The 144179-nt window shown below is 41.0% G+C and overlaps 1 protein-coding gene and 1 long non-coding RNA gene across 7 annotated transcripts; one reads left to right on the forward strand and one right to left on the reverse strand.

Moving 5' to 3' along the window:
- Positions 1-5614: 5614 nt before the first annotated feature.
- ppp1r13bb (protein phosphatase 1, regulatory subunit 13Bb) lies at positions 5615-103663 on the reverse strand. 6 transcript variants are annotated; one of them, XM_078562451.1, is made up of 19 exons: positions 102971-103663; positions 76066-76213; positions 67947-68066; positions 66591-66667; positions 47476-47577; positions 41355-41529; positions 34353-34549; positions 33560-33724; positions 32216-32417; positions 26358-26513; positions 25857-25970; positions 19100-19275; positions 17749-18274; positions 16284-17020; positions 12089-12226; positions 11827-11960; positions 9522-9688; positions 8315-8514; positions 5615-6783 (listed from the first exon to the last, which is right to left on the reverse strand). In XM_078562451.1, exons 1-19 carry the CDS (start codon positions 102977-102979, stop codon positions 6742-6744), a joined length of 3585 nt encoding a protein of 1194 aa, XP_078418577.1. In that variant the 5' UTR covers positions 102980-103663; the 3' UTR covers positions 5615-6741. The 6 variants fall into 6 exon arrangements, with proteins under 6 accessions (XP_078418577.1, XP_078418576.1, XP_078418575.1 ...); XM_078562450.1 differs by lacking the exon at positions 102971-103663 and adding an exon at positions 77590-77850 and having other exon boundaries at positions 32216-32414; XM_078562449.1 differs by lacking the exon at positions 102971-103663 and adding an exon at positions 77590-77850.
- LOC144693096 (uncharacterized) lies at positions 103048-105226 on the forward strand. Its single transcript, XR_013579465.1, has 2 exons — positions 103048-103405; positions 103660-105226. It is a non-coding gene; the product is annotated as an uncharacterized LOC144693096 (long non-coding RNA).
- Positions 105227-144179: the final 38953 nt, after the last annotated feature.

Raw genomic sequence — 144179 nt, forward strand, 5'->3', positions numbered from 1 at the left:
GAATATAAAGTAGGGAATTGAAATATTCACTTTGTAAGAATAGAAAAGCAATATTCTTTAAATGGCAAGAAATGATTAAATGTTGGTGCTCAAAGGAATTTGGGTATTTTTGTGCAATAAACAAGGGCCTGGATTTTCACCATGATGGAGAGGCTCTCTGTGCAAGTTCAGACCTACACTTATCTGTTCTAATCTGCACACTGGATACCACACTACTGTTCTCCCAAACTTCTACTTCAGTGGAGGCCACTGGTGAGTTAAATGGCCAGCTGCTTCCACCAATTGTGCAAGTGCAAACCCTGGCCCAACTCCAGTCTCGCATCGGACCTGGCATTTCCCACATTCGCAGGGTAGGACTGGAGTTGGGCCAGGGTTTGCATGTGCACAATTGGCAGAGGCAGCTGGCCATTTAAATCACCAGCTACCAGATTTATTTGAATAGCTAGGATAGTGTCCCGGGACACCTTTTGGGATTGTTGAAAGTGAACATCATTGTGCATGTTTTACACACACTCATTGGAACTGTCAAGGGGCTGTCCAGCTGCGGACCAGCTAGTGTCCAAGGATATTAGGTGAGTTGGCATGGAGGGTGTAAGGGCAAAGGGTGGCGGGGCTTAGGTTGGAATGGGGGTATGGGGTGGATACAGGGACACTAAGTTGGCAGGGGTTTGGAGCAATGGGGTGGTAGAGCATGGTTGGCATGGGGATGGGTAGAGGGGCAGATTTGGCATAGATAGAATACAAGGAGTGTATTGGGGGTGAGTGATGGAGGGATGTTTATTTTTTATCTATTATTTAAACAGTGCCAGAGCAGAGGCAGGCCTTGCACCCAGCTCACCTCTGTACTTGTTTCAGAATAATCCACCCTGTCTTCTATTTCAGCCCACCCCCACACCACACAAAATCTGACCTGCGGGCGGATATTTTTAAAGGTCACATTCGCTGAGCCAGGAAATCTGACTTGGCGAACCAGACACTGGGCTGAAAATCTGGGCCAAGGTTATCATGCAGGTACAGCATGCAATTAGGAACAAATAGTATATTGATGTTTATTGCAAGATGTTAAGAGTATAAGAGTAAGGATGTCTTGCTACAAATGCACATGGCTTTGGCGAGACCACACCTGGAATACTGTTTATAGCTTTAGGGTCTCTGTACCCAAGGATATATCTGCTTTAGAGAGGGTGTGCAATGAAGGTTCAGTAGATTGATTCCTGAGATGGGAGGGTGGTCATATCAAGAGTGATCTGATAGAATGGGCCTATACTCTGAAGTTTAGAAGAATCAGAGGTGATCTCCTTGCAACATAAGATTCTGGAAGGGCTTAAACAAGATAGATACAGAAAGGCTGCTTCCCCTGGCTAGAGAGTCTAGAACTAAGGGGCATAACCTCAGGATAAGGGAACAGCCATTTCGAGCGAATGAGACATTGCTCCACTCAGACTTGTGAATCTTTGGAATTCTCAGCCCCAGGTGGCTGAATGCTCAGTCATCGAGTATGTTCAAGATTGAGATGGTTAGATTTTTGGAATCAAAGGATATGGGAATCAGGCAGCATCATGGCTAGTTCCCGGACAAGGTCCCCCAATTTATTAAATTCCCAAATGGGACCCCAATTTTGTTATAATCCCAGGTGGAGGAGGAATAAGCTGGCAGCTGGCTCCCCTTATTTATTCAACCCCCTCGGCTGGTCGCAACAAGATTAATTTAAAAATCCTTTCCCCCTGGATATCTTTTCCCAGTCCAAATGTATTTATTTTTCAGGAGCCATTTTAACTAGGTTTTGAGTCAAAGAAAATGTAGGTTTATTAGTTCCTAAAACCTGAGAAAAATAAAAATGCAACACAGATCAGAAATGAGAAGTTGAGTCAAAATACAAGTTAAATATACAAATCAATCCTTGGCTTATCCATGAGGCATAGATGGTACATTGCAGCCATTACATTGGGTGATTTCAGTACAGCTGACTTTGGCAGATTTGCAGTCAGTTGGGAGATGCTTGGTTCTACAGGGTAGCTGAAGAGGCTGTCCTTTTTCCTTTCGATTGTGGCTCCTGCTGAGCCATGCCTCCAAATGAGAGAGAGAAAGAGACACTTCGTCTACAAACTGCAGGGTGACTGGTTTTTCTTCTTGTTGCTGTCACTCTCAAACACTGGTCTGCAGCCAGCTTTTTAAACCCATTTTCTTGTGTATTCCCTGGAGAGGAAATAGTGTCTTGCACCCAGAGCCATTTTTCTTTCATCTCAAACCATTTTACACATTGAGATATAAATCAACAGGAGATGAATTTTTGGATGACTGCTAAGATATGGGAATCAGTCTCCATTGTCTCCATAAACACAGGAGATTAAAAGTCCAGTCTTTTGCATTTTCTGTATCTTCCTTTCAAGTGTCTTTGTTTTAAGTAGGCCTTGACACCTCTTCAGGTGCAACATTCCATTTTCCCTTAGGACAGGTCTGTCAGTATAATCCACATAGGAATTTTCCAGAAAGCGGCCACTTTACATTATCAGCCATCTTTTGATCAATCTTTACTTGTATTTCTTTTTCAAATATAAGTCTTCAATATGCCTGTAGGTAGTTGATAGCTGTAATCTGCTTTTCATGACAGTGGGCAAGTAGAGTTGAGGTCAAGGATCAGCCATGACCTTATGGAATGTGGGAGCAGGCTCGAGGGGCCATATGGCCTATACCTGTTCCTATTTCTTATATTCTAAGATTTTTTGAGGTTCATTGGTGCCAAATTCAAAGGGAGTTTTACAGATCCAGTGACGAGACAGATATGTAACAAATATTAATTTTTCTATTATTCAGTGTTTCTTTGCCAGAGGTTGCAAAGACAATTAAAAACTTTAATGAACCATACAATGCAAGCAATCAAATCTGTTTTATGTTATGTTACTGGAGATCAAGAAACATAGAATAATCATTTGTACATTTGGGTTCCATAAGTAGTGGAAGTACAATTTTCTCCTGGCTCTGTTAGGTTATTAAACCATGATGTTTTGGGAGAAGCAAACTGCAAGGAGTTTGATGCTCATCCTCTAGTTTTCATCTTCATCAAGATTACAGGGAATAAATGGACACAACGTAGGGAAACAGGGAGCCAAGAATGGTCTGATCCAATGAACAATAGAAGTTGATAGAACTTCCACTGACAACACTATTTTCTGATAGAAACAATAGAAGATGAAAATATAATTGGTAATACTCAAAAAAAAAACTCTTGGAAATTCCACTCAGATGCTCCACGGAATTCAAACATGATCCAGGAAATTACAACTGCCGTTAAATCATTGCAACATGCCCTCTATAACTGGGAGTGTCCTTTTCTTTCAAAAACATAATGTAATTTGTCTCAGCGGCTTGTTCCAAAGGGCAAAGATTTTTCAAAAATAATTATTCACAGTTGTATAACTTTGACCATGGATGTCATAAATAAGCTTTTGTTCTGCCATTCTAAACCATTTCAAATTATCTGTATAGCTAGACTATATCAAATCCCTTCAGAATTTAAAAATTGCAATCACACAGCCTAAAAACCAAAAGCAAGTTTACTGATACCTTTAAGTTTGACGGTGTAATCAAATTACTGCTTAATTACTAATCCTTTTGCTAATAAGGGAAGTTCAAAAGATATCAGAGAAGATTTTGTCCAAAAGCTTAGAGAGGTGTAGTTAGTCTTTAGGGCATTTGTAATCAGTATTTGTTCAAATGAAGGGATAACTTTCCTCTTGATGGATGTTTAGTCTGGAGTTGGGTGCTTAATGCATCTTATAAGTGGGTCCAGTGAGCACAAAATAGATGCAACGTGAGCTAACATGCTCAATTATTTTTCAATACACTGTTTCATGTCTCAATGGAACTTGGAAGGGAAATGTTTCCATTTATTTACCTACTCAAAAAATCTAGGCCACGTCCTCTTATTCAAAGCTCTATGGCCAAGTTCACCATAGTCAGTTTTTAAAAAAATATTCCTTTGAAGGATGAGTATGCTACTGGCAAAGCGTGCATTTGTTGTCCCTGTTCGCCCTAGTAAAGGTGATCATGAGCCATTTTCTCGAGCCATTAAAATATGTGGTGTGAGTACACTAACAGTGCACTTTCCTGTAGTCGTTAGGCCAACCACATTGGTATTTTCATGACCATTATTGAGATCAGCATTTTATTCCAGTGTTACAATTATGAGATTTAAGATTGTTATGTTTTGAGACCTTTGCTATGTTTAGCATATGAAGGGGGTCAGGTGATTTGTGCTGAAGTCTGCCTGACAATAGGCCTGGGTGACGGGGCTGTTACAGATCAAAGGAAGGCCCAATTGTTTTACTGGGAAGAAGGTGCAAGGTGTTCACAGTAGGAGACAATGGCAGCAGCACCTGTGTTTACAGTGGTCAGATTGCTAGACTCCAAAGTTTCAGGAAGGTGTTGAAAATATCAGGTTGTCAACGGTTGCGCTTTATTTGTTCACTTAATTTCACAATAGAACAGAGTTGGAGTCTAAAGAATTGTTAGTCAGCATTTCTAACTGGATACAAGGCCCATCTGAATCATGGTGCCATGGTGATGGGCTTTGAGAGGGCAAAGAGTACAGGGGAAGCCATTGTGACATTGGATTACAGGTTTTCCTAAAATAGCATGACAGACAGGTTTGTCTGCCAGGCTCTGGGAGAGAGCAACTAGTGGCCGAAAGTCTCTATGGTTTACCGCAAGAATGCGGGTGGGAGCTCGTGTTCTGATTGGAAAGGTCAAATAAGTGGGGAATTAAAATGAGATTCGCTTAGCTTGTGGGGGGAATAGCCTCACTGAGAAAGTTCTGAGGTTACAAGTTACCAGGCTGAGAAAGAAAAGAACAGAAGTAAACACTTGGAAGCTAGGAATCACTTTGGACTGATTCTGGAAGAATTGAATGTCTACTTAAAAGGACAGTGTAAACTATACCTGTGATATTTGATTTTTCGTTTGTGTTAGAAGTAACAAGGGAACAGTTCTATTCTGTGGTTTGAAGTAGGAGTTAAGTTGCCTACAAAATAGTGTTTAGTCAAATAAAAACAGAAAATGCTGGAAAAACTCAGCAGGTCTAGCAGCATCAGGAGAGAGAAACAGAGTTAACATTTCACTTATGTCCCAATGCCCTGTTTCTCCTTGCATTATTGGCTTGCACTTTCAACAACTTGCAATTCAAAAATTTCACATCTAAATATGCAAGGGTAAATCTGAAAACAGACACAATTAGATGTCTTATGCTGCAGCAAAATTTAGCTCAATAAAATTATGCATTGCAGGAGAAACTTCTTTGGCATAGAGCAGCAGAGATGGAATAAGGGGATTATATCTGACTTAAAACTTCAAGGACAGCAATCCTTCGAGGAACTGGATTTATTCCACACATCAGTTTATCATTCAATAATATTTTCCTGCTACCTTCAGTAAGAAAAATAATTCTAAGCTAAACAGTGCAGTTAAGCAATTGTGGCTGCTTAATTAGTTTACTGGTACATGTAAAAACAATTCATAGACATTTAAGAATTAAATGTTAAGAATTTAGATTCCATCCTCCCCCAGTCACTATAAATTGAATATTCATTAGATAGACTGAATATAATTTGCAAAATGCCATTGTTCATGCCACTGTATTTTATTGTATACGTTTACATAACACTCTTGTTAAGCAGTGTATTACTATCAACTATGAAAAAAGTTACAGTTCAGTCACTTAGTCATACATAATATAGCCCACTGTTATAATCTTATACATCACAATATTTACATTCAATACTACCCTGTGCTCAGTTAACAGAACTGTTCGATAGGAAAAGATTAGATATGAAACATGGTAAACAAGCCAAAGATTGTTTTGATACATGTATAAACCCATCATTTGTTAGGATGTATGCCTAGAATTATTTCAAAAAGAAAAATGTAATTGGAAAAAATAAATGAAAGATTCTTTAATATAGAAATATACTTGAATACTTACTTCAGTGAAGTGCTGTAGTGTTTTGCACCAAAATGTGGTGAAAGTTATTGCATCATTTCCATAATAGACACAGAAGTTAATCAATGACAATATCCTCTGCTCATTCTCACATCCGCCATTCCATTAGTCACATACACTTCACTTACCTCAAATGACTCAGACAGTGCGCACCTCACCTTACTAAAACCCTTGCTTCATCTCACAAAATTCTTCTTTTATGTCCAAACATACATTTCATAATCCTTTAATGGCTCTAATTATCACAAAACCAAATCAAACTCTGCTAGTCCACTCACATGGCCTTTCAATAATCAAGATAACTTCCACCCTGAAACCAATGAAAGTTACATTAAAACATTTCCCTTACCACCACTGCCAGCCAAGCATGCCACATACTAACAATACTGAGGTCATGTGGTTTTCAGATAACACCACTTCCTCTTGTGTGTGTATGTATGGGTGGTGTGCATGTGTGTGCAGGCCTGTGTGTGATGTCCAGGTATGTGTGCTCGTGCGGGTCCATCCATATGCATGTGTAAGTGTGCATGTGTTTGAGTGCGCACATGTCAAGGTGTGCTTGGGTACGCATATGCGTGTTCTTCGGATGTAGCAATGCGACTTTGTTCAGAGAAAAAGCACCATAAACTACTGTATATCCAAATCACAGCACATAAATATCTAGTTCCTCGTCTGGGAGGAGAGCATCTCCATTGTGTCGTATTGTGTCTGTTCCAGATTCCGATTAGAAGGACTGAAGAATATTCCTAAGCCAGAGATCGCTGCCGGGGCTTTATTCTAGGATACAACTGTAACAAAAATTTTAAAAAAGACATGAAAGTAATGGTTTATTATAATATTACTATATTATACTTCATACACAACTGTACTTCCTTTTTCAGCTGCAGATTAAGACAGTCTGAGCTATGGATGTCACTATAGTCATTTATTAATACTGCTCGGAATTTGATGATAACTAACATTTATAGCAATGTATATAGCAATGTAGGGAAATGTCCAAAGGTATTTCACAGGAGAATAAGATGACAAAAATAAACCCAGAGCAAAAGGAGGAGATATTAGGTGGCTAAATGGTTGGCCAGAGGTATGTTTTAGGAAGGGCCTTAAAAAAGAGAGAGATGGCAAGATTGCAGGTTTGGAGAAGCAATTTCATAATTTAGAGCCTAGACAGCTAAAAGTACAGCCAGGAACAGAGAGGCAAGCATAAATCCAGAGCTGAAAGAATGAAGAGTCCTTGGAGGGTTGTAGGCCTGGAGAGAGATAAGGAAGGGTGAGGCCAGATAGGGATTTGAACATTAAAAAAAGCTCTTGACCTCCATTTTGAGGCATAATTGTTTATGATCATTAGTAAATTACCTATTACGGTAATTTCAACTGTAACTGATCTATAATCCTACGACAAAGGTTAGTAAAGGGTGTAATTACAAGTTCTCTTAGCTTTACATTTAACTTCAGGATGAAATAAGGGGAGCAGCAACTATAGAAAACTCCCTATAGCCTTCATACAGCATAGCAGTAACCATATCATAAATGAGGACTGAGACCAAACCTCATGCTACCATTTTTTAAATTTTACACTTGATATCTGTTTCTAGGCTGCCTTTAATCAGCAGTTTTGAAAAGCAAAAGGATGATGAGAATCATTGCAGTTTGTACACACAATATCTTCCTTTGTAATATGTAGGATATGTACTAATTGATCTGAACTGTTTTATCAATACAGTTTATACTGTAAAAACTAATGATCCACATGGATCAGCAGGACAAACAAATCAGTAACTGACATGTAAAATTTAACGATGCATTTGTTAAAGGAAGGATTTATTTTTTCTTCAATTATGTTGCTCGTCCTTTACACTAACTTCTGTTTTCTGGGATTGGTCCCCAAGAAGATTCTCTAACTAACCTGACTTTTACACTCTTCCAGTCTCTTTAGCTACTGATTTGATCAACTAGCAGAGTTGGATTAAGAATTCTTGGAACCTTGGAAATCAACAACATTTTGGCCCATCCCGTCAACACAAAGCATCATCCCCATCTACTAAAATTCAAACGTGTTGTAAAATACATGAAGCCACACGTCTGCAGAATATTTACAAACTGGATTAAAGTGATCAGAATTACAACGCTTATACACCACAGTATACCATTCTTAATGGAGAGATGCCTACATGAGGCCTCTAACAGGAGTTCCATATTTGGCTGGATCTTTAACTTAATCTGCCTTGTCAGTTGGTATTACTAAGAGTTACTTTTGTTTCACTTGCACTATTACAGCTTATTTGAAAAAAAAGCTACAGAAATTTGGGCTATATTTACCCCTAGCAGATTGCGAGGAACATAGCCTTCTTTGTCATTCAAACGAGCCCACCACCAGTCTGTTTCATTGTCATCTTTACGCCTCACGACCGTCAGAGGGTCTCCTTCATGGAATGATAATTCATCACTGTTCTTGGCCTCATAATCCCACAAAGCATAAACCACACCTTTGTTCATGACACCCATTTTTTCTTGCACTCCTATTGTGGATTGAAAATAATTCTCAATTACCTCAAACTGACAAAACATGTTGCTGGTCATTGAACAAAATGTATGCTTTAGAGCTATGCTTAGAAGAGCAACACAAGTTTTTTTTTGCCTTCAAAAGTGTGCATTCAAACATGTATAGCTTTTGAAAGCTTGCTGCGGGGATTTCATGACAATTGCTAATATGTGCATCCAGACTTTTAAAAAAAAACATATCAAATATCCGCTCAGGCTGATCATTATCATACATTCTTCTACAGCTAAGAGAACAGAACAGCACTGTTCCTGGACTTAACTACAAATGCTATTCTAGAACTGAAGCTAGATGGGGCAGAAATTGTTTTTTTTCAAATCTCCTCCTTCTCAAGAAAAAAGAAATGCTTTGCTGTCAATTAGTAATCCATTAAGGGGCTTTAGAAAATTATTTTTTTCCATTGTAGATACGTTCAAGTGGCAAACAGCCTCCAATCTCAAACCTGATCTTCTGCTTGAGGAATCAAGTCAAAATGTCAGAACAATATGCTAAAATGACCAATACCACACAATCAAATCTTTGTTTGTATGGATGCCGTGGAGATGCTACTGATTTACTCATTTACAATCTTGTATTGCATAAAATATTCAAAAAAGTGAAAGGGACAATGGCAGGGTATATTTATTCACAAAATATATAATCTGACACTGGTCCATGTCCTTAAATGACAAGTTCCTGATCAGAGCAAGCTTGAGAGAAGAGCACCAAGCAGAGACCGAACACCAACATGGATGGATATAAGTGAATCAATCTAAGTATTGGTTGGAGTTGAAGTGGCTCATTGTATGGTTAGTGAAGATAGAACATTTCACTATGGCAGAGAAACTTGATAAAGTGACAAGAGAACATATTGCAACATTAAGCACTGTTTAATTTATTTTGCCAAATTTTAAAAATAGGGGTTGAACATGTGCACAAAAGGTTACACATTTATATAAAAGAATCACAAAGTTCATAAATACTTGCCATAAAGGAACTGCGAGCACTGTACAAAGCCTTCTTCCATCTCCTCACATTTATCTGCTGCTGTTTCAACATCACTGATAGTGGTGGCAAAAATAGCAGCACCAGATTCCACAAGCAGTTTGCAGAGTTGGACGCTGTTGCAGGAAGCAGCACAGTGTAATGGTGTCCTGAGAAGAAATTGGCACAATTTTAGATGACATTTTTGAGTGATTTTAGTCTGAAAGTTAATTAAGTATACAGTCTTAGAGCCATGGAAGCCATGTTTCCACATATAGAATAACAATTATTTAACTACAGGGTCAGCTTTTCTAATTGTCTTTAACATTACAGCTAAAGGTTGCCCAAAATATCATGTAGTTATAAAATGGGATGAGGAGTTTGACTTGTACCATAAATCAATTTGGCACATTACAGCCTTCCGGACTTAACATTGTGTTCAAAACTTCACACCATGAACTCTCTCCTCCATATTTACCTCTTTTTAAAGTTTTTATTATTTATTTATTCATTTTTTAAAATCCTTTTTCCCCACCCCCACAGGGCCATCTGTCACTTGTTTCTATGTTGTGCTTTCATAGAGTGCTGACCCTTGTTCTGCTATTAACACTTTCTGCTATCTTACCATAATGCCACTATCAGCACCTTCTTTAGTCTTTACTACGACCATTAACACTCCCTTTGTCTTGTGTCCGTGACATCTTTCTCAATCTCTCCTTAGCTCCCACCTATTCCTGACGTTCTGTCTTGCTCCACCTGCTCCATCCTCTCTTAATTAGTATCAAATTGATCACATTTATCTTTAGCTCTGAAGAAGTCATATGGACTCAACATATTAACTCTGATTCTCTCTCCACAGATGCTGCCAGAACTGTTGAGCTTTTCCAGCATTTTCTATTTTTAAAATTTTTTATTACCTTTAAATTAAATGCGAATGCAAGGACTGTCTGGAGAAGGAAGATTGCAAATTCCATATCTTAATCAATTGGCCATGGAAAGGCAAGACACAGCAGTTATTTTTGGAGCTTTCCCAATTGAGAATATTAACAAGCAGCAACACCTGATTTCCTTCCCATGTAACATAAGGATAACCATACACTTGCGTTATTAACACAATTTTGCATTTCTTCTTTGCCTCTGATACTGCCAATGTAGTATTCAAGGTACAGCCTGACAATAGAACTGTATATAGTTTTGTTCACTATTCCCTCTAAATTATATTCTGTTTTGTTGCTCCAAACTGATTGGACATGTTTAATATCAAGCTTAAGATTCCCAAATCACTTTCAGCTTTTTAACAAGTACATATGGCACCTTTTCCTTTCCAATCTACAGTACTTTGCACCTGTTTGCATTAAGTTTCATCAGCTATTATTCTGTCCACATACATACTTTGTCAAACTCATTTTGTAATGATTCATTTACTTATTGACAATTCTACATTTCACTCAATGGAAATGTATTTGATGTAGGGAAGAATCAATTTAATTTGTTGCATTTAACTCCAAAAATAGAAAATAGACCTCACAACTGTCCTTTGTTGGCACAATATGTACCGAGAACTGAACATTTGAGGTAGAACCAACCTACTTGAATTTGCATAAGCCATCTCGTTAAATTGCCACACTTGTAACTAATTTGTTTCACAGTAATTCTACTAAAGCATGAGAGCTTGAGTTACTCACAATAAAACTGAAGGTTTCAATAAGGCAAAACAACTTGCATTTAAACTGTCGGTAAGTGGAAAACATCCACTTGAGGGGGAAAAAACAGAAGCCAAAATTAGAGAAATAGGTGACCAAAACTTTGGTTGAAAAGGGTGGCTTTTTAGAATTTAAAAAAAGAAATGGGGTGAGAGAGAAGGGGAGAAGAGAAAAAGGGCGAGAGAAAAAGAAAAAAAGGGAGAGGGAGAAAGAAAAAAGGGAAGATAGAAAGAGAAAAAAAAGAACAGAAAGAAAAACGGGGGAAGAGAGCAAAAAGGGAGAAAAATCAAGAAAAATAAAAAGGGACTGAAGAAAAAAAAAGTGAAAAAATTCCAGTCCAGGGAGACCAAGGCTGGAGCTGAAGACCATCAGTGGTGAGAGAGATGGGGGCAGAGGGAGAAAAAGAAAATGCACACAGAAGGTCAACATTTATACAATTACAAGTCTAGTTTAGATCACCTAATTGGAAACTTTTGCAACATAGAAATTTACAATTATAAGGAGAGCTTTAAGTGAATTAAGGACAGATTTTATCAGCTTAGTCTAAACACTTATTGGCCATATTTCAACCAATATTCATGTCAACAATAAAGTTTGAAGCTTACCATCCATCACTGTCTGCTGCATTTGCATTTACACCAAAATCAACAAGGAACTTCACAATGTGATGGTGACCAGCACACACTGCATTGTGTAATGGCGTAATCCCTTCATCATTAGGTCTACTGGGATCATTAACCTGGCCAAAACCAAAAAAAAGAGTGCTGAACATATTAAGTAACTATTTAAATGTTACATTCTATTATGTCGGAATTTCAAAGGCAGCATGTAACAATGACAATACAAAAACTTATGTAGAAAAGTTACCTCATAAATGATGCGCTGTACAAGATCAAATTCTCCTTCTAAAGAGGCATCTAGAAGTAAAGCTAGAGGATCGAATTTTACCCTCATCCCACAACCTGTCCTTTCTGAATCAGGCTTTTTTAAATTTGTACGTTTAGTCTGAGGAAATACAGATATTAGAAGTAAACTCAATAATTAAACTCAACAACAGAAGCACAACGATTGCCCATGACTATGTAGCAACTGCTTTCTGTAAGAAAAGCGGGTGCACAAATAACTTACATGGCTACATAGAAAGAAAAATTATATGCAATGGATTGGTCTCAAAAATTAAAACAACCAACATCATAAATATAGAAATAAATGTTACTGTAGAATTTAAAGTTATATGTTTTAGGTGCAAGTGTCTCCAGATTTTATGCCGAGTAAGAACAAAGTCTGCACTGCAATAGTATTGCTTAAAAGATTACTAGCCATTTAAAAATAATTAATAAGCTTATCCACTTTTAATCTAATATTAAGATTCAACATAAAATGGCACAGTAAATAAATTACTGCCCGTTCACTTACTGGTCTGCAAATATCGGTAAACATGAGCTGCTCTAATTTAAAGCTACATTGCCCCTTTAGTGCTATGGAATCTAAACAACAGAAAATTCCCTGCTAAATTTTTGGAATCTTCTCCCTTCCCTGCTTGATAGGTACCCATATCTCTAATGTTCCATTCACTAAAGGCCAAGGCCAGCTGCGGCACCCACAATGCACTCTGATTGAGATCAACTAATTAGCACAGAGGAGGGGATCAAGACTTATTTTGCACTGCCTTATGCTTCAAAAGTTTATCTATTCTTTCCTTAAAATGCATGCTTACCAACTCTACATGCAAAGCATTTTTTCTAACACCCGTTCTCACTATCAGACACAATTTTAAATTGATGATCCCTCACCACAAACTGCAACTAGAGGAAATGGTCTTTACCTATTCACTCTAACAAAGCCTTTGTAATCTTCAAAAAAAAACTTGGTCCTTGCTTTGCCATCTTTGCTCCAGTGGAAATGATCTTAATATCATAAATCTTTTCTTACAATTATTATTTTACCCAGCTTATCATACTGGTGATAAGGAGCTTTACGCTCCTTATGGCTTCATTGTCCTTTCAATGACCTGTCTAAAACAACACAGTATCCCAATTATGGTTGCGAGAGAGAGAACAAATTAATTTTCATTTTATATGATGAATTTGTTCATAGCCAATGCAATACATTTGCAATGTCACTGCTGTAATATGGGCTAATTATGGTCTTGTAAAAAATGTTATTTCTTTGGTTTGTTTATAAAACCCAAAATGCAATTGGCTTTTCACTTTCAAGGAATTGTGTCTTTGAAACCCTAGTGACTTTGTCCCTCCAATCTTCAATGTTTTTCCATCAAGTATATATGTTTAATCTTTGCTTTTTCTCCCAAAACCTCTTTAAAATAAGTATATATAGGAGGAATAGAGAAACTAAGAAAAAAGACATTGATGAGAGGGAATGCATGCTATGGAGAGGGATAATGTAGACGTAGAGGAGTACAAACAGGGTCAAAATGGTTGGATCTGCAAGATAAAGGATTTGCAACATTGGTAGGAGAAAGTTGTAGAAATGAAGTGAATCAGGGAATCTGCAGTCAGTCATTCTAATCTGAGATGAGTAGGAACAAAATTATTGTTCTGGGAGATTTTAATTATCCATTTATTTATTAGGACAGAGGAGTAAATAGAGAAAAGGGAATGAAATTCGCTGACAAAGACAAGGTGCCGAAGCTTCTCGTCTTGCACTCATCAGGACAAACACAAGAATGCACCAATCCCGAGTGCTCTAATAGCTACACTGACAATCAATTTAAGATAAATCAGTCATGCTCATAACATGGTCCATTTACGCTCACCAGAAGTGACATACATTCATACGCAAGGACCTGTTTTCTGCAAAGAAATACGTTCAAGGCTTGTGCCTTTTCTTATTAAATACCCGGGAGCTTGGGGAGCCTATGTTGTTTTCTCAACGGCAGTGCCTTGCTCAGAGTTGACTTGCCAAACAATCAGCACCCTTTTTTGGCATTCTTGCATTTTTCCTGATGAGTGCAAAGTGAAAAACTTCAGGTACACGTGCCTCTTTTCAGCAATATTCAAGGAATGAAATTCCTAAAATCTTTCCTCAGGACTCTTCCCTCAAGCAGGACAGTATTAGAAAATAAGAGGTAAAGTCAAGAGGAGCCTTGAGGAAAAAACATCACTAAACATCAAAGAAAACAAAGTATTTTATTCATTGGACAAGTGAGCAGGCTAAGGGAAGACAGTGTTCCAGCATCTGATGGGATAGATCCTAGGATCCTGAGGGAGGCAAGTAAGAAATTGCTGGGACCCTAAATATTATATTTCAGGAGTCTATTGAGTGTGATGTGTGGAGGAATGGAGAGTGACTAATGTAGTGCCCATTTATAAAAAGGGAGACAACCAATCTGGATAATTACAGACAGAGATAAAGAAAAAATTAATTTGCATTTACACAGTCGATTTCATGTCCTTGGGACATTGTAAGGTATTGACAGCAAACAGCTTAACATCTGTTATAGAGAAATTTTTAGAGTAATAAGGATGAAATTACTTATATCTACATAAAGAGAAAACAGAAGTAGCCAGCATGGATTTCTTGAGGTATGACTATGCTCGACAAACCTCACTGAATTCTTTGAGGAGGTAACAGACTAGGTATATGGAGGCAATGGAGAGAATGTAGTGAACATGGACTTGAGGAAAACCTTTCAAAGGGTACCACAAAGGAGATTACAAGAGAAGAGCAAAAGTCGAATTGAAGGACTGGATTAAAAACTAGGAGAGAGATTGATTGGAGTTAAGGATGGTTTTTCAGGTTAGTTGGAAATGAATGGCGATGTCCCATAAGTTCACTTTGGTTCACTGTGTATATCAGTGATTTGGGTACTTGAGGGAGTGGTGTGAAATTTATGGGAGGTATAATTAACCTATAGGAAGCTACAAAAAAAAAATTTGAGAGGACGAAGGAAAGGGTAAAAGGTGAGAAAAGTGCGAGGTGACACATTAGGATTTAGAAAAAAAAAAGCAGTAATAATACTCTGAATGAAAATAGTCTTAATGCTGCCAAAGAACCAAGGGATTGAGGCTGCAGACTTACAGGACATTAAAGGCAGCACCTCAGGTTGTTACTGTAGTAAACAAAGCTAATGGAATTCTTGATTTTATCATGATGCATGGTATAGAAAAGCTAGGATGGTAATGAATCATGTGTTTATGTACAACTTTAAGATGGAGTATTGTATGCAGGGGAAAAGATAAATTTAAGAGTTATATAAAGCTGTGGAATTCACTTCCAGAATTAATGGTTGGGCAGAAACTATGTCAACATTCAAGGTTAGACTGGCTAGGTGGATGACAAAAGGGAATGAAGCAATATGGTAAATGTGATTAGCGTACTTGCTCACGTGGAGGATAAACATTGACATAGGCTGGTTGGGTCAACTGGCCTGTTTATGTAACAGAACTTAAGAAATTCTATATAAATTGTACCAGTCATCCATCAGCCTTAATCAATCTACTTCCTCCTTGTGTTTGCCAAATCCTCTACTTCTGTGTAATCACTAAATGCCAATATTATGATCCCTGTCTCAGTCCAAACCATCCACATACATGGAAAACCGTCATACAGATGGAACATTTTACTTTAGAGACAATTTTCAGCAACATGTTCTTTAACTGCCATGATCAAGATTTGTAACCTTTGGACAAAGCTTGTGAAAATGATATCCATATGTCACAAGATGCAAAGCAAAGTGAAGCCTTCCTCTATCCTCTCCATAACCCACAAGAGCTCCTCTGCTACATCAATTCTACTCCCCATATCAGACACACATGCAAGCTAAAAGAGATTCCCAATTTAATGCCTAATTAGGGGCAGAGCTGTCTTGTGGGCACATATCCAGCTAAAACGATCCAAACTCATTTCACATACAGCATTTCCAGCCAAAAAAGAGATTTGCAACCACCATCCTGGATTGAATGTAAAACCAGTTAGACAGTATCTTAATTTACTTTGCTATTTGGTCCCAGGAAATACAGCTTCTTAAAACAAAAGCCCATTGATTCTACTGATATTACTCTTCATTTATAGTTTATACTAGGTACAACACAAAACTTACAGGAGAGGCCAGTGGCACAGCAGGTGGCAGAGGAACATCTTCCTCTGGTGATATGACCTCTGGCATAGGACTTGGTAGTTGCTCCGTTTGAACAACAGCGGGGTTATTGTTATTGTCCTCTATTGTAGCAGAGATCTCGTTGTCATCTGTCTGAATCAATTCAGAATGTGGAGAAAGCAGCTGGTTATCATTGGCATCCGACGATGGTTGAACTTCAGGCTGAGTTGTTGGTTCAGGCTGCACAGAACCAGACTCCACTAAGCTGGTATTACCGTTATCAACATCTGCTAAAGCACCTACATAGTCTTGCTGATTACTGGGGAGATAAAATGGCATATTATCCATACCCCCAGCTAGTGTATTAAAACGCTGATACAGCAACTTCTGTATATTTGGCCCACTTGGGCCTTCTGGCTCAGTTATAGAACTGCGTTTCTTCAGAGGCCTTGGTGCATGTGCCAGTTTCTTCCTTAGAGCTTCAAGGTCAGCATCACTTTGATACCGTAATGGCGAATGCACAATAGGTAATAATTTTGTAGGACTTAGAGGACGTGGGATGTTTTCAACATTTGAGTTGGTGGGTGGCAAGTTCTCATGTTCTAGCTCTTTTTCATTACTAGTTTGGTTTTCATCACTGGTCTGAGGATGAGAACTTTGGAAAGGCTGGGTATGAGTAAAAGGCAAAGGAGATGGTGAAGCAGAACCAGATCCAGATGGCAATACTGGCTTTCCATACACTAGAAAAGGGAAAGAGAAATTTCTCTAATAAATCAAAAGTAATAATTATGCTTTATTATATTAAATACAGTAAAATCCCACCATTCATGACTTCCTCTTCCACAAATTTGCTTATCCGCGCAAAAGTCTTTGTATGCCAGATCACCCATTGTGGGCTCAAATGTATGCTTAGCTGCTGTTTCAAAAGTCAAGAAATAGAAGCCAATTTAAATGCCAAAAAAGGAAAAACGCCTAAATGAACTTTGAAGAAAGTTGAAGGTGTCCATGATGTATTTCCTGCAGTGGATAATGAACATTGTGCGTATGTCTCTGCTGTTGCTTGCACGCGGATATCCATTGTTGCTGCGATTTAATTCCTGATCACAGTCCACCTCCACTCTCAAGTAATGTACTGAGAGGCAAATTTTACATTGTTCTTGTTTTATTGTTTTGTTAAACAATTCCCCCAGTAAATTTCTCTTTAAATTTATTAAGAGCATAGTTTTTATTGCCTTTGATCCTTTATACATGTCAAATTTTAGGATAGCTGGAACCTATCTAATTAATGTCCATTGTAAAGTATGTTCAACATTTGCGATTTCGCCATTTGCGAGTTTTCGCAGAAACTTAACCCCCACGAGCGGCCGGACTTTACTGTATAATAATTATACTTTTGCTATAGACATATTATAGAAACTATCAAATTATTAATGGTTTTTATCAAACATTTAAAAATTAAACTACTTACTTGCTTTAACAGTATGAGCTTTGTTTAGGGTGTTATATGCAGCCTGCTGATAGTTCTTTGGTGGAGTAGCTTGCTGAAGATACATTGAATAAATCGAACTGGAATTCACCGTTTGAGGCCCTTTTCGTGGAGACTGAGGTCTAGAACCTTTATCAGTCAAGAATGGCCTTACTGCCACAGCTAGTGGTGGATCAGGTCTGTTGTCTCCAGCAGGGAACAATGGTGAACCAGCTGGCTGATAAGTAGGACTTGGAGGCACCGTAATTCTCTGCTGAATTTGTTGCGAGGCACTGGCTTGAAATGTGCTTGCAGGTTGTGAAGACTGGATAGGTCTCTGCCAGTTTGCTGAGGTTATGTTGGAGACTGAACCCATACTAGGCCTGGGCTGAGTGCTATCTTTCATTCTTTCCAGTGAATTGGTGGAACCGATGGTCATGAGAGAAGATTTTGGGTGAGATCCATAAGACTGAGGCAGCTGCTTTACTGCACTCGGCACTGATGGCGGTACTTTTCCTGCTTCAATACCCTAAATTAAATGAGATACTGTTAGAACTAGTCATAATCAGTTTATAATCTCCAAAACAAAGCTTTACCTAACCAATTTATATCTAATAGCCAGTTTTGAAAACATTAAACACTCAGAACAAGAGCAAAATACAGTGGATGTTAGAAATCTGAAATAAAACCAGACTGACAGCATCAGTGGAGAGAGAAATAGAATGAAGGTTTCATGTTATTGACCCTTTGTCAGAATTGGGAATGCTTAGAGATCTAACAGATTTAAAGCAAGGCAGGGAAGGGTGGGGGTGGGGTGGGGGAGGAAAGGTGGGTTGGGATAGGGAAGGAAAAGGGGGTGGGGTGGGGGAGGAAAGGGGAGGTGGGGTCGGGGAGGAAAGAACAAACAGAAGATCTGTGATAGATTGAAAGGCGGGAGATTAAAATCACAAAAGGGATCACAGCGCTCAAGAAATGAAAGATGTGTCCAAAGAAGGTGCAAATGGAAAAGCAGAATCACTGTCAATGGTTGCTGCCCAAAAAAGAGCAGAGGTAATATGAACTCAATGTTCAGTCAGGAAGACTGTAAATTACCTAAACTTTTCTTTGTCTCCCATAAAAAGCTTTTACTGTATTCATATTATTCAAGCAACAAAAGCACTGTTAAATGTTAGAAAACTAAAACTTTGGATTCAGAACAAACTAAATTTAATTTTGTGCCCTGGAGCAGTAAAGGCAGGTTGCCATCTGGAGTTGACTGTACCTTGAAATTGATTTGCTAAAATCAAATAGGGAAAGATAGCTTCCATATTAAATGGATCATCAGAGGCCACTTTGAAGTGCTGCCAAAACCTACCACCATTTTCTCATTGCTTGAAATAGATGAGGAAGTGGACAGGGCCTGACTTGATCCAGCTCCTGGTTTCAAAACTGTATCCATGTTGGATTCCTTCCAGTCATTGTTTGCTGTTGTAGGTGATTTCCCTGTCGTAACAGATCCCTGTGGGAGTGCTGGCCAATTTCCATCGTTAGCTAATTAGGGCATGAAAAATTGAAATATATTTAAAATCTATTTTTAAAAAAAATTCAAATAGCTACTTATTTTAATTGAATTGATCACATCTGGTTAGTAAATACTCAAGCTTTCCCAATCTGTCACTGCAATTACAGCAGGGTGGAAGAGAATGCACTAACTATTGTTCAAGCACAATCATTGCAGCCATTTTGGGGACAAAAAGGAAATATAATTTCCTTGTGCCACTAATGTACATGGCACATGCAAGCAGTAGAATTTCGTTACAAACTGATAATTAGGTACTGAATTAACATTTGCTCAATGTCATATGTCCTTTGCCCGAAGGCAGGGCCTTGACTCATTGCTGATGCTTCATCCCAAGCTGTTTTTTTGTCAGTTTTTGTCAGTGGTGGTTTGCCATTGTCTTAATTTGGTCAACTGACATACTGTAAAAGCAATGATCCTCTAAATACCAATATTAATGTCACTTGTCACACAACACCGCAATAAAAATGGCAAAATAATTTTCTCTAAGGACAGAATATTCCCCCTGTTTGGGGGGGAGGGGAAAGAGTTGTGTGGGGGCAGGCGCAGCCCCGATCGGCGCCCCTGATCAGGTCCGCACCGCCATTTTACGTGGGCAGGCCAATTAAGGCCCACCCAGCATGACGCATGCCCGGAAGCGCTGTGCGCTCCCTGTGCGGGTTGGTGGGGGGGGGGTTCCCTCAGTCGGGAGTGTGCTCTTTCATGCATTTGTGCAAAAGAGCGCAGAAATCTGAGGCACAGGGGTGCTTCAGGGAGATTAGTTTAAAGTTTCTAAAGTTTAAAAGGAGGGAAAAATCTTTAGACCATGTTCCCTCGTGTGAACTGTCACATGAGCTGGGACATGTGTATTAATTTTATTAAAATTTTTTCCAAGATTTCAAAAACATTCATGAAACCTCATCCCACCTGTGGATGAGGTTCCATGAAAAATGCGAAGGCCTCCTGGGCTCTTCGCCTGCCCGCCAATCTTAAAGTTGGATGGGCAGCTTTCTCTATAGCGTTAATTAATGGCCTTAACGGGCCTTTGACAGTTCGGTGGGCACGCAGCCAACTGGGCTGCATGCCCGCCAAACTGAAAATCTAAATGACGCATGGTGACATCGGGATACATGCCCAACGTCACCCTGTGTCATTATACGCCTCGGTGAGCGGGCCCCACCCCTGCTCGCTGGGCCGAAAATTCTCCCCTAAGTGTTTGCTTAAGCTTCACAGCCTGATGGATCAGCATTTTAACATAATGTAGTATTGTGTGGTTAGTTAGGGTCCTCATTGACAAATTCCCCAGAGATGGACAAACCAGGCCTTACAGCTGAGGAGGAATGTGAAATATTGGATGGGACATTAATTACTCCCTATATTTAAGATATTTATCATCCTTAAAAGTAGATCAATCACCAGGCCCAGATGAAATGTATTCCAGGTTGTTAAAGGAAGCAAGAAAATAAATAGCAGAGATTTTGACCATCATTTTCCAATCTTTTCTGGGCACACTGGAGAATTGCAGGACTGTTAACCTTGTATAGTTGTTTAAAAAGAGAGGAAGGAATAGCCCAACTAATTACACACCAGTTAGCTATTACCTCAGTGGTGGGCAGATTATTGAAAAAAAAATCTGAGATAAGGTATAAAGAGCCATTTAGAGGAGCATGGATTAATAAAGGACAGCATATATTTGTTAAGGGAAGGTTGTGCCTGCATAATTTAATTGAATGTTTTGAAGTAACAAGGAGGATTGATAAGGGTAGCATGTTTGAAATAGTCTGCATGGATTTTACCAAGGATTTTGAAAACGTTCCAAATTGCAGACTGGTCAGAAAAGTAAACACCCATGGAATCCAAGAGAAAGTAGCAAGGTGGATATAAAATTGGCTCTGTGGCAGGGAGCAAAGGGTTATGGTCAAAGCGTTTTTGAGGCTGGAAAGCAGCTGCCAGCAGGATTCCACTGAGCTCAGTACTTGGCCCCTAACTGCTCATGGTATACATATCAATGATTTAGACCAAAATGTACGGGGTATCATTAGGAGATTTGCAGATGATACGAAAATTAGCCAACGTGTAAAAGTGAGAAAGGAAGCTGTAGTCTGTAGGAAGACATCCACACACTGGCCAGGTGGGCAGGAAAGTGATAAATGGAATTCGATCCAGAGAAGCATGAGATAGTGCATTTGGGAAGGACAAACAAGGCAAGGGAATACACAATAAATGGTAGGTTTCTGAAAAGCATAGAGGAACAGAAGGGTCCTGGAGTGTATGACTGCAGATCTCTGAAGGTAGCAGGACAGGTAGATGAAGTGGTCAACAAGGCACAGGGGATATTTTTCTTTATTGGCCAAGGTCTAGAGCAAAGGAGCAGGGAAATTATGCTAGCGCTACTTAGACTACAGCTAGAGTACTGCCTACAGTTCTGGCTGCCTGATTCCAGCAAGGATCTGATCACAACATAGAGGGTAGAGAAGGGATTTATAAGGACGTTGCCAGGAATGGAGAACTTTAGCAATGAGGAAGGATTGAATAGGCTGGGTTTTTTTTCTTTGGAACAGATCAAGCTAAGGGGAGATTTCATTGAGATGCATAAAATTATGAGGGATCCAGATAGAGTGGATAGGAAGGACCTATTTCCGTTAGCAGAGAAGTCATTAACCAAGGGTATAGATTTCAAACAATTGGATGGATTACAGGGGAGTTTATGAGCAATTCTTTTACCCAGGAGGTGGTGGGGGTCTGGAACACTGTCTGAAAGGGCAGCAGAGGCAGAAATACTCATCGCATTTAATGAGCACTTGAGATGCAGTAACCTACAGTGCTATAGACCAAGAGCTAGAAGTTGTAATTAGACTGGATAGCTCTTTTTCAGTCGGCATGGACACAGTGGGCCGAATGGCCTCCTTCTGCTGCTTAAATCTTTCTATGTTCTCTTATCTCAACTGGCCCAAAGGAAAGTGAAATGGGTGGCACATCAATCCACAATTACTTCCATGCCTCTGTGGTAGCTGGATTTTAGTAGCAGCAGAGTATAGGTTACCAACTCAATCTACTTTCTAGAAAATGGCACATAATACAATGGTGGCTGTCAAAAGGAAAAATGATGCTTTGCAAAATTTCAGTAATATGGTAGCCCATAAAAGTGTGATTATTTTTACAAATTCAATAGTTGTTCTATTCAATGATGGAAGTTAAGTTTGTTCAGAAGTGTAAAATGATTGTTAATACTACCATACTTCAAAATTAGCAATACATTGAAATGTTTTACACCATAATTTTACCATACATCACTAAAAGGGCAAAGCATATCTATATTCCATTTGTCTACAATGTCATAATTGGTTCCCAGCAAGAGTAATAAAAAAGAAAACTTAATTAAAAGAAACTCAACACCAGTTTATTCTGCCAATTTTCTGCCCATCCTCCATTTCCGAAAGCATCGATCTGTGGCTAGGTTCCATCACCCAATCCCTTCCATACCTTGCCTGTGGCCATTATTAATGTACAAGCTCTGATACTGTGTTCAAAGGCTATTTTCCTGGGGATAGGGTTGGGAAGGAGAAAGAAAAACAGAATTACCTGGAAAAACTCAGCAGGTCTGGCAGCATTGGTGGAGAAGAAAACACTCGACATTTCGGGTCCACATGACCCTTCAACAGAACTGAAGTATAGTTAGGAGAGGGGTGAAATATAAGCTGGTTTAAGGTGGGGGGCAGGGGGAGAGAAGTTGAGGGTGGGGTGGTTGTAGGGACAAGCAAGCAGTGATAGGAGCAGATAATCAAAAGATGTCACAGACAAAAGGATCAAAGAGGTGTTGAAGGTGGTGATATTATCTAAGAAAAGTGCTAATTAAGAATGGATGGCAGGACACTCAAGGTACAGCTCTAGTGGGGGTGGGGTGGAAAGACTGACAAGGTATTAGTTGTAGATTTATAAATAATGGAAATAGGTGGGAAAAGAAAAATCTATATAAATTATTGAAAAAAAAACAAAAGGGAAGGGGAGGAAACGGGGTGGGGATGGGGGGAGGGGGAGTTTAAGATCTAAAGTTGTTGAATTCAATATTCAGCCCGGAAGGCTGTAACGTGTCTAGTCGGAAGATGAGGTGCTGTTCCTCCAGTTTGCGTTGGGCTTCACTGGAACAATGCAGCAAGCCAAGGACAGACATGTGGGCAAGAGAGCAGGGTGGAGTTTTAAAATGGCAAGCGACAGGGAGGTTTGGGTCTTTCTTGCGGACAGACCGCAGGTGTTCTGCAAAGCAGTCACCCAGTTTGCGTTTGGTCTCTCCAATGTAGAGGAGACCGCATTGGGAGCAACGAATGCAGTAGACTAAGTTAGGGGAAATGCAAGTGAAATGCTGCTTCACTTGAAAGGAGTGTTTGGGCCCTTGGATGGTGAGGAGAGAGGAAGTGAAGGGGCAGGTGTTGCATCTTCTGCGTGGGCATGGGGAGGTGCCACAGGTGGGGGTTGAGGAGTAGGGGGTGATGGAGGAATGGACCAGGGTGTCCCGGAGGGAACGATCCCTACGGAATGCTGCCAGGGGGGAATGAAGGGAAGATGTGTTTGGTGGTGGCATCATGCTGGAGTTGGCAGAAATGGCGGAGGATGATCCTTTGAATGCGGAGGCTGGTGGGGTGATAAGTGAGGACAAGGGGGACCCTATCATGTTTCTGGGAGGGAGGAGAAGGCGTGAGGGTGGATGCGCGGGAGATGGGCCGGACACGGTTGAGGGCCCTGTCAACGACCGTGGGTGGAAAACCTCGGTTAAGGAAGAAGGAGGACATGTCAGAGGAACTGTTTTTGAAGGTAGCGTCATCAGAACAGATGCGACGGAGGCGAAGGAACTGAGAGAATGGGATGGAGTCCTTACAGGAAGCAGGGTGTGAGGAGCTGTAGTCGAGGTAGCTGTGGGAGTCGGTAGGCTTGTAATCGATATTGGTGGACAGTCTATCATCAGAAATTGAGACAGAGAGGTCAAGGAAGGGAAGAGAAGTGTCAGAGATGGACCATGTGAAAATGATGGAGGGGTGGAGATTGGAAGCAAAATTAATAAATTTTTCCAGGTCCCGACGAGAGCATGAAGCAGCACCGAAGTAATCATCGATGTACCGGAGAAAGAGTTGTGGGAGGGGGCCGGAGTAGGACTGGAACAAGGAATGTTCCACATACCCCATAAAGAGACAGGCAGAAACATCACTACCCTATTGTTATCTAACCTCATATACATTTCCAGCAAGAGAGGGAGGAGAGTGTCATTGGATAGCAATCAGATGCAGGCATTTGGCCAATTTGCTCCCGTTCCACCCTCTCAAGGGGCAGCAGGCTTAATGTAGATTTCACCCCAACAAAGATCAGCTAAATCAGCATGGACCACTCATCAAACCTTAGATTGTCTCAAATGTGTGTCAGTTACTCACGGAAATCTTGCTAATGGATTGGGGTGGGGGTGGGGGAGAGGAGCCAAAGCTAGTTCACTTTATTTGGCTCTATACAGTACATCAGTTCATAATATAATTAACCATGGGAAGTTTTATAGCTAAATCTATCAATCAGTCTCGGTTACGGCAAACTTAAAGTGCCACTTAACCACCAGGTTCACTGCAAGGATTGTTTAAATACAACCCATCCTATTCAATATTGTTTGGTTGCACACATACAGTAGTATTGTGACCATTGAAAAAAATAAAATTTTAACTGCCTGCGTTTTCTTGACTTATGAACATTTTTTTTGTTACTTGGATGGGATTTTTATCCATTTTGTAGAAGATTGTAAAGCTAGGAGGAATTTGTTATTAAAAACCAACTTTTCCTGTTCTTGTAAACTTAAAACAGTTTTAAAACATTTTGCCTTAAATTAAGTTGTGATATTTGTGCCTCTGGAAGCAGAGCTCAAAAGAAAGACTCCTTAAAGTAAGGCCTGACAAGTGCAAAGTTTTAGAATTTAGGTCACAAATCTTGACTTCACAAGATCTTGATTTAATGCTGAGAGAATAAGACAACTTTTCTTTCAAAGAATGGAAGAATCAAGAGAAAACTAGCAGGTCTGCCTGAAAATGCTCAATTATTATCAAGATAAATATGGAGCAGCAAAACTTTTTAGGCCCACCTTAGCTTTTCCATCTAGAAAGCCTAACCACAAATAAATCTACTGTAATTAAACAAAACCATGACTTTGTGTTACATATTCATTGCTGCAAAACTGGATCACGATCTTTGCAAAATTACATTTAGAGAAGCATTAAGGAATTTGTAACATTTTATACCACTAGGCCATTACAATCAATGGTAGGCTGCTAGAATCATTTGTGAACTATTCAGTTTTGAGTTAAGCAGGTGAAAAATGTTTCCTTCAGTTTTATAGTACTTTAACAGTCAATCATAAAGAAAGCTCATGCACCAGGCATGCACAAACACGTGCATCAGTTAGATATACTAAGTATAATCAAATTCAAAAACCCTCAAACAGGAAACCAGCTTTAATTATGGATGCATTATTAGGGGCTTGCAGCATTCAAAATTATAACAAATTACATCAGTCTATTCAAAGAAGCAGAACTGTATAAAGACGTACAACCCAAGCATCTGCTTTCATAGTTTTTAAAATGCAAGGATGAACCAGAGTCAAGACCCACATCCAAATCAGACACCACCCAGGAGCCGGTCAGCTTGTGTCTAAGAATTTCATCTATGTATAATGGAACAGAAAATAGAAGACAGACAATTGTAGGACTCATTAGGTTTAAATTTTAAATGTTTTTACCTCAAATATTAGATGCATTTTTAAAAACAAGATTAAAATTTTGTAATCTAGTGTTTTTTGAATGATTACATACAGCATCAACATTTAGCTTTACAATTATGTTTATTTGCATCTACATTTGGCTGTGCAATAATGTTCACTTGTGTCTACAATAAATTCATAGGACTATTTTGCAACAAAAATGTTAAAACATAACCAGGAATTTTTAAAATCTCACTTCAAAGGCAAGGAGAAAGTTTGTCTTATGCAAGTTTAAAACATACGGCAGGATATGTCCTTTAAGCAAAGTCAGTAACAGTTCCACAGACTCACAATGTAGTTTGTCAGGAACAGAAGTTGCCAAGTGGTTCACACTATGATCTGGAGACTTTAGAGAGGCAGTAGAAGAAATTAAAACAGGATCCACTATGAAGTCTAAATCAGAAACTTTCCAAATGCCAGGAGGTTTTTTCAAACTGCCATCTGATTCTGTCCAAGAAGTCAAAGCAAAGTGAGTCATTGAAGGACCCAGTAGTAAAGCAAAAGAAAAGCATAAGAACACAAAAGAATATATCAAATTAAATATAAAAGAGAAGAGTTAGAAGAAATCTGAAATACTAAAGTTATAAATTCAAAATATGGTGCTATAAAAATGTGAACCCAAGTACTTAACAACTTACTAATAACTGGTAAAAGTTTAAATATAGTATGAGAAGACACCCTGAAAGAAAGAAACACTTAAATAGATGTGGTACAATAGTCTGGAAATAAGATCATTTTTGAACTCTTCCAGGGGAAGGAATTAGCGCTAAGAAATTATGATCCTAGACCAGGCCTCCAGGTTTTTCATAAAATCTGGTTAGGGACCATTAACATTTTGTTTAAAGTGGACAAAGTTTGGAGATTCAAGAAATTGCCAATTTTGTGCCAAATTTAAAGCAATTTTGTATTGTGAACTCAATAATTGAACGGTGATTGGCAAAATTAATTTCAAACAGAACCTGTTTAGCCAGAGTGTGATAATCAGCCTGGATTGGATTCTACCCTAAGTCTATGAAGTGAAAGATCATTGCACCACTCAGTTCCCAAATTAAAAAGCTACATTAAAAAATTTAAGGCACAGAAGGATGTCATTCAGCTCATTGTGTCTGTGTCAGCTGGAAAAGACCTATCCAGCTTAATCTCACCTTCCAATTCTTGGTCTGTACCCCTGCAAAGTTACAGAGCTTCTAGTGCATATTCAAGCGTTTTTTTTAAATGTAATGAGGGTTTCTGCCTCTATCGCTCTTTTAGGCAGTGAGTTCCAGACCCACCATTCTCTGGGTGAAAAAGAAAATAGCTCTAATCTTTCTACCAATCATTTTAATCTATGCTGCTAGGTTATTGACCTCTCAATTTTACACACCTCATTGAAATTTCTCCTCAGTCCCCACTGTTCCAAAGAAAACACCCGAGCCTATCCAATCTTTTCTCAATAGCTAAAATTTTCCATTCCTGGCAACATCCTCATAACTCTCTTCGGTACCCTCTCTATTGTGATCGCATCCTTCCTCTAATGCAGTGTCCAGAACTGTATGGAGTACTCGAACTAGACTAAATAGTGGTCTCTACAGTTTTAACATAACCTCCTTGCCCTGTTTCTTATACCCCATGCCTTGGACAATAAAGGGAAGTATCTTGTATGCCTTCTTAACCACTTTGTCCATCTGTCTTGTTACCTCCAGGGATATGAAGATATGCACTCCAAGGCCCCTCTGTTCCTCTATACTTCTCAGAATCCTGTAACCTCTTTCGTATTCTCTTGCCTTGTTTGCCCTCCACAAATGGATTAACTAATTTCTTCAGGTTGAATTCCATTTGCCAATTTTATGCCCACCTGACCAGTCTACTGATATCATCCTGTAGTCTACAGTTTTCTTCCTCACCATCAACAGCATTGCCAATTTCGTACCATCTTCAACTTCTTAATGATGCCCCCTGCATTGTCTAAATCATTGATATATATACCATGAAAAGCAAGGGACCCAGTATCCAGTACAGTTTAGTAATTCAAAAGCAATACATTAATAAGTACACTAATTATAAATGGATAAGACTAATTTAACTCTGAGTGCATAGTTTCAAAAATCTTTAACTTAGATTATTTATGGTTTCCATAACAAGATTAATCCAAGTAAGACTTTTATTATGAATAAATTATCAACCAACTAATCAACTGAACTTGAAACAGAAAATAGAATTGTAAAAGTTATACTTCCATTTATTAGCAAAGGACTTCAGTTCACGGCCTTGTATTAGAATCTTAGATAGAAATAGATACGTTGATGTTTTTACTTTATTTTTAATTCATTCATGGGATGCGGGGATCACTGGCAAGGTTAGTATTTGCTTCCCGACCCCCAATTGCCCTTGAGGTGATGGTGATGAGGCACCTTCTTGAATTGTTGCAGTCCATGAGGTGTAAGTACACCCACAGTGCCCATTAGGAAGGGATTTTGACCTAGCAGAGAAGGAATGATGATACAGTTCTAAGTCAGGATAGTATATGGTTTGGAGGGGAACTTGTAGGCGGTGGTAAGAGTCTTAATTTCTCTTAACTCCACTCACTTCCTCCAAATAAAGGTGTCCCTGCATGGGTCCAAGCTATGTTTGCCTTTTTGTGGGCTATGTGGAACATTCCTTGTTCTAGTCCCACTCAGGTGCCCTCCCTCACCTCTTTCCCCAGGACACTGATAATGGTATCTCTGCCGTTTCCTGTTCTCACTGAGCTGGAAAATTTCATCTACTTTGCTTCTAAATTCCACCCTTCTCTCACCTTCACATAGTCCATCTCTGACTCATCCTGTCCTCAACTTCTGTCTCCATTTCTGCAGAAAGGCCAACAACCAACATTCACCGACTCCCAGAGTAACCTCAACTACACTTCCTCACATCCCACTTCTTGTGGGAACTCTATTCCATCCTCCCAGTTTCCATTGCATATTTTCTGCTGGTACAACCTTCTATACCAGCGCTTCTAATTTTCCTTTTACCTCAACTGAGGATTCCTTCCCACTGTGGTTGACAAGGCCATCGACCATGTCTGTTCCATTACCCACAATTCTGCTCTCACCCCTTCTGTTCCCTCCCAGAACCAGGATAGAGTTCCCCTTGTTCTCACCATCTATCCCACCAGCCTATATATTCAATGGATCATACTCTGTTTCCGCCACCTCCAGGTTGACACCCCCACCAAAACCACCTTCCCCTCCCCTCTGCTTTCAGCACTGACAGGTCCAACCTGTCCAAATCTCAAATCACCCCCCCCAAAAACTCCTCCCTGTTCCATGACACCTATCTATGCAAATGTAGGAGGTGCAAAACCTATCCTTTAATTTCTTCTTACCAACCAAGGCCCCAAGCTTTCCTTCCAGGTGAAACAGCAATTTACGTGTACTTCTTTCAATTTAGCATACTGTATTCGCTGCTCACAATGGGTTCTACTCTACATGGAGGACACAAAATGCAGACTGGGCTTCACAGAACATCTCTGCAGGCATGAGCCAAAGTTTCCAATAGCCTTTCATTTTAATTCTCCACCTTGCTCTCATGCTGACCTCTCTGTCATCATCTTCTTGCAGTATTCCAATGAAGCTCAATGTAATCTTGACAAGCAGCGCCTACTCTTTCAATTAAGCACTTTATCGCCTTCCAGCCTCAACAATTTCAGACCATAACCTTTGTCCCCGTTGTGTTTTTTTTTTGCAGGTTTCGGTTTTACTCTCCTTTTTGCTTTCGGATGGTAGCTGTTCATCACTCTGTCATTCATACCTTCTCGAGGTACATCTTTTGTTTACTTGTCCCATTACCACTCCCCTTGCCCTTATACCACTAACTCTCGTCATTTAATCTCTCCTGTTTTCACAGTCCTTCCTATTTGTTCTTTTCCCACCCTCTCCCTTTTCACTCGCTCGAAACCTATTATATTTCTATAGATAAAAACAAAAAACTGCGGATGCTGGAAATCTAAAATAAAAACAGAAATACCTGGAAAAACTCAGCAGGTCTGGCAGCATCGGCGGAGAAGAACAAAGTTGGCGTTTCGAGTCCTCATGACCCTTCAACAGAACTAAGTAAAAATAGGAGAGGGGTGAAATATAAGCTGGTTTAAGGTGGGGGGAGTGGTTGTAGGGACAAGCAAGCAGTGATAGGAACAGATAACCAAAAGATGTCACAGACAAAAGAATGAAGGGGTGTTGAAGGTGGTGATATTATCTAAAAGAATGTGCTAATTAAGAATGGATAGCAGGACACGCAAGGTACAGATAGCTCTAGTGGAGGTGGGGTGAAATAAGACTAAAAGGGCATAAAAGGTATAGATTTAAAAATAATGGAAATAGGTGGGAAAAGAAAAATCTATATAAATTATTGGAAAAAACAAAAAGGAGGGGGAAGAAACGGAAAGGGGGTGGGGATGGAGGAGGGAGTTCAAGATCTAAAGTTGTTGAACTCAATATTCAGTCTGGAAGGCTGTAAAATACCTAGTCGTAAGATGAGGTGCTGTTCCTCCAGTTTGAGTTGAGCTTCACTGGAACAATGCAGCAAGCCAAGGACAGACATGTGGGCAAGAGAGCAGGGTGGAGTGTTAAAATGGCAAGCGACAGGGAGGTCTGGGTCATTCTTGTCGACAGACCGAAGGTGTTCTGCACAGCGGTCACCCAGTCTGCGTTTGGTCTCTCCAATGTAGAGGAAACCGCATTGGGAGCAACGAATGCAGTAGACTAAGTTGGGGGAAATGCTGCTTCACTTGAAAGGAGTGTTTGGGCCCTTGGACGGTGAGGAGAGAGGAAGTGAAGTGCAATACCTGCCCAATGAATATATTCAAGGCGAGGTTAGATTTTTGATTGACAAAGGAGTCAAGGATTATGGGTGGCAAGCAGAAGAGTGAAGTTAAGGCCACAATCAGACCAGCCATGATCTTACTGAATGGCAAAGCAGGCTCAGGGGCTGATTGGCCCACTCCTGCTCCTATTTCTTATGTTCTTATGTAGATGATCTCATTGAAATGTATAAAATTCTGAAATGGGTTGACAAGGGAGATATGGAGAGGATTTTACCCCTGGTATAGTCTAGAACTAGAGGTCATAGTCTCAGTACAGTACAGGAAAATTTCTTCTGAGGGTTTTGGATCTTTGGAATTTTCTACCCACTGCATTGTAAAGCTCAGTCATTGAGTATATCCAAGGTTAAGAGTCCTAAAATCAAGGCATGAGGATAGGATAGGAAAGTGGAGTTGATGCAAAGGTTTATCCATGATCTTCGTGAATTGTGGGGCAGGCAGGGGCTGAATAGTCTGCTCCTATTCTTTGTTATGTTCTTAACATTACGATGCTGGGATTATAAAGCAGAGTAGCTGAGAAGCATGGTTGACACCCAAGTAATGTTTTGCCTTACCGAGGAGAGTTGAGCATAAATTATGAGAAAGGTGTTTCATTTGTGTTGTGGCACAATGGTGGATGTAACCGTGTTTTTGATTTTGCAATTTTTCTGGATAGCTGCAGCAATTGCTGCCCACAATCATACTGTTAAATGAAAGTGATCAGAAAGGGCTATCAGTTTAAAGTAAAATAGGAATAAATTACTGTAGTTTGAGAGGTATTAAAATAAATAACATTAGGCTCAACATTAGTGCAGTACACTGGTCTACCAATATGCTACTCTATGCAAGTCCAGGTATTGCCTATGATTCACTCCATGGCTAGCTACTCATTTCAAAAACAGATCGATAGAAGGGTCATGATATAAATCATAGGGAGGAAAGAAAATCATGATTAAGTTCACACCTCTTGTTATCCAAAATCAGAATTCAAAAATCAGGGAATAGGTTGCTTATTAATAGGCTCATTCAAGAAACTATTTTCTGATACAGAATATTCTGTATTACTTGTGGCTGAGAGGGAAGTGAGACACAAGAAAATATAGTTTTAACAAAAATACAGCCAAAAGTTCCTATTTTACATCTACTGGGAATCAACAATGTTTTGTTCTGGAACACTTGTAACTCCTTACTGCTTAAGCCATGGTTAAATATATCAATCTGAGCTGTGGGTTAAGCTTTTCTCCAATGTTTTCCCTCTTTCTTAATCAAGTTAATCCCTCTCAGAATAGGAGCACAGTTTTTTTTAAAAATAGCAACTTACTCCACTGCTTACCAGATTTTGCTCTTGTCATAGCATAGCCACCATTGCTAGATACAGTCAGTGACTGAGGTTTCAAGATCTCTCCTGGTGATGACTGGTTACCTTCTGGTCTAGTTGCAGTAGAAACTTGGATGTAGGGTCCCACAGCAGCAACACGACCTGAGGTATTAGATTGTGTCTGGGGTGTTGGTGTGCCATTAACTCGATTCAGCTGCTAAAGGAAAAACAGGTTTGTTAAATAAACATCAATATCAGATATGAAGAAAAGATTAACTCCTCTACTACAGTAAATTTGCATTCCCAGAAGTCTTTTTTTGACAAAATTAATGATTGTTAGGGCAACTAGCAGATCTCCTGTGACAATGAGTTGGAGGGTATGCCATTGTAGTAGGATGGAAGGGAGGTATGGGGAACTAGGGATTTTGGGTGCCCAGTAGGACTAAATTGAAAGGGTTGAAAGAAATTTCAGGGGGCTAAAACATAAAAGAATGAAGGCAGCATGCCAAGAATTGATCTGTGGCTAGCAATCATCGGAAGAAGTAAGATATGTAGACAGTGATGGCAACAGCTGCAGTGAGGAAAGAGAAGTGAACTAGGTGGCCAAGCCAGGAATTTTCCCATTGTCTACATACACCTGCTACCTTTATACTTTTATGCTATAAATTCCAATATTTTAGATTGTATATACAGTTCACTGGCAGAGAAAACATTGTGATTTCATAAAGTCATTGCAAATAAATGTTCGAGCAATTTGATTGCTTAATTTTACGTAGTTGCTATTTGTAATTAGCACAGCTTTGGAAAAAAAAGTGATTTTGGTTGGTCTTGCCATTGCTGCTTGCTGAATTTTCTGACCTACCTGGAGAATGAAACTGATTGGTTCGCATTTCGTCATTGGACATTCAAGCCAACGAGCAGAGATAACTTAAAAAAATAGCTATCTGAACTGTTTGCATTTTTTGCCCTGTGGACACTTGTGTGGTGTGATGCCTTGAAATATGAGGCTAATAATGCACAACAGATGCATAACTTTCAATTATACAGATGATAATGAAAGTGATTCCACAGTCAGTGCTTGATCACAATTGTGGCACAATAACTTACAGGTAAACAGAAGATGTAACAATATGCCATAGTATTATCATTTACTTATTAACAAAATAAAATTAGTTAAATCTTCATCTCTTAGGAACCGAGTATCCAGACTAAAAGTTAAAAAAAAAATAAATCTGCTGGAAAGGGCATCGTATTCACAAAACAAAGCAGTTTAGAATTGAAGATTTTTCATTGTAGAACTGCTTACAATTTTTTAATTAGAAAAAAAGTTAGATATAAAAATAGAAATCAGCATCATACAGGGATGTTTTCTTTTTGACGTGCATCAGATTTCTTCTTCCACAAACGTTCACGAAGTTCACTGATTCTTTTGTCCATCATAGTCACTTCCACGTTCCGCTTGTTAAGCAATTCCTTTTGATGTTGAAGTTTAGTATTTTGCTCCTGATTAAGCTTATTGCGAATCTAAAAAGGACAGTAAATCCATGGTATGAAAATGTTTGGTGTCATAATCTGTTTATAAACTCTTCCTCAAACTCAAGTTTCTTTAGCTGGCCAGGGAAAGTTAGGGAGTGTCAAACTTCTCTATTGCTGCTTTTCTGTTGTGTGAGACCTATACTAATGGTGCTGGCTCCCAGCACGTTGGTGTTGTGCAGCCAGTGCCAACCCCAAATTGAAGCTGCCAGATTGGTGAGGCTGGATGCCAGGATGACTTTTTTTTTTAAGTAATTTGTCTTCCTAATGCCTGGCTTAAGTGAATCAGCCACTTGATAGTCTGGTTTCGTTTGCTTGCCTTCTTAACCATTGTGCAAAAAAGTGCATGGAAATAGAACAAAACAGTATATTTTAAAAATTTAATAAAATCTTTTCCTTCTATAAATAACTTCTTCAATCAAATGAATATCTCCATCTTTGTAAAAGTCAAGCCAAATGAAGGTTTTCACTTTTAACATGCAACTATGCCATGATATCAAAGGAAAACTACAGGATTCATGCTTCCCTTCATAAAAATGAATTTTTTTTTTTCTTGGATGCGTAATACCAGTATTATAAAAATGGGTGCCACAGCTTTGGTTCATTCTGCATGCTTCACCTGCAGCTCTTGATATAGCTTCTTTAATTCAACGGCTGCGGGTCCTGGCACTTGTCCATTGTAAGCCTGCAATCCATTTGTTTTTCCTTTCCTCAAGTCATCAAGTTGCTGCGTCAGTTGATCAACTTTTAACACAGCTGATTGCAACTCCCGCTGTTTCTCATGGAACATATTGTTGATGTGCTCAATTTCAGCTGCTGTGAGAAGAGAGAGAGAAAGAAAAGTGGAAAACTATAAACCTGCAAACTTGCTAGTTTTTAAAGTGCTTTATATTCAAATTTCATCTTAGGTAGCATTTGCAGAGAGTGAATATTAAACTTTAAAATAGTAGAAAGACATTATTCTAATATTAAAGTTAGTGTGGTGGAAAATAGCTAAAACCCACAATGTGCAGTACCAGTGGGCTGTGGAAGGTCTTGGATATAACGCAATGCATTTCAGGGATGATCTCACATGCTGGAAAAATGTCTCCATGGGCAGGATTTTTACCTCGTTGGGCGGGCGCGGTGGGTGGGCTCAGGAGCGGCCGTGAAACTGACCACCGCCTGCGATTGGGCCCCGACCGCAATTTCACGCTGGCTGGCTAATTATCAGTGCTGCTAGGGTGGGGGCGGGAGGAGCGCAAGCACTGAATAGTACGCATGCGCGGTGCTGCGCTCAGTGAAAGCTCCCTGAAGGCACCGAGCTGACTCAGGAAGCTGAAGATTTTTAACATTACAAATGAGGAGTTGAAAAAGGAAAACATCTCCCCTCATATCCCTACTCATATGACAGAGTCACACGTTAAAATTGAGTTTTAAAAGTTTCTTAAAAATCACTGGCCGAAATGTCATCCCGCCCCATGGATGAGGTTTCACAAAAAATGTAAAGGCCGCTTGTCCTATTCGCCCGCCTGCCAACTGAACGGTTGGACGGACAGTGAAAAATTTGATTTAATTAATTGATTAAGGGCCTTTATAGGGCTCTTAATTGTCACCAGGTGCACTGCCACCTCTGGTGAGCACCCACCGAGCGAAATATCAGAGTGTGCGATGACGCTGGGAAGCTCGTCCAACGTTATCGCGCACTATTTTCATCCCATTCAGGTCGGACTTGCGCCCACCCGACGAGGGAAAATTTCTGTCCCATATTCTTGCCATCGACCTCAATGTTTCTGAATTTGAGGGGAAGCCGATGGCATCACGTCACATGTGACGAGCTAAATGATTGTTCAAACACACATTTAAGAACACTGTCACCTTATAAGCAAAGAAAATTTAAGGAATGGTGCCATTGGCAAGACTAGCATTTATTATTCCTCTCTAATTGCCCAAGAAGTTGGTGGCACCTTCATTAACCACTGCAATCCATCCAGGGAAGGTATTCCCACAATGCTGTTAGACAGAGAGCTCCAGGATTTTGATCCAGCAATGATGAAGGAATGGTGATATATTTCCAAGCCAAAATGACGTGAGACTTGCAGGGGATCTTGGAATGTTGGCATTTCCATGGGTCAGCTGCCCTTGTCATTGTAAGTGGAGAGCTCACAGGTCTGGGAGTTGCGAGGTGTTGTTGAAGAAGCTTTGGCAAGTGGCTGCAGTGTATTTTGTAGATGGTACACACTATAGCCATGGTGTGCTGATGGTGGCATGAGTAAATGATTAAGATGGTAGCTGTGTTGCCGGTTAAGCAGCATGCTTTGTCCTGGATGGTGTTGAGCTTCTTGAGTGTTGTTGGAAATGCTCTCCACTTGCCTGGATGAGTGTATTCCATCACAGTCCTGATTTGTGCCTTGTATATGGTGAAAAGGCTTTGGGGAGTGAAGCAAGTTATTTGCTACAGAATAATCAGCCTCTAATTTGTTCTTATAGTCACAGTAATTATGTGGCTGGTCCATATAAGTTTCTAGTCAACAGATGTGGGGGAAGGGTTCAATGATGGTAATGCCACTGAATTTCAAGGGGAGATGGTTAGACTCTCCCTTGGAGATTGTCATTGCCTGGTCGATGTGCTGCCCAAGCCTCCATGTTGTCCATGTCTTGCTGCATGTGGGCATAGGCTGCTTCATTACCTGAGGATTAGCGAATGGAATTGAGCACTGTGCAATTATCAGTGAACATCTCCAATTCTGACATTATGATTGTGAAAGGTCATTGATGGAGGCTGCAATGAGGTATGGTCCTGATGGAACTGAAACTGAGTATCAATGAACAGGCTAGTGGTGAGTTACTGTCAATGACCCATACCATCGTTTTGCTGACAACCGAGAATAAGTTGGTAGGGCAGTATGTAGCTAGATTGGATTTGGATTGAATGTGTCTGCCCAATTTTTCACATTGCTAGGTAGAGGCCAGTGCTATAGCTACACTGGAATAGCTTGGCTAGAGGTGCAGCTAGTTCTGGAGCATGTCTGTAGCAATGTAGCCAGGATGTTTTGGGGGGCCATTGCTTTTGTTGCATCCAGTGCGCTCAACCGTTTCTTGATATCACGCAAAATGAATCAAGAAGGATGAAGACTGGCTTCTGTTTTGGTGAGGTCCTCAGGAGTTGTTAAAGATGAGTGATCCACTCCGCATTCTGGCTGAAGATCAATGCAAATGGTTCAGCTTCATCTCTTGTACTAGTGCTGGGCTCTGCTATCATTGAGGATGGAGATGTTCACGGAGCCTCCTTCTCATGTTGGATGATCAATTGTCCATCACCATTCATGACTGGATCTGGCAGGACTTCAGGTTTGCTCATTTATTAAGATGGGAGCAATCTAGGGATATGGATAACTGTTGAATTAGTCAGTACTGAGAATCTGTGACAAAGATAGCAACTCAGAGGAGGGCAACCACAGGCAATGCTATGGCATCATAGAGCAATTGGTAGCAAAATGGTGTGGAGTGCAGAGCTGCAGTAGTAACATGGAATTCCATAAATAACTGGTATAGGCGGGGGTTTTTTTTGCCCACAACTGAGAGTCCTAAATGGCTTGTTGTTTCCAACATGCTAGGGGTAAAGGATACAAGAGAGTTGGTGCAATAATGTTTTGAAACAAAATTGGGATCCCTCCCTGGATAATAACTAGTGTCGCAAGGGAGAAATTATATTGAGAGTGGATGAAAGGGAAAATAAAAGATGAAACAGAGAGCATTGTAAAGGGCAAGAGATGTAACAAGGAAGAAGAAAAGAAGAAATTAACATGTTGGAAGTAGAAGCATAAAAAAGAAAGGAACTGAAGTTAGATGTATACATACAAAGTATTCTGAATAAAATTGGTGAACTAGAGGCACAGATTGTTATGGGAGGAGATATGTTATTGTATTATTAATAGAAATGTGATGTAGGCTAGGGCAGGAGTGAGTTAAACATTCCTGGTTACAAACATTCAGGAAGAATAGAATAGGAAAGAGAGAACACTATTGATCAAAGATTCCATTACAGCGCTAGAAGGTAAGGTAATATGATTGCTGAAAAAAGCTGCATCTATTTGATAAAAGTTAAGGAAAAAGAAACTCCTCTATTGAAACAAGTGAAAACAAAATAGAAGATAAAAATTTAGGGGAAAAAAATGCAGAACCAACAGGACAACAATAATACATCATTTCAATTATCCAAAGATAGAGTCATGTATTTTCCATTGCTTTCTAGGTTAGTATGCTTTTAGTCAACAAAGCTGGAGACAAGTCTAGATCTGGTACTTAAAAATGAGGGAAGTGCGTAAAACAATGGAGTACATCTAGAAAGCAGTGATCATACAATAGGGGAAGTGAAGAAACGAAAATGAAAATGATACTGGGAGATATGACAAATGTTAATGAGAAAAAACAAGCATAGTACAGAAAGTAGAAGGATATTAGAACGCTAGAAAGTCTAAAAAGGGTTATGAAGGGAGACTGACAAGGAACATAAATGCAAGGAATTAAGAATTTCATTGACAAAAACAGAAGGGCACAAACAATTACAGATGAAAAATTAATTTTTTTAATAAACTTTAGGATAGCGAGAATAAAAGTTCACAGGATCAGGGGGCAAGGCAATTAGATAACTCGAGAAGGACTAAATATAGAAAAAAGTGGCTACGATCTTTCAAACAATGCTTGCATATGGAAGATGTGCAAGATGGTTTAGAATCAGATTCTTACAGCTAAGAGGTCTGCCATTTAACTTGTCATGCCTGTTCTGCCCAATTTAGTCCCACACTCCAGCACTTTTCCCCATACCTCACAAATTAGTTTTCGTCAAGTACATGTCCAATTGCCTTTCTTGATATCATCCTGGTAAACTTCTTCTGTACCCTCTCCAGGGCCTTGACATCCTTCCTAAAAAGTGTGGCACTCAGAACCGCAAACAATTCTCCAGCTGAGACTTAGCCAGAGATTTGTAACGGTTTAAGCATGACTTTCTTGTTTTTGCCTTCAATGGCTCTATTTACAAAGCCAAGTATTCCATATGCTTTCTTACCACTACATCAAATTGTCCTGCCACCTTCAAATATTTGTGAATCGGCACCCTGTGACAGCCCAAGTGCTTGTGGGGGAGAAAAAAAACTATTTTACGTGGGGTGGTGGTCCCTTTAAGAACTAGGATCTGAGTTCTGGTTAAAACAAACAACTGGGTTCTAGTAAATTATCATGTAAATGATCAGGTTGCTTGGGTGGAGAATAGAAAACAAAAGGGTCAATAAGTTATTTAAAGGGGTCTTCTGCTCCTGTACCCATCTGCTTCTTCATGTTGTTCCTTCCAAAGTTCACTTCATATTTATCTGCATCAAATTGCTTTGGCCACATGTCTACCTATTTTGCCAGTCTATGTCTTTAAGGAGTCAGCTGCTATCCAGCTCACTATTTACCACGTTACCAAGTTTTGCATCACCGCATACTTCAAAATTATACCCAAGTCTGGAGCAGGAAGGGAATTGAAAGAGAGATACCCAAGTCTTAAGGGTTGCTAATAAACCACCTCTTGATTTGTAAAAAAAAAAAATCGTGTCTGACAAATTTGATAGAGTTCTTTGACGAAATGCAATTGACACTGTGCATTTAAATCTTCAAGCAACTACAGGAGGACATAGATTCCAACAGGTGTTGGGTAAAATTTAATGCAGAGATACATGAGGCCATATATTTTGGTAGAACATAGGAACAGGAGTAGGTCATTTCGGTCCATCAAGCCTGCTCTGCCATTCAATTAGATCATGACTGATCATCTACCTCAGTGCCACTTTCCCACACTAACTCCGTATCCCTTGATGTCATTAGTCTCCAGAAATCTATCGATTTCTGTCTTAAACATGCTCAATGATTGATCTTCCACAGCCTCCTGGGGTATAGAATTTCAATGATTCAACACCCTCTGAGTGAAGAAATTCCTCCCCATCTCAGTCTTAAACGGCCTACTACTTATCCTGAGATTATGTCCCCTGGTTTTTGATTCATCAGCCAGGGGAAAAATCTCATCTACATCCAGCCTGTCATAACCTGTAAGAATTTAAGTTTCAAGAGGTCACCCATCATTCTTCAAAACTCTAGGGAATACAGACGTAGTCTCCCCAATCTCTCCTCTTAAAACAAACCTGCCATCCAAGGGATTAATCTGGTGAACCTCCGCACTCCCCCTATGGCAAATATATCCTTCCTTAGATAAGGGGACTGAAATTGGGCACAATATTCCAGGTGAGGTCTCACCAAGGCTGTATATAGCTGCAGCAAGACATCCTTACTCCTATACTCAAATCCCCTTGCGATGAAGGCCAACATACCATTTGCTTTCCTAGTATGCAAGTGCAGCAAGCAATTAACTTTTAGTGACTCATGAACAAGGACACCCAGGTCCCTTTGGACATCCGCACTTCCCAACCTCTCACCATTTAAGAAATATTCTGCCTGTTTTTTCTGCCAAAGTGAATAACTTCACGCTTATTCACATTGTATTCCATCTGCCATGTTCTAGCCCATTCACTTAGCCTATTGAAGTCCTCTTGAAGCCTCCTTGCATCCTCCTCACAACTCGCGTTCCCACCCAGTAAGGTGTCAACAGCAAATTTGGAAATATTACAATTTGCCTCCAAATCTAAATCATTTATATATATTGTGACCAGCTGTAGACCTAGCACTCATCCTTGCAGTAGCCCACTAGTTACAGCCTGCCTTCCTGAAAATGGTCTGTTTATTCCTACTCTGCTTTTATCTGTTAACCAATTCTCAATCGATACCAGTAAATTTCCCCCATTTTAGAAAGAATGGGGAAATTTTACAATAGAGGAGCAGAGACTCAAGGCTTCAAGTACACAAATCTTTAAAAATAGGAAAACAGTTTGATAAAATTGCATCAAAAAACATATGGAATTTAGATTTTATAGAAAGGGCACAAAGTAAAAAAGCTGCAGCAACACTGAAGTCATACAAAGCAATGATTGGACTACATTTTAAATAGTGTTCAATTTTTGGAGCTTCACTTCAGCACAGGATGTTAAGGTCATGGAAAAGATACTGAAGAGATTTGTTAAAATGATATCAGCGATGAAAGACAACAGTTTTAAGGTTTGACTAGATAAAATGTGTCTCTTTCCACAAATAGAGAGAGAAGACCTGACACAGATGGTTAGAAATGATGAGTTTTCATAAGAAAGGTAGGGAAAAACTGTGCCTATTGGTCAGGAGTTAGTGGCTAGAGATCATAAATTGAAGTTCACCATCTAGAGAATGAAGAGAGAAGTTAAGTTCTTTCTTAATAAAATACAGAAAGCTGTTTCTGGGTTAAGCATTTCACATCCTAACAATGTGGGAGCAGCTTCATAATTTCTTTTAAAAAGGAAAATGGATGACTATTTAAAAAACAAAAATATTAAACAGCAACAGGAAAAGGAACAAATGAAGAATTCTTTCAAAGACTTGGTACAGGTACAATCAGCCTGTACTGTATATGCTATAGTATTGTCAATGTCCTGAAATACTCCAAATTAATCATTTTTACCAATAATATACCAATTGATTAATGTTTGAAAAGCAAAATGTATTCAAAATTAAGAATACTCACAAAGATTGCCATTGATAATTTTACTGTAGTCCACTTGTCCTCGCATAGCTCGTATCTTCTTCAGTTTTGCCTCCTGGCTCTCCATACGTTCTTTCAGTTTTTGTAATTTGTCACTTTCTGAAATGGACTGCTGCTGGCGCCTCTCTTGCTGTTTCAGATAACGCAAACGCTGCTCCTTTGGGGGAGGAGGAAAAGAGTAATTGCCCATTTTACTATTTAAATTATGTTTAGAAACAAACATTCACATTGTATCGCTGGGTAGTTCAACACCGGAGTATTATACAAAAGCCAAATACTGTGGATGCTGGACATCCGAAATAAAAACAAAATGCTGTAAATACTCAGCAGCTCTTGTGGCATCTATGGAGTAAAATGTTGTGAAATTATGTTGCCAGACCTGAGTATTTCCAGTATTTTCTGTTTTTACCCAAGTATATAAATCATAATTCCAATGTTACAATTTTATTCTTGGGGTTAGTAAAAACCTAATTTGCTGGACTGCATTGGATACATAATGAGTCACCAAAACCTCAAGGTAAAGAGTCACGATAACTTCATTTAGGGGAACTATATCTTGGGTCAGATTTATGTCAGAGGATTAGTAATAGCAGACAAGGAAAAACCCTTGCTCAAGCATTTTTCTCTTGAATGGCAAGATACTTCTCTGGGTTTACATTTCCCTTGCAACCCCCAATTCTACATTCTTACTTCACCTATCTATGAACAAGATGAGAAACATGAGAATTGCATCATGAAGGATGATTATTCTACATATCCAAACCTGGGCAGTGAACGAGTGACTACTTGACTATGCTGATCTTCATATTTTCAACAGCCATCTGTGCATATATAAAGAGTCACCAGATAACCTCAGGACCAGAGAACTTTTTTACATCCCATTTGAGGCGACCCTACCTGGTATCTCCCAAGATAGTGAAGGCCAGAGATAAAGGCCAGAGTTAAAGGCTGTCACCTTCCTCATCTATACAGCTCAGTATCAGTTATAGAACACATTTCCACTGAATCATCTTTGATTGCTTTGTCTAAAAATATTAGAGATGATTTGTTAGAACCAGAATTTTGTTGCACTAGATTAGATATCAAATTCATGAATGCATGCTATTTTGTTAAAGTAAATTTGTTACATACAAAATATCAGCAAAGCTCAAGCGTTTGGAAAATTTGACATTATTAAACATATGATTTGCAAAGAAAAGGTAGAATATATATGATTGGCTCTTAAATATTATGTCCATCAAGTAGATACAGCTTAATCGCTGAGATAATGCTGTCATTTACTTATTGATCATCCATGCCCCATGCAGAATCTTACTAAGTACGATTATATCCTGCTGGAGAGTTATCTGAACACGATTAAAGAAAGTGATCTTACGAAAAGAAGTTTCTCTTTGATTTTGTCTAAACCCACTTTCATCTAGCATGTTACTAACAGGAAGTGATGTTTTCACTCTAATTTTATTTTTCTGGTGCTATTATACTACTACAATGCAACTTTTCCTCCACCAGTCACCCTGCAAAGTGTCCAAGCTGCTTTGATATGACTCCTCCTGGATTAATCAGTTTCCCACAATAAATAAGAAGTTCCTGTGTGGAAATCTGCGTTCTGCTGATAAGAGTTGCCACATGAAATAACTCACTAAAAACAATCAACTTCCCTAATAATACTAATTTCTTTCTTAGGATGAATTCTTCAACTCTGTATACTGCTTTAGGAGTAATGAAGAGACTTCTATGAAATAGTATCTTAATTGGTGTCAAAGGGAATTTCTTGTTCAGTCCTTTCATAGAATGATAGAAACAGACTAACCAGTCCCTGTCAGCATTTATGAAGCCTCCTCCAGACTTTTCTTATCAAACTATCAGCATAACCCTCTATCCTCTTCTCCCAAATATGCTTACCTAGCCCTCCTTAACCAAACTCTGTGGGAGCAAGTTCCAGATTCTCACCATTCTCTAAGTAAAGAAGTTTCTTTTGAATTTCCCATTTGATTTCTTGGCGATTATCTTAAATCATTAGCCTCTGGTGCTGCTCTTCCTCCCATGTGGAATCACACTTTACCTACTTTATTAAAACCTGTCATAATTTAAAAAGATTTCTACTTGGTCACCCCTCAGCCTTCTCTTTTTACGAGAAAGAGACCCCAATCCTATATCATTATTTTTAAGAGATACATATATTTCTACACAGAGATCCCTTTGTTCCTTTATCCCATTTTGATTATTTTCTTAAAAAGTGACCTCCTAGCTTTTGTTGCCAAAATGAAATACCTCACACTTATTTGTTTACCAGTTATATGCTCACACTACAAACTTATTAATGTCTTCTTGTAATTTGATGCAGTTCCCCTCAGTCTGCCAGTTTGTTGTTGAAGATACAAAACATAATGAGAAACCCCTTCTATGGCATCTGCACATCTTGGAGGAAGAACAATCTGTTCTCAAAATTAACTCCAAGGCCAAGGTGAAAATGGCCAGCATGAGGTGTATAACAGCAGCTCATTACTTGATGTTCTGACTGTGATGAAGCACCTGGCCTGTAGTCAGTGCTTTCTTATAATTGCAGAACATAAGTGTGGAATCTCAGTCTGAGACTTCAGTCACAAACATTTTAGCTATTCCAAATTACAGGACCAAATTGAATTGAAGTAAGGAGCTGCAATGGCTTCTGAAGGGCTAGGGATGCTGATTTGGGGTCATGGTTTGCTCTATGTTAAAATAGGCAGGAAAGTAAGTTGTGAAGGGGACATAGGAGGCGACAAAGGGATATAGAAATGTTAAATGGCAAAGATCTGGCAAATGGAGTATAATATGGAAAAATGCGAAATTGTCCATTTTGGCAGGAAGAATAAAAAAAGCATATTATTTAAGTAGTGAGAGATTACAGAGCTCTGAGATGCAGAGGGATCTGGGTGTCCTCGCGCATGAATTGCAAAAGATTAGTATGCAGGTATAGCAAGTAATTAGGAAAGCTAATAGAATGTTATTGTTTATTGCGATGGGAATTGAATACAAAAGTAGGAGGTTATGCTTCAGTTATACAGGGCATTGATGAGACCATGTCCGGAGTACTGTGTACAGTACTGGTCTCCTTATTTAAGGAAGGATGTAAATGCATTGGAAGCGGTTCAGAAAAGGTTCACTCGACTAATACTTGGAATGGGTGGGTTGACTTATGAGGAAAGGTTGGATAGGCTAGGCTTGTTTCGCTGGAATTTGAAGAGTAAGAGGCAACTTTTTTGAGACATACAAGATCCTGAGGGGTCTTGCCAGGTTGGATGTGGAAAGGATGTTTCCTCTTGTGGGAGGATCTAGAACTAGGCGTCACTGTTTAAAAATAAGGGGTTGCCCATTTAAGACAGAGATGAGGAGAATTTTCTTTCTCTGAGGGTTGAGTGTCTTTCGAACTCTCTTCCTCAAAAGGTAATGGAAACAGAGTCTTTGAATATTTTTAAGGCAGAGGGAGACAGATTCTTGATAAGCAAGGCAGTAAAAGTTAGAGGATAGGTGGGAATGTGGAGTTGAGGTTACAATCAGGTCAGCTGTGATCTTATTGAATGGTGGAGCAGGCTTGAGGGGCCTACTCCTGCTCCTAATTCATACATTTGTATCAAATCAGTTAGAATTAAGAGAAAATTAAGGGAAATTGGAGGGCAAGTTTACTGACTAGTGTAAAATTTTGCAAAAGCAAACTGTTAATGATGAGAATCTTTGTCAAGTTTGTGCCTTCACAGTTAAGGAATTGTACAAAATAAAATGGTGGACAGGAGAAACATTGCATTTTAAAAAAAATATCAACATAGCTTGTGACATTGAAAATAAATTATTTAGCATTCAAACTTTTTTTTACTCTTTCATGGGATGCGAGCATAGCTAGCAACGCCAACGTTTGTTGCTCATCCCTAATTGTCCTTGAAAAGATGGTGGTAACCCAAGATTTTGACCTAGCAACAGTGAAGAAATGGCAAGATAGTTCCAAGTCAGGATGGTGTGTGCTTTGGAGGGCAACCTGTAGGTGGTGGCATTTCCATGAGTCTGCTGCCTTTGTCCATTTAGGTGGTAAAAGTTGTGGGTTTGGAAGGTGCTGGCGAAGCTGGTTGCTTCCGTGAATCCTGTATATAATACATACTGCTGCCACTGTGCTTGAAGGGAGTGAATGTTTATGATGGTGGATGAGGTCCCAATCAAGTGGAATGCTTTTTCCTGGATGGTATTGAGCTTTTGAGCATTGTTAGAGCTGCAATCATCCAGGCAAGTGGAGTGCATTCCATCACACTCCTGACTTGTGCCTCATATGTGGTGGACTACCTTTTGGGAGTCAGGAGGGGAGTAACTTGTCACAGAATTCCCAGCTCTTGCAGCCACTGTATTTATAAAACTGGTCCAGTTCAATTTCTGGTCAATGGTAACCCCCCGATGATGATGGTAGGGAATTCAGCAATGGTAATGCTTTTGAATGTAATGGGAAGATGGTTAGATTCTCCCTTGTTGGAAATAGTCATTGCCTGGCAATTGTCAGCACGAATGTTACTTGTCAAGTTTTAGCCCAAGCCTGAATGTTGTCCAGGCCTTAGTGCAAATGGACATGGGCTGCTTTAGTGTGAGTCGTCGTAAATGGTACTGTACACTGTGCAGTCACCTGCATACATCTCCAATTCTGACCTCGTGCTGGAGGAAAGGTCATTGATGAAGTAGCTAAAGATAGTTGAGCCGAGGGCACTACCCTGAGGAACTCCTGCAGTGATGTCCTGGAGCTGAGATGACTGGCTTTCTAACAACCTTGGCCTTGGTACAGCAAGTAATTAGGAAAGCTAATCGAATGTTATTGTTTATTGCAAGGGGAATTAAATACAAAAGTAGGGAGGTTATGCTTCAGTTGTACAGGGCATTGGTAAAACCACATCTGGAGCAGTGTGTGCAGAATTGGTCGCATTATTTAAGGAAGGATGTAAATGCATTAGCAGTTCAGAGAGTGTTTACTAGACTAATACCAGGAATGGGCAGGTTATCTTTTGAGGAAAGATTGGACAGGTTAGGCTTGTATCCGCTGAAGCTTAGAAGAGTAAGAGGTGACTTAATTGAAACATATAAGGTCCTGCGGGGTCTTGACAGGGTCCATGTGGAGAGAATATTCCCTCTTGTGGGAGAATCTAGAATTAGGGTTCACTGTTTAAAAATAAGGGATCGTCCATTTAAGACAGACGGGAAGAATTTTTTTCTCTCTGAGGGTCGTGACTCTTTGGAACTCCCTTTCTCAAAAGGCAGTGGAAGCAGAGTCTATGAATGTTTTCAAGGCAGAGATGGATAGATTCTTGATAAACAAGGGGTTGAGAGGTTACCAGGGGGTAGGCGGGAGGTTACAGTCAAATCAGCTATGATCTTATTGAATGGCAGAGCTGGCTTGAAGGGCCGAGTGGCCTACTCCTGCGCCTAGTTCATAAGTAACCACAACTATCTTCCTTGTGCTAGGTATGAGTCCAACCAATGGAGAGCTTCCGCCCACCCCCCACCCTACTTCCCAATGCCTCGTTTTGCTGGGGCTCCTTGATGCCAGACTAGGTCAAATGCTGCCTTGAGGCCAAGGACTGTCGCTCTCACCTCTCCTCTTGAATTCAGCTCTTTTGTCCATGTTTGGACCAAGGGGCTGTAATGAGGACAGGAGCCGAGTAGCCCTGGTGGAACAGAAACTGAGTGTCAGTGAGCAGATTATTGCTGTTTAAGTGCCACTTGATAGCACCGTTGACGACACCTTCCACCACTTTGCTGATGATTGAGAATAGACTGATGAGGTGGTAATTGGCCAGATTGGATTTGTCCTGTTTCTTGTGGGCAGGACATATCTGGGCAATTTCTCCATTATCAGGTGGATGCCAGTATTGTAGCTGCACTGGAACCACTGGTGCTGGAGCACAAATCTTCAGTACTACAGCCAGAATGTTTAAAAAGTAATTGGATGGCTATTTGAAGAGCTGTGATCTGTAGATCTATGGACGAAGTGCAGGAAATTGGGATTAGGTTGAGTAGCCACTCCATCCACAACCAAATGGTCATTAATCAAACGTCACACATTATTTTAATTCATAAAAAACCTTTAAGTATCTACCTTGGCAACCAACATCTGTTGCTGGGCCTCAATCTGATGCTGCTGCCTGGAAGCCATTTCTTGCAGCTCTGAAAGGGTCAACTCCACCCGAGGATTACCGCCCTGTATGTTAAAGGAAATGAGGTGTTAGCGTTATTGGCATTTTGAAAATTAAACGTCTGCACTTTAACTCTGAAGAGTCAATATTTAGATTTTAAAAAGAACTTCATATCACAGGGTTGCTCATTATCAACTGAATCACCTATGTAATTGGCTGATCTGTTAACAACTGTCCACTTTTTATTCCAATTGCTCTGTGCTCAATATTTGAGATGCGTAAACTCCTCTGCTACAAGTGATGATTGGAGTTTTGAAAATTTCATATTTTTCAGAATAGAAGCTGCCTTTTTCATTAGTTTCTTTTAGAATTTGTATCCCAGATTTTTGCAGTGTGCGCTAAATCATATCTGTCATAGCTAATTAAAAAGTACATGTTCCTGTAAAGTGCAAGCCCTAATAATCAGTATGGCCAGTTTCATAGAAATCATAAAACATTTACCACATCAGAGGCCTTTCAACCCATTGTCTCTGTGCCAGTTGACAAAGGGCTACCCAGCCTAATCCCAACATCCTGTATGAGGTCAATAGATCTGCAGATCAGTTCTTCAAGTAGACAATCAAGTACTTTTTAAATGTAATGAGGGTTTTTGCCTCCACTACCTTTTCAAACAGCAGGTTCCAGGTCCTTACCACACACTGGGTGAAAAATATTTGTTTTTCATCTCCCTTCTAATCCTTCTACCAATTACTTTAAATGTATGCCCCTGATTTTTGATCCCTCTGCCAAGGTAAACAGGTTGTCCCTATTTTTTTTTCCATCTAGACCCCTCAATCTTACACAACACAATTAAGCCACCCTTCAGCCCCCTCTGTTCCAAGGAAAACACCACCAGCCGATCCAATCTTCCCTCATAGGTTCAAGTTTTTCCTGTCCTGTCAATATCTTCATAAATCTCCTCTGCACCCTCTCCAGTACAATCACATCTTTCCTGCAACGTAGTGACCAGAACTGTACGCAATAGTCAAACTATTGTCTAACTAGCATTGTTTACAGTTCCAGTATAACCCCTCTGTTCTAATATTGTGCCTTGGCCAATAAAGGAATACATAAGCCTTCTCAACCACTTTATTTACCTGTCCTGTTATCGTTAAGGATCTGATATACACTTCAAGGTCCACCTGTTCTTCCACACTACTCAGTATCCTCCTGTTTATTCTGTATTCCCATGGCTTTTTGCACCTTCCAAAATGCAACTTCACATTTCTTTGGAGTAAATTCCATTTTCCTGCCCAACTGACAGAACATCTGTATCTTCTTGCAGTCTAGAGCTTTCTTCCTCACTATCAACCACACAGCCATTTTTTGTAAGAGAAGTCTTAATCATCGATATAAATTACAAAAAGCAAGAGACCAAGTACTGAGACCTGAGGAAACCAACAGGGTTTGAGTCACAAAAATACTAGTCAACCATTACATTTTGCCTCCTGTCACCAAGCAAATTTTGGATCCAATTTGCCACTGTCTCTTGGATTCCAAGGACCTTTGCTTTTTTGACCAGCCTGCCACATGGGATCTTGTCAAAAGCCTTGCTAAAATCCACGTGGATCACATCTATCACACTGACCTCATCAATCCTACTTGTCACCGCCTCAAAAAATTCAATAGAACTTAGTAATCAGACATGACCTTCCCTTAACCATCATGTTGACTTTCCTTGATTAATCAATGACTTTCTCAATTAAAGTTTATACTGTCCCACAGAATTCATTCCAATATTTTTTCCGGAACTGAAGTTAAGCTAACTGGCCTAAATTTTTTTAGATTATCCCTTCCTCCCTTTATTTATATATATATATATATATATATATATATATAAATAAAAAAAAAAGTACAATGTTGGCAAGCTTCCAATCCTCTGACACCACTCCTGTGGCAAGGGAGGATTGAAACATGATGGTCGGAGACTCTGCAATTTTCTTCCTTGCTTCTTTTAACAACTGGAGATATATTTAATCTGGGCCTAACTTTTGAAGGTTAAACCCTTTAATACATTCTCTCACAATATTTATCCCATCCAATATTTCACACATTTCCTTCTTAGCCATGATGTCACCATCAGCCATCTGTCACCATCAGTGAAGACAGCCACAAAGTGACAGCTGAAAAGGATTCATTAAAAATTTATCATTCACCACACATTAGTTACCTTTTAAGTCCCTAATTTGCTCTATTCTTTCCTTAGTTATCTTCTTACTCTCTACGTACTTATAAAACATCTTTTGTGTTTGACATAAGCTTCCCTTTTTTGCTTCACCTTGCCCTGTTAGCACCTTGTCAACCAAGGGACTCTAGATTTGGCTGTTCCACCATTTTCGTTGCAGTTTAACTGCTCATCAGGAATAAAACGCATGCATACCCTTTCTGCACCATATTTTTTACTTCAATTATTGAAATGCTAAAATTACAAAAGCAGCTGAACAGCAAATTGTCTACACAAGCCGAACACACAACAAAAAGACTTCTCACTTGTTGTCATCACCAAAACATCAAATAATACAAAGCATTTCTGGATGCATTTTGGTTGAAATAATTTTTAGCAAATGAAAATTTTTATTTTAATTAAAAAGCTACTCAGATCAACAGTGGCATTACTGTAGGATAATGCTCATTTCCATTAAACTCCTTCCCTCTTAAGTAATTAATAGGTTCATTTTTGGGGGCAGCGCATAGCCAGGTGGATGAATGTGCCATGGGGGCTGCACTGATGCATTTGGGCCAGGAAATTCAATCCACCAGTAATATTTGCCAGGACGCCTGCTTTCAAACATGATCAAATGACTTCTGATGAAATGTATGCATATGTGTCAGTTGAGAACAGGATTGGAGCCAGCGTCATACCCTGTACAGATGAATAACCTATTGTCATTCATCTGGGTTCACACATGTAAAATAGTCATTGGACAAGTTGGGAGACCTGTAAAAATCAAATCCTGGCATGAGTTATCTTCAGGGGAAAGTGAAGAAGTAGAAAACTCCTAGGTAGAAAAATTAAAATGGTGTTCTTTGCTGAACAAAGTTCAAAGACCATCTTGAAACATACATAAAACCATGTTTAAATTGGACCTTTAGATCATCAACACGCCCACTCTCTTTCACATGCATGTACAGGTGGCAGTAACAAGATATCTTGCATAATTTTGATGCAAACTTTTAAGTTTACAACCAGAATATCACAAGCCTCATCTTCATTAGAACCACCAGGGGATATTATGGAGGTCGCCTCGTAGAATCAAATCAAACTAAAATACTTCTACAAATATTATAGACTAGCATGAGGCTCAAAATCATTAGAAAATTAAACAAAATTCAATTCCAAAATGTTCTTGGAGCACCTGAAAATAAAATTTTAATATTCATCATGAAATAATATACAGTATAGTTAAATATTTCTAGCAATATCTGAAAGTGTCCTTGATGTGTTTTAGTATTGAGGGGAAACTCTGGCCAACATTTTGAGATTCACACAATTTCACTGAAAAGACTGATAATGCTATCAGGACACAATGTTCCAGATTTGAAATTGCCAGTGAAATCATTTAACAAAGTTTTCACATTCTACTGAAGGAGATAAAAGGACCAGGAATGTAGTAGTTGATAGCATAATTTGCTATTGGACTAGTCTAAAATCCACAGCCATGAGATTCAATTATGCCACTCTAGGACAGATGGATGGCAGTGATGTAATGGAATAGCTTGAAGGTGGCAACCAGCTGATTGGCAAGTTTCTGTGCCGGTCAAAAAATTGAAATTTAATATTTTTGTAGGTACTGTGGATTTCCTGCCGCTCTGCTTAAGCCTCACACTCCAAACTTCCATTTAATATGGAGCCTATATTTTCACTACCTTAACCTTGCCACCTTTATCATGTTTTTGGCACCATTGTTATCTTATGTCTTCAATCATCCAAGCTCTAAATTTCTGTGTTCAACATCCTTTGCATCTTCTCTCCCAGCCACGTTCCACGGTCTCCTGCCCAAGTTCCGTATCTCTGCTCCACCACTGTTTTTCCTCTCTTGATCTTAGCTGTCATCTTAGTTTGCCCAGCTTGTTATCATCTCTGCTGGTTCCACCAGTTCCACCCTTCCCGTCTTCATTTCGCCGTACCATTTGTGTTTGCTAGCAGAAAGCTAGGGAAAGGCTGTTTAAAAAAAAAAACATTTGAACCACAAGTCCCACCCCTTGCTCCCTTGACTCTATTCCAGCTAAGCTGATTATTCAACTTCTCTTCCTAACAATATTAGCTAACATGGGAGTCAACAGTTTTCTCTTCTCAGGTACTATCCCACCCCATCCCCATTTCCTTTAAATCTGCCATTTTCATCCCTTCTTCAAAAAACAACTCCTGTCCTCTCAATCTACTGCCCCATCTCCAACCTCCCTTTCCTCTCTAAAGGCCTTGAACGTGTTGTTGCCTCCTAAATTCATGCCCATCTTTCCTAGAACTCCCGTGTTTGAATACCTTCAATCAGGCTTTTGTACCATCCACTGTGCCAAAGCAGCTCTTACCAAAATCACAAATGACAGCCAATATGCCTGTGACAAAGGTAAATTATCCCTCTGTGTCTTCTGAACCTGTCTCAGCCTCAGATGGGGTTGACCACACCATCCTACTGCAGTGCTTCTCCACTGCTGTCCAGCTGGTTGGATTTGCCTGGTTCTATTCTTATTTAGCCAGTGTAGCCAGAGTGTCACTTGCATTGGCTTCTCTTATGCTCATACATTGTTACTTCTTGTTTTTCCCAAGGTTCTAACCTAGGCCCCCCCTCCTATTTCTTATCTACATGTTGCCCCTCAATATAATCTGAACAGCATCAGTTCGTTCCTCCATCTACAGCGACGACATCCAGTTCTACCTCACCCCCACCTCTCCTCACTGTCTCTAAATTGCCAGACTGCTTGCCTGACATCCAGTAATGGATGAGCAGAAATTTCCTCCAAATGAATAATGGGGAGACAAAAGCCATCATCTTTGGACCCTGCCAGAAACTGTTTCTTGGTCACCAACGCTATCCCTCTCCCTGGCAGCTGTCTGTGGCTGAGCCATAATTCATAACCTTGGTGCCATATTTGCACTTCTGACCACATACCTGCACCATCATGAAGATCACCTATTTCCACTTCCATAATATCACAAAACTCTGCCCTTGCCTCAGCTCATCTATAGATGAAACCCTCACCTTTGCCAATGTTACTTCTAAACTTGGCTTGTCCACTGTATTCCTGGCTGGTCGCCTATATTCTCTTAACCAGAAACTTGCACCAAATCCCACTCACCCATCATTCAGTGCTGAAGACCAAATTAGCACCTGGTTAAGCAACACCTCACTTTTAAAATTCTTATCTTTGTTTTCAAATCCTTTTATGCCCTCACTCCTCCCCAACATCTCTTATATCCTCCATCCTTACAACCCTCCAAAATATCTACACTCCTCCAATTCTGTCTTCTTGACATCCCCAAATTTCATCACCACCACTGGTGACCGTGCCTTCACCTGTCAAACTTCCCAAGCTCTGGAATTCCCTCCTCAAACCTCCCTGCCTCTTTCCTCCTTTAAGACACTCCTTAAAACTACTACTTTGTCTGCCCAAATATCCCTTTTACGTGGTTTGATGTCAGATTATGTGAAGAGTCTTTGCAACTTTTACTACGTTAAAGGCACTGTATAAGTTGCTGTGCTGATGAATTTAAAACTCGAGACTTGGAGACTGGATCCAATGTAGGTCAGCAGGGACAGGGTTGATGGTTGGTTAGGACAGGATTACAGGCAGCAGCGTCTTGGATTAACTGAAGTTCACAGCATTGGAATAGCCGAAAGGCAACAAAGCCATTGATGAGCAATCTTTAATTTTCTTTTGATTAAGTCTAGATGAAGCAGGTGGCTGTGGTGGGATGGAGGCAGGCAATATTACAGAGATAGGAGGTACACAGTCATTGTGATGAAAAGGATATGGGGTCAGACATTCAGCTAGAGTTGGGCACCATAGTTGCTAACAGTCTGGCTTGAGACATTGACAAAACAACGTATGGAGTCATTGTGAAGCTTAGAGTTTGTGACAGCATAGGCAACTGGTGGTTTAAGTGTTCCCAATGTTCAGCTCCAGAAATTGAATGTTAGAGAAGCAGAGGTAGTGGAGGGATGGAGAGGTAGGTCTGGGTATCATCAACAGGCATATGGAAGCTGGGTGGGGTGTGCAGGTCTAACTATACAAATTGAAAAAACCTGATTTCATACTGTGCCATGTCATTTTCTCATGCTTTAGAATCAATGACTTAAGTTACCATTACATAGGCAAATAGACAATAAAAGGTTCCACAAATGAAGTCGATGAATAATCAGTTACTCTGTGTTTGATGTTTTGTGCCTGGCGAAAGGAATGTTGACAAGAAGAATTCCCTGCTTTTCTGCAAATAGTGGTATGGGTTTTTTTGGTACGTCCACCCTAATTTAACATCTCATCTGAAAGATGGCATCTCAGCTAAGCATACTGAGGGAATGTTGCATTAAGCATCAGCATAGGTTACATACTAAAGTGGGCTTGAACTTTGTGATTCAATGACAGAAATGCAACCAGCTAAGCCAATGTAACAAGATTTCCACAATCATATCAATCTCACACATAAGCAGATTTATTTTAAGAAACAAGAGTTTTATTTTCTACTAATATTTTTGTAAAGTTCAAAATATTACATATTATGTGAATGAAACTGTGAAGATTAGGAAATGTTTGAAACTGACATTTATGATGTGCAAGGATGATAGGTTTGGAAACATGTAGTTATGTTTACTTTTAAGAGTGAATCAATCAATTTAAGTTTGCAAACCACAATGGATAACCACCACAGTTAATGAGTAACATTTGTTCATCTATGTGAAGCTGTAGGAAATAAAACTTAAAAGTGAACCATCTTATAAGTTTATTGCTCCGACAACGGACAACTAACTGAAGAACATGTTGAACTTGCCAATGAAGCAGCTGTGATTTAAGAATCAACTCATTATACATGAAACCAGAAAAGGGCAGTTTCCTTGTAAATTTTCCATTCATAAAACAAAAAGCATTGTGCAAATTTAAACAACCCACACAGACAAATGACAAATAGCAATTTCACAAGGTTTCAGTTTGGAAAGAGTTTAGTTATTTTCAGTGGCATTCCAGCTAGCTCCATTTGAAACTAGATGCAAAATTCAAATAGGAAAATCCTCTTTGTACTTTTTAAGTCACCTATACACATTGGCCCAAATCTTCCGATCAGCGCCAGTACTGTTGCCTCCAATGGTGGTCAGACTTCTGCACACTTACCTAGTTACGTTTAAAAGGCTCTGATTTCTGAAGCAGCAACTGAAGAAGTCACTCAGCACAGGAATCCAAGCAGAGACCTGCAAAAAGGATCTGTCCAAAAGATACAGCTGTTTTTTAGAACACTTGCTGCAGGGACGAGCGAAGAGGCAAGTAAGCTATGGAAGGTGGTTGACGTAGGCAAGCGGATCATTGGTCCAGTTGGGGAGTACTCAGGTGAAGTTGTGGGGGTGGGGCCAATGTGCTTGGGTAGTAAGTTTTGTAGTTACCCAGATGTTAGACTAGGTTTCAATCTGTCTAACATTTCCTGGATAACTATTCAGCTAAGTTCCACGGGTCTCTCCCAAGTCTCCAACTCTATCTCAGAGTTGGAGACATTCACAGAGTGTTCTGGAGAGCAGGGGAATTACCCATCGGAAGTAGAAACTTCCTAGGCAATTCCCACGTAGGTCCACATGTCAGGACTTCCACAGGCCTCCTGATGCACATCTCAGTCGTATGTCTGGTTTCTAACTATCCAGAAACTGGAAGATTTGGTCCTATGGTGCTATTTCTGGAGGCACTGTAACCTTTCCAGCCTGGAAATCTATTTTCAGAAACACGGTGGCCCTCAACTTCTATGCCTCTGGTTATTTTCAGGGGTCAGTTGGGGATCTTTGGAGTCTCCCAATCAGCTGTCCACAGTTGCGTCAAGCTGGTGACAGATGCTCTGTTCAGGTGTGCATTGACATTCACTACCGTACGGATAGGGCCAGCCAGGCAGAGTGAGCCAGAGGCTTTGCAGTGATTGCTGGGTTCCCCCCACGTCCAGGGTGCAATCAATTGCACACATGGCCATCAAAGTGCCAGAGGGCGAGCCAGGTGCCTTTGTCAACAGGAAAGGATACCACTCCATGAATGTGCAGATAGTGTGTAACCACAGGGTGCAAATTCTGCAAGTCTGTGCAAGGTACCCTGGCAGCTCCAATAACGCTTACAGCCTGAGACACTTCCAGGTGCTGAGGCTCTTTAGTGCTCCAGCCCGACTGGATGGATGGCCGCTGGGTGACAAGGGCTTTTCCCGGAAAAGGTGGCTCATGACGCCTCTCTGCCACTCAAGAACAGAGGCTATGCAGCAGTACAACTGGTGCCATGGCTTCACAAGGGCGGAGGTAGAGAGAGCCACAGGTCTTAAGATGCACTTCTGATGCCAGGACCATTCAGGGGTGCACTCCAATACCCCCCAGATTATGCGTCACTGATAGTAGTTGCATGCTGCGCTCTGCACAATCTGGCACTGGAAAGTGGAGACGCAGTGGAGGGAGAAGATCTTGAGGCAGCTGCTCAGGCAACAGACAATGGGTCTAGTATTGAGTCCGAGGACCAGTACGGTCAGGATAACGCTGAGGGCATGTAGAAGCTGACCTGGGCAAACTCCAGGGAGGCAGGGACGCTTTGATCCAATGCTCCTTTAGCTAGCCTACCAAATAACAACCACCACATGCCAGGGCTGCAGGCTCCATACTTGATCCCTGACAGGAACATTTGCTTGGTTAACAGCATGCACTGTGCCATTTCAATAAAGTTTAATGAGAAACAATTCACTCATAACATCATGGGTTACCCTGCACCTGCAGAACAAATGAAGCACCCAGAGGCTTGTACAGAAACACATGATATGGTGCCTGGCGTAAATTTAACAAATGAAATTCAGAGGTGTTCTCCATCAAACTGATTAAGAATTAAATTAAAAGTGGGGATATAAAATATCAGCCACTCTCAGGCTATGTTGTGATTAAGATGCTTTAAGTTTGTGTTTGCGGGTGCTACATTTGGGTGTTCCCCCCCCTTGCTGGCACTGGCATTGGAGACAGCCTGCTTGCTCTGCTGTCCTGTTGGCCTTGATGGCTTTGGCAGGCGTCCTCTGGCCCGTGAAACCTGTGCTGGTCCCGCCTGGGAGGGAGTGGCCAGTGCCACAGCTGGCTTCTCCCCAGTCACCGCAGCCTCAGCGGATGCCATGGTCACTGGCAGAGAGGCGGAGGAGCTGCTGCCCTCATCTGGAGCGCCCTGAGAGGAGCCTGCAGAGACAACAGGCAGCTCGTGCACCAGCGGGAGGTCGCTCTGGACCTCCCTGCTCGCCATTGATGGATGGGCATCTAGCTGGGATACTGGGTGCCCAATCCATCTCCCACACTGACAATGACTGCCTGAGTTCATTGCCGGTGTGATAGCTTGCGGGTCCGAGTGCATCCCAAGAACCCCTGATTCAGCTCCTGGAGGAGCCCCTCCATGAGTTGCCACTCTCTCCATGGAGGAGACATTGCGCTCGGCCATGAGGATCACTGCATTGCTCGTGCTCTGCAAGGGCTCCTCTACAATGGAGAACATGGCACGCAATCCCTGTATCCCCGCCAGATCCTCCCGCACACCTGCTGGATGTCCAGCATCTGCTGCCTCAGGGAGGACTCCAGAGGCCCATCATCAGCCATCGAGTGAGCATTGTCCTGGTCCCCAGCACTCCTCCGACTGCCCTGAGCGCTCTCTGCCTCCTCCTGTACCGCAAGCGAGTATGAAGTGCCCTCACCAATGTGCCCCGAGATACAAGCCTCCGATCTAATGCCCGAGGTACTTGTATTTGTGCTGGTGCCTGCTTGGCAGAGAGGGTGTGATGCAGGTACGTTCTGTTGGCCCCTGTCCTCTGGGGTCAGTAGTGGGCCTTCAGGCTCTTCACCCCGATGGGCTGCTGGTGAGCCAGACAGGAAGAGCAAGGACATGTCATTACACTGTTACTGTGCATGCCTGGCACCCGGGTGAGACAGAGATATGCATCAGGGTACCCTCGTCTTTCTGTTATCAATGGGGATTACAGGTTTGAGGCTCACATCAATATAGAGACTACAGTGGGATGGTTGTAATGACAGATTCTGACCTCAGTGCCCTGCACTCTTACCTCCCTGTGGCACCCCAACCTCACCGCGGCCAGCTGAACCGAGGCACATGGCGCCTCTCCAGCTCTAGCGGTCTCCTGCTCATATCGGGTCAAACTGAGTAGCTGGGGCGGTCTTCTGTCAGTCCGCAACCTCTTGGTATTGTTATGGGATGTATTCTCCTGAAAGGATAGAGGAGCATTGATTAGTTCACCCTGTACCTGCATTGCCACTGCAGCCTGGCCAACCCCACCTGAGGAATACCTCGCAGGGCTCAGCCGATTCGTGACTCTGGAACCGCAAGACACTCAGTCCAAGCAGCCAGGGCTCACTCCCTTGACCAGATGTTTCCTCTTTGACATTTGCCACTCACACTAAGATCTGAGAGGTTGGGGGGGGGGGGGCAGCGAATGGACAGCTCTTAACTGCTGTGCTAAGAGACCCACGCCAAAATGGTACTCACCCTTCCCGATCGCAGGAGATCATTGAAGCGCTTCAAGCACTGGACCCATGTGCGCCTCACCACATCAAGGCTGCTGACCCAGGATGCCACCTCCTCCCAGGCCCATTTGGTGAGGTGGGGTGGGCCTCCTCCTCCTGTCCCTGGAGACAAGGATTTCTCGCCGTGCTGCCATCTCCTCCAGGAGGGCAGCGAGGCAGTCGTCAGAGAAATGTGAGGCCGACTGCCCTGCCGACCTGCCTTCCTGCCTGCCGTGTCCACCAGCAACCGAATCCAGCATGACGACTTCGTGTCCCTCTGTGGCAGCCTTCCAGGGGCTGCCTGGGCCGCTTTTGAATTGGCCAACAGGTCGCCATTGGATTCAGCGGCCATTCAGCTCCCGCCCCTTCTCGCTGTTGCGTCTTACGCTGGCTTTAATTGGCCCGCCCAGCATAAAAATTGTGGCGCAGAGCTGATCACAGGTGGCGGTTGGGATCCCGCCCGCCCCCGCTGAGCCCGACGTTAAATGAAAAAGTCTGGCCATGGAAGATACAATGTTTAAGTGAAGTACTTTTTATTACTACTTTATAATGGTTTATCACCATTTTATGTTTCAGATAAACATTCATATTTACAGTGTTTTCCGGTTCACATACTTGTGGCTAGGCATCCTAATTCAAAAATTCCAAAATCTAGAAATTACTTGGTCCCCAGCATTCTGGACTGGGGAGGTTACAGTGTACCATCTCAAGGAGATTTTTTCTCCCAGGCTCAGAAAGCAAAGCAAATCTGTGGTAAAAATAAATGATCGCCCTGTCCATCAGGTCAGCCATTTATTCTAGTCATGGGTAGAATGAGCTCATGGCTGTCCCACACAGGTCATTGGCAACAATATTTCCATATTGTTGCCTTGTATTAACTTTTCAAAATATCCATTGGAAGTAATCAGCAATTAAAACAATGATATTGGATTAGCCAGCTCTGCAGATTTAACTAAAATAATCTATATCAATAAGATCCTGTGGAATGTAAAGGAGGAAAGTGAACCAAAAAATATAAAATGAACACTTTTACTAGTTAACTTTGCTTATAAGCCCCATTTTTGATGATGGATAAAATTAATTTGTCCAAACAAGGAAGTGCCACCTACAACCGAGTACTGCAAATCCAGAATTAAAACTACCCATCAAGGCAGTAAATGGCTTTTTCCCTTTAATAGTAAATGAGGCCCTGGTCCTCTATAGCAATTATAAATGAACGCCAGGCTCAAGGTGCTCCTTCTGATGAACAATCACCGATCTGAAACTAACTTTTTTTTCTCTCCACAGATGCTGTTTGGTCTGCTGAGTATTTCCAGCATTTTCTGTTTTTATTTCAGACTTTCACATCCAGAGTGTTTTGCTTTTGTGTCAAGGTGTTTAAGTTACAAAATGTTGCGTTAGGGTCTTATGCTGTACTCCTAAACATTATTTATTTGTTTTTGGGGTGTGCATAGCACTTACTTATTCCATCCACAGCTGCCTGAAGGGCATTAAGGTCAGCTGCACTTGGGACAGTTGGGTTTTAACAATAATCCAAGAGCTTTCATTGCATTTTGTCAGGTTGCAGTTTACAATTGAAATGAATTATTGAATTCAATTTCTTAATTGACAAGATCTGAATTCAGGATCACTAGGATGCTAGAGCAGTACCATAACCACCAGGCTACCACACAAAGCATCATAGGAAAGTCAAAACACTACTTCACATATTGAATTTATAAATTGTCTTATTACATCACTAAAATGTCTCAAAAAGCTTCATAAATTATGGTACTTCTGGACTGTGACTGTTGGCAAACATTAAGTTAGTACTTCAGTGGATATCTTGTGAATGGGGCTGAAGTCCAGGGCCATCTACTGCATAGAATATCATTTTGCCAGTTCAAGTGTTTTCCTGATGACTGTTTAATTTAATAGCAATATGTAGCCCATATAAACATTGTCACATTCCATTCCTACATCATTTAACTAAGCAATTAAATTATAGAGAAATGGAAAGTGAAAACACCTGTATTATCTACATTCTAGTGTTATTTGAGAATTCCATTTTCTATACGTTTGGAGATTTATTTGCAACTGTTAGTCTTTCTGCTTCTTTGATGATGTGATATGGCAATATACATGTTTCACACATGAAGTCATACTAAGATGCTATGAGCCTGTTAACCTCATGTTTATGGTACTGGATTAGCAACCCAAGGATCATGAACTCATAAATTTGGAAACTTGTGGTTGAAACCGTGAAGGATACTGGATTACGGTAAAAATCCAAATGGTCAACATGTATCTGACAATGTGTTTCAGTGTAACCCAAGTATGAGCAATACATACTGTCTTGCCAGTGTCACCCACATACAAAGAACAAATAGCGTTTAAGGGAAGAGCAACACATCCTAACACACAAACTTGAAATTTAAAAAGATAGCAGAGGTTTTTAAAACATACTGATTTTATATTATTGAACAGCTATACTATTAGGTCTTTCAGAAAACTATTCTGATTCCAGCACATCTGGACCTTAAGTGGCTAAAGTGGTTGAATGGTATTTAAATTGGTAGGAGTCATTTATTATTCTATCAAATTATAATGGCGAGAAAGCCAAGCCAAAAATCACCAACAGCTTTGGAAAACAGTTAAAAGGTGGTCTTTATTCAAGTACTGCTTTGTCATTTGTAGTGGCAAACAGATGCAAAGTTTTTTTCATTTATCCAGCACCGACTGAAAACGTAAAAATAGATTCCACAGAGCTGGCTGTGACACAACAGCCTCTACCAAACATAGTGCTAAGAAGGCAAACAGCTGGAAACAAGCAGACAAACAAAGTTAAGAAAAGGAAATTCAGTAGAGAGAAGTTACATTTTCCATCCCGATACAATTTATGTGGCTGACTGCCTAGCATATAACAAATTTACACTTAGTCATTTGGTAGTACAGAACATAAGAATTGCTGAAAAAAGAGACATGTCAAAGCTTTTCGCCTTGCACTCATCAGGACACTTCAAAGAATACCACCATAAAGGGAAAAGAATTTATACCGTATGAGTAGAGTGTGCCAATTGGTTGGCAAATAGACTCTGATCGGTAGAGCCGTTGCCATGGAGAATGCACCAATTTATGGTGACAGTTAACTGACAAGCATTGTTTGAAATTTAAGCAGGGAGCTTGACCCTGATCAAGGCATTCCCCTGAGGAATGAGTCAGCAAATAGCTGTCACTTATTTTGTTGTGTGTCTGTGTGCATGTTCTCTGTCTGCAAAGGACAGAGCCCTGTGCAGTATACGCAAATGTGCCAAACTGCGAGCCTGACTGACAACCTTAATGATGCTGAAATAGGGTGCATCTAAGACATCCTGCGGGATAATGACTATCCTGATCAGGTCATTTTGCGTTGCAGATCACACAAACTCATGAACAGGCCTATGGCTGTCATTTTCAGCCCTGAAAAGCACCCAGTCCACCTCAGATTACCCTGGAAGGGCAAGGTATCTCATAAATTGGAGCAACAGGTGAAGCTAGCCATTTCCACGCTGTTACTACGCAGTAGCAACACTAATAGTATTCACCACTAAACACGATGCTGCCGTCAAGTCAAAAGACATTCTGCTTATCACACAAATGAGTATGTGGTACATGAATTTCAGTGCCAGTGTGATGCTAGGTATGTAGGCTGTACATCCCAAAGACTGGTGGATCGTTTCAATCAGCATATCCCAACTGCTGTTCACAATGGGCAAGGTATAGACCATACCCAACCAGCCCATGCCTGCAAAATTCAAAGTGTGTCCAAAATTAGATGTGATTAAGCGATTGGGCAACATTTGCTAAATAATCCTCAGTGTGCTAAGAATTACGTTGACAATCAATTTAAGGTTGTTAGTCAGTTTGCAGTTTGGCACATTTGTGTATACTGCAAGCTACATGTATTAACACACAGGGCTGTACTTTGCAGACAGAAAAAACATGTACACACATTGCAAAAATAAAAATACCTGGAAAAACTCAGCAGGTTTTTCCTGCTGAGTTTTTCCAGGTATTTTTGTTTTTGTTTTGGATTTCCAGCATCCGCAGTTTTTTGCTTTTATGTACACACATTGCACCTGTTTCAACTAAACAAAATAAGTGACAGCCATTCGCTGACACATTCCTCAGAGCAATGCCTTGACCTATCGGGGTCAAGCTGCCTAGTTTAAATTTCAAAAAATGCTTGTCAGTTCTCCATGGCAACACCTCTACCAGAGTCCACTTGCCAACCAATCAGCACTTTCTTCTCTTACAGTATAAAATGTTGCTTTCCCCTTATATTGTTATTCCTGCAAAGTGTCCTGATGAGTGCAAGATGTCGCTTTTTTCAGCAATATTTACACTTCTTGTGAATCAACTCACCCAGTTTGCTTCTAGTCTGTTCATTGCCCAGCAGGACTTGGCAGTAAAATATTGTGAAACATTTCCCAATTTTGTATTCCTATCTGTATAAACACAGCATTTAAAATGTTCAACACATTTGTGCTGAACAGCTCCACTAAATCACAATGTCCATGGGTCTGCTGGGTTTTGCTGACCTAGAAAGCTCACTCAACTGTGCTTTCATTACAGCAACCTTGATGGACTAAATACAAAACGTAATGCTCAACAACTTGAGAAAATCTCATAATTTGCATTCCAGAAAATAGATTTACAAAAGGTGCTTATCATAAAAAGACAAATTAAAATGTTATTGGCACACACTGTGGGTGAAGTATGGCAGTTCTTTTTTGTATGATAATTTTGTTCAGTACCAACAGTTTTCTCCATTTTCCATGTTTAACCTGATTTTTAATAGAGTGGTTTAAAAATGAAACTCTAAATCATTCCTGAAATTTTTGGGTTGGAAGAATGAACATGTAACATGAATACAGCTTTGAATTTTGTTATTTTCAAGAAGGTGTTCTCGTGTTTGACACAGAAAAACAAGTAGCAAACTAATGAATTGTTTAAAATCATGAAAATTAATATACTTTTTGTAAATGAGAGTATAACCTATAATCTTCATATACTTCTTGGAAGTGTATGGGGAAAAGAGGGAGACACCAATCACTCAAAGCCAATGAAAAACCAGTTTAAACAATCTGCCATTCTTTTCAAATTTTCCTCCTCTTTCTATCTTGTTCTTGAAGATGGCAACACATTCTGGGATAAAACTCCACAGATGCCAGCAACCTCCGTATTTCTTCATCACAAGATAACTACAGGTGAGGATAGCTATTTGGCCCATTTTATTCTATCCAACTAGAAAGACTCAACACCTTCCCCTTTGCTGCATTTAATTGGTTAGATTATTCCTCTAACTGGGAGTCCATTCCAAGCGTTGATTGCTTGGAAAAGATAAATTCAGACTAGTTTACATTGCAAGAGTGAGATAAGGAACTACGTGGTCAAACTAATTAATTTAAACTGATATTAGTCTAAATTTGTCTTTAATTAGTTTGACCATGTAGTGCCTTATCTCACTCTTGCAATTTAAACTAGTTTGAATTTATCTTTTCCATGCCATTAACTATCTTGTATCACCTCTTAGATGCCTCCTATCCAGCCATTTTTCTCATGACTGTATAACATTAAGGGCCAGTCTTGAGACTCTTACCAGTCTTGTTTTCAACAACGTTTTGGTGACCAGAACTAGGCATAGTTGTCGAGATATTTTCTGGCCAGAGCACTATATAGTTTGACCATGATTTCCTCTGATTTGAATTCTATTGTTTTGGCTAAATAGTTTCAACTTTCTATTAGCCTTGCTGGCTGACACCTTGCATTGGTTTGACACGTTGAGCATCAAGTCTCTTTCAGTTTCCATCTGCCTGCTTGGGTGAACGTAAGATCTCATGGCACTATTTCGAAGAATAGCAGGTTATTATCCCCAGTGTCCTGACCAATATTCATCCCTCAGTCAACATTACAAAAACAGATTAGCTGGTCATTATCAGATTGCTGTTTGTGGGAGTTTACTGAGTGAATATTGGCTGCCACAATTTGTATTTTAGAGTGACTACACTTCAAAAAGTACTTCATTGGCTGTAAACACTTTGAGACGTCTCGCAGTTGTGAAAAGCCCTACATAAATGCACATCTTTTTCTTTTCTTTTTTTTCTTTTTAGTTATTTCAGTGTCATTCATGGACCATGTGCTGTCCGTTTTCTTTCCAATATACTGCCCACTTGTACAATTCACCCATCTCATTGCACAATTTTGATCTGTCTCCTCTCTATTTGTTATTAATTTACAAATTTGGTCAACTTCTGAATTCAAAGCAATGGTGTAAATTAGAAACAATTGTTTCAACTCGACACTGATGTAATTTCTCAAACAAGTAATTGTTATTTTCTACCCTGCAAGCAATTTCTCATCAATATCCAACATTTGGCTTGAAGACCCATAGTTTTGAGCCTAATATACTTGTGTGTGGAATATTTGTGTGGCCAATATTTATCCCTCAATCAACTTAAAATAATTATCTGGCCATTACCACATTGCTGTTTGAGGAAACTTGCTGTGTGCATACTGGCTGCGGATTTTTTTTTTATATTACAACAGTGCTAACGCTTCATAAGTATTTCATTGGCTGTAAAACAATTTGGGACATCCTCAGGTTGTGAAAGCCACTATTATAAATGCAAGTCTTTCTTTTATATTAACTCAGGTCAACTCTGCACAGATAAAGAATCAAACACAGATCTTACTGGTTTTTCACAGTTCAGTATCATCCAAGTGTACATTCAACTACCAACCACTAAACTATTATGGCACCCTGCTTATGCAACACAAAAACACACATCAGTTCAGGAATATTTTCAATCAATTCCACCATTTTAGTGCATATATCTCACTTTAAAGAGGAACAATATTTTCAAACTAAACACCTGGACAACAAATTCCCAATCACTTGCAAACTCCCAAAACAAACGTCAAGCTAAATTGCTCAAATTAACAAATTAACTAACTCATGGTACATAATTTAGACTTTTCATAAATATCCTATGCTCAAAAAATTCTATGGCACAGATGTATACAGTCAACTTTACTGTAATAGTGATTCAGGTATTTTGACTTCACTGAGAACTGATAGGTCTGTACAGCACATAGAACAGATTGAGAACTATTTCCATCCACTGCACACAGCTCTGAAAATGAAGATTGCCTGTATTTTCCCCAAATTACATTATGGCTACAACTAAATAAGTGGTCATGAATTTCAAATTTAGTGAGGTTCTTGCAATTTTCAAAGATTACTGTGCACAATTTCTAATTTCAAAAATACAATGATTTATTATCAAATATATCCCAGTGTGGTAGAAAAAAAAAACGCTCATTTAACTTTGGATCAAAGAGCAGAGTTAGTTATTGCTGTCTTGTATTGGTCAATTAATTAATTCCATTTACTATTAGGCTGACCCTATCCTGATTCAATTCCGCATCAACATCTTGTTTATCCATCCCTCATCATCTGCAATCCAAGAGTTTGTTATGAGCAGATATTCTGATCAGTCTTGCTCAAACCCAGAGTTGATCATTTAAAATTCCCCACATTGAACTCTATTTGTAATAGTTTTATTCACTCACTTTTTTTTGGATATAGCCTCTTAGTAGCTTCCTGTCCCCATCCACACAACATACTAGGCCTCCTAGTTAAGTGTCACTGGCAAACTTAGATACTAAACATCTCTATTTCTTCACTGAAGCCATGAACATATATGGTGAAAAGCTGAGGCTCCAGTACAAGTCTCTGGGGAACACCAATTGCTGAGTGCAATTCTTTTAATCCATCCATCTTCTAGCCTCACAACTTGTTGCCAACTCATGTCACAAGGTTACTTCCAATACCATGTACATTTATTTTTGCTCTTAAACTAATATGGGAACTTTAACAAATGCCTTCTGAAGTCCACATAATCAATATCCATAGATAATCAACCATTCACCATGCTGGTGACCTACTTAAAAATGAATTAGGTGCAGACAGCGTTAGGAGACAGCCAGGGCACAAATGAGCAACAATTGAGTATTGTACACATGGGAGTTGAATCTTTGCTTGTGGCCGATGTTGTTGCACATAATGGGGACACACTCAAGATTACCCTAACCCTATAGTGGTGAACAGCAAGATGCTGAAGAATGTTAAGCTGTGGCTGAATACTGACATCATATTCTTGACCCTGAATGTCACATTCTCAGCGCTGTGGATAGACGGAACACAAATTGGAAGGACTTGAATAGAGGGAAGAAACTTAAACAACTGCTTAAGCAACACACATGCATTCAAGGAGAAACACAAAAAAAAGGACAAAGAAACTACATACCCCATTTTCAAAACGCTTGTCTGTAGATAGGTTTATTCCATTCCATCTATTCAGTTGATCTTGAGACTGACGTCCACCTGCAAAAGCAAACCAAAAAGTTTATTTTAAAATATGGCTAGTTAGATTCAAGTTAAACCAAGAAGAGATAAAAAAATATCTGCATACATCAAACAATAGACTGTGCTGATTAAGCTGTTTGATTTTACTGTTTAATATCAGAAACTGTATTATTGTCCACATAAAGAATATTAAGGCTTAAGTCCTCATGTAGTATCACATTCACCATACAGGGTATACTGTATTGCCAGGTGTTATTGTCTATTACTTGAGTACATTAATTGCTGCCAAGAAGGGTTGTCCTCCTATTGTGACTCTCAGTCTGTACCTTTGCTCTCTTGTCTCGGAGTTGGAGAATTGTGGGTTTGAGCCCAACCTGTGCTGACACTATAGTGCAGAATAGAGATAACTGCTACATGATCAGAAGTACTGTATATCACATGAGATATCAAACCAAGAGCATGTTTTTTTGGTCCAGTTACTTACATTTATAGTGAAGTATAATTGGAAGACCAGTGAATAAGAGGAAAGGTGTTATAAAAACTGAAGTTCTTTATTTTAAATGAAATTGAGAGCATAAGGGCAAGACAACACAAGTTCAAACTAGGAGATAAATTTAGAAATGAAATGAGAAAATTCTCTTTTATACAAAGAGACCAGCATTTGGAATAAACTTCCAAATAAGTATACTAATAGCAGATAGTGTGGAATCATTTCAGGAACAACTAGATGCAACAATGGCAGGACTATAGGGTCTGTTTGGATCGATGAAAATAGATCAAATGGCTTCCTTAACCTTCAATACCTTGTGATTCTATTTTGCCACATACTAATACTTCAAAAGAAAAAAAATTGGGAAGAACAGGCTGTTTGATGCTATTGATCAATTGCACCCCCCAAAATGTCAAAATGCGGTCATCTAAAAATATCATGCAATAGAAATAGAGTTTGATCTCCTGTACTAGTAGTTCTGATGATTAGGCCTTTTCATATGAAACCAACTGCCTAAAGGTGTAGCAGAATCAAGAGAATTGGAAATTTGCAGGACTACAGAATAGAAGAATGGAACTACTTGGATAGGAGTTTCAAAAATCTGCCACAGGCACAACAGGCTGAATGGCTTCTTTCCATGCTGTATGCTTCCACAATTGGGAATCTTTTGGCAATCAGCATTTTCACACAGTACTTTGAAACTGCACACAACTCCACAACGGAATGCTTTGTGAGAATTAAAATGGTCCAGTTCCTTACATGTGCATTTATTCACAAGTTTAAAAAAAAAGTCGGTGTTTTACTTGCTTTGTTCACTATTATCACTGGGCAAATCCTCATGACGGAGAAAGAATTTCACTTCTTCCCTACGAGGTCCCCACTTCTGCAGATGTTCATACATCATATGGTCAGAAGGAATGGCACGCTCTGTCAAAGAAACAAAATGTTACCCCTCTACAATATCACAATACTAATTTGAGTCAAAGTATTCAAAAGTAATTAAAATGCCAGAATTAAAAACTTACACAGGCTATGACAGTCTATAAAACACAGCCTTTTTGGCAGTATATTACAATAAATTCCAAGGCAAAATCTAAATCAAGTGGTTCTAATGACACAATGAACTGGACCCTCAAAATTCACTGCTTGTCATCTGCTACTTTAAGTTACAAACATTTCAGATCACGGTGTGTTAACAGTACAGATGTGCCAAGGATGAATAAATTAATGGCGATGTGAGCTTGAAGATATATGGTGTAATGGACTACTATCAATATTTTCCTTCCAGAAGAATGTAGAAAGAGAGCAAACAGTCAAGAAAGTGCATAGGAGCAAGAAAGAAAGTGCATGAGAAAATGACCACATGCGGGAATGTCAGAAAGATTTAACAAAAAAGAGATAGACAGTATAAAAGGTCCCTAGTATTTGAGCTGACTTTTCTTATGAAATAAAATTTGATTGGGAGGGGTGGGCGGGTTGGGGCTAGAGGCTGTAGAAGGGAAAATCGTCTGCAAATAGAGCAAATAAGTGGACTAAATAGACAGAAATTGTTACAATGTGTTGAGGGAATTGGCTGAGGAGTATTAGATGTTGTTTAATGTGGATAAATGCAAGGGGTGGGATTGGGAAGGGAGGGGTGAACTGACTCCTCTCTTTGTCCCACCCCTGGGTTGGTTGTAGCAAAGTTTGAATTTAAAAAGGTGATATTGCCAATTCAATATATGTACTTAATTGTATGTAGTTCAGTGTAAGAAATAAGCCATCCAGTTTTAAGTTAAAGAGTTAGTTTTATTGCTAAAGCTGTCTCAGGTAAAGATGCAGCAATTAACAACAAAAGGTTTAAAATGTACAGATATGTTCAACTACGCACAACCCCAACCCCACCCCCACTTCCCAAGCATTCAAAAAGAAATTTAAAAGCTCTGCAGAGTGTCAGATCTTAAAACTTGACCAAGCAAAAAGTCAAGACAGGAAAAAAAAACACATGGACTGTCCAGATGCTTGTTTATAGCTGAAGGATCACTTTCCACAGTAGCTGCTGGTACTGAAGCTTCTCACTGGAGCAGTCATGGCTGGTTGATTCTCTTTTCCCTTGGAGACAGTGGTGTTGATTTGGAATCTCCTTAAGAGCTCTCGCTTGCAGCAATAAGGCCTTCTGGTGGGTTTTCAAATCACAAACAGCTCAGTTTTGATGTGAGAGAGAGAGAGAGAGGGTAAGGCTGTTGCCAATGGCAGTTTCTCTGACTGTTAGTTCAAATCTAATATATTTTATACCCAAGAGCTGGAACACGTGATCTCTATCTGTTTTCAACCTCGGCCTTAGTCACTGTCTCAGAGAGCTCCGTAGACTGTCTTCATAAAGCAGCTTGTGTCCTTCGCAAATGCATATATAGCTGCTGTTGCCAGTGTCCTTGGGAAAAGTGTTCTTTTCAAAAGCTTTTATACAGTAATACATGTCCAGCGATGACACTACTAAAATTAATATATTGTATATAGCACATCTTGTAAATTCTAAAATTAAATCATAATAGTCTACAAAGCACAACACAGGAAGGTAGTCTGAAGTGCTGATCAATAGCACAGAGAAGCCATTAGTACTAAGAAGTGTCATTTTAGGCTATATAGTCATGGAGATAGAATACAAGCTGCCAAGTGAGCTTGCATGGTGCACTAGCTCAACTTCACCTGGGACAAGTGAAGAGGGCACTCAGTGCGTATCGCTGTGTTAACTCAATGCTATTACAATTACGCAGCTCTTCCTGGGTGCTTTTCCTGCCTGACTGATGCTCTGTAACTACAAAGCTGAAACAAAATGGTTTTATTAAGAGCTTCCACCTCACTGAGGAATCCTTAAGCTAATCCATATCCAACATGTTTGAAAACTCTGCTCAAATTTTCACAGCTGTGACAAATTGCACTACAACAGCTGAGACAATCCACAACATTCTAAACAATCAAAATTCTAAATAAAACAACCCACAACATTCTTTAAAAAAACCTCAATTCGCCCTATTTCCCAATGTTCTTTTAAAATCCTTTAAAAAAATTGCAGGATCCTGATCCACATCTTTGCCAAAAGCTAACCCGTTCTTCCTTGGGCCATTTCTTCTGTACAATGTTTCATTAAAATCCATATTAGTTTTTCAGACATACTGTTTACAACAGGCTAACAGGCGAAAACATTACCTCCACCTAACTTCAGTGGTGGAGGTAATAATGTTGCACTTCTGGCTGCCAAACCTAGTGTGGAAACATCTTGGCTTCCAAGAGGATTCAAACAGCTACTAAACAGAAACTGAGAATTTGGCATCTGAGTTATGAGGAGGATTTAAGAAAGCTGAGAAGGCATACACTGGTGAAAAATTGATTTCAGGAGTTTGCTGAATTTTTAAGATTCTAACAGATATAGATAAGCTGAATCCTAATAAATTGATGTAACCAGAAAAAACATTTTACAGAACGGAGAAAACAAGTAGATGATAAGCACTAAGAAAATGGGAAAGCAGTTAGATCCTGAACCAAAAGCATGGTTAGAGGGATAAGTTTTTAAGAGACCTTTGAAATCAAAGAGGGAGGAAGCAGAGCAAAGAGATTTTTCGGAATTAATTCCAGATGGCACAATGGCTAAAAATAAATGGCCCTAATTTTTAAGTGGGTGACACCGCTGTTGGACGAGCGGGAAGTCAGGTGGGGATATACTACTGGAAGTGATCACTAAAACATGGCGGGACAAAATTATGAAAATATTTGTAAACAAGAATGGTGATCTCAAAATCAATTAACATGGTGGAGCTTGACAAGGAGTTCAGTGGTACCCGTACAACTTTTATGCGCGTAAGAATATGGGCAAGGAGTTTCTGAATGAGTTATAGCTTAGAGGATAGAAGCGGGGGGGCAAACTGGGAGGGCATTTAAGAAAAGTCAACATTTAGGATGATAAAGGCAAGGTATAGGGTTTCTGCATCCAGGGAAAGTGGCAGGTAGAGGTGAGGCAGGCAATGTTGTGGAAGTGAAGGAACATGATCTTGGCAATGGAACAGATGCAGAAAAGGATCTTTGGCTCAGGATTGATTAATTTGACAAATTTCTGCACCTATAAAGGCAAGTTAATTTGAGCTTGAGATGTCACACAACTCAGTCAGGTCCAAGCAATATACTGCGGATGCTGGAATTTGGAAATAAATACAGAAATTACAAGATAAAACCCAGCAGGTCTGACAGCATCTGTGGAGAAACAGAGTTAACATTTCGAGTCCGCATGGCCCTTCTTCAGAGCTCTGAAGAAGGGGCATACAGACTCGAAACATTAACTTTGTTTCTCTCTCCACAGTTGCTGTCAGACCTGCTGGGTTTTTCCAGCATTTTCTGTTTCTATCAGGTACAAAGCAGGTCACTTCCCAGCCAGTTAAGGAATGAATTATTGAAGCAATAACATGGATATTTTTTTAAAAATAGATGAGCATAAAATGTATTTTTCCCAGCTCACTGGAATAATAATATTTTCTTTAACTGGCCAAAAGGATCAAAATCTTTATACTACAGTAAATAATTTAACCTTAAAAAGAAACTTATTGGTAACTTGCACTTTTTCAGCAAACATGGTAAACATTCACTAATGAATAAGAACTGAAACAGTAAACATTTTCTTATATACATGGCCAATGCAGTAAAAGGAGATATACAGTACTCTAAGTACTGATCTATAGCCACTACAATGCAATGCTTTGATGTGAAGGTTGCTCGCTATCCTTTTCTGAAGTTTCAGTAGATTGCTGTAAATATTTAAGCTGAAAAAAATGTGAAATTAATGCTTCCATGGTAAAGAAACAAAATATTTTGTCCACTGTATAAGTTAACACAATGAGTTGGAATAACTTTTCTATCCAGTGAAAAACAGTAAAAACACAATTGCAGATGCAAGTCTTCGCCAGGAAAACAGCTTTTAAAAAAAATATTAAATCAATCATTGTCTTTTCAACCAAGTACATAATCACAGTCCATGAGCCTTTTTTGTTTTGCAAATTTCAAAAACTGAAGTGTCACCTGAAACTGAAATAACAACACAATATCTTGTGTTGATTGGCCAATATACAATCTTTTTACCATTCAGCATACTGGAAATTGGTACTTCTGTTGAACTATGTGGTTGGACTTTTGTCCATTAATCCAACTACTCAAAACCAGCATCAAATAAGTCACTTCATTGAAGTGTACTAACCAATTTTTATATAAACAATACTTTAATACAAAGACACTGGCAGAACCAAAGGTCATTTGGTATGAGATCAATGAACATAATTCTGGGAATAAGGTCTAGTTAGTCTTAGGCATGTAATCCTTTGAGAAGGCAAATTAAACCAAGATGTTGGCACTTGATAGAAACTTATTAACCTTTGTTTCTTCTGTAATTACTTTTAAAAATATCAAGTTATAGGAAACAACATTACAATTGCAGCAACAGGTCATTTGAGCTACCTAGTCTAAGCACAATCTCTCGTTCTCTCTCCCCACCCCCACCAAGTTCCACTTCTCAAGCAACTTTTTAAAGTATATATATTTAGCAATGGTTTATAAGAGAATTGAACATTCTAATCACCTTCTGTGCTTAAATAACACACCTACCTTTAATTTGAGACACAAATTTGCACCCTTGCTATTATAATATATCCTTACACTATGTAGGTTATAAGACCACACATCATTTAAACACTATTTCAATTTTTATGAAGACATTTTGAAAAAGGATTCAGGAATATAATTGAAAATTCAAAATTGTGTACCTGGGAAATATTAAATACAAAGATAGGAAAAACGTTATACACTTATAAGTGTATATGATTGTTTCATTTAAATTACAATGCCAAATTTTGAGAAAGCTTAAAAAAGTTAGCATTGGATTTCTGGGTAGACTAATGAGAAATCCTCACAGATGAGGCAACTAAAAGGGCCCAGGTAAGGGGCAACCATTTCCAGTTAATAACTGGTACCAAGTGAATCCAGATCTACATAGGAACATAGGGCTTAGAAGCAGGAGTAGGCCATTCAGCGCTTCAAGCCTGTTCTGCCATTCAATACGATTGAGGCTGATCTGGTTGTGGTCTCAACTACAATTTGCTGGGTGCCCCCCCATAACCCTCGACTCCCTGTTATTCAAAAATCTGTCGAACTCTGCCTTGAATAAATTCAATGATCCAGCTTCCATTTCTTTGAGGAAGAGAATTCCACATACTAACGACCCTTTGGGAGAAAAAAACTTCTCATCTCCATCTTAAATGGTAGACCTCTTATTCTTAAACCGTGTACCCTGGTTCTACTCTCTTCCACAGTAGAAACATCATCATGGTATCTGTCAAGGTTACCCTGTGTGGATGGGTCAGACGGAAAGGTGGAAAGATAAATATTTAGGAGGGTCTCTTGGGAAAACCCTGTTATTTAATCTATACAGAATCGTAGAATGGTTACATGTAAGTAGTATATAAAAAATAAAGGTTTGCTATTATTGAAAAGCAGAGGGCTGCATATACATCTACTGTTTATTTTCTTGTCAGGGTTGCAGTATCCAATGTATATGAGGAAATTGAGGTCAGGTTTATCACAAAAACTGATGTCAATTTGCTACTCCAAACTATCAACATCATCAGACAAAACTCAACCAGAGATGAATTTAACACTGCTACTTATTTAGATAAATACCATTATAATTGGTAGTTCATTTATAATCTAAATCACTTGCACCACCAACACCTTGTTTGTGTACTTCATCCACTCAACATGAGCCACTTTCTTTCCTCCTGCCAAGTGTCTTTGGTTACCATCATTTTCACATTTTAAAAAACTGTGTCTACATTCAAATGGTCCAACTTGCACATTTCTGTTGAGGTTTTAAATAAATTTACTCACAGTAAAGGACTGAGGCACATGGACTGGGGAGATTCCAGTTTCAATCCATGGTCAAATTATCTGATCTCAACTAAAGCAATGAATTGTCATCACCCCTGAACTAAAAAGTGGAGATAAAGAATAAATCATCCAGAGATCATGTATCGAACTGCAAGTCAGAGGCCTCTGGCAAAACGTAAGGGCACCTCAACACGCTGCAAGGACTTGATGGGTTTATCTGTAATACCCTACTCCCAAAGGAAGAGGAGCCACTTAGAAGTACCAGAGGACTGCTGGTATCCATAGGATCATATTCCTACATGAGCTACCACCTTCAGGTGACTTGGGGAGAAAATTGGATTAAAAAAAAAGACAATAGTTATCAGTTGTTATATGAATGGGCAACTTCACTCAAACATATTCCCTTCCAGTATGAAATAGATATACCGTATTTCCATTCAGACAAGTTTGACTGTGAAACTATGCAATATCACGTATGTGCTGGGTAAGAATGAGAAAATCCCATTCCATCCATCTAGATCTATATATAGGGCTCAAGCCATTTTATCATCCACCTACTTGAGAGAACAATTTATTTATCTTTATTCCTCCTCAAATCCAAGATCTGTCATTTTATTTTTTGAAAAATTAGCTGTGTTCGTTGCAGTTTATTTCTCATGTTAAAAATGGTGTGATGTAATTGCTTTAAGCCCACCACTTCCTCGTTTCAGTCATATTCTTGTTTCATTGAAAACACTATTGATTTGAATGTGTGTGTGCAATTTCACAATTTACTAGATTTAAGAAATAGATTTAAGCATACTGGAGCAAAAACATAGTGCAGTAATAATATGCCTAATTATTTTTAGAAGACTTTGTTAATATGATAAAAGAGTTAATAGAAAATGTCAGAGGTGGAATATCAATGCTGTGTTCATGTTAATATTTTTATTGATTAAATTACATCTTTAATTGAAAAATCAACCATATTGTGGGGCTATTCTAAGCTGAGGAAGAACTTCAAAATGATGATTAGCCTGTGGAAAAGGACTCTGGAGAAGCAGTGAAAACTGATTCCCTCCAGCCCTTGCATTATTCTGGGAAATGGGGATAGTATGGGAAAAAGACATTAAAGTGGAAGATCAGCCATGATCGTAATGAAAGGCAGAGCAGGCTCAACGTGCTGAATGGCCTACTCCTGTTCCTATGAAATGAGACCATCAGGATACATGGAAAAATAAAGAATTTTAAGCCCAAATTACAAACAATTACAGACACAAACATGGCATTCAGCCCTGATGGCCCATGCCAATGGTTACACTCCTCATGAGCCTCCATCCACCCTACTCCCATACCTTTCTAGTCCTTTCTCTTTCATGTATTTTATCTAGCTTATCCTTAAATGCGCCCATGTTACGTGCATCAATTACACACATTTCAACCACTCTCCAAGAAGTTTCTCCTGAGTTCCCTATTTATTTATTGATGATCACCTTATTTTGATGGCTCCTAGTTCTAGGCATCAGCCCCCGCCCCAAGTAGAAACATCTATGCTACAACTATTATATTGAATCCCTCCATAACCAAAGAAACGTCAATCAGGCCCTCTCTCAGTCTTCTACATTTCTAAAGTTAACTGCACTTCCCACTGGAATCCCAATGGGCTTCCCAGTAAGCAATGGTTCAGGTTCACGTTATGGTCCATTTCATTCACATTTAGGAGATTTTCAGTGACTCAACCCCAGATTGCCTTTTGCTTTCCTTCTCTGGAAGGAATGTGGAGTTTGGGACCTGGATCCTCCCAGAGCTTGTTGATCACCCACGTGGTATTAGAGATAAATTTGTAAACAGAGGATTCGTAAACTGGTTCCTGACTTTTTCTTTGTCTCTCAGGAAATGGGAGAAGAGGGATAGTTAGTTAATGGACCTAAAATGAACCAAAGAATGATGTTGAGCACTGTGGTTGATTGTCTTTTTTTGGTCTGTACAGATAAAACAATTATACAATGGTATATACTTGATAACGGTAAATAAGTGCAATACCTACCATTTCCACGCCACACTTCAGCCAAGTGGCAACCAATCTCACCAGGTTCTTTGCAAAATTCAATAACATCTCTACATGTTGTTTCTGGTGTTATGGGGACTTCTGTTAAACCCTGCTCATTGTTACTCAAGTACACAGTCAGTATCATCTGAAAAGAAAGGAAATTTTAGACATTAGATTTATAGTATAATCTGTTCTCTATTTTCCACAGATTTCCAAAGAATACCACAGTGCATTCAAATTTCAAGAATCAGAATGGGTCAAATAAATAGTGTATTGTGCGAATTAGAAGTACAGAAAAAATGAAATCAGTACAAATAACGATTAAACTCATTTTTAAGGCCAAATTTGGACTGTGGATACCACAACATTCTCTGTCCTCTGAAGAGCTCAAGCTCACTTGAAATATTTCAAGTTAAAAATAAGATGAACGTGTACAAGGTATATTTGCTCTAGATTAAGCTAAAAGCAAATTAGTAAAGATGTATTTATTGTTTTGAAATGCCCAGTAACAGAATGTAACACTTCAATGTAATAGGAATGCACTTTCCCCAGCAATATTTTACAAATGTACAACCTGCAGAACAGCTATCTCAGTAATACATCAGCAAACATTCAATCCCAGCTCAACTAAAGTGTGTCCCAAAAAGAAATGTTTGAGCCAGATCTAACACAATGATGTCTAGTGGTTCTCAAAACGTATTAAAAACATCTCACTCCAATAACTTTGGATACTGCTCGTAGTCTGTTAAAACTACCAGTAAAATTATGAGTTTGAATTGATTTTTTAAAATCACTTTATCCTGTATTCTCATATTAAATAATTTTCACCTATCTATTCCTTTATTCTATTACAAACTACACTTAGTGGTTGATGAGTTTATAGCAAATACAAAACAAAAAGGAGGGCTAATTTGAATTCAATGGAAATTAAAATGAAAATCTGACTGTTTCCATAATGGGCAGCCAAACCCAAACACCCGTTTTATGCTTGGTGGCAAGTTGACCCCAATGTCTTTTGTAATTCAAATCAAAGGGAACAAAATATAATCACTATTCAGTTGTGAACTATAAAAATGTAATATTTCCATTAGCGTTACCAGAAACAAATACCACTTATGTTGTCTGGTGTTTTGCCAAAGCCACATATAAGTAATTTCAATAGTTTTCTTTGAGGGAGCAAAATTGCTGCACGTTATACAACTTTCAAGACTGCATACTAATTGGGTGAAAACTAAACTATACTCTACCTACTCCATTAAAATGCACCGCACATTTCAAGACTACACAAAATGCCGGATTCATTAGAACACTGAAACAATAACAGGACCGCACACTGTTCAAGATTCTGCTTTGCCAAAGTACACAAAAACAGCAGCTCTTGTTTATTTGGGGATGAGAAAACATTAACTTGATGTCTGCAGGTGTTTTGAAAGCAAGGTCAAACTAAGCATTCTTATACTGTAATAACCTTTCTGCAAAAGTTACATTAGTTCAAAGAATACCAAATTTCTTATACTTTACCTTCCCACGGTTTAAATTCCTTTTATTCATTATATGAAGTTTTTGTCCAACTTTCTTACATAGCCAAGAATTCTCTCTTGACTTAATTAAGCTTTGCAGCACCATTGCAACAAAATCCATCATGTGCTTTGCATTAATGATTGAATTTAAAAGAAAAAGTAAAATGGAAAGGGAAAACAAAGAACAGAACAAAAAAGTTCTAGTGAACTGGAATGGAATTCCAAAGGAAAACAGCCTACTGGTATGTCTCTGCACTGGGCTCAAATGGTAATCAGCTTCACTGCATTAGCAGACGTCATTGAGTCCTTGTGATGCGAGAATCAGCAGACATACTTACAACTTTAGCACTGATAAGGTGGCCCAAATAAAACAGGACAGCATTTTCTACTGACAGCAAGGGCATATCGAGTACACTCTTATCTCGGGTACATTTATGAGAAAACCATTTCTCATTGGGTTAAAAATTCTATATGGGAAATTATTGAGCTGACAGTATGCAATTTTCCAGTATGCACTTCAGATGCTGAATGGTTATTCTACTGTTCCAACTCCATAGCATACAATTACATAACCAGACTCTGCACTTCGCCCACTTGGTGTGCAGCTCCAATTTCATAGCAAAATGTGACATATTTTGATGCAACATTTTAGAAGTTAATTTACCTTCTATCTTTAAATATCTACTTTACAGAATTTTATGCTTGTCAAATGCAAATAACTTGCATTATAAAGCATCTTTCAGATAGTAAAATGTCCCAAGGCACTTCACAGGCTCGTTATTAAACAAAATTTGACACCAAGTGCCTTGAAGAAGGAAAGATGGGTAGAGGGGAATTCCAGGGCGTGGCCACCAATGGTGTCATGATTAAAATCAGGGATCAGCAAGAGGCTAGAATTTGAGGAATGCAGATAACTCAAAGAGCTGGAAGGCTAGAGATGGTCAAAGCCATGGAGGGATTCAGATACACAAATGAGAATTTAAAAAAGGTAATTACTCACCCAGGAGCCAATGTAGGTCAGCAAACACAGGAGTGATGGATGAATGGGACTTGGTTGAGTTAGGTTGCAGGTACCAGAGTTTTGGATGACCTCAAATCACTGACAGTTAGTCTGCCGGGGTGTGGGAGAGAGAGAGCACGCAGCTGGAGCCCAAAACACACTATGGTTCACTGCACAGGAATGCGGGTGGAAACTCGCACTCAGATTAAAGGACCAAATTTGTGAGGAGTTAAAATAGGCTGGAAGATTTGTCTAGCTTTAGCTAGAGGGAGAAGTCTCCAAGAAAATTTGCACCGTGAAAGACAAATCTGGAGTTAAAAGTTTTCAAGCTGGGAAAGGAAAAGATCGGAAGTAAACCCTCCAGAGCTAAGAATCATTTTGGACTGATTCTGGAAGAATTGAATGTCTGCTTAAAGGACAGTGTGATGCATACCTGATAGTATTTTCTTTAGTTTGTGTTAAAAGTTCTGTTCTGTAGTTTAAAGAACAAGTTGCCTATAAAAATGTTGAGTTAATAGTGCTTTTAGTGTGTTTGGTACAGTAAACATCCTAAAACGTGAAATCTAATAACATTTTTAGAATGAAGGCACGCTTTGCTTACTTAGTTATGAACTGCATGCCTCACATGTGAAATTAAAATATGCATAAATTATATTGCAAGTCACAAGGTTGCCACTCAGCCATTAGCAAGATTTGAAAAACACTGTAAGGACACTGATTTGTCAGTCATGGAATTAATTTTAAAAAATGTACAAATTACTTTTTCCACTTTTGTGCTATGCTGTTTATATAGGTTCCAGACACAGGTTCAGAAATTTTTCTTGTTCTGACAGTATGCTGGTTTGCAGCAGTCTTTATTTCAGCATAGGTGTACTTGGGATGCTTGTGAACATAATCAAAGTCTAAATACTTGCTTCTCGGACTTGTCTGAGATCAAATCTAGAGGTATAATCAGATTTTCATAAGAGACATAACTATACTATTTGCAAACAACAGGACCTCCACTTGAGCGCGTTTATTGGGCACAAATAATATTTAACACTCACTAGAGAAAGAGGACAAAAAACAGTCCTGGGTCCAATTGCTCAAACTTGAAAATTGTAATAAATGAAATTTCCATGCTCACTAATATGAGGGATCAATGCTGAGGAATGGAAATTTCCTACTTTTTGCAGCGATGTTAAGCATCCACCCACCCTGAAATCAACAACAATCCTGGTCAGATACAGTGTAAAATAAACTCCACACTTGAGGGTACAATATATAACAGTGCTGGGTATACTACTGTATATATAAAATTTACAGTAAGGAATTGCTGTTAAACATAACCATTGGGGAGAGGTGACTATTCCTATAACTAATGGAGATAATTTATGTAAATCAATGTTAAACACACAGACAGACAGACTCAGATGCACAATAGAAGGAAACATGAGTCTCTAGACTTCAGACACACCCACAAACAAACGACACATGGAAGCACGTAGGCCCCTCGCTGCATTATTTAATGTGAACAGGGAGATACGGGGACACAGACAAATTTGTAGTGTTATTCCAAGTTATGGTATACACTGATTTCCACATCACAGTCCTAAAATGTTTTAATTTTTAACCCTATCCTAGCCAAGGACATTATTTCAGTCAAATGTGATTTTTAATTTCCTTCATTGGCACAGATTTTTCTTAGTAGGATTTATACAATAAATGGATTACATAAAATAGAAGGCTATCATATAGCTTTCAGCGAATGCAGTGAATAGTTACATTTGAAAATACCAAGAATCTGGTTAACAAAGTACTTTACTTGTATGCCAAATATGCCATTATTAAAAATCACACAAGTTTGACATATGGCTTGTGAAAGTAATTCACTTCTTCAGATTGCAGCCCTAAACTAAGTTAAACTCTTAATGCAACAGAAACCAAAATGAAGTGCAAGCTCATAAAGCTGTACATTCCTGCTTCATTACAAAAAAGAAATTTCTCACATGAATTCATCCTACTCGCAAATACTGCAACAATTACACACACAACAGATAGATTATTTTACCTAGTTCATAAAACCTTCTGACGTACCAACCTCTCCTACCACTTGTGAAATGTCTGCTTTTTGGGGGCACAATTACAATTCACAGTGAAAGACAAACCAACTTTTAAGGCAAAGTACAGCATATAATATTAACATCACTTCTCGAAGCAAAGTGCAATGAACATTTAAACAACTACTGAAGTTCACATATTACTCTTGTAGGACAGCTATGTAGGACCATCACTTTGAACCCATCAGAATATTAAAATCTGTGAAAAAAATCAAAGCTGAAGAATGTTTGCACTTTTGATATATGAAATGATGTAGGAGCTTAACGTGAAGTTCTGAATTGAGAGAAATATATTAAGTATAATGTAGTTGGAGAAAATTAAGTCAAGCTTGTTGAAAAAAACTAAGCAAGCTGGCCGCATACATTACTGCGAACAACCTATGACTTTGATGTTTTCTGATTTCTACAATATAGTTTTACACACAAGAAAATTATCATGTTCAACCCCTCCACTGACTCAGACTTGTCACGCTGCTCGTCTGACATCTAGTATTGGATAAGTGGAAATTTCCAACTAAATAATAGGAAGCCAGAAGCCGTTGTCTTTAGTTCCCCCCACCCCCGCTTCCTTTTCACCTAGCCGAGAGGAAGTGATCAATTTTCAGGCCTCAGTGTTATTTGCAATAGTGGTGGAAGTGTACAAAAAGAAAGATTGCTCAATATATCCTTCAACCTCCCTCCTTGATATTAAAGGAAAGGGGCATGAAGTACACCATCACAAGAGCAAAGTACTGTTGATGTTGGAAATCAAATAAAAACAAAATGCTGAAAATACTTAGCAGGTCTGGCAGCATCTGTAGAGAGAAAGAAAGAGTCAACACACATGTGAACAGCCAAGTTAGAGATTTTTCCTTCCTGTGAAGACAGAAATCAACTTCATCTCCTCCAACTCTGCAGTGGTCTAAGAATTACAGCTATGAACTGCTAAGACCTAATGGAAAACAAATATACATTAAATGAAATATTAAATTAGAGCTGCATAAAACCAGAATGATTCATTTTAATCAAAATTACCACTGAAGGTGTCACATTAATGTTGAACTGGCACATGATTAGCCATAGATACATTGTCTGGGAGTCACGGAGATTAACTAATCATATAAAATTATAAAATATTATAAACACTAATATTTTCATAAGCTTAAAATCCATACCAGACACTGGTATTGTTTGCTTCCAATAACACTTTTTTTGTATACAAAAAACAGGCATTACAACAATGGAAACAGATATTTGCTAGTCAAAATTTAGTAAGATGCATTTCACATCAAGTGCTTCATAATTCCCAAGTTCATAACCCAGCCCACAAATCATAAGGTGGTATACAACTTTCTTATATTTCAGTAAAAATTAGTGTACTTTGAATTGACACAAAAGTATGATTTAATGCATGAAAACACCAGTGATGTCTCCTTGCCAAATGTTAATGGAAATATTTTCAAAGCATTTTTAATAGCGCTCTTCAAAACTAATCATCTATAAATGCCAAAAAATATTCCTGGTATTACACAAGTGCACAATAATAATACAAGTATGCCATTTTAAGTGTTTATAATAGTACCAAGTAATTCAGCCATCTACTGTACTAATATTCTAATGAAATAAATTTGACAATACACAATATAAAATAATTCCATGTTAGAAGAGATCCATATTTAAATTCCACAACATTCATGAAGATCTATGCAAATATATAAAATTAAAACATTCTGCAATACTGCCAAAAGACAATGTTATAACTATGCAAATAATGCAATAATTTATCTGAACCATGCACAAAATTAGCAGTAACCAACTCTTACCATGAGTACTTAAGCAGAAGTAGTTTGTTTTACATAATTCAGAAATACATTATGGACCATTGAAAGGACGATTAGTTTCCAACTCTCAATGTATGCTAAAAAACTCTAGAACTATACTGCTAAATTTCACACCATCTGGATGAAGACTGCTGTACATACCTAAATGCCAGCATTTACACGTGAAAGCTTAATCCTTGGCATAGTGCCATATTGTGTTCAAGCACATCAATCGTGCAGCAACTAAAACACTGCAACATAATTAACAAGACTCAATTCACTCTCAAACAAGCAGAGTATCTCCAACAGTATGTTACTGCCTCCAAGTGATGAATTGTTCAAATGGTGAAGAAAATGAACCTTCAATCTTAAATTACTGTCATTACACAAAAAGAGTTTTAAAAAGCTACCGAAAGTTGGGTAAGTACATTCAAAATATCAGAAAATGTCTCCTAAACTGTATTGATTGCCATAAAATGTCTACTTAGACAAAGTAAAAACCTCCTGCAGATCAAGGGTCAAAATAATTTTTTTGGGCTCTGAGAAAAAATGTCATCACAGAATTGTTATAGCACAGGTGGAGGCCATTCAGCCTGTCGTGTCTGTGCCAACTCTCTGTTTAGCAATTTACATGGTGCCATTCCTTCACCTTCCTACCACAGCCCTACACATTCTTCCTTTTCAGATAACAACTCAATTCCCTTGAATGCCTCGATTGAACCGGCCTCCACCACACTCTCGGGCAGTGCATTCCAGATCTTAACCACTCACTGGGTAAAAAGATTTTTCCTCATGTCACCAAAACTTCTTTTGCCAATTACCTTAAATCTGCACCCTCTGGTTCTTGATCCTTCCACAAATGGGAACACTTTCTCCCTATCTACTCTGTCCAGACCCTCATGATTTTGAATACTTCTACAAAATCTCCTCTCAAACTTCTCTTCTCCAAGGAAAATGGTCCCAACTTCTCCAATCTATCTTTGTAACTGGAGTTCCTCATCCCTGAGACCATTCTCGTGAATATTTTCTGCACTCTCTCCAATGCCTTCCTATCTTTCCTAAAGTGTGGCATCCAGAACTGGATGCAATACTCCAGCTGAGGCTGAACCAGTGTTCTAAGTAAGTTTAGCATCACTACCTTGCTTTTGTAGTTTTTAAAATTCTTTCATGGGATGTCGGCATCATTGGCTAGGCCAGTATTTATCACCCACCCCTAATTGCCCTTCAGAATGCCATGGTGACTGGCTTCTTGAAGTGCTGCAGTCCATGTGGTGTAGGTACACCCACAGTGCTGTTAGGGAGGTAGAATGCCCCCATTAATAAAGCCTAGGATGCTGCATGCTTTATTAATCGCTCTCTCAAACTGTCCTGCCACCTTCAATGATTTATGCACATATACACAGCTAAGTCCCTTTGCTCCTGCACCCCCTTTAGAATTGTACCTATTTTCTATTGCCTTTCCATGTTCTTAAAATGAATCACATCACATTTCTTTGCACTGAACTCCATCTGCCACCTGTCTGCCCATTCCACCAACTTGTCAATGCCCATTTATATCTGTCCCTGGGGTTCAACCAGTCCAAAAAAAATCCATTAACTATTTCCTGTCATTCAGCCAATTTCGGGTCCGCGTTGCTATACTTTTTTTTATTATTCATTGGATGTGGGCTTCGCTGCCGAACATTTATTGCCCATCCCTAATTCCGTTTAGAGGGCACCACATAAGAGTCAACCACATTGCTGTGGGTTTGGAGTTACATGTAGGTCAGACCACGTAAGGGCAGCAGATTTCCTTCCCTAAAGGACATTAGTGAATCAGATGAGTTTTTACAATCATTGGCAATGGTTTCAGTCATCCTCAGACTTTCAATTCCAGATTTTTATTGAATTCAAATTTCATAGTGGGATTTGAACCGGGTCCCCAGAGCATTACCCAGGAATACTAGTCCACCGACAATACCACTATGCCACCGACTCCCCAGGAGGTTCTTTTCATTCCATCAGCTATAACTTTGTCACAAGTCTGTTGTTTGGCACCTTATCAAATGCCTTTTGGAGGTCCATGTACACTACATCAAAAGCATTGCCCTCATCAACCTTTTCTGTTACCTCATCAAAACAACTCAAGCAAGTTGGTTAAACAGGATTTGCCCTTCACAAATATGTGTTGGCTTTCCTTACTTAACCAGCATTTTCTGAAGTGATTATTAATTTAGTCCCACATTATCATTCCTAGAAGCTTCCCCACCACCAAAGTTAACCTGTAGTTACAGGGCTTAACCTTACACACTTTTTTGAACAAGGTGTAACATTTGCAATTCTCCAGTCCACTGGCACCACCCCTAAGTCTAAGGAAGTTTGGAAAATTATGACCAGTGCCTCCACAATTTCCACTTCACTTCCCTCAGTATCTTGATGCATCTCATCTGGTCCTGGTGCCTTATCAATTCTAAGTACAGACAGCCAATCCAACACCACCTTATCAATTTTAAACCCTTCAAGTATCTGAATTACCTCCTCTTTCACCACAACTTGTGCAACATCTTCCTTGGTAAAGACAGATAAAGTATTCATTTAATAACTCAGCCACGAACCCCTGCCTCCGGGCATAAATGCCACTTTTTCATCCCTGATCAGCCCCACTCCTCCTTTTACTACCCTTTTACTATTTATATGCCTACAGAATCTTTTGGATTCCCTTTTATGTTAGCTGCTGGACACTTTTCTCTATGCTTTTTTATTTGCCCGCTGAACCTTCAATTCAGCTTGATTCTTGGTTATATTGTCCACCTGATGTCTGTCATTAGCACACTTTTTCCTTCTTCAGCTTAGCTATCTCTTCTGTCTTCCAAGAAACTCTGGATTTGTTTGTCCTGACTTTCCACTTCATGGAAATACACATTGTCAGTGCCTGAACTCACTCACTCAAGACAGTCCATTGTTCAGATCAAAAACAAAAATACCTGGAAAAACTTAGCAGCTCTGGCAGCTTCTGCGGAGAGGAGCACAGTTAACGTTTTGAGTCCGAATGACCCTTCAACAGAACTAAGTAAAAATAGAAGAGGTGAAATATAAGCTGGTTTAAGGGGGGGCGGGGTGGGACAAGTTGGATAGAGGGCCAGTGATAGGTGGAGATAAGTCAAAAGATGTCACAGACAAAAGGACAAAGAGGTGTTGAAGGTGGTGATATTATCTAAGGAATGTGCTAATTAATGGCAGAAAGCAGGACAAGCAAGGTACAGATAGCCCTAGTGGGGGTGGGCTGGGGTGAAGGAATCAAAAAAGGCTAAAAGGTAGAGATAAAACAATGGATGGAAATACATTTAAAAATAATGGAAGTAGGTGGGAAAAGAAAAATCTATATAAATTATTGGAAAAAAGGGGGATCGGAAAGAGGGTGGGGATGGAGGAGAGAGTACATGATCTAAAATTGTTGAACTCAATATTCAGTCCGGAAGGCTGTAAAGTGCCTAGTCGGAAGATGAGGTGCTGTTCCTCCAGTTTGCGTTGAGCTTCACTGGAACAATGCAGCAAGCCAAGGATGGACATGTGGGCATGAGAGCAGGGCGGAGTGTTGAAATGGCAAGCGACAGGGAGCTCTGGGTAATGCTTGCGGACAGACCGAAGGTGTTCTGCAAAGCGGTCACCCAGTCTGCGTTTGGTCTCTCCAATGTAGAGGAAACCGCATTGGGAGCAACGAGTGCAGTAGACTAAGTTGAGGGAAGTGCAAGTGAAATGCTGCTTCACTTGAAAGGAGTGTTTGGGCCCTTGGACGGTGAGGAGAGGGGAAGTGAAGGGGCAGGTGTTGCACCTTCTGCGGTTGCATGGGAAGCTGCCATGGGAGGGGGTTGAGATATAGGGGGTGATGGAGGAGTGGACCAGGGTGTCCTGGAGGGAACGATCCCTGCGGAATGCCCCCGGGGTTGGTGAAGGGAAGATGTGTTTGGTGGTGGCATCATGTTGGAGTTGGCGGAAATGGAGGAGGATGATCCTTTGAATGCGGAGGCTGGTGGGGTGATAAGTGAGGACAAGGGGGACCCTATCATGTTTCTGGGAGGGAGAAGAAGGTGTGAGGGCAGATGGGCGGGAGATGGGCCGGACATGGTTGAGGGCCCTGTCAACCACCGTGGGTGGAAAACCTTGGTTAAGGAAGAAGGAGGACATGTCAGAAGAACTGCTTTTGAAAGTGGCATCATCAGAACAGATGCGACGGAGGCGAAGGAACTGAGAGAATAGGATGGCGTCCTTACAGGAAGCGGGGTGTGAGGAGCTGTAGTCGAGGTAGCTGTGGGAGTCGATAGGCTTGTAATAGATATTGGTGGACAGTCTATCACCAGAAATTGAGACAGAGAGGTCAAGGAAGGGAAGTGTCAGAGATGGACCATGTGAAAATGCCTACATCATATCAACAATTTCCAGTTCCCTGGCCCCAACCGCCTCCTCTTCACCACGGACGTCCAATCCCTCTACACCTACATCCCCCACCGGGATGGTCTGATGGCTCTCCGCTTCTTCCTCGAACAGAGGCCCGAACAATCCCCATCCACCACTACTCTCCTCCATCTGGCTGAACTTGTTCTCACACTGAACAATTTCTCCTTAAACTCCTCTTGCTTCCTCCAAATAAAAGGTGTGGCAATGGGTACCCACATGGGCCCCAGCTATGCCTGTCTCTTTATTGGGTATGTGGAACATTCCTTGTTCCAGTCCTACTCTGGCCTTTGCTTCCAATTTCCAACCCTCCATCATTTTCACATGGTCCATCACTGACACTTCCCTTCCCTTCCTTGACCTCTCAGTCTCAATTTCTGGTGATAGACTGTCCACCAATATCCATTACAAGCCTACCGACTCCCACAGCTACCTCGAATACAGCTCCTCACACCCTGCTTCCTGTAAGGACTCCATCCCATTCTCTCAGTTCCTTTGCCTCCGTCACATCTGTTCAGATGATGCCACTTTCAAAAGCAGTTCCTCTGACATGTCCTCCTTCTTCCTTAACTGAGGTTTTCCACCCACGGTGGTTGACAGGGCCCTCAACCGTGTCCGGCCCATCTCCTGCTCATCCGCCCTCACACCTTCTTCTCCCTCCCAGAAACATGATAGGGTCCCCCTTGTCCTCACTTATCACCGCACCAGCCTCCGCATTCAAAGGATCATCCTCTGCCATTTCCGCCAACTCCAGCATGATGTCACCACCAAACACATCTTCCCTTCACCAACCCCGGCGGATCGTTCCCTCCGGGACACCCTGGTCCACTCCTCCATCACCCCCTACACCTCAACCCCCTCCCACGGCACCTTCCCATGCAACCGCAGAAGGTGCAACACCAGCCCCTTTACTTCCCCTCTTCTCACCGTCCAAGGGCCCAAACACTCCTTTCAAGTGAAGCAGCATTTCACTTGCACTTCCCTCAATTTAGTCTACTGCATTCGTTGCTCCCAATGCGGTTTCCTCTACATTGGAGAGACCAAACGCAGACTGGGTGACCGCTTTGCAGAACACCTTCGGTCTGTCCGCAAGCATTACCCAGACCTCCCTGTCGCTCGCCATTTCAACACTCCGCCCTGCTCTCATGCCCACATGTCCGTCCTTGGCTTGCTGCATTGTTCCAGTGAAGCTCAACGCAAACTGGAGGAACAGCACCTCATCTTCCGACTAGGCACTTTACAGCCTTCCGGACTGAATATTGAGTTCAACAATTTTAGATCATGAACTCTCTCCTCCATCCCCACCCCCTTTTCGATTTCACCCCCACCCCCACCCCCACCTTTTTTTTCCAATAATTTATATAGATTTTTCTTTTCCCACCTACTTCCATTATTTTTAAATGTATTTCCATCCATTGTTTTATCTCTACCTTTTAGCCTTTTTTGATTCCTTCACCCCAGCCCACCCCCACTAGGGCTATCTGTACCTTGCTTGTCCTGCTTTCTGCCCTTAATTAGCACATTCCTTAGATAATATCACCACCTTCAACACCTCTTTGTCCTTTTGTCTGTGACATCTTTTGGTCATCTCCACCTATCACTGGCTCTCTATCCAGCTCTACTTGTCTCACCCCCCCTTAAACCAGCTTATATTTCACCTCTCTTCTATTTTTACTTAGTTCTGTTGAAGGGTCATTCGGACTCGAAACGTTAACTGTGTTCCTCTCCGCAGATGCTGCCAGACCTGCTGAGTTTTTCCAGGTATTTTTGTTTTTGTTTTGGATTTCCAGCATACGCAGTTTTTTGCTTTTATCCATTGTTCAGATACCGTTTTGCCTGCCAACCTTTGATTCCAATGATCTGGGCGAGATCCATTCTCACCCCATTGAAGTTGGCTTTTTCAGAGTTAATTATTCTTACTCTGGATTGTTCAGTGTCTTTTCCATAGTCAGCCTAAACCTTATCATGCATTGATCTGTCCCCGAAATTCTCCTCTACTGACACTTTATTCACTTTTCCCACTTCATTCCCAAGAACTAGGTCTAATGGGTATTTCCTCTCTCATTGGACTGAAAATATATTGCTGTAAAAAAATATTTACTGAACACACTGAAGGAACTCTTATCCCTTGCTGCCCTTTACACCACTTCTATCCCAGCCTATATTCAGATAACTAAAGTCTTCCATTACAACCTTCCTATAATTCTTGCACTTTAATTTCCTTGCAAGTTTGTTCCTCAACATCCTTCCCACTAGCTGGTAGCTGATAGACTACACCGAACAATGTAATTGAACCTTTTTTGTTCCTTAGTTCTAGCCAAATAGATTCTGTCCTCGACTCCTTTGGAACATCCTCTCTCTCCAGCACTGCAATGTTATCCTTAAACGGTACAGCAGGTCCTACCTTAAAACTGTAGCTGCATTCCTGAAAAGTGCTACTTTAAGCAAAATGACTTTAAGCGAATCACATTTCCCCATTAAAACCTACGTAAAAGCCATTGCTAGGTTCTGTAGGACCTTTCTCATCACACAAAAACACATTAAAACTTTACACTCTAAGCTGAAATGCTTCATATTGCTAAATTCTTATATTGCTGTATGAAATTACTTTTAAAATAAATTTTAAAATAAGAAGGAAATATGGTAACTTTCTACTTACCTCCCACTCGCTGCCAATCCTGCTTCCTGGACCTCCTGCTCACCACACATCACACTCTGATCCTTCTGGTTTCTGCAGACCCTTCCTCTCACCAACCTTCTGGTTTGTGGCCTCTCCTGCTCTCTAAACCCACCATCTCGATGCTGACCTTCCGATTTGTAGCTTCTCCTGTTCCCTGAATCGCCCTTACACCGATCATTGAGCTCCCCGACTCTCCCATTTCCCTCTCCTGAACCCTCATTCATAGCGAGAGTTCAGGAAAGGGAAGTGGTGAGTGGGAGGTTTGACAAGACGAAGGATGGTAAGAGGGTGAATCGGGGGTGGCAGAAACCACAGGTTGGGGGGTCAGCAGCAAGAGGGTGGGTTAATGATTCTGATTGAGTCACACAGCCCTACATCAGACTGGTTCAAAATGACTTTTAAATGAAAGTTGAGGCTAAACAAGAAAACTGGTCCCATTAACTGACGGACACCAAATCGAAACAACATAAAGCAACGCAATGTTAAAGAGGGAATTACTGTACTGCCACCTCTTCCCCTTTCCTAAACACCTTGTATCCAAGAATATTTAATAACCACATCATAATATGGAAACCTGTGCTTGTATCTCACCAAATGTCCCAGCTTAATTTCTCAAGGGCTACTTTTTTGAATTTCAGGGGCCATTTTTTGGATTTTGCAGGTTCCTTTATTAGGTGATAGAGTCAGTAGTGGCAATATGTCCTGTATTTGTGCTGAAGTTTTTTAGGGTTTTCTCCTTTAGATAGAAAAGATAGCACAAATGACCAATGGAAATATTATAATATTTACACACAGACTCACACACAACACACTTCCCCCTCCCTGACCCCGCCCTATCTACAGTTTGCAGATTATCACCGAATACTGCATTTTACACACCAAATTAAACCAGAGCTACATTTGATATCGCCAAGACACCTTTGAAAACAGAATAAAGTTTTGCTCACCGGTCCCCTGCCTACAGCTCCCCATAGCTCGGTTTGCAGAGTGAAGCTGAGCACACCCCCACCTCAGGCCAGGTGGTATTTTAAACATTAACTAGGGTATTTATAAACCCCTCCCCTGCCCAATACTGCAGAGCAGCAAGTTGGTTTTGGGGGCGGGGAGAACTATTCTGCTGGCTGCTGCCCACGAAGACACTCTCAGTACAAGCAGCTCCCCAGGCCAATTCCTGGCCTCATTACTAGAGGTGATTTTCCAGGGAAAGACTCTCTCCAGCTTTGGCTGTGTTGGAGGCAGAAACCAAGGAGAGGCCGGAGGCCCTGCTCCTGGCCCACACTCCAGCTACCTCTTCCCTTTTTATTATTTTTCTGCTTCTTCTCCCGGAGGATGCTCAGCAGCTGGTCAAAGTGATTGGTGACAGTGCAGCCATGGGACTGGCCAGAGCAGCTGCCCCTCAACCTCCAATCACAGGTTCCTTTCCTCCTGCCCTTGCTGCTCTTCCAATCAGAGAATCTGTCCATGGAAGAACTGGAGCAGCAAGCATGGCAGCGACAGAATCTGTGATTGGAGGTGCAGTTCCTCACAGCTTCTGTCCCTCTCACGTTGGCTGCTCCTTCAATCACAACTCTGCATTATTTTTCCACTCTCACTGACATTTGCGATTTCAATTGTTCAGCCTGTTTGGACTTCAGAGGTAGGTGGGTGGGTGGGTGGGTGGGTTGGGGGGGAGGTTGGAGCTCAAATGTACAGGGGCAACTTCTCTCTCAACATATTGCATTTTTTTCATCCCATCTTTGATTTTTCGCATGCTATTTTGGAGATTGAGGGCAAATTCGGCCACTGCCCCCGTGTATTTTGAGCCCTGCTGCAAAGTCTGCCAATAGCTAGAAATTAGCAAAATTAACCATCTTACCACATATATACAGTTAAGAGCCAAATATGAGGAGAAAGCATTTTCATTTAATTATTTTATTTTTGCCCTGTTGTAGGGGGAAAAATAAACATCTGGCACACAAAGCATCCATTTTGAGAATGGAAGTTCATCATAATTTGGCACACAAATTGTATAACACTGCAATAAAGTTTTTGACAGCACAATACAGCTCAGACAAGACAACACCAAGTTTAGCCAGATATGTTAGTTACAAAATTATGCCAGATATGTCTTTTATGGAACAATATATAATACACTATAATGCATAATGCATCTAAGTAGATATCAATGACCTAACAAACAAATGCATTATTACATCATTGGTAGAGACCTTTAATATCTGAGTGTAATACGTAGCATCCTGGAAACTATAAACTCCCCAGTATTAATCTACCCTAGCATGGTACTTTCTTAATTTGAACCATTTGACAGGAGTTGCACTTACTAAGTCTGGAAGTTAGGAGATGAATTACTACCTAACGGTCTCAAAACATTTTTATGGACAAATAAAACATACCTGCACCCATTTCAAACTGCAAATTTAATAACTGTCCCCTGACAGATAATGCATTTTAACTTTCAGAAACCAAAGCATAAAACAAGGGTTGCAACTCATTCTCCTTTACTTGAAAATCAAATTACAAATAGCCAGGTCTTCAAACATTGTTAATTCATCGAGATCCTGGCTAAACTTTTAAATTCTTATCATTGTTCTTTGAAACAATTTTAATACCTAAAACATTTGCTTTTTGACTGAATTTATCTGAAATAATTTTAAAATTTTAAATATGTGGTTTAAATTAATGCCAGAATACACAATTTACCAACCTCCTTACATAATAAATTTCAATAAATTAAATACAGGAATACACATTCTCTTTAACTTTAAAAGGCTAAGTTTCTTCATGAAGGGGTTAACTTAAAAACATCTTGTAAATGTTAGGAGTCCAGATACCAAAAGTATTCCAGCAATGACACTTCTATCTAAACTACCATCCAACTCCAAGTCATTCAACGCAGAAAGTAGAGGCTAAGGGAACAAAAACATCAACTACAGTTCTTAGGTTTTTCAGATGAGCAATGGATTCAAATTCTTAGACCTCTTTAAAAAAAAACAAAGTGCTGGAAAAATTCAGCAGGTCTGGCAGCATCCGTAGAGAGAGAAACAGAATTAACACATCGAATCCAAGACGATTCTTCCTCTGAACTATTTGGCTAGAGTTGCATTTGTTACGAGTTCTGAAGATACTTCAGAATGTTGGGATCAATATATTCTTCGTGTCTCCACAGATGCTGCCAGACCTGCTGATTTTTTTCCTGCACTATTTTTATTTCAGATCTCCAGCATCCATAGTGTTTTGCTGTTATTTTACTGTAAATCTGGGGTCCCGCTGACTGTGGTTAAGGACAGACATGAATGTGCCAGTTATATATACACTTTTCTGTAGAATCTATGCATGTGTATACATTTAGGTTTTTGATACTCAAATTTTGGGTCTGCTTTAGCTATTTCATCTGGTTCAACTGAAGTGGCCAAATCTACAAAAGGACCATATGTCCCTTATGTTCAGGAGGTTTACCTCTACTGTCCAGTATCTAATTACAGCAAAAACATCCTGCACTGTCATGTCCCTAAGACATAAAAGGGATCATAAAGTTTAAAATCAAGCCTTACTAAAAATGGACTCAATCAAAAGATGGCTGCTACAGGTCACATGACTCAAGATTGTCCACAGCTTCTGAAAATGTCCAAACAGCAATTACAAGCCAAAAGCAACCCTCATCAGTATGGAATCTCACATCTCTCTTTGTGAGGACATTACAACAAACTAAATCAGGGAAATAACAGACAATTGGTCTCTTTAGCCCAACCAAAACAAAGGGAGAGCCCTTTGAAACTCATTATCCCTGCAGAGGCGAGAATAGCCACCATTTATCTCATAAGGCAGCCAATAGATTTGACTAGAGGCACAGAAACTGCTAGTTAACCTTCAATTGCCTCATTAATGAGTCACATCACATGATCCAAGCTTCTGGCCTTTGGAACACTTCTATTATGACATTTTGAGACTCAAGTCAGTCTACCTCCAACCAGCAAGATTCAACAGCAGAACTCCAGGTCGACAAAGCAACTTGCAACAAGTCTTAGCCCCTTAAAGCCTGTTTAGCTGGAAGTCTCTGATTATTGTCTGCCAAGCAGGCCAAGTCTATCTACAGCAATCTTGCTGCATTGCCATCCATTTTAAAGAAATTCTGCACAGCTGCCTTGTGATCATCCCCTTCCCTGGGTTTGAATGTGTGAATAAACTAACCTTCTGTTTTAATCATAAAGAGTTTTATGATTTAAAAATTGGGCTTCATAAACTGAGGGTTTGGGGAAACATGCCACTGCCCATTTTTAAAATCAATTAAAGACACATCTGCTTACGGACAGATAGAGAGAGGATAATGGAGTTCATATCCTATCCATCACACTACCCTAAATGGAGGGCAGACAACATATCTATTTTCCTTTTTTCTGGTCAGTGGTTAGTGTAGTAGGAGGGTTTGGCACATGCAGGGTTAATGTGGAACTGGGAACAGTACCGCCCACACAGTGTTGTAAGGCAGCATATGACCTAGACCTAGGGTCAGTGTGGTGTTGGCCAGAGGTGTGTTATGACCTCAGATGGAAACAGCTCCATGCCTGTACCCTTTACTGTATATTTGTATATAGTTACAAGTAGTTAATAAAGGCTTGCTGTTAACATACAGGAGACGAAGGCGGCTTCTTTGACAGACACGTTCCACAACCAACACCATCCCAACATGGTGGCAGCTGCAGATCAAAAAACCCCATCTTCACAGAAATGCAGAAAGACTACGAAAAGAACATATTCAATGGATTCCGAACTGGTAGAAGCTCCCAAACAAAGCTACAGATGCTGAGAAAATTCACCAGAAAAAGCTCCAGAGAGAAGGGCCTGGAAACTAAGGGCAGAAGTTTTACCTCAGCAGAAGACTCCATTCAATCTCTCTTGGAAGTCCAGCTTCAGCACACAGACTTCCTAGCCTGCAAGGATGAGCCAAATCCTTTTCACTTCCAGGTTGCAGCCAGGCCCGAGAAGCCCTTTTATTAATTCAGTCAGAAGCACCGTTCAGACGAAACCTGTTGCTAATCCTGATTCCCTAACTCCGAGCCTCAAAACGTGGCCTCCAAGTTGAACAGAAAAAAACAAATTATTAACTTACTCAACTCTTGGGAGCCTCGCGACTGTCCGAATCCTTAAACAGCAAGCCTGCGCTTCATTCAAACATCTTGCTCTTCACAACGCTACTCTCACTGATTAAATCAAGCCAGCAGAGGACAACCCAATGCTTCCACTGCAACAGACAGGGCCACTTTGGTAAACTGTGCAAGTCAAACCCCAGCACTGCAGATAGCCCAAAAAAGGTAATCCAGGAGGTCGAGACTGAAAACCCAGAAGACACACAGCCATGCTTCTTGGTTGAGATCAAAGATCGTGGTTCTTCATTTTGCAATGCTGACATCCTGGTAAATGGGCATCAAAAATTTTTTGATTAGATTCAGGTGCCAGTGTCACAGTCCTGTCTGATAAGGAACCATGGCTCAAAGACTTCCCAACTTCAAACAACGGACACTTCGCCTCATGCGGCAGGAGCACTCTGCCTTCCAATCAAGGGTACCCTGCAAGTGACTCAGAGCTACAGGAACAAAACAATCCAAGCGATCCTCTTCATGGTCCACAACCGGAAGACTATTAAGCCGCAATGCCTGTATCGAGCTTAACCTCCTGCAATGAACTGATGAGGTCAACTGGCAAGGGCTTGGCTCTAAATACAGGCAAGAGTTCCTAAAGCTCTTCATGGGACTGGACCACCTGAAAAATGCTTATGGATCACGCTCAGGAGTAATGCCAAGCCAGTGTGCCTTTCCGCTCCACGAAGGGACCCCCCCACCACTTCAAGAAGGAAGTACAGTGGCTGCTGGACAAGATAGTGAACAATCAAACAACCTACCACATGGTGCTCAGGGATGGTCTCAGTCCGAAGACCGAATGGGTCTCTCCGCATCTGCTTGGACCTCAGCCTGCTTAACAAGGCTATAGGCAGGGAGGCCCATCCCATGTCCTCAATGGACGAGAGCCTGACCAAGCTTTCAAGGAACAGAGTGTTTTCCAAACTAGACCCCAGCAGTGGTTTCTAGCAGCTTCCCCTCAATGAGGACTCCTAACTACATTTATCACCCCCCTTTGGCAGATTTTACTTCAACGGTCTGCCCTTTGAGATTATGTTGTCGTCAGAGATGCTCTGATGTCAGACATGCTACAGGGCCTTCAGGGGTTATTTGCCACATGGGGGTGTCTTGGTCCACGGGCTCATCGTGGAAGAGCATGATGAAAGGCTCATGGCAGTCTTGGGGTGGCTACAAGAGACAGAGCTGCTGCTGAATATTAAAATGTGAGTTTACCATGACCTCCATTCAGTTCCTGGGCCACGTCGTCAAAGGAATCACAGCAGACCCACACAAAACAAAGACAATCATCGACTTCCCCTCTCCTTCCTCTGTCCAATGGTAAACCAGCTGGCAAAGTTTTTACTTCACTGGGCACAAGTCATGGAACTGTTGAGACACCTGCTCAAGAAAGACCAAGAGTGGTACTAGGATGCCCATTAAGAGCATGCATTCACTCATGTCAAGGAAATGTTGCTCTCCATCAACATTCTGGCCCAGCCCTGTCCTCCACCATGGTGGCTGATGCTTCATCCACAGGCCTCGGGGCAGTTCTCTTTCAGAAGCAATTTGATGGCAGTGACCCCTCTACTATGCGTCTAGAGGGCTGTTGGACATGGAAACGAAGTATGCCGTCATCAGGAAGGAAGCTCTTGCTGTCACATGTGAGAGGTTTTCTGACTATATCAGCAGCCTCAAGTTCACAATCAAGATGGACCATAACCCACTCCTCTTTTCGTTAAACAAAAGGAGCTTGCAAAAATTCCTCCTTGGATCCAGAGGTTTCACCTACGCCTCATGATATTCGCCTATGAGACCATCTATATCCAGGGCAAAAAAAAGTCAGACAATGGTAGATACGCTTTCAAGGGTCATCGTGGGCCTTCCAACCAAACAGGATGTAGACTTTATCGCAGAGCTGGAGATCTATTCCCAAACCACTATCAGACCTGCCGACAACCAAGACGAGCGTCCAACAGATTGGCCAAGAGCAGCTATGCGATGAAGAGTGTGGCCATATCCGTACTTACTGCCAACAATGGTGGCCTCATCAGAGACCGAGCGGTGGCTCAGCCAAAACGTGGTCGAACAGCAGAGCCACTTTACTGTCATAGATGAACTCTTGGTCAGTCTAGCCTCTCTGTGGGCAGATGTCCTTCAGAAGATACACCAGGGTCAGTGTCATCTGGGCATCACACAGGCCTAGGGCACAGGCCCAACCCACCATCTGATGGCTGGTATCTCCAAAGCAATAGAGACCACCATCACAAATTACCAGGTTTGTGCATTGCACTGCCAGGACCAAAGGGAGCCAATCATTCCCACACAATTTCCCAACAGGCATGGGAAAGGCTGGCCACGGACTTGTTTGACTACAATGGCAAACTCTTCCTAATCATCGTAGACTACTTCTCCAGATGGGTGGAGATAAAGCAACTTCATACGACCACCACAGAGACAGTCATTAAAACCGCTCAGATGTTCGCAAGCCATGGCAACTGGATAGATTCATATCGGATAATGGCCCACAATTCTTGAACAAAGCCATATTCAGCTTCCGCCACCGCGCCAGCTCCCTGAGATACCTGCAAACAGTGAAGCGGAACAAGGGGTTCTTATGGTGAAGGCCCTCCTGAAGAAAAATGAGGACTTCCTCACCGCACTGCTCATTAACAGACCCACCCACTTACAGTGCAGCCTGTCCCCATCCAAGCCCCTGATGGACAGGTAACTTCATATACGAGTCCCGATCCTGCCAAAGAAACTCCTACCAGGGACTACCAGGACATACAAGCAAGAGAGCAGTCCTACAGATAGAAGCAAGCTTCTGCCTACTACAGGCGGCACCACACCAGACACTTGCCACAGCTGCAGCAGAGTGACAAGGTCTGGATCCCTGACTTTGGAAACATGGAATGGTCCTCTGACAGAATGAGAACCAGTCCTGGTCCGGTCTGATTGGCACGCCAGAGGGCAGAGTCAGGCATAACAGGAGTCTCCACCCTCTCCCTAGACAGGCTCCATCCATTGCACAGTGGTGGACTATTGACGAGGGTACACAAATGCCAGTCCAACCTCCAAGCCAACAAGAACCAGAACTAACAGAACCTACTACTCTCCCAATGGAACAGCAAACAAGATGTGGAAGGGTTATAAGGCCTCCAGACTGTGTGAATCTCTAATTTCAAGTACTTGAAGGGGGAGATGGGTACTGAGAATGTTGTTAATGCTAATACTGTAATAGCAATAATGTTAGAATAGCATTAAGGTTGTAACAATAAGGTAAATGCATAAAACTTATACGAATGTAAGAACTGAAGTATCCATGGGATAAAGACTTTGGTGGGGTGGGCTGGGGTGTGTGTAGTAGAAGGGTCTGGCACATACAGGATTAATGTGGGACTGAGTACAGTATGCCCACACAGTGATGTAAGGGGCACATGACCGAGGACTAGGGTCAGTGTGGTGTTGGCCAGAGCTGTGTTAAGACCTAGGATAGAGATAGCTCCATGTCTGTACTCTTCACTGTATATTTGTGTATAGTTACAAGCTGTTAATAAAGACTTGCTGTTAACATACAGAAAACTATGAAAGAGCAAGCTTCTCATGTGGTTTACTCATTTTTTTGTTGCCACTCAGCAAAATGGGACTTGGTTCCTGATCCTTCACTTGCCCGGCAGCAGGTATATTGAAATTACAATCAAAAATATCTCACACCAAAAATAAAACACATGCTGATGCTTACTGGAGAGCCTTGTGACAAGATAATAACTATCCACCAAAGTCAGAGTATAAGGCATCATTTTGGCTCATGTGGTTTGATTATACAACTTATTCTTTGTGGATTCACTTTAAACATGTCTGTGGAAAAAGTTAAAAATTCTGAAATGTCAATCGTCAAATGGTGAACTTTTCTCAGCAGCAAATAATGTTCATGATGCCTCAACCACCAAATCTTGCTAGCCCATCACCTATTCTCACTGACAAATTTGCTCCCTGTCCTTCAAATCTTTGTCTTTGCATTCTTTCATGACCTCACCCCACTGCATCTCTGCAACCTCGTTCTGTTGAAGGGTCATAAGGACTCGAAACGTCGACTCGTTTCTTCTCCGCCGATGCTGCCAGACCTGCTGAGTTTTTCCAGGTAATTCTGTTTTTGTTTTGGATTTCCAGCATCCACAGTAGTTTTTTGTTTTTATCCTTCAGCCTTGTCCTGTCCCACTCCCACCAACCTTTCAAGCCACCTAAGCTCCATTATACACAAATTTCCTAATTAAACTCCAGTTATTTATCTTTAAAAATGCATGCTTTTAAAGATTTCAATCACCTCTTCTGACCCTGCTTCATTGGCCATTTCTTTCATCTATTTTCCCCATTCATCTTTTGAAGGATCTTGGGTTGTTTTGTACATTAAGGATATTGTTTATCTATACAGAGGCATAAGTGGGCAATAAGATTCCCCAGTTAGAAATCCTTACACAAAACCAAAAATATTTTTCAATACATATTCAAACTACACATCAAGAGAAGGTATGCTGAATCTATATAAAGCTCTGGTTCAGCCATAACTAGAGTGCTGTGCCCAGTTCTGGGTCACCGCAGTTTAGGAAGGTTACGTAGGTCCTTGAGAGGGTGCAGAGGAAATTTATCAGAATGGCTCAGAGAGGCTGGGGTTCTTCTCTTTGAAGCAAAGGAGATTGAGGGGAGATTTGATGAAAGGTTTAGATTAGATATGTACTGGTTGGGCAGAATAGCCTGTTTCTGTGCCATATACATCCTATGTAAAAGGTAGACAAAGAAAAGCTGTTCCCATTAGCTTATGGTACAATGACTAGGGGACAAAGATTTAAGGTTTTGGGCAGGAAATACAGAGGGGAATGTAAGGAAAAACTTTTTTTTAAACTCACCAAGTGGTGATGGCCTGGAACTTGCCAACTATGGTGGAAGCAGAGATGAAGAATGATTTTTAAAGTACACTGAATAGGCACTTGAGGGAAATAAACTTAGAGCTAAAGTTGGGGAATGGGACTGATTGGATTGCCCTAGGGAGAGCCAGCATGGGCTCAATGAACCAAATAGCCTCCTTCTGTGCCATTATGACTCTGACTCTACACAAATAAGAACCACAACATGCAGTTTTTTTTTTAAGTACTTAATCTGTGTCCATTGAATTTAACACTCTTCAAAAGCATAACTTTTAGCCTTGCATATAGTACTGTTGCAGTTCAGCATAAAGTGTGGATATGCACAACTAGTACTGAATTTATTCTGTACTTCAGAGTGTGGAAATTCTTAACAAAAACAGAAACAGAAATACCTGGAAAAATTCTGTGGAAATTCTTAGCTTGATTAGTATTCTTTAGTCGGTGAGGCTTGCATCAGTGTAAGCAACCAATACAAATTCCCAGACTGTTCTACAGTGAAGGTCAATTTCAGACAAATATCAAGGTGATAACTTTATGCAGACTAGCAATTTAGTCAATACTTCCCTACTGGCTAGTTAAATAACAGGCTAAGAATAGGTAAAATACCAGGTGAAGTGCAGTAACTGTGGAACCAAGCGAGGAGTCAGACCATCAGTAGTGGAAAAAAGAGGAAACTTGTATACAAAAATTGGAGTTCCAAAATACAAAACTACCCAACCTTTATATTTAAGAGTTTTTTTTTCCACTTTACAAAACCGCAAATGTACAAACAGAAACAATAGTTAGTTACAGGATAGGATTTACAGCTTCCTTGCGGTGCCAACCAGAATGTTAGCGTCAACCCAACCACAAGATATAAAAAAAAAACATATATGCAAGAGTCAAACAAACATACTCCATATTTAATGGACACAAGTGTTCTAATTATTATTTGTAAAGTGCAGAGGCCAATGTCAAAAAAATGTCAAACGGCACCAAACATTTTTGGTGATAAGCAATTCAAGAAGTTAATATTAATACAACCCAAGAGCCAATGCATGTTCCTCAACAGCATTTAAATCAGGACATTTAAGAGGATAGGTGCAAATCCAATAACATTTAATTCTGTAACTTTTGAAATGCATACTTTATCAATGAAGAGGATGGTCAGTTGAGATTCCAAAAGAATGTGTATGCATCCTAAATTATCTAAAAAGCAATTTTCAATTCTCCAGAAGTATTATTCTGTATTTCATAAATCTTCTGAACAATTAAAAAGTCTCACAGGTGGGTTCTGATTTGTGCATTTACATCAATGAATGTTTTTTTTAAAAAAGTCTTTTAAAAAGTTTACACAACTAGATTTTCTCTCATTACTGTTATAAACTATAATTTTAACACAAGTTATAAATTTACAATAAAAACAATGCAACAACTTGAATACAACTTACAGCCAAATGAAATATATCTCACTAGAGACAGAGAGTTGGTGTAACTGTTTTGCCAATGTGAAACACCCATAACTCAGGAGTGTCAACAGACAGTTTCAGGCCAGTCACACAAGTTAAAAAGATCCTCTGAACTCACTTGTCACCAAGGGGATGCAGTTTATTCTGCAGTTAGGATACAGGGCTCCAAAGAATAGTAGATACCTGACTTGAACTTTAGCATTAAGTGGCTGCCAATCAAATCTGTAAGGGTTTCTTTAAAAAACTCTGCTTTAAATATCTCCCCTGAAGCTTCTCACAGGAACCAGTGGAAAGGGAGAAGCAGTTATGATTTTTGCATCCTCCTCAGGTCCCCCGACTGGTAACCCAACAAATCTGGCAGATCAACCAGCTCACCAGCCCATCTCATCATTCTTCGTCCATCCCCTTCACTCCCCGAGTTCAGGAAAATCTACAGTTGTTGGAAAACCCTAAACTCAAATGTATATAAACATTAAATCTGAGAGGCCACATCATGCAGTAGATTAATACTGAAACTCATCAAATGTCAGCAATGAAGCCTATCCCGCCCCACAAATATGCCTCCCGTCATCAGTACAGAACTGTATCAATAAACCATTGTTCTCTCAACTAAACAGAAATATAGAAAGGACAGTGAATGAGGCAAAAAAATTATAAAGCAAATAAATAACAGGATCTTCACTACTTTTCCAGTAAGTGCAAAACATTAAAGGTGCATATTCACAAGAAGTTCATTTGTATATTCAGCCTAGGTTTTCTGTTAGAGGAGGAAAAGCAAAATCTTAAGCGAGAGGGAGGGATTGAGAAAAAATTAAACGATTGAAGATTAGGTTGCAAAGGGAGGGGTTCCACTGAAAACATTTTTGCCTCATTAGTTAAAACTCCATTCAACAGACAGCCATGAACATAAATAATGCAGTTATCATCGACTGTAGAAGCACATCATTCCCAAAGCTATCTGAAGACTAATCTCTCCAGGAATTCAAAAAGTTCAATTAAAAACATATTAATATTGGGTAAATAATAGCATAATGCAAACCTACACACTAGTGGTATTTTTGTTCTGGGCTTCAAATTTAAAAAAGACATGGCCTTATCAAGCCAAGAACTAAAGCTAGTGAATATGCAATATTGTATAACAAGTTCTTGATGTTGCAGTTTCTATCTATAGCAAAAATCTTTGATGCAATACTTGGAAGGATAAAGACTATCTCAAATATAGCAAAAAAATGCTACATCTCGCTTTTCCGCAGCGGAGGTATAAATAATGGCTTTATTTGTTGACATGTCACCAAAATATTACTTGGTGAAATGCCTTTTTGATCCAGAGTGAACATAATTTACATTCCCTACAATTATCAAGAAGTTCTACTTTTATCAAAGTTTGTTTTTAATATAGTACAATAACAATAATAGTACTTCCCACAGTTATATTTTCGTTTTATTCGCGCATCGGAATTTTACGCACTGTTTTCAGGTCTTTATTAAATCACAGTAATTAAAATGGTACAGTGAACATCTGAGAAAACTGAAGATGTGCAAACATCGAAACTCATCAAAACCATTTCACAAAAGACAACCGAGCAGAGGTTTCCTTTCAGTTTATTAAAATAATATTTTGGTCAAGGTGAATGTTAAAATATAAATAACACAGCATTTCGACGTTAACTGGATAACGTGCAATGATCTGGTAGGAAGGAGCTCACTGCGGTATTTTAGTTATTGCTTTCTTCTACCACGATTAGCGTCAAAAACCCCCACACAGTAAATTTCCTGGGTTTTCCCCTTCCGTGGGGGAAGAGATTATTTGAAAAGGATACTTAGCTTCTCCTTAAATCATGTTAATTCACGTTATTAAGTCCCAGGACGGAACCAGACAAAACACTCACCGGCATCATTTTGGCGAGATCTCAGCACAACCCCACCATGCGACCAAGAGAAAAAGGGTTCAATTTCCTCTGATCCCGAGCGGCCGCCGGCAGCAGTTGCAGCTGGGAGGGGAGGGGTTCTGACTGGGGGCACCCGTCCAACTCCAGGCCGCTGCTGACTTCACCCTTCGCTCTCGAGCCAAGGAGACAACAAACGTCAACGGGCGGCGATTTAAAAAAAAAAAATGGCAGGAGGCGGCGAGCCGATTGCAGGGCTGTGGCCCCAGATCGCAGCTGGCGTGGACGGCTCGGCTCGGCGCTGCCAAGAGTTTGAAGCCACTTTCCCGTTGAAGCTCGGTCCCGGGCGGGGGCGGCGCGCGGAAGCCACGAGCGGGAGCGCGAGGCCTAGTCAGCTGACACCCCGCCCCCCGGCGTCATCGGGAGCCTGTGCGTCAGGTAGGATTGGTGCCGGCGGCCAGCAGACACTTCAATTTACGGCGTTTCTTTACAGTACAAAGTCTTTTTTTTTAAAAAAAATACGCACTGCTTCCCCCGACTTTCCTTTCTTGAAATCTCACCACTGTTGTCTCAAAACTGTCATGGTTTGCGCAAATGGTTGGGTCGATCTGACAAGCGGGCGGGAGATGCCAGCACAAGTAGTTTGGTATCCCTGGAATGTAAACTAATTGTCGTCTCCCGATTGTCTGCAGGAGAGGCTGAGCAATGCAGAGGGGATGAAGAACATGGCATTGCAGCAACTCGCCTAGGATATCACATCAGCTATGATGCACAATGATCGCCACCTGCTGGCCGACGATGCTTTAAACCGAAAACTGGCAATCTTTTTTAAAAAAAGCGTGATCTAGCACAAGGTCAGCATAGCCCCCATCCAGCTCTTATTTTCTGCTAGAGATTAATGCCAAGTGATGAAAAAGTGAACAGAGAAGCTTAGTAAGGTAACTTGAGAGATTAACCGTAGCCGACAGACAACCTGGCATCTAACCCGTAACATGTTGGGGGCAAAGTTTGATGAGCAAAAGCTTGAAATTCATAATTTGCTGAGTTTAAAATTATTTTATTAGCTTGAGTCTACCTTATAGCAGGACAACTTCACAAATCAAATATTAGTCACCCTCCTGAGAAAAATTCATTGGTAGTGTTTTAAAAGTTTTAATTTTCAAGGAAATAGTTTTCATAGTTGGGGAGGGGCACCATCTGAGAAAAAAAAATCAGTTAGTCCAATTCTAAAGTGCATCAATTTGATGAAACCAGGCAGGTGTTTTCAGCCAAAGCATGAATGCTTTACTCCAATAATCAAATGGAATTGGTTCAATAACCATGGGACACAGCAAAGCAGAAAATGCTCGAAATACAGAGCAGGGCTGACAACATCTGTGCAGAAAGAGTTAATGTTTCAGGCCAATGACCTTTCATCAGAACAAATAATTGGCAAAACTACCAGACAAGATGAGTTTTGCTTTACACCACAAGTTATGACGATCTGGAATGCACTGTCTGAAATGGTGGGGGTAAGCAGATTTAATTTATAACTTTCAAAAGAAAACTGGAGAAATACTTGAAGGTGAAAGGAATTAATTGATGGCTTTCGAAGAACTGACTGGCACGATGGACTGAACAGCCTCCTGTTAGGACATTATAAAATCAGTATTTTTGGTTCTTATCGCATTTTACCGTTTTCTATGAAATTTACGTGCAGCCTTGACTGGACTGTTATGAGTTGACATTTTTTTTCCAAAAATAAGGATGGGTGGAGGAAAGAACACATATCCTAAATAGTTGTGTGATGTGAATAGTTGCATGAAATAGGAGTACATGTACCAACACCCAGAAACTGCTTCCACCCAAGCTTATGCAATGAGACCTTGGAAAAATAAAAGTAATCCAAATAATAACAAAGCAGTATTCAACAATTGCCTCCACCCATTCATTCCAAGCTTGTGATGCAATCTTGATTAAAAACAATAACAGTAATGTCAGAGTAGCAGAATGAAAGTAAAACCACTAGACTCTTAACTGATTACTGCTGTTTGGAACTGGTTTAGTTTGTGTAAAGATCACGTTTTCAGTATAAAAACAACAAACAGAATATCTATTTAAAAAGAAACTTGAACTTCCAAAGCAACATTTATTGCTATAATTTCATAAACATTGTACAAGTTTGAACAAAACACACAGTATGCTTCCAGATGATGGTCATTCTTCTGTAACCCATTTCATTCAGCGGTGGTTCACATGATTCTAGCACAAGTCCATGTAGCTCAGTAGTGGTATCAATGTCCTTGACTGGAAGATTCTAGATATGGTTAAAAAACAAAACTTTAATACACAATGGAACATTTGTAACTCAAAATTGAAGTGATTATAAAATGGCAACACTAAGAGAAAATCAAGTAGATAATCTATCATGTGGAACATGGGGCAGTAGATAAAAATAATTTCTATTAATTAACGATATGCTGTACAGTTATTGACTGGTGGTTCTGAAAAAGAGAGACAGGTAGCACATCTGGCCAGACTGTACCCTGAATACTTCATCTAATTCTGACTGCCAAAACATTTAAGTGCCAAAACATTCAAGTGCTGGAGTACAAAAAACCACCTCAAAGATCACCCTTAGATTTGGGAGATCCCCTTAACCACCAGGAAATATTTGAGTTTATCCAGACTGATGGATTGTCTCTTCCTTTTCTGCACATATTAACTTACACCTACTTGGCTGCACTTCAGTACAAATTACATCACAAGGATGAAAGATGTGGGAGATGAGTAACACTGGTAGGTGGGAACATTGGACGGAACTTGGGAACAGGAGTAGGCCATTCAGCCCTTTGAGCCTTCTCTGCTATTCAATAAGATCATGGCTGAATTGGTTGTGGTCTCAACTACACTTTGCCGTCTGTCCCCCATAACCCTTGACTCCCTTGTCTATCAAAAATCTGTCTAACTCTGCCGTGAATAAATTCAATGACCCAACCTCCACTGCTTTAGGAGGAAGAGCATTTTGTATTTTCATGACCTTTTGAGAGAAAAAAACTCTCAGCCATCTTAAACGGTAGACCTCATTCTTAAACTGTGGCCCCTGGTTCAAGTCTCTCCCACAAATGGAAACATCCTCCCAGTAACTACCCTATCAAATTGCCTCAGTATCTTGTTTCAATAAGATCACCTCTCATTCTTCTAAACTCCAATGGGTCAGGCCCAACTTGTCCAACATTTCCTGATAAGATAAACCCTTCATTCCAGGAATCAGTCGAGTGAACCATCTCAACTGCTTCTAATGCAATTGTATCCTTTCTTTAGTAAGGAGACCAAAACTGCACACACTACTCCAGATGTGATCTCACCAAAGCCCCGAACAATTCTAGCAAAATTTCCCTACTTTTATATGCAATTCCCCTTTCAATAAACAACATGCCATTTCCCTTCCTAATCACTTGCTGTACCTGCATACTAACGTTTTGCGATTGATGTACAGAGGGATCTGGGTGTCCTGGTACATCAGAGTTCGGCAATCAATAATATGCTGTTTTTCTATTCTTCCTGCCAAAGTGGACAAGCTGACAGTTTTCCACATTATATGCCATCTGCCAAAGTTTGGCCCACTCAACCTATCTACATCCCATTGCAGACACCTATGTCCTCTTCACAACTTACTTTCCTACCTATCTTTGTCATCAGCAAATTTAGCAACAATACATTCGATTCCTTCATCCAAGTCATTGATATAGATTGTAAATAGTTGAGGCCCCAGCATGGATGCCTGCGGCACTCCACTGGTGACAGCTTGCCAACTGACAAATGATCCATTTATCCTTACCCTCTGCTTCCTGTTAGCTAATCAATCCTCTATCCTTGCTAATATTACCCCCTACACCATGAGCTCTTATTTTGTGTAGCAACCTTTGATGTGGCACCTCATCACATGCTTTTTGGAAATCTAAGTACACCACATCTGTAGGTTCCCCTTTATCCGCATTGCTTGTTACTTCCTCAAAGAACTCAAATAAATTAGTCAAACACGATTTCCCTATCACAAAACCATGTTGATTGTCTGATTGCATTCAGATTTAAGTGCCCTGCTAATAACAGATTCTAGCATTTTTCTTATGACAGATGTTAGACTAACTAGCCTGCAGTATCTTGCTTTCTGTCTCCCTCCTTTCTTGAATAAAGGAGTTACATTTGCTGTTCTTCAATTTGATGGGACCTTTCCAGAATCTAGGGAATTTGGGAAATTCCAAACAATGCATCTATCTCTGCAGCCTCTTCTTTTAAGACCCTAGAATGAAGTCAATCGGGTGCAGGGGATTTGTCAGCCTTTAGTTCTGATTATTTTCAGAGTACCAATTCCCTGGTGATACTAATTGTTTTAAGTTCCTCTTTTCCTTTCACCTCGATTTACAAGTATGTCTTGGATGTTATTTGTGTCTTCTAGTGAAGACAGACAAAATCTCTTTCCAACGCTTCCGGCACCTCCTTGTTTCCCTTTACTAATTCCCTAGACTCGCTCTCTCAAGGACTAACTCTTCCTTTTTAAATACTTGTGGAAACTCTTACTGCCTGTTTTTATATTTCTAACTAGCTTTCTCTCACTCAAATTTCTCCCAAATTTGATTTTTAGTGATTCTTTGCTGGTGTTCAAATTCTGTCCAATCTTCTGACCTATCAATTTTCACACAAGTGTACGCTTTTTCTTTCAATTTGATACCATCTTTAAATTCCTTAGTTAGCCATGGATGGTGCATCCTTCTCCTAGAGTCTTTCTCAATGGGAATGCATCTTTGCTGTTATATCTCCTTAAAAGTCTGCCACTGCATCCCTACTGACCTACCCCTCAACCTAATTTCCCAGTTCACTTTAGCCAGGTCTGTCTTCATACCCTTGTAATTGTCTTCAAGTTTAACTGTGGTCTAATATTATCTTTAAGTTTCAATCACTAGTCATAGACCCACTCTTCTCTCCCCCAAACTGAATGCAAAATTCAATCATGTTATGATCACTGCTACCTAGAGGCACCTTTAAGGTCATTAATTAAATCTGTCTCATTGTAAGTTATCAGGTCTAGAATAGCCTGATCTCTGGTTAGCTTTAGAACGTGCTTCTTTAAGAAATGGTCCCAAGAAACACTGAACTCACCTTCCAGGCTACCTTTGCTGATCTGATTCGTCCAATCTATGTATAGATTAAAATCACCCATGATTATTGCCATACCTTTCTAACAAGCCTCCATTATTTCTTCCTGTATACATCATCCTGCAATGTAGTTACTGTAAGGGGGCCTATAAACTACACCCACAAGTGACTTCTTACCTTTGTTATTTCTGATCTCTACCCAAACTGATTCTACATCTTGGATCTTTAGGACTAAGGTCATCTCTCACTATTGTACTAACACCATCCTCAATTAACAAAGCTAACCCACCACTTTTTCCTAGCTTCCTGACCTTCCAAAATTTCAAGTACCATTGAATATTCAGGACTCAGCCTTGGTCAGCTTGTAGCCATGTGTCTACAATGGCTATTAGGTCATACATATTTATTTCTATTTGAGCTGACAATTCATGTTTTGTTATGAATGAAATCTGCATTCAGATAGAGCCTTTAGGCGTGCCTTTATACTATCTTTGCAAACACTGGCCTTATTGCTGGCACTTTCCTTAGTTTGTACGCTCTGTCCCTTCCTGCCAAGTTCTGATTATAATTACCCTTATTGCTACCTTTCTCTCTTGTCTTGTCCTTTCCCTTTAATTTACCACATATATGATCCCTCACCCCCACTACCCCCACTCACCCTAGTTATATGACACGCCAGAACACTGGTCCGGCATGGTTCAAGTGGAGACCGTCTCAACAGTGCAGCTCCCAATTTCTCCAGTACCAGTGCCAGTGCCCCATGAATTGAAACCCATTTCTCTCACACCAATCTTTGAGCCACACATTCAACTCCCTAATCTTATTTACTCTATGCCAATTTGCTTCTGGCTCAGCTAATAATCCAGAAATGATCCTCTTGCGGTTCTGCTTTTTAAATTTAGTCCTGCTGCTCTTACTCCCTAAGCAAAACCTCCTTTATGATCTTATCTATGTCGTTGATACCTATGTGGATCACAACAACTGGATCCTGCCCCTCCCACTGCAAGTTCCTTTCCAGCCCCAAACAGACAACCCAAACCCTGGCACCAGACAGACAACACAGCCTTCTGGATTCATGCTTTCAGCTACAGAGAACTGTGTCTATCCCCTGACTATATTGTCCCTTACATTCCTATTTACTCCCTTCACTTGAATGGCTTCTTGTACCACGGTGCCATGGTCAGTTTGCTCATTCACCCTGCAGGCCCCACTCTCATCCATTCAAGTTGCAAGAAACTCAAACCTTTTGGACAATTGCAAAGGCTGAGGCTCCTGCACTTCTGCCTTCTCAATTACCCCATACCTACCTCACTCCCTCCTGTCCCTGACCATGGACCAGAATCAGAAGACCCTAGCCTAAGGGTTGTGACTGCCTTCTGGGACAAAGTGTCCAGGTAACTTTCCCCCTCCCTGTTGCGTCGCAGTGTTCAAAGCTCAGACTCCAGCTCATTAACTCTTGAACCAAAGTTCCTCAAGCTGCAGACTAACTGCAGATATGTTTTCCATAGATCACATTGGCATCCACCAGCTACCACATACTGCAGCTGCAACACATCACCTGCCTTGCCATCTTCAAGTGTTTCAATTAACTAATTATTTTAATTAATGCCTCTAGTCTTGTTTGTGCGTTAATTCTTATTATTTCAATATTTACCCAGATTGAATTTCCCTAGTTTAGAGGAGAGAGAAAATATTCACCAACCAACCACTTACCCACTTCCCTGTGATGTCACACTTCGATTTTACATTCTAAAGGTGGGCTCTGAACCTACAGACTGGCTCCTGGTTCACTGTTTTAAGCTGCTCCAAAGTCTCACTCTGAAATCCAAGCCAAATGGCTTCCTTGGTCTCAAGCTTATCTATACTGTTAATGGCTCCCTATGATCAGGCATTGCATCTCCCTTTCAAAACAAGCACTCATTTCCTAAAAAACCCACCCTTGATCCAAATATCATTCTCAACTACTACATTTGTCTGTCGGAAAACTAAAGCCATTGCTTTCAGTTCAAGCCATGACCACTATTCCTTTAGCACTAACCCAAACTTCTCTGGCTGGAGAAGCAGAATCAAACCACTCAATAACTGCATCTTGACCAACCCACAGCTGAGCTTCAAAGCCACCCCTCTGCTAATCTCAAACTTCCACTTAACCAACCTCCATACCACACTTTTGTTATCCTTAGATTTTCCTTGTTCCATAAACCCCAAATTGTCCAAAATTCTAATCTTATCCAACTCCTGCTTACCATCAGCCCCATCCTTGACAATGTACACTGATTTGTGTCTGCAAACTCACTGAATTTTAAATTCTCATTAACAAACTCATCCACTGCCTTGGTCCACCCAGCTCCACCTCCTCCAAACTTACATCCCCTTACCCCTTTGGTCATGCATCCTTCATCCCAGAATAATTCAATGGCCATTTATTTATTCTCCTCTGCAAAACGCCCATGATGCTTTTCCTATTTGGAAATTGCTATATAAATGCAAGCAGCTGATTCTGCAAATTCATTGAAACATGTTGCAAAATACCTCAGTCTTTAACTGCATGGTGTTTAAAAGAATAAAGCCTAGATAGGATTATGAATCCAAGAAGGATTATGAAGCCTTTGTTGATTGCTTTCACTGTCATCCACACATTGTATTTACAGAGCACCTTTCACATTCTCAGAATGAGTCCCAAGGAATATCAGAGCTAATTAATTACTTTTGCAGTACAGTCACATATGTGGGCAAATACAGTAATCACTTTCACACAGCGAGGTCCAAAAAGCACTGGGTTAATGCCCATGCCAGGTAATTTGTTTTGGTGGTGTTGGTTAGCTTCATTCATTTTTGGAATGTGGGACATGTGGGCAAAATAAAATTTACTGCCCTTCTTTAGTTGCCCTGAGGGCGTTACAAGTTAACCATTAAAGTGTGGGACTGGAGTCAATGCAGACCCAATTAGGTAGGAGAGGCTGGTTCCCTTCCCCAAAAGGATGTTAGTGAACCAGTTACGTTTTTACAAAAATCCAGCAGATTTTGTGATCAATTCCCATTACTCACCCATGTTATTAGATTTATTGAATTTAGTTCCACAACTAGCCATGGTGAGATTCGAATTCACAACCTCCAGTTGCTAGTACAATATCTTAACTATATAATGAAGAATTAATGCTGGTCCAAGTGCCAGGAGAACTCCCCTGTTCTTTTCCAAGAGTACAATGGGGCCTTGGAACAAGACCTCAGTTTAACATCTCATTCAAAAGATGGCAGTGACTGATCCACCTAAATTAGGTACTCAAGTGCTGCAGTGGTTTAAACTGTCACCATCTTCTGATTTAGAGGCAAATGTCTTTTAAAAAAATTCTTTCGTGGGATGTGGGAGTCGCTGGCAAGGCCAGCATTTGTTGTCCATCTCTAATTGCCCTTGAACTGAGTGGCTCACTCGGCCATTTCAAAGGATGGTTAAGACTCAGCCACATTGTTGTGGTTGACTTACCGCAATATTGCATATGGGATGAAAATATTCTGAGGGGTGGGGGGGGTGAATGTGGTGAGGGTAGGTAGGGTGGATGTAGAGAATGATAATCGTTATATACATTTATATGTGTAATATATAATATATTAACATATAAATTGTTATTTATGTGTGTGTGAAACATAAACGCACCATGTGGTTCTCTTAGGGTTGTCAGCATCCAACTCCATAAAGATAAATGAAGGAACACTGGTATTTCTAAATACATTAACATTTATTTAAAGAAGGGAGTCTGATTGCAACATTGGAAGACAACATGTAAAATATATATTGCAGCTCTGAAGGCATGGGTCTTCATCCATTCAATTGTGGACAAACTGAGCAGTCAGCCACCCATACAGTTCAGTAAAGTCATGGAGTGGCACTGACTCATGCTAGGATGGCATTCCAAAGGCACTTTTCCATTTTTTTAGCTTACAACATGAGTATTGGCAGACTATTTTACCATGGGTAGGAAAGAATACAAGATTATGGGGAGAGAGCAGGGCAATGCAATTAGTTTTGGATTATTTGAATAATAAGCCAGCACAGATACGATGAGCCAAGTAGTCTCCATCAGTGTTATAAATGTCTATGGTTCCTTCGAGGGATTAAATCTGGGAACTTGGTAGACTGCATGTCCCAATTCTACAACAGACAGCATATTAAAAAAATTAGCCTTCCCAAACCATTGGAGGCTAGGCAACCAGAACAAAGAGATTTTATGAATAAGGTGCCATATAAAGCTTAATTTTAAAACCTTCCTGCCACTACTGAAATCCTGATCCAGCCTTTTGTGAGCTCTAGATTCAATTTTTCCAACTCTTTGGCCTTGAGCTCAACCATACCACGACCAAGAAAAAAATCACAACTTCACTACCCACATTCTATCTGACGAAAAAATTCTGCTCCCTTATTGACCTGATCTTGTTTACTTCCTTTGACTCCCCATCCCTCAATTCATCAACTGCAAAGCAGTCATCTCTTCAGACTTAGTTCTATATGTTGTCTGTTTCATTTCCTCTACCGTCAGTGGGAGACCTTAGCCCATCTAAATTCCAATTTGGAGCTCAATCTACCATCACCTTCATGGCCACTATCCTTATCCAATTTCCTATTTCTGTTCGAGCCTGGTCCCTAGTTCTGTTATGAGGTATTTTGCTAAAGGCTGTATACAAATGCAAATTGTTGGCTGTTGTAGGCCTGAGATCAATGGCAGCCATTTGCATGGCCACAGAATCTTATGACATTATAGGATCGTTTCTTAAAGCAATTCTGTAAGAAAAGCGGCACTAGACGCCCCTTCAAAAGAAACCAACAAGCCATCTGTGGCTAAACTGAGTCCCACTGCCATATCATCAGTAAAATATGCAATAAACATTGAGTTTCCAAAGAGATATTATTAACATCTACAATTATCTGTGTGTCCTGGAGAAAAAAGGAAGACTGAAAAGGATGCAAGAAATTTACAGAAACGCAGCATGGTCCCATAAACAGCAATAAGCAAATCTGTTTTTTAATGTTATTTTATGGATAAGGATTGAGCACTTCACTAGCAGGATTTCCTTGCTCTTATTCAAATATAGCTACAGAATCTTTTACTTCCACCTGAGGGAGAAGATGGCACCTCAATTCAGCATTAATTTCATAGGACAGCACCTCCAACAGTGCAGCATGTCCTCAAAACCTCACTGAAACATCAACCTACATTATATGTGCAAGTATCTGGAGTTGGATTTGAACATATAACCTTCTGACTTAGAGGCAATAGTGCTACCACTGAACTAAAGCAAGCTTGAGGGAGTGCTGGTCACTTCGACAGCGCTAAATAGTTATGCATAAAAGATGTGAAAGTTGTGAAAAAAATTGGCCCAATTTTAAAGACTTCATGTTCAGCTTGGAGGAGACAAATGGATAATACTTACTGTCTTTTACTGCCTTTTTACCTGTAAGGACAAAAATAACAAGATTAATATTATGTAAAGGTGACATATTTCTCTGAGGTATTGTCGCTCAGTATGTAGCGCCCCCATCTCTGAGCCAAGAGCTCCAGGACTTGTTAGCCATGGAAGGTATGTTCACGATGTGGCCAAACAGGTTGATACATCAACTGCTAATCCTTCCAACAAGCCTACAGTAGGAGCAGGAAAGACTGCTGATCAGCCATGCTTGTTGTGGAGTGGTGCCCCTCAAGCTATAACCACTTCTCTCTCTCTAACAAGAGAGAGGCCTACAGTCCCTCGCAGACTGTGGCTAATTATAGGCAAGTATTTCTATAAATAAGAAACTGGCAAATCAGTACAAAACCCCAGGGTTAACCTAGAAAAATCTAAAAGCTTTGGGCTTTAGTTGAAAAACATAGATCCATTGTTCTCATAAACAAGTACTTTATTGTGCCAATCTGATCCAATGCAATCCCAAATTAAGACATGGCTGGATTTCTAACTCTTCAAAATAACATTTTCCTCTATGTTTTAAAACTGGAGAACTTGAGTGTGTGTGGAACAAAAACAAAAATGCTAGAAAAATTCAGGTCAGGCAGTACTTGTAGAGAGAAAAATAGAGTTAACGTTTCAGATCAATGGCCCTTCATAAGAATTGGGAGAGATTAGTTTTTTAAAAATTCTTTCACAGGATGTAGCGTTGGTGGCTAGGCCAGCATTTATTGCTCGTCCCTAATTTTTCTTGGACCACTGCAGTCCATGTGGTGTAGGTACATCCACAGTGCTGGTAGGGAGTTCCAGGATTTTGACCCAACGATAGTGAAGGAACGGCAATATAGTTCCAAGTCAGGATAATGTGTGGCTTGGAGGGGAATTTGCAGGTGATGGATGGTGGTAACCCCATGCACCTGCTGCCCTTATCCTTCGAGGTGGTAGATAGTACACACTGCTGCCACTGTGCGTCAGGAGGGAGTGAATGTTTAGGGTGCTGGATGGGGTGCCAGTCAAGTGGGCTGCTTTGTCTCAAGTGGTGTCAAGCTTTGAGTGTTGTTGAAGCTGTGGTCATCCAGGTTTTGAGCAAAGGGTGGATGGGACAAGGTCAAAAGGAAGATCTGTGATAGGGTGGAAGACAGGAGGGATTGAATGAGAGAAGACTTAGTCTTAAAGAGGCACAAAGGGAATGATCATACAGCAAGAAAAGAAACAAAAGATATGCCTGGGGCAGGAATCCCACTGTCAGAAAGCCCCATTTTTGTCAACATTTTTCACCTAACATCTGGCCCAAGGAATCTGAGAAGTTAAAATTCGTGTTCTTATTAAATTGCTTTTACAGGTACATAATTGCTTCAAAATGCAATGAACAGCAATCTAATAAGTAACGTAATTCTCGGGGGCGGGTACAATACAGAACATCAGTAAAGTCAGATCTAATATATCAAGACAAATAAAACACGTTCACATTTTACTCACGGACACTCACCTCCATATGATATCTTGTAGAACAAGGCGGCCGTGATAGCTACACTGGGCCATAGTTCCCGATAAGCAATGGCATAGGGTTTCATTAATGACCACCATTCTGCAATAGCGCGACCGGCCATCGTCTGCGGATTAAGACAGATTAAAGACTACAGAACAGGAGGAAGAACTGCAAATTACTCAGAGGTTAAGGCGGCGATTTCTCAAAACGGTCACAAAATTGAAATGTAAAATCATCCAAAAACTGTTAATTGTAAATTTGGCTTTAGGTCCCACCACATACAGGATTCCCCGCCAGCTGCAACTATCTGACTGACTGCAGCCTCAGCCGGGTCTGGCTGGGGGTTAAAGCAGTTTCTCAAACCGCTAGGCCCGAACACCACCCATGGTCGGCTGGAAGCGACCGAGGACTTCATGGGGGCGAGAAAAACAAGAGAATTCGCGACCGGACACTCCTTACACTAAACGTTACCGAGCCCGCGCCCCAACACATTGCACATATTAAACCAGAGACTAGCATAACAACCCACTTCTTCGCTGCTTCGGTCCAAGGAAGGTCACCAGCACCTTACAGAGACTCTGAAGGTAAAGTCGGCGATCGTCTAAAGGCAGCAAGAGCAACAAACACGTTCTGTTTGCTGGCACCCCGCACAGCCCCCACTAGTGGAAGGACCAATACCTGCAAATAAAATGAAAGCAAAATACTGCGGATGCTGGAAATCTGAAACAAAGAGGGAAAATGCTGGAAAAACTCAGGTCTAGCAGCATCTGTGGAGAGAGAATCAGAGTTAACGTTTCGAGTCCGTATGACCCTTCTTCAGATACTGCTGTAACTTGTCTTCACTCATTGGGATGGAGTCCAAGGAATGTGGGAAGGGATATTGGTGAAAAACTGAATTGGTGAAATGAATAAGAATTAAGGAGGGCAGTGCATCTGATGTGAAACTTTATCAGGATAATAACATTAAAAGGTGTTGTTGGTGGTACAATGATGATGTATAAATGTTTCAGTTCTATGTTTCTCTCATCACAGATGCCACCTGACCTGCTAAGTATTTCCATCATTTTTTTTTTATTTCAGAGTTCCATCATCTGTATTTTGCTTTTGGAAGATGTATAAGCACCTGATGTGAAGTAATACACTTTTAACATCTGGCATAGGGCGCAAGGTCCATTGAAACCTGGTACCTAGAAATACTTACAGTGGAATTCTAATGTTAAAATGTCAACAAGTTGAATTTATATAATGCCTCTAACATTGAACAACATCCCAAAACTCCAGAAGCCTAATTGAAAATAAGAAGAGCAGGTGAGGAGAGGACCCAGAAACAGTAACCACCATCTAGAAGAGTGGGTGAAAAGAGGACCTGGAGACAGTAATCACCACTGAGAAGAGCAAGAGGACCCGGAGCCAGTAACCACGACCTAGAAGAGCGAGTGAAAAGAGGACCCGGAGACAGTAACCACCGCCTAGAAGAGCAAGAATACCTGGAATCAGTAATCCTCGCCTAGAAGAGTGAGTGAAAAGAGGACCCAGAGACTCAGCGACTCAGAGAGTTGCTTTGTTTAGAACATACAAATTCAGACACTCAGTGCAACCAATACTGAGTGTGCAACCTTAACAGAGTGTGGGAGTTTGGTGAGCTGAGGGAGTTTGGTGAGGAGGGGAGAGGGTGCTCCTTTGCTTTTTCTAACTCCTTCACCCCATAGGAACTGGTTCTTGCTCTGCTACAGGGGAAGAAGCTAGTTGTTTGGTGTGTATCTGGTAAGTGGTCAAGGTCTATTCTATTCCTAAGGTTTAAAATAATACAGGGATTTGTGATAAGATTGATAAATATATAAAAGAAAATAAATAATTGAATAAAATAATTAAGTAATTAAAGCACATAAGTATGGCAGGACTGGTGATGTGTCATGGCTGCAGTATGTGGGAGCTCCTGGATACTAGTGTTATCCAGGGCAAGCACATCTGCAGTAAGTGTCTGCGCCTTGTGGAGCTTTGGCTCAGAGTCATTGAGCTGAAGACTGTGCTGCGGACATTGCAACACTTCAGGGAGGGGGAAAGTTACCTGGACACTTTATACCAGGAGGCGGTCACACCCGTTAGGATAGGATCTTCTGATTTGGAAGATGCTCAGGGACTGGAGGATGTGACAGTAGTTGAGGCAGGTAATGTGACCCAGAGGGCAGGAGTGTCAGCCCCTGCAATTGTGCAACAGGTTTGAGGTTCTTTCAGCTTGTTTGGATGAGAGTGGGTGCTGCAGGGTGGATGACCGACTGACCATGGCACTGTGGTACAGGAAGCCATTCAAGTGGGGGGAACACAAACAAATGTAGTGGCAGAAGGGAACAGTGTAGTGAGGGGGATTGACACTGTTCTCTGTAACAACGAGTGAGATTCCAGACGGCTATGTTGCCTGCCCAATGCCAGGGTTCAGGACATTTGCTCAGGGCTGGAGAGGAACTTGCAGTGGGAGGGGGAGGATCCAGTGGTCATGTAGGTACCAGTGACACAGGCAGGATGAGGAAGGAGGCTGTGCACAGTCAATATGATGAGCTAGGCACCAAATTAAGAAGCAGAACCTCAAAGGTAATAATTTCTGGATTATTACCTGAGCAACATGCAAATTGGCATAGGACAAATAAGATTAGAGAAATGAATGCGTGGCTTAAAGACTGGTGTGGGAGAAATGGGTTCTGGTTTGTGGGGCACTGGCACCAGTATTGGGTAAAGCGGGATCTGTACCGTTGGGATGGTATACACCTGAACAGTGCTGGTGCTGGTGTCCTCGTGAGCTGCATAACTAGGGAAGTAGAGAGGGTTTTAAACTGAATAGTGGGGGCAAGGGATCAAATCTGGGAAGATGTGGTAAACCAAAGAGTAGAAACAAGGCAAAAGAAATATATTAATATGGGAAATGATAAACAGACCGTGGCAGGAAGAGACAAAGTACAAATATAGGAGTAAATCAGCAGATAAGGCTAGATGCTACAAAAATAATAAAAGAACTAAATCAAACGCTCTGTATCTAAACGCATGTAGCATTCGAAACAAAACAGATGAACTGATAGGGCAAATAGAAACAAATAAGTGCTATCTGATAGCCATTACAGCAACATGGCTACAGGGTGACATAGATTGGAACATGAATACTGAAGGGTATATGACATTTAGAAAGGACAGGAAGTTAGGAAAAGGTGGAGGGGTGGTGCTGTTAATTAATAATGGTATTAGCACATTAGAGAGGGATGACCTAAGTTCAGGAAATCAGGATATAAAAGTGATTTGGGCTGAGATGAGAAATGATAAAGACAAGAAGTCACTTGTGGGAGTGGTGTACAGGTCCCCTAATTATAACTAAACAGTAGGACAGAGTATAAAAGAAGAGATAATGGGAGCCTGTCAGAAAGGTATAGCAATAATCATGGGGGATTTTAATCTACATATAAACTGCAAAAATCAGATGGGCAAAGGTAACATAGATGAGGAGTTCATAGAATGTTTTTGGGATAGTTTCTTAAAACAGCACCTTCTGGAGCCAACCAGAGAGCAGGCAATACTAAACCTTGTATGGAGCAACGAGATAGGATCAATTGATAACTTCACAGTGAATGCACTCCTAGGTAGCAGCGATCAAAATATGATTGAATTTTACATTCATTTTGAGGGAGAAACGAGTGTATCCAAGACTAGTATTTTAAACTTAAATAAGGGCAATTATGAGGGCATGAAAGCAGAGTGAACTGGCAAATGAGGTTAAGGGATAGGTCAATAGAGGCTCTATGGCAGACATTTAAAGGGATATTTCAGAATACACAGAATAGTTACATTCCAATGAGAAAGAAACATTCCAAGGGGAGGGCCCACTGCCCTTGGTTAACTAAAGAAGTTAAAGACAGTATCAAATTTAAAGAACAAGCAGATAATTACACAAAGACTGGTGGCAGGTCAGAAGATTGGAAAGAAAATAAAGAACAGCAAAGAATGACAAAATGATTAATAAGGAGGGAAAAATTGGTGTACGAGAGAAAGCCAGCTAGTAATATAAAGATGGATAATAAGAATTTCTATAGATATTTAAATAAGAAATCAAAAAAGAAACCAGTTAACAAACTGAGCATTGGTCCTATAGAAAGTGCATCTGGGGAATTGATATTGGAAAGAAGGGGGATGGAGGATGAATTTAGCAGATATTTTGCTTCAGGCTTCATTATAGAGGACACAAGTAACATCCCAGAAATAGCTGTGAATCAGAAAATGGAAGGGAGGGAGAAACTTGGGAAAATTACAATCGCCACGGAAACGATATTGAGCAAATTGTTGGGGCTGTGGGCTGACAAATCCCTACATCGGATGGACTTCACCCTAAGGCCTTGAAAGAAATGATTGGTGAGGTAGTTGATGAATTGGTTTTAATTTTCCAAAATTCCCTAGACTCGGGGAAGGTTCCATTATATTGGAAAATAGCAAATGTAACTCTTTTATTTAAAAAGGGAAAGATACAGAGAGCAGGAAATTACAGGCCAGTTAGTCTAACATCTATCATAGGGAAAATGTTAGAAGCTATTATTAAAGATGTTATAGCAGGGCACTTAGAAAAATTCAAGGCAATCAGGCAGAGTCAACATGGTTTTGTGAAAGGGAAATCATGTTTAACCAATTTATTGGAGTTCTTTGAAGGAGTCACATGTGCTGTGGATAAAGGGGAGCCAGTGGATGTCCTGTACTTAGGTTTCGAGAAGGCAGTTGACAAATTGCCACATCAAAGGTTATTGCAGAAAATAAAAACTCATGGTATAGGGGCTAACGTATTGGCATGGATAGAAGATTGGCTAGCTAACAGGAAGCAGAGAGTTGGCATAAATGGGTCTTTTTCTGGTTGACAGGATGTGATGAGTGGTGTGCCTCAGGGATCAGAGCTGAGGCCTCAACATTTTACAATTTATATAAATGACATGGATGAAGGGACCGAAGGAATGGTTTCTAAATTTGCTGACAACACTTAGATAGGTAGGTGAGTAAATTGTGAAGAGGACAGAAGGAGTCTACAAAGGGAAATAGATAGGTTAAGTGAATGGGCAAAGACCTGGCAAATGGAATATAATGTGGGCAGATGTGAAATTGTCCATTTTGGCTGGATGAATAAAAAACAAGCTTATTAACTAAATGGTGAGAGATTGCAGATCTGAGATTCGGAGGGATCTGGGTTTCCTAGTGCATGAATCACAATAGGCTAGAATGGAGGTACAGCAATTAATTAGGGAAGCTTATAGAATGTTATTGTTTATTGTGAGGGGAATTGATTACAAAAGTAGGGAGGTTCTGCTTCAGTTGTACAGGGCACTGGTAAGACCACATCTGGAGTACTGTGTACAGTACTGATCTCCTTATTTAAGGAAAGATGTAAATATGTTAGAAGCAGTTCAGAGAAGGTTTACCAGACCAATACCAGGAATGGGTGCGTTGTCTTCTGAGGAAAGATTTGATGGTTAGGCTTGTATCCACTGGAGTTTAGAAGAGTAAATGGAGACTTGATTGAAACCTTTAAGATCCCAAGGGGTCTTGACAGGGTGGATCTGGAGAGGATGTGGGAGAATCTAGAATCTAGAACTAGGGGTCGCTGTTTAAAAATAAGGGGTTGCTCATTTAAGACAGAGATGAGGAGAAATTTTTTCTCTCGGAGGGTCATGAGTCTTTGGAACTCTCTTCCTCAAAAGGCAATGGAAGCAGATGGTGGAATTTTCTGCATCTGCTTGCCGCCGTGATCTTCCGGTCCTGCCATAAGTCAATGGACTTCTGGCTGGGGCGCCGCCTTGCCTGCGGCGGGTCCCGCCCGCGACGGGGCCGGAAAATCCCGGCTAGAGTCTTTGAATATTTTTAAGACAGAGTTAGAGAAATAGATTCTTGATTAACAAGGGGGTGAAAGGTTATCAGGGGTAGGCAGGAATGTGGGGTTGAGATTCCAATTAGATGAGCTATGATCATATTGAATGGCGGAGCAGGCTTGAGGGGCCGAGTGGCCTACTCCTGCTCCTAATTCGTATGTTCGTATGTAAAATGTAAACCAAGAAAAAGAAGATACAGGAGAAATGGCCAAAAGCTTGATGAAAGAGGTAGGTTTTGGGGAGAATGTAAAAGAATGAAGGAGCTGGAAAGACAAAGGGAGGGAATTTAGTGCCCTAGGCAGCTGAAAACATGGTCGCCAGTGGTGAAATAAAGGCACGAGTTGGTGGGTGAAGGGGCAGGTGGCAGGGAGGGGTGGTGCATTGCACAAGAGGCCAGAATCAGAGAGCTAGAGTTCAGAGGAGGCACTGTAGCATTGGAGGAGGTTACAGGTAAAATGATGAGTGATGGTACAAAGGGATATAAACATGAGAGATTTAAAATTTGAGGTGTTGGGAGACTGGGAACCAATGTAGGTCAGTGAGGACAGATGTGATGAGCAAGGCGGACTTAGAAAGCACATAGACTACAGAGTTTTGGATGAGCTGGCTTACAAAGGGTGGAGAATGGGAGGCCTGCTATGGAGAGCATTAGGATAGGTGGTAACAAAGACATGGGTAATAGTTTCCTTAACAGATATGCTTGAGATTCGGGCAATGTTATGGAGGTGATATAGAAGGTAATCCCTGTGATGGGGCCAGAAGCTCAATTCAGGTTTAAATAAGATTTTGATGTTGGGTGAAATCTTGTACAGCCTGAGACAATGGTCAAGAAAATGGATGGAATTGTTGGCAATAACATGGAATTTGCGGGCATGGTTTCAGTTTTCCTAATATTTAACTAGACGAAATAGTGCCTCATTGAAAACTTGGTGCTGGATAAACAATCACACAGAAGCAGTAGAGGGGGGTTGCTTTTAAGTTGCTAGGGAGTAGCAATTATGTTGGACTTTGCATAATATTAAATTGCCTTTTGTTATACCTGTATTATGCAAAACTGGTGGCTGTTCCCAGTTTGCTAGGTATATTTTGTACACATGAGTTCGCTGTTTGTTATAGACATATAGTGTGATAATTTGTCTAATGTTATACAAATATGTATAAAGATAAAATAATATTATGCTATATTTCAATCCATCAGCATGGAAATGGGAGCTCTGAAGAGACAAACCTGATCATAAATGGAGGGCTTTGCGATTTTCTCAAAGATCTTGTATTGGATTGATCAAAATATTGTTACACTCAGTACATGCAGTCCAAATGTTACAATGGGTGGAATCGTCCCAGATTTGCACAAAGGCTGTAGCAGGCCAGTCACGATGGCAGGTTTTCACACCGTATCATCCCAAACCTGCCACATTATTTATGCATTCCCGGGAACTACCCCGTTTCCATGGCGAGCAGGTTCTCATTTGACCGCCTGCCATCATTTCACCGCTTCATCATTCCAGGTGCCATATTTAAAGTCCAGCCCCGTGCACAGGGAAGATGTCCACAAAAGGCAAAAAGACTGTAGGCCCTCGGTTTAGTGATGCGTCACTGGAATGCCTTTTGGATGCCATGGAGTCTGGCGGGGGTGTCCTCTACCCCCACTCTGGTCGCAGGATGGGCAGAGGCATGACCAACCAAGCTTGGGAGGCGGTGGCAGCAGTGGTCAGCACCAACGCCCTTCAAAAGGGGACAGCCGCCCAGTGCCGCAAGAGGATGAATGATCTCCAGGGCAAGTCACTCTGCTCATCACTCAACTCACACACTCACAAACCCATCACACATCCACAGGGGTCTTAGTCCCTGCCAGTTCAAGGGACATCACCATTCACTCTCTCATACACACCATCATTGTCCTCAAGCCATCCATGGGATCACTCACCACCCACACATGCCAGGCATACTTATCATCTGGCCTGGCAGGCGTCCTGCTTACACTTTCTCCATCTCTATTTATGCAGGACAAGCTGGCACACAACAGGGAGAGGTCACAGACCGGTGGAGGAATGCCTGAAATCAAGGTCCTCACAGACTTTGAAAACAGAGCCATTCAGCTGGCCGTGCTGATGTTGAAGTCAGCGCTGCTCTACCAAATGAGGATCGAGTAGTGCAACATCCATCAGACAACCATACTGTGAATGATGTGTCCTGTTTCACAGGCCACTGTCATGCACTAATTATCTTCCCTTGCTTCTGCAGGCACATCTGGGAAACAGCCGACGGAGTCCATGACCCAGGGCCTCCAATCAAACCCCAAAGAAACCTCTGATGAGGAATCTGGAGGCACCTTCCTTGAAGTCCCGTCACAGCACTCTCCACCAGCGCAGTGGGACCTAGCTTTAGAATAGCCTTGAGATCACAATCTGGTGAGCACATTGCACTGTCTGATCCACAGCAGGTGGCGGCAGGGAAGATCCTGGTGTCCGGCACTTGGAGGGTTGCTGGAGCCCAGAAATTCGCTGAGTCCAAGTCAGATGACGAGCCTCCGGATTCAGTCATGTCACAATTGCTGGAGCTGCAAAGGCAAGCTTGGGAGCATGAGGAAGGGATATCCACTGCACTCCTCAGGTTGCAAGGCACGATGGAGGAGTCCATCCACCTTCACTGAGGTGATAATGCCAGCATGCCAATGCACCGAGGTCAACACTGGTATGATGGCGGCCACCTTGGAGACCTTGGTCTAGGACATCACTCCTGCACTGCTGCGCGAGCTCAACTCCATCTCTGATGCTTTGGTTGGCCTCCAACAGTGTGTATGCGAGAAGGGTGCCAGGCAGCTCGATCTCACTCCAGCTACCCCTTCTCCTCAAGGAGTCAGCCTGAGGCCCTCAGGCACCCATAGGGAGGAGAATCAGCAGGTGCACACCCCGGGGCCATCCACCCGGGTGACTCTGGGAGTGTCCGGGCCATCCGAATCCCCTCTTCCTGTGACCTTAGCAGCTCCAGCTCCAAAGGCCGAGGAGGGTGCCACTACCACACTTCAGGACCCCAAAAGCAGGCTAGGGCCCTCCAAGGCTTGGCCCTCCAGAGGATGCCCACCAAAGTCATCACAGACAGGGCAATGCAGTCATCAGGCTGCCTCCACCGCTGCTGTAGATGTCCGCGGACCACCAAGACGTAGTGGCAGGGTTAAGAAGTTAAGAATTAGTTGCACAGCCTGAGCACAAGTGTTAACCACTCATGCATACTGTTCACTATTGTCAGTAAACTCCCAAAAATGTCTCACTGCCAATGGCTCTTTGTTCTGATGAATAATGTTCTTATCACTCAGATGTGAAACCTTTCTGCACAAGATAAAGGCAGGTGTCTCAGTCTGGGGCCTCTTCCCTATGCTCTGTGCAGCTTTCAGACCAAAGTGATGGTCTGGCCTCACGCTTTGGACACATTACTGATGCCTGCACCTCCATGGTGCTTGTCATTGCTGCCAGAATGTAGTGGGCAAGCGCCACAGAGTTCTGTCATTCTCTCTGTGTGCTCTCAGCACATTTAAGGTGAGGCTGGCCCCCATCTCTTCAGCATCTGTGACCAGTGACGCTGTGCTCCTGAAGGGGTTAGGTGCTGAAGGCGGGCAAAGGATCAGGTGCTTCTAAAGTTTCATGGCTGCGTCTCCATGATATGACCCTGATCACAGAGCACAAATGAGCTGCTCTCAGCCAGACAGGAGTCAGACATTCTCAGAGGCTATGTGAAGATCTATGGAGTGACCTCACTGCATGTTGTCATCATCCTTCTGCAATCGAGCGACTATTATGCACTCCACTGCGTCTCCATGACAGGAGCATTCTCAAAGAGGGTATTCGCGCTGCCATAAGCCAGACTGTAGCCAAACGTTCACAGATGCAATGTGAGGGTCTATGGGGTCACCTCACTGCATGTCGCCATTACTCTCCACAAATCTAACAGCCATGAGGGCCACCCGAGCACATGTGCGTCGTCTAGCCAGTGCGAGGGCCTCATCCCCGTCATCGTCGCCTTCGAGGACCTCCTCACCCTCAGCATCCTCATTGGAGGAGACCTCCAGCTCCTCTGTCTCCTCCTCCGCCAGCTCATCTCCCTGTTGCAGCGCCAGGTTGTAAAGGACGCAGCAGACAACGACTATGCTTGACACCCTCTGCGGACTGTATTACAGGGCTCCGCCAGACCGGTCAAAGTACCAGAACCTCATCTTCAGCATCCCGATGGTCTGCTTCACCAAGTGCGGGTTGCAGCATGAGCCTCTTTGTACCCTCACTCTGCTGCAGTCTGAGGCCTCCACACGGGTGTCATCAGCCACAGCCTCTGCGGGTAGCCTTGTCCCTGAGGAGCCATCCCTGTAGCTTTGTGGAGCCTGGAAGACTTCAGGGACCTCTGACCGACTGAGGATTTAGGAGTCGTGTACACTCCCTGGAAACCATGCACAGACCTGCAGGATGCATTTCTGGTGGTCGCTAACCAGCTGCACATTCAGCGATGGAACTCTATGCAGTTGATGTAGTTCACCGTGTGATGCGACGGAGATCTGAGCACCACGTGAGTGCAGTTGATCACACCCTGCACCTTTGGGAAACCCGAGATCTGAGTGAGTCCAATCACTCTTGCATCCTTGCAGTCTGAGTGAATTGCACAAAGTTGTGTGCCCTTGCAAAGATGGCATCTGTGACCTCATGGATGTACTTGTGGGCGGAGGCTTATGACATCCTGCAGAGGTCACCTGTGGAGTCCTGAAAGGAGCCACTGGCATAGAAATTGAGCGCCGCAGTCACTTTCATGGCCACTGACAGTGGATGCCCTCCATGTCTCTGTGGTGCCAAATCCTGCATTAGCTGGCAGATGTGACCAACCAGTTCTCTAGACATGTGCAGTCTTTGGCAACACTGGTTCTCGGTCATCTGCAGGAATGAAAGGTGGTGTCTATTAGGCACCGACCAGCAATGGCTCGTTGTGGCTCTTTGGCAGCATGTACAGGAGCCCCAGCTGCCCTTTCTTCCTGAGGTTGCTGCTCCTGCCTCTGCGTGGCCAGTTGCTCTCTCACCCATTGCCTTGCTGCTCTGTAGGCCATCAGGCATACAGCTAGTTCACCGGACTGCATGATCCTGATGTACTCCTCCTGCAGGATGAGGTGGATGAGGATCAACAGATCAAAACTTTAGACTCCTCAAAATGAGGCCCACAAACTCTGTGAAAGTTTTCTTTATTTTTATTGAGACTCCCACTGATGGTTTAGTGTACAAAGACATCAGGCGTAATCATCCCAGATTTGCACTAAGTGTGGTAGCAGGCAGGTAAAATGATGTTTTACCCGCCAGCCACGATGACAAATTTTCATGCCGTATCATCCCAAACCCGCCACATTACTTATGCATTCCCGGGAAACACGCCATTTCTATGGCGGGCAGGCTCTCATTCATCCACCACGCCATCACCTCGCCGCTTCAGCACACTGGGTGCCACATTTAAAGTACAGCCGCTCAGTGCTTCCAAACCAGGAATGCCCTGAAAGGCAAGAAAACTGCAGTGCTCGAGCATCTTTTGGATGCCTGATGTCCTCTAACCCTGCTCTGGCCACAGGAGCAGCTACATTACCACTCCGGCTTGGTAGGTGATGGCAGCGGAGATCAGTGCCAATGTTGCACAGAAGAGGTTGGCCTCCAATGCAGATAGAGGATAAATGCTCTCATCCGTGCAGCCAGGGTACGGCAACCACCTCATCACTCTAAACTCACACACTCATGCCCATCGCGCATTCACTGGCATCTCACTCACTGCCAGCTCAAGGGACATCACCACCCATTCTCATACACATATCTTCACATGTCCATTTGGCCTCATCTTATCTGGAGGCTGCCTCCTCAGCCCTTGTCATCTTGAGGTCACGTGCACAGATCAACATGTGCCCCCAAACACACCCACTTTCCCCAGTTCAGCTCTCGTCCTGCAGCCGTTGAAAAGCTACCCACATATGGCTGATCTGGTAGGTAGGGACCTACCTGTGAACCCTCCTAAAAGTGATGTGGTGCTGTCTGTGAAGCTTGGTGCTGATGACTGCGAGTGCTGACCGAAGCAAGGTAGGCAAACAAACCTTGAAGTCCCGAGTGAATTGCAGCTCACCAGGTGTATGCCTTATATATGCTGTTGTGAAACACGTCGGCGTGTTTTCCTGCTGACGTGGACAGACAATCCAGTGGGGTTGGGGGGGGGAGCAGGGAATGCATACGGTGGGCTGGCCTTATAATGATATGCAGATGTATTACAATGAGGTTCCCGACATCCGATGATGGGGAACAGAGCCGCCCATCGGCGAGCAGAGCAGATGATGACAAACTAGTTTCATGACGTCATGAAACTGATTTTTGGGCTTCTCCCCATATTGTCCACCCATGCCACCAAACATGCCCAATGCCAGCAGGCATGGAAAATCCTGGCCATTGATTGAGTTAATGGCAAAAGCAGCTGTTAATTTTCCAAAAACTGAATCAAATAAAAAAAGGTACACAGATCTGAATTTGAACCAGAAGTACAAAATTTTCATTCCTCTGGACAAAATGTCAACGTCACAGACAGAATTAGCAAAATAAAGTGTCATTCGGGTAGTCATCAGCAAAAGCTACAGAGAACAATCAGATTCTGTCTTGAGATAGCAAAAGTGGAAGCTTTAGAAGTGGCATGAAACTGTTGCACATTTCTAAATACTAATTGGAACAGAACTTCCTGAATGGTTCAAGCCATGTGCGATGAAAAAACTAATTGCAATTTCTTAATGAATTTTATTGATAAAGCCCTAAAAATTGCAGAAGAAATCAGGTTCAGCGATCTCTCTAAAGTCAGCTTAAGAAGGATCAAGAGATTGTTATTAATGTGAGGTTTTGTTTGACCAATGGACAGTATAATGGAAATCCATCCCCAAAGTATCAATACAGCACCCCAGAATACATTTTAATATAAATGGGATTTGAATTTTACAAATACTGTTGATCAGTGGCCCAAATGTTGTTGCTTACATGGCAGAAATACCCCTATTGTTATCAAATGTTGTAGCCTGTGACTTCCTGTAAGCAACACCAAGGGATTTCTACAAGTAGGGTTTTCATTTAGCAAACTGCAACATTTACAACATCTACTGACACTCAAAACACCCCATTCGGCTGCATTGTAGCAGACTTCTCTAAGTTGGTTGTTCTTACCTTTAAGCAGGTGTGGAGTGTTAACATTTCAGAAAGACAGCTGATGAAGGATGGAACTGGAGCCAATCTTGACACAATTTTATAAACATTTATTTACAGAGTTATACATTACAAGCATATGCCTCCTGACCCAACACTCTTAGTTTAAGTCTGTGTCTATTTATATGGGCTTAAATGACGCTCTAGTTAATACTCAGCACCTGTATACATTTAAGCTTAATTAATATACAAGTAACATGGGCCTTTGTCACAAGTCCTCAATTCCATTTCCGAACTCATTAGTAATGAAGGTCCCTTTACTGATGTCCCTTCTCGACCTCTCTAAAGCCTTTGACACAGTCGACAATTCCATCCCTCCTCTGTCGCATCTCTTTCTCCATCCACCTCTGTGACACCACAATCTTCTGGTTTCATTGTTACCTGTCCCAATGCATGTAGCTCGTCTCAAAGGTTCTACCACTTGAACCAAAATAGACTTCCCTGATGTGCCAAAGCTTTGAATTTCAGTCTCTCCGAGTCCTTATTGGCCCCTTTTGACATCAACATCCATAAGCATGGGATTAGCTTCAATATACACACCAATGATATCCAGCTTTACCTCTCTGCCTCAACTCCTGATTCCATTGCAGCTGCTGTGCTATCTGAGTGCTCATCAGGCATCAAATCTTGTATGAGTCAGACTTTCACCAGCGAGACCAAAGGCATCCAGTTCAATTGCCACCTGAAAATGTATACCTTAGGCACTGATTCTGTTTCAATCCCTTACTGCATCATGAGGGCATGTCCACATCATTGGTGTCCTATTTTTCCTGGAGCTGAATGTCAGACAGATGCTCCAGTATCAAGATCAATTACTTTCACCTCTGGAAGGTTACACTCCCATCTCTCTGCCTCACCCCGACCCAGACCATTGACAAAACCCTTATATATAATTTCGTTCACTCAGCATTTGCTTTGCCTGATTTCCTAGGTATACCCTATACAAACTTCAATTCACCCAGAACCCTGCATCCCGCATCTCATCACACAGTGTCCCACATCTAAAGGACGCAAGAAAAAATATTCAATACATTATGTCTGACCATTGGCTTCAGGCACTTTCCTGCCTGCTCCCCATATCCCTTGATTCTCTGAGAGGCCAAAAATCTGTCAATCACAGCCTTAAATGTATTCAATAAATGGAGCACCCATAATCCTTTGGAGTAGAGGATGCCAAAGATTCACAACCCTTTTGAGTGAAGAAATTTGACATTTCAATCCTAAATGATCAGCCTCTTATCCTGAGACTGAACCATGCTCTAGGTCTCCCAGCAAGTGGAAAAGCTCTTAGCCTTGCTGGACTCCAACGGTCCTCTATCCCACAGTCATCTCAAAATCCTTTTAATATTCAAATTCCTCCATAATCTCACTCCACTATACATCCCAGTCTGCACCCTCTACCTTCTGACTTTGGTGTAATGTGCTTTGCCCTTTTTTTCATAACGGTATGAATGATAGAGCCTTCACTGCCATTCACTGTGGCACACTCTCCCTAAACCTTGCTAACTCTCTCTCCATCTCTAGAAGCTTTCTCAAACTCATCTCTTTGATCACACTTAACTTCTCACATCTCTTTAGCTTAATGTCCATCATTTTTCCTTTTAGGTTCCTTGGAATGTTTCATTAAGTGAATGATGTGACCAACCATTGGTAGAACAGTTTATTCCATGGTTCATATTGAGTACGTAATTTTAATAAAATGCATGTTAACTTCACCTCTAATATTAAATATTTTATGTATGTATTGTGATGCTGCAGAATGCCTTCAATCAACCAAATGATGAAGCTATACAACACCATTTCAACCAATCACATCCAAGAATTCCTTCCAATCTGAGCTCAGACACCATTGTTCCTTTAACTTGTCCACAACAAGATCCCAAGTTTAGGAACTAGGCACCCCTAAATTTCACATGTGAATTGCAGTGGCATTGAAGCCACACCTGATCCTTAATTTCAAAGTTCAGCAACAAAAATGATTCAGCATCAGTCTGATTTTAACCCCACAGAGCAAAAGTCTACCTCGGACTACTTGTTATCCACAAGGCTAAATTAACCCCTGGAGGGACAATTACAGGACTTTGATGAGAAACAAAGCAGCAACATTATCTCACAGGGGACCTAATGTATACAGAACACTGCCCCAACTGTTAGCTCAGTTCAATTTGCAGCCCTCTTCCCTTTGAACATAAGCAATAGAAGCAGGAGTAGTCCATTCCATTCTTCAAGCCTGCTCTGCCAGTCAATAAGATTGTGGCTGATATTCTACCTCAATTCCGTCCTCCTGCACTATTCCCAAATCACTTCATTCCATTAGTATCTAAAAATCTAACACTTTCTGTCTTGAATACACTTGATGGCTGAGCATCCATAGACCCCTGGGAGTAGAGAATTCCAGATTCACAACCCTTTGAGCGAAGAAATTTCTCCCCATTTTAGTCCTAAATGTCCAACCCTAGGGGAAACATCCTCCCAGCAACTATCCTGTTAAACCCCTTAAGAATTTTATATGAGATCACCTCTCATTCTTTTAAATTCTATCTACTTAATCTCTCCTCAAGGCTAATCCCGTAATCCCAGGAATCATTCTAGTGGTCCTTCATTACACCCTCCCCAAGGCAGCTATATCTTTCCATCAGAGACCAAAACTCTATATAGTGCTCAAGGTGTAGTCTCATCAAAGCCCTAATAAATTGCATTAAGACTTTTCACTCTTATACTTCAATCCCTTTGTATTAAAGGCTGCTTTGTGTCAGGGGCTTTGAGTAATGAAGGAATATCAGATGTTATCCTTTGGATGAAATGTTCCTTAAACATGTTCCATAAACATGTTCCTTATTTATCTTTTTCAGTAGTTCACATGGATGTTAAACATCTCATGGTATTTTTCGAAGAGCAATAAATTATCTTGGTGTCATGGCCAACATTCCTTCCTCAATCATTGCCAAGAAAAACAGGCAAACTAATTTGCATGCAAAACAGCTGACACCTTCACCTACACAACAACAGTCATTGCACTTTAAAGAACTCCATGTGAACTACTTTATAATGGGTTCTGAGAGATGTGATGTGTCCCAAGTAAATGTTCTTTCTTTTTTTCCCTATTCTCAAAATATTGAGTGACCGACACTCAAAATCCACTAGTTTAAAAAAAATGAGGACTGTTAGTTGTGCATAAAGTATGTTGTTCAAATATAAACCAGGATTGGTCCACTCGAATCCCTCAGATTAATTTCTAAAAAAATTAAAATTGGCTCTCAATTGGAACTTGAGAATATTGACCCATAGTGACATATTTTGTAGTGCAGAAAACATGCCTTCCATGAATGCAATATTTTTTTTTAGTTTCTCTACAAATGTTTCTAAACACCTGGTTTGAGCCATGGCTCAGAGGTAGCACGTCCATCTCTGAATCAAAAAGTTGTTGGATTAAGCACTCCTCCAGAGACTCAAGGACTTGATTGAGACTAACATCCAGTGCAGTATCGAGAGAATGCTGCAATGTCAGAGGTGCTGCCTATGAGATGAAATGTTAACTGTGGCCCCAACTGCCTCTGCGGTGGACATAAAAGATCCCAAAGTACTCTTTAAAGAGCAGGAGAGCTCCCCTACTGTCCTGGCCAACACTTATTACTAAACTCGTCTCATGAGATGACATGCCAAACTGAACTTCATGTTGTTAAGTCAAAGGGAGGAAGCTTGTTAAGTTTCAAGACAACAACTGCATCGAAACTGATCACTATCAACAGCATTAGGAGACAAGGTCACTTGACCAAAGAGAATATTTTTCAGCAATATCCCCAGCTGGTTGAAGGCATAGAAAATGTAAAGGATAAGCAGATCAAGTTCTGTGATGATGAAAATATACAGCCCAAACAGCAGAAACATAGAAGAATTGCATTCCACATAATGTAGAGGAGTTAGAAAGGTTGGAAATTCAAGATATCATTAAGAAAACTGATGAACTGTCACCATGGATAAGCTCCAAAGTTGTAGTTCCCAAGCCCATAGATCAAGTGAGAATCTGCGTAGACATGAGGCAAGCCAATAAAGCGTGAAAAACATCGAATGCCAACTCTCAATGAAACCATTGAAATAGATCGACCATTTTCAGCACTCTAGACCTGACTGCTGGATACCATCAGTTTGAATTGAGCGAGTCAAGTAGACATATCACTACTTTCAGTACACATGTTGGCTTGAGACAATACAAACTACTAATGTTCAAAGTAAATAAAGTGTTACAGACAGGAGGGGGATTAATTTAAAGAGCTCTGATTTCTCCCCGCACTACCTGTCCATAAACAGAAAGGTGTTTTTGATGTCTGATTTCCCCCTTTATAAGTGGTGGCACGTTTTTTACAACCTATCAGTTTGCAGTGATCTATTCTCTATTAATAACCTCACAATAACTCGAGATAAGGTAAAATAAGAGGGTTGGTGTATTTTTACACACACACAAAACATGGGAAGGGGTTTTGCAATGTCTGCCCCTTTTTGCATTCATATAATAAAAGAGGGATAAGGGAAAGAAAGAGGTACAGGGGCTAGACCACGATAAAATAAGAGGTATGGCTTCATGTGAGTCCAGAGTCCAGAATCAAAAGTCCAGTGGGGTATTCCTTAAAAGGTTAGCAGGCTGAAACTGTTGCAGGGTGATCATCTTTCCAGAAGCAAGGACTTCCACAATGGAAGAAGGCACATGGAGACAAATGAGTCTTAAGGGCACTGATAAAGGAGTTCCAACATTCTAGTACATTGTGTAGATGAGGGCCAGGCAATTTTAAACCTGGACAGAGCTCTTTCTGCTGCTACCTGTTAGATGGTAAAATGGTACACTGCCTGGGTTCAGTTCCATATGGCAATATTATATGTTCCAGCAACTTGGGGGAGGTGATGTGACATACCTCCCACCTCTCCTCCTGGGTTTTGGACAAAGGATGCATTTTCCCAGGTCTGGAATCTTGAGGTGTTCAATAGAGGAGTCAGGGTTCCTTTTGTCCTTGCAGACGTGCTATCTCCATTGGCCAGCTCTGCCTTAAAAATGTAAAGGGTGTGGGTGCATTTCTTTGGAGTTTGATTTTCTGCAGTCACAGGGGCATTAGCATCTCTTTAAAGAGGTCCCTGCTGGTTTCTGAATATTGGGATGAGTCATGGCAAATCAGGGAAAAGCCTTTGCCCAATTAAAAGAAATAAAGTAATAATTTTATAGAGTAGCCAGGTTGATCTAGAGATATATATATATTTCCTTTTCTGTCTTCTGGCCGGAACAGAAGCATTGAAGATATTCCACTCTGCTGTGGCAGAACTATTCACTTGCCTAAATGGTGTAAAGAATATATCAGATGACATCATTGTCTATGGCAAAACACAAGCTGGGCATTTTACTCACCTGCAAGCTATATTAGACCCAACTCAAAGCACACAACTTATATCTAAACAAGGGCAAATGCAATTTCTCATATGCTGAAGTTAACTTCTGTGGCCATATCTTTAATGAGAGAGGTCTGTCTCATGATCCCAAGAAGGTGAATGCAATCCTGAATGTTGAATCACCCATGAATGCCAAACAAGTGGAGTTTCTCCGAGGTCTAGCATCATACATCTCTCAATTCATATCAGGATATGCATCAATTGCAGCTTTGCTCCGACAACTCATTCATCAAGACATCAGCTGGAGGTGGAATGAAAAACAAGCCCAAAAATTCAACAAGCTGAAGCAAGTCCTAAGCACATTATTTCATTGACTTGAGTGTGCCCACAGAAGTGATAGTGGATACCAGCCCTGTTGGTCTTAGAGTTATGCTTTGCCAAAACAACAAGCCTATTTCTTATGTAAGCAGATCATTTTCAGACACAAAACAAGATACACTCAAACAGAGTGAGAAAGGCTTGCAGTCGTGTGGGGATGATACATTTCCACCTGTACCTGTACAATGCAAAGTACCATGTAATCACAGACTACAAATCATTGTTGGGAATCTTCACTAAGTAGAAGCCAATGTGGGCTAAAATCGAACGATGGAGATTGAGGCTCATGCCATACAATTGTCAGCTGACATACAAGCCTAGAAAAGATAAGGAGAACCCTGCTGACTCCTTAAGCAGACACTCAGTCAAAATCAAGTCAGCTCCATTTCACACAGATGCGGAATATCTGAACCACCTGTGCAATCATGCAATTCCCAAGACAATGATTGTGGCTGAAGTCATAGAGGAAACAACAAAAGATGAAACTTTCCAATTACTCATGAAAGCTTTGCAGACACAAGGACACAATGATTGGAAATGTCCAGCTGTAAAGCCATATCAAGCATGCAAAGATGAATTGACAGCTCACTAAGGAATGATACTGACAGGAAGTAGAGTTGTCCTTCCTCCATCACTGAAAACCAAAGCCATTGAACAAGCTCATGCCACACACCAAGGCATTGTCAAAATCAAGAGTCACATGAGAAAAAAGGTATGATTTCCAGGCATAGACAAGATGGTGAGGAAAAAGTGAGGTTTTGCATACCTTGCCAAGCTGCTATTAGTGGTGATGCAAAGAAACCAGAATCACTCAGAATGACATCTTTAAAAGGAAGTCCATAGTAGGAAGTATCAGCAGATTTTCTTGGTCCATTTCCTACAGGAGAATATTAACTTGATAGATGACTACAGCAGATACCCTTAAGTTAAAATGGTAACATCATCCTTAGCAAGATCAACTATTCCTAAGATGGATGCTACCTTTGCCAGACAAGGTAAACCAGACATCTTGAAGGCAGATAATGGCTTATCTTTCAATGACCATAGGTTTGCCAAGTTTTCCACTCACCTGGGATTTGACCATCGGCAACTAACAATTCATTGGCCTAGAGCCAATGGATAAATAGAATGCTTCAACGTAACTCTGGTGAAGACAATCAGAACTGTTCACACCAAAGGAAAAAACTGGAAGCAGCAGCTTTTCAAATTCCTTAGAGCATACTGTGTGACTCCACATTCAACGACAAATCTATCTCCCACCCTAGCGCTGAATGGAAGACAAATGACCTGTGAACTACCACAATTTACGCCGTTTCAGACTCAAAAATACACAACAGAAATTCTCAGGAACAGAGATGAAACTCAGAAAAGAAAACTGAAAATTCATGCAGACAGACCAATCCACATCAGAGAAAGCAGGGTGAAGGAAGGAGATGTAGCTCTAGTATAATAAGCTAAGACATCAAAAGTGAGTTCGCCTTTCGATCCATGATCACTCACTGGAGGCAACATGATTGTCGCGAGAAGAGGGAAGTTGCCATAATTAGGAATGTTTTGTTCTTCTAGAAAGTCAATGCTAACGTTTCTTCAGATAATGGCGTCAAGTTAGGCATCGATGACGTTGGTACAACTTGTGACCCTGCTGCACCTCATGATCCAGCCCAGCGTGGAAGAGGATAATCAGCAAATTGTTCGCCAGCTCCAACTCATACTGAGGGATCCACAATGATGGACAACAACACTTAGCAGTGAGATCCAAAGATTATGTGGTATATCACTGTTGATTAGGGACCCAGGTGGAAACGGTCTGGTTAGCGGGTGAAGTGCTGGGAACCTCTTCCCTCATAGTCTAGTTTAATTAAATTTTGGAACTAGTGTTGCGTGTTTTTGAAGTTAAAGCTAGTGATGTTAAGTGGGATAAAGAGGTGAATTTCCTGACATTAGAAACAACACACAAGGATATCACGTTTTTCTGAAGTGGATTAAATGTACCTGTTCAAAATCACTTACAGATTTAAAATTTTGGCTCAAAAGGATTTTGCATCGTCTAACTTCATGTATTCAGTTAGAACTGAGCATAATATTCCTCAGATGTCATTGTCCATTAATATCTTGTGAGTTGCTGTGCGACAAAGTAACCAATTGAGTGCAGATAGATGATGAACATCTCCCGATGTTGTTTTTCATTCATCCACTAGGTGGTATACCATTTTCTCTTCTACCACTAGTCTGCAGTTCAATGTATTGCTTGTTGCATCAAATGTTGAAGCGTTGAAATGCAATCACAGTTGAAATAAGAAGCAACTCTTGTGTCATTCATATGGACAAATTAATTAGAGGCAGGAGTAGGTAATTCGGCCTCTCGAGCCTGCACCACCATTCAATAAGATCATGGTTGATCTGATTGTGGCTTCACTTTGCTGCCTACCTACCCCCTATGTCTTTTTAACAGCCCTTGGGGAAATGTCAAACAAATGTCAACCACTGAAGCTGCTTAACCAGGTACTAATGTTTTTTTCTAACCTACAACAGATGGCTTGTCAATCAAAGCAGACCAGCAAAGCGTTTATTTTTCAACTCTCTGTAACAGCTTCAGTTAGTGTATTTTTTAATGTTTAAAGAGTGGGGCATTTAAAAAATTCCTGATCATGACACTTAAACAAACCTTATCCGCCCTTCAAGATTCGTTATGTCTAGTCCATCAATTCATGACTTCCACAGTGCGGGTTAAGTCATTTGCAACAGCCAAAATGAGGTGTGTTTGAACTCAGCACAAAGTTCAAATGGGTCCTGCTGAGTTTGTGTTTCCCTCCTGAGTGAGTCACACCCTGTTCTCTTCCCACCAGCAAAACTTAGGTCTGTCAGAAATGGGGGAGTGACTTCCGTATCTGGGTTCTGCCCACCATTTTCAAAGGTCCGCAGTCTTCCCAACTCCATGAAAATCCAGCTCCAAAAGTCTCTCTCACAGTATTGAATATACTTGATGACTGAGCAAACACAGCCATTTGGGATAGAAAGTTACAAAGATTCACAACCGTCTAAGTGAAGAAATTCCTTCTTATACCAGTCTTAAATGATTGGCCCCTTATTCTACAACTAGTTGTAGACTTTCTAGCCAGCAGACAAGTTCCCAGCATTACCACGTAAAACCCTCTCAGAATCTTATATGTTTCAAATGCGATCACTTCTCATTCTTCTAAACTCCAGGAATTACAGGCCCAACCTGAGCTCTTATTAACTTGGCTCCAAATTGTCATCCAAGGTTCCAGCCTGATTCCTGGTTTCAAGACAAGCTTTTCATTGTAGAGAAAGTGAAAGAAAAAGGCCAGCCTCTTGAAGATATATAAAATATTAACTGGTATAGATAAGCCATTTTAAGTAAGACAATAATAGTAAGTACCCTTTACTCCAAATAATCTTTCAGGCAATGCAAAGATAACAGACTCCGAGATATAAGCAATGAGTTTTATGGGCCAACTTGCTTTCCCGTCTGCTTGATTGCTCTCATGCAACAAACAAATTGTTGCAAAGTACATTTATCTCCAGAATGGCGCCTATGCTGATATTATCATTACTCTCCTGCTTTTGTCAGATGGCAGCCAGACGTTTCCTAACAGTGACTGGGTTGTTGAAAGGAAATTCACCGAGCTGCCTTGCACATTTTAGTGGTCAGTAGAGGTGGTGGGCATGGAACTGGAGTACCACTCATAGTGAATGGCACTAAAGTAGCAGAGTTAGATACTTGAAGATTAGCAAGAATTAATTTCAAAAATAAAGTATGTGACCTCCTGATGATAGGTCCAGTTTTCTCACAGTGGGCAAGTGTGATGGATTCCTGGGATGTGTGTATTGGGCAATACCTGTACTGGTCAGTTTTCCACTTTGTCCATGAGAAACTGAAGTACAGCACAGCAAATCAAAATGAAGTGAATTTCTCATCTGTGTTGCAGCTTTTATGGATCCCCCTAGAATCCTTGTCAAATGGCCCAAAAGGTCAAAAGAAGTGAAGCAAGCAGTCATGTCAACATGTGAGGTCCCAAATGCTTATCCCGCTGAGAAGATGAGAGTAAGATGGTCTCAGAATTGTGAAGAATTAAATTCAGTTACAACGAGGCCAAATTCCAATACTGTCCGGATAACAGCAGTATTGACACCACAGGTGTCAGGTCTGATGGAAGTTGTCTGTACATCTAATTTTGATGAGTTTTCATCAGTTCCAGCAAAGAATAATAGCATTTTCATTGAGAGGTGTGTGGTAAGGATTCTGCTTATCCTGGGCATTACAATCAGATAGCATTCTGATAGTTCAGGATAGTCAAAATTGCAGCTTGTCAGATTTACATCACGTTAAACACTAAAATCCTTCCCATGGAGTGACAAATTAGGAAGTTTATTGACACATTTGCAAATTCAGATAATCTACTTGAGTGGAACATAAAAAACGGTTAATTGAGTGGCCTGTCGCTGTGCCATATGTCCTCAGTAATTCTATGCCATCAAAGAGAAGCAGCTTAAAAATGTATTACTGGCACATGGTAGTCCCTGTCCTGATTATAAGGGAATGTTGCTGACACTTGGTATTCCAGGATCATAAAACTAGTGATCGTGTACTTTGGATTGTAAACACAATGATATGTTCCATCTTAACAAAGAAACAATCATGTAAACAAGAGAAAAGAATTGTATTCAGTGATGAGGAGTATATATATGGTAAGGATAGAATAATATCTCAGCTATTTTAATCCTATTCCAGTATCAAATCACCTATTAGAAAGCCATTGAATGAAAGTGATGAGAGTTCCCTACCAGCCAATGTTCCCTCTAAGCTGGACAGGTGCAAAGATATGCAACAATCAGGAATGTACTGCATAGGAAGAAACAGGCCACCACAAGCAACATTCCCTTCAAGATGTGGGGGTGTGCAGCAATTTTAAAGGTACTGGCCAGTGAAAGAAGCAGGCTGCGCACAGCAAACAAACATTAGAGGAAATATTGCTACCTATCCTTAGACTGTGGAATAGCTGAAAGCATTTGTACAGCATAAGGCATGTGACGTGGATCAATGATAAAGTGTAAATGACACAATCTCTGTCTTTTTGTTTGTGTTACTGAAGAAGGGCAGCATTGGTGGAAGCAGGAGAAAAATTGTTTGGTTAACTTCTGTTTGTAGTTAAGAGCATAATACAGGAAGACCAGAAAAGTTGATTTGGAGGGAGAATACATAGAATGAACTGGGGTAATTCAAGGAAGATGATTGTGAATTGATGTACTGTAGTTCATTATATTGTGTAACCAACCATTTCCATTTAAAAACTAACTTCTCACTTGCAAAGCACAGCTTCAATATGACAGAGATGAATTCTGAGCACAAATATTCCAAGTGACTTTGATCTTCAGGTTGAATAGAAAATTCCTGATTCAGGGGGCTTCAGTATAAGTTATCATTTGTGACATGTCCCTGGATTTTCTGTTCATCACTGGATAAGTTGTCAGCCTTTGCCATTTTACCATATTGCGTTAATTCCATCATCAGAGATTCAGTTACATGTTTTGCTTTTGCTTTTAGAATGGGTCTGTGAGATTCGTGTCTTGATCGCATCTTAGACCATAAGACCATAAGACATAGGAGCAGAAATTAGGCCATTCGGCCCTTCGAGTCTGCTCCATCATTCAATCATGGCTGATAAGTTTCTCAACCCCATTCTCCCGCCTTCTCCCCGTAACCTTTGATCCCCTTACCAATCAAGAACCTATCTATCTCAGTCTTAAATACACTCAATGACCTGGCCTCCACAGCCTTCTGTGGCAATGAATTCCATAGATTCACCACTCTCTGGCTAAAGAAGTTTCTCCTCATCACTGTTCTAAAAGATCTTCCCTTTACTCTGAGGCTGTGCCCTCGGGTCCTAGTCTCTCCTACTAATGGAAACATCTTCCCCACGTCCACTCTATCCAGGCCTTTCAGTATTCTGTAAGTTTAAATCAGATCCCCCCTCATCCTTCTAAACTCCATCGAGTATAGACCCAGAGTCCTCAAACGTTCCTCATATGTTAAGCCTTTCATTCCTGGGATCGTTCTCGTGAACCTCCTCTGGATCCTCTCCAGGGCCAGCACATGCTTTCTGAGATACGGGGCCCAAAATTGCTCTCAATATTCTAAATGTGGTCTGACCAGAGCCTTATAAAGCCTCAGCAGCACATCCCTGCTTTTATATTCTAGTCCTCTCGAAATAAATGCCAACATTGCATTTGCCTTCCCAACTGCCGACTCAACCTGCAAGTTAACCTTAAGAGAATCCTGGACTAGGACTCCCAAGTCCCTTTGCACTCCAGATTTCTGAATTCTCTCCCCATTTAGAAAATAGTCTACGCCTCTATTCTTCCTACCAAAGTGCATGACATCACACTTCCCCACGTTGTATTCCATCTGCCACTTCTTTGCCCATTCTCCTAACCTGTCCAAATCCTTCTGCAGCCTCCCCGCCTCCTCAATACTACCTGTCCCTCCACCTATCTTTGTATCACCTGCAAACTTAGCCAGGATGCCCTCAGTTCCTTCATCTAGATCATTAATGTATAAAGTGAAAAGTTGTGGTCCCAACACTGACCCCTGCGGAACTACACTAGTCACCGGCCGCCATCCTGAGAAGGACCCCCTTATCCCCACTCTCTGCCTCCTGCCAGACAGCCAATCTTCTATCCATGCTAGTACCTTGCCTCTAACACCATGGGCTCTTATCTTACTGAGCAGCCTCCTGTGCGGCACCTTGTCAAAGGCCTTCTGGAAGTCCAAGTAGATAGCATCCATTGGCTCTCCTTTGTCTAACCTACTCGTTACCACCTCAAAGAATTCTAACAGATTTGTCAGGCATGACCTCCCCTTGATGAAACCATGCTGACTTTGCCTGATTTTACCATGCACTTCCAAGTATTCTGAAATCTCATCCTTAATAACGGACTCTAAAATCTTACCAACGACCGAGGTCAGGCTAATCGGCCTGTAATTTCCCATCTTTTGCCTCACTCCCTTAAACAGGGGGGTTACATTAGCAATTTTCCAGTCCTCTGGGACCCTCCCTGACTCCAGTGATTCCTGAAAGATCTCCAATAACACCTCCACTATCTCTTCAGCTATCTCCTTCAGAACTCTGGGGTGTAATCCATCTGGTCCAGGTGATTTATCCACCTTCAGACCTTTCAGTTTTCCTAGCACCTTCTCCTTGGTAATGGCCACCATACTCACCTCTGCCCCCCTACTCTCTTGAACTTTGGGGATGTCACTCGTGTCTTCCACTGTGAAGACTGACGCAAAGTACCTATTCAGTTCCTCCGCCATTTCTTTGTTCCCCACTACTACTTCTCCAGCGTCATTTTCCAGCGGCCCAATGTCCACTTTTGCCTCTCTTACCCTTTATATATCTAAAAAAATTCTTGCAATCTTCTTTTATATTACTGGCTAGTTTACCCTCATATTTAATCTTCTTCCTCCTTATTTCTTTTTTAGTTGTCCTCTGTTGGTCTTTGTAGGCTTCCCAATCCCCCGGTTTCCCACTGCTCTTCACTGCATTGTATGCTTTCTCTTTAGCTTTTATGCTGTCCCTGACTTCCCTTGTCAGCCATGGTTGCCTCGTCCTCCCTTTAGTATGCTTCTTCTTCCTAGGGATGAATTTTTGCTGTCTCCCAAATTACTCCCAGAAACTCCTGCTATTGCTGTTCCACTGTCTTTCCTGCTAGGCTCATCTCCCAGTCAATTCTGGCCAGCTCCTCCCTCATGCCTCTGTAGTTGCCTTTATTCTACTCTAATACCGTTACATCTGATTCCAGCTTTTTCCTCTCAAATTGCAGGGTAAATTCTATCATATTATGGTCACTTCCTCCTAAGGGTTCCTTCACCTTAAGCTCCCTTATCAAATCTGCCCCATTACACATCACTAAATCTAGAATTGCCTGTTCCCTAGTGGGGTCCACCACAAGCTGCTCCAAAAAGCCATCTCGTAGACATTCCACAAATTCCTTTTCTTGGGATCCACTACCAACCTGATTTTCCCAGTCTACCTGCATATTGAAATCCCCCATGATCACTGTAACCTTGCCTTTCTTACACACCTTTACTATCGCCTGGTGTATCTTGTGCCCCACATCCTGACTACTGTTCAGAGGCCTGTACATAACTCCCATTATGGTTATTTTACCTTTGTGGTTCCTCAACTCTACCCACACAGATTCTACATCATCTGACCCTACATCATTTCTTGCTATCGATTTAATTTCATTTCTTACTAACAAAGCAACCCCACCCCTTCTGCCAACCTGCCTATCTTTTTGATAGGATGTATATCCTTGGATATTTAGCTCCCAGTCCTGATCCCCTTGCAGCCATGTCTCTGTAATGCCCACCACATCATACCTGCCAATTTCAATCTGCGCTACAAGCTCATTTACCTTATTTCGTATACTGCATGCATTCAGATACAACACCTTCAGTCCTGTATTTCCCGTCCCCTTTCTCATTGTTGTCCCTTTATCTGATGTGCTTGAAGTTAGATTCCTAGCCCTTTCCAAACACTCTGTCCTATTTTGTGTTCTGGAGACTTTAATAGCCTCTCCTGGGCTCTCCTTTCTTTTCAGTTTTTTCATAATTTTCCATGAAGTTGAATCCATCCCCCCACACACTAATCTGCTGCTTTGTTTCCCATTAGTCGTACTTCTTGGAGTTTTACCCTTCCCTCCCCCCCACTTTCTAGTTTAAAGTCCTATTTACCCTTTTTGCTAGAACATTGGTCCCAGATCGGTTCAGGTGGAGACCGTCCCAATGGTACAGATCCCTCCTGTTCCAATACTGAAGCTAGTGCCCCACGAAATGGAACCCCTCTTTCCCACACCACTCCTGTAGCCACGTGTTTACTTCCCTTATTCTCGCATCCCTATGCCAATTTTCACGTGGCTCAGGTAGTAATCCGGAGATTATAACCCTTGAGGACCTGTTCTTTAATTTAGTTCCTAGTTCCTGAAACACTACAGCAATGTAATGTTTGGGGCTATTCCGTTCTCTGACAGTGGGTCCTCCTCGATTCCCTCCTGAGTCGCGGTGGCTGCGATGACTTCTCCTAGAATGCTTCAGTCACTTCTCACCAGTGCTCTGTGCACTACAACATCCATCAGACAACCATACTGAGTGATGTCTCCTGTTCTGCAGTCCCCTGCCATACACTAATGATCTCTCCTTTCTTTCACAGGTACATCTGGGAAGCATCTGAGGGTGCCCATGAGCCAGGCCTTCAACTCAAGCCCCAAAGACAACACAAGAGGAATCTGATACCCTTATTGAAGACCCATTACAGTACTCACCCACACCCTCCACCAGTGCAAAGCTACACACCTCAGTGGGATCTAGTTCTAGAGTAGCTTTGGGATCACAATCTGGTGAACACAGCACACTATCTGATGAACAGCAGGCTGAGGCAGGGACATCCCAGGGTGATGAGCCTCTGGACTCAGTTCTACCTCAGTTGCTGGAGCTGCAAAGGCAAGCTCAGGAACATCGGGAAGAGATGTCCGCTGCAATCCTCGGATTGTAAGGCACGAAGGAGGAGTTCGTCCACTTCAGACTGAGGTGGTTGCGCTGGCATGCCAATGCACCAAGGTCAATACTGGGAGGATGGTGGCCATCGTGGAGACGTTGGTCCAGGACATTGGTCCTGCATTGCTGCAGGAGCTACATTCCATCACTGAGGCACTTGCTTGAATCTATCAGTGTCAATACAAGAGGGAGGTGGGGCATTTCAAGTTCACCCAGCTGCCCCTTCCACTCAACGAGTCAGCTATGGGACTCTGGGAGTGACTGGCCCATCTGAATCCCCTCTTCCTGTGACCTCAGTTGCTCCAGGTCTTGGCCTTACATAGGATACCCGCCAAAGTCATCACAGACACTAGGGTATGGCAGTCAGCCTCCGCTGTGGATTTGGGGGATGCACCAAGGTGTAACGGCAGGGTTAGGAAAGTCAAGAAGATTGATTGCTCGACGGATGACTTTCAATAGATTGCAGCAAGATAGCTGCTCTGCTACGTACAAAACTCTGAGCCAGAATCAGGTTGTCTATGAATAAGTTAGCACCAGAAGATTTAGTTGCACAACAGAGGCATGGGTGTTAATCACTGATTAACATTACATACAAATGTAAATACACTCATAATCATGGTATATGGCTCCTTGTTGTGATGAGGTGTGTTCATGTCATTCAGAAGTGAAACCTTGGTCCCTGCACAAAATG

Source organism: Cetorhinus maximus, chromosome 18 (genome assembly GCF_964194155.1).
Source record: "Cetorhinus maximus chromosome 18, sCetMax3.hap1.1, whole genome shotgun sequence".
Lineage (NCBI taxonomy): Eukaryota > Metazoa > Chordata > Chondrichthyes > Lamniformes > Cetorhinidae > Cetorhinus > Cetorhinus maximus.

Coding starts and splice junctions, on each gene's coding strand:
- ppp1r13bb (XM_078562449.1), bottom strand. CDS start 77,712: ATGATGGATTTTGTTGCAATGGTGCTGCAAAGCTTAATTAAGTCAAGA. Junction 34,550..41,354: donor AATTATCAATGGCAATCTTT/GTGAGTATTCTT, acceptor CTCTTCTCACAG/CAGCTGAAATTGAGCACATC. Junction 17,021..17,748: donor AGCTCATACTGTTAAAGCAA/GTAAGTAGTTTA, acceptor TCCCTTTTCTAG/TGTATGGAAAGCCAGTATTG.